This window comes from Haemaphysalis longicornis, unplaced genomic scaffold (genome assembly GCF_048455015.1).
Source record: "Haemaphysalis longicornis isolate Haplotype H1 unplaced genomic scaffold, Haemaphysalis longicornis Haplotype H1 scaffold_1, whole genome shotgun sequence".
NCBI lineage: Eukaryota > Metazoa > Arthropoda > Arachnida > Ixodida > Ixodidae > Haemaphysalis > Haemaphysalis longicornis.
The window spans coordinates 398,158,599-398,302,777 of NW_027526203.1; the positions used below are offsets into that span (position 1 = coordinate 398,158,599).

At 48.3% G+C, this 144,179-nt stretch overlaps 2 protein-coding genes across 3 annotated transcripts in view; both read right to left on the minus strand.

The window, feature by feature from the left end:
- Positions 1-10,583: 10,583 nt before the first annotated feature.
- On the minus strand, positions 10,584-71,244 carry LOC144155359 (luciferin 4-monooxygenase-like). The gene is made up of 10 exons (XM_077686731.1): positions 70,770-71,244; positions 60,441-60,648; positions 49,304-49,410; positions 42,880-43,079; positions 38,448-38,619; positions 33,212-33,383; positions 30,894-30,994; positions 18,833-18,977; positions 13,630-13,887; positions 10,584-11,296 (listed from the first exon to the last, which is right to left on the minus strand). Exons 1-10 carry the CDS (start codon positions 70,908-70,910, stop codon positions 11,160-11,162), a joined length of 1,641 nt encoding a protein of 546 aa, XP_077542857.1. The 5' UTR covers positions 70,911-71,244; the 3' UTR covers positions 10,584-11,159.
- Positions 71,245-114,775: 43,531 nt separating this feature from the next.
- LOC144155363 (uncharacterized) overlaps positions 114,776-144,179 on the minus strand; it is a 58,797-nt gene continuing 29,393 nt past the window's right edge. Inside the window, exons 2-5 of one of the 2 annotated variants that reach the window (XR_013319561.1) lie at positions 134,059-134,262; positions 133,073-133,171; positions 124,840-125,008; positions 114,776-114,919 (exon numbers count right to left, since the gene is read on the minus strand). Coding sequence is in view for 1 of the 2 variants with exons in the window: in XM_077686734.1 (XP_077542860.1) it covers positions 124,937-125,008; positions 133,073-133,171; positions 134,059-134,262 (375 nt within the window). In the remaining variant the exon portion in view is untranslated. Of the gene's footprint in view, positions 114,920-124,838; positions 125,009-133,072; positions 133,172-134,058; positions 134,263-144,179 lie in introns of those variants that run through there. The other variant, XM_077686734.1, reaches the window with a different exon arrangement.

The window sequence follows — 144,179 nt, forward strand, 5'->3', positions numbered from 1 at the left end:
AGAGAGAGAGAGAGAGAGAGAATAGTTTTTAATGACACTGGTGAGGTTAGCCAAGCCGAGGCGCCTACCTCGCTACACCAGATTTATAAAAAAAAGAAATCGATGAAGTGATGATGATGATGACTATGAGGACGATGATGCGCTCATTAATAGAGTCCTTTTTAGAGAGTCTGATCCAGTCCTGTGCTTCGTAGGAAAGACAATAGAGATTTTATTACTCGAGATGCTCGCTTAAATTAGACCAAGGGTCTAACACGTCAGTTAGAGTTAGTCCTCTAGAAAGTGGAAGGTCCAAGGACACTAAAATGGACGTCCTAGCTGCTCAATACCGCGTACATTCACATAATACGTGGTTCAAGTCTTCGCGCACGCCACAAAGAGTGCAGAAGGAGGAAGCAGCCTGTTTCATCTTGAAGTTAAAGTAACTTGTGTAAGCGACATTTAGCCGCACGCGGTGAAGAACCGCTTCGTCATGCCTGGACAGTCCGTCAAGCACACTAAAGGTCCGTGCGCGGGTCTGTGGGCGGAAGCGGCGCGTAATTCTGCGGCGCAACGGAGTTTTCAGCAATATAAGGCAGCAGCAAGAATAGAACTGTTGAAAAGCACTTATAAGAGAGTGAAGTGTTTGAATCACCTTGTGACATACTGATGTAAAAGTTGAATTAATGCAAGACGTGCATCTTTTTGTTACTTGCTCCCCTTTCATGTTTTCTGTGGGTTAGAGATTACCAACGCAAGAAATAATTGATCTTGCTATTTCATATAACTTTAAAGGGAGAATGAAGACAAAATTAGGGAGTAAACTCGAGGAGATTATATCATAGTTCAAATAAAAGAAAAGAAGTGAACTTGGGCGGGCCTTGTAGTGAGGCCAAATGACTACTGGTCGACCACTAGGGCAACAGAGTGAATATCGACAGACGGATCTAGAAGAAGGGGGAGGCCAATAACTCGTTGTAGGGACGAAATAAGGAAATTCGTGGGCAAAGAACGAACTCGAGCACCGCAGGAAAGGAGCGGTTGGAGGGCAGTGGGAAAGGTCTTCGTCCTGCAGTGGGCCTAAGTAGGTTGATGAGGGTGAAGAAAAACACAACTTTGTTTAATTTGAAATAACTGGCTTTCAGTACATCACTCGGCTCCATTTCAGCCACGAAAGGCGTTTTGTAACCACCAAAACGCAAAAAGTATTGCAAAATTTTCAAATTTCGTGCTACAGTGACGTGATATGGGCAAGAGGGACGTAATCTGGCCAGCACTAAAAACGTGATTATCAGTGTGTTAACTGCGCGGTAGCATTCAAGAGATGAGATAAAACGCAGCTCATATTTTTGGTGATGGTTTAGGTCGGCGGCTGCCAAACGACTCTGTGACGTGATTGTGACGTCGTGGAAAAGTTGCCGGAAAGTGGCTCGGGAGTTGCCAGTGCTTCACACGTTTTCTTTAATATCTCCGTTACCTGTTTGGAGTTTGCGATAAAATTGGTACCATTGTTATCCGGACAAAGCCGTCTATTTAAACAGCACAACTTTGTATTTTGTCCTCATGGCTTCTTAAAAAATACATCTTTTCTTGGCCGCTCATTGAATGCGCGTTGCAATAGAGATGTGAAGTACTTTGTAGCATGTAGCACCGGTTTTTCCTCATTTGGCTTCCAGACTCAACGGACTCAGCCCCCAGCCCCTGCAGAGCACCTGACCAAGGCGGCGGTAAGGTCAGCGATACAGCAGAAATGCAAATGTAGAGAGAGAACAATCTTTAATGAGACTAGCGAAGCCAGCCGAGCCAAGCTGCCTGGCTTGCTACGCCACATGAATGCCGTGACAATGACGATTATTATGATGAAGAGGAACATATTTGATTTTAACTATTTACAAAGCCTGGTCAAGTCTTGTGTCATAGGTAGGCCAGTAAAGCTTCTGTAGCACGAGAGGCACGTTTGGAAGAATGCCAGGGACCTAATATGTCCCTCAGTTCTAGTCTTGCGGAGAGCGGCCGGCCCAGAGACACTGCGAGAGACACTCTTTGCGTACTAAATCGCACACAATCACAGATTAGGTGTTGCAGATATCGACGCACATCACACTGTGGGCACAGTGGCGAAGTGAACTGGTTGAATTTGTAACAGTGGTATCGCGTGTAGGCGACATTCAACCGCATACTGTGGAGGACGGCTTCATCATGCTTGGATATTCCATGTGGCATGCTAAAATTACAATGCGGGTCGATAGAGTAGAGGGGCGCTTAATGATAGGGTGCTCTGCCCAAATCGATCGCCGCATATGCTCCATGCCACACTTGATGCAAGTGCTGAAGCATCTTTCCGAGAAAATGGTGCCGGTATTTGTGGTCCACATTGGTTATGCGCTATGGATGCTGCAGCGTCCGCCTTCACATTTCCAGTTATTCCGCAATGGGCAGAGAGCCACTGGAGTGTTGTTTGATGGTGCGTCTGCCGAGATCGAAGATGCAAAGAATGTACATCAAGCACAAGCTGATCTTTCGGGAAAAACGCCAAGAATTACAGTGCAGCCCGAGAGTACGTGAAGACGGCCCACACGCGGTGTGCGGGAAGGAGGTCGGGGTAGTTTTTTTATCCACAAGGATATACGAGCGAATGGGAAGAGTTTGCATCACTGACAAAGAAGTCACGGCCGTTGTGATCAAGCTAAACAAGAGGGGCAAGCTAAAGCAGGACAAGCTTATGTACCAACTCTTGAGTACGAAGATAGGGCTGTTGACTGTTTCTACGAGGATATAGATTCTGCAGTGAATAAGGCAAACACGAAGGACACGGCATATTAGCGGAAAGAAATAACCTAGGGTCAATGAACGCATTTTCCCGCAAACTAAACAATATGCAATTGACATGGGAAGGCCTAACCATGAAAACAAACAAACAAACAAACAAACAAACAAACAAACAAACAAACAAACAAACAAACAAACAAACAAACAAACAAAAAAATCGGCTTCATTCTAAGCGACAATTCTAGTATTGTGCAGGAGTTGAGGAGCTAGGCAAGGTAGAAAGTAGTGATGACATGATTGTACCGAGCAAAGTAAAGCTAGGTCTGGAAAGGAAAGACGAAACTAGTTAAAGGAAGGGAGTTAAGTTGTAATCAGTAAGAGACAGAATCATTATGAGAGGAGCAAGACGAGATGGGTAGAGCTTGAGTGCTGGGAGCGGATATCGAGAGAGTAACGGGACAGAGCTAGGTGACCGAAGACTATCGCCTAATGCCGACCTCCCTAAGACTAATGCCGACCTCCCGCATGAAAGGAGGTCGGCATTCCCGCAAGGCGTTTTTACGCATGCAGTACCAAAATAATCGGTACTCTAGCCTTTGTTCGTACCGACCTCGGATCCGTTTACGCGTAAATTAGGGAACGTCAATGAAAAGGGCCCATCTCCCCGCGAGGTGGACTCGAGTAAATGCGTCGCATAGGGGGTGGGTGTATTGCGTTAACGTTTAGTGTTTGGGGAGTTGGTGGAAGTGAATGCGTTGTATCAGCAGCTTCTTGACGTAGTTTGAATGAGTCAAGGATATAAGGCGCGTTCGTAGCCTTCCATTCTGTGTCGGCTTTGTGGCGCAGTGGGTAGAGCACCATGTACCTTGCGTTCCGCCCGCAGGGTCGTGGGATCGAAACCAGGCGCCGGTAAGTATTATTTTTTTATATAGTGTAGGGGGAGGGGTGCGGACCTGTTGTTGAGAGCGAGGAGGGTAGCGTGATGCGGGAGAGGAGGAGTGGGGGAGAGGGCGCACCTGGAACGGCTGTTGCGGACGCCGAGGCACGCCGACAACGCCGGGTGACATCGTGAGTTAAAGAAATGCTCTGCATTTAAAAATGGTTTCTTAATGGGTTCGAGGAATGTGCCGCGCTATAGTTCACGTACAGGGCTGAAACGTGAACAAACACGCGTACACGTCGGGACGCTCGGCTTCCAACCTGTGGCGCTTCGAACACGGAAACGGCCTCGGAAGTTTTTGTTCGCAGACAGTGAAAAAAAAAAAAAAAAACCTAGCCATATATAGGCTTCGCCTAATGTTTGTAAAATTCGGGGCACCATCCTTGCAGAAACTTAATACAGTAGCACATCGTCATAACAAACAGAAATATACGAAATATCGGCTACAACGAACTAAATACAAGCTTTGTTTGGTCGCGCTTCTGTTCAGTGGCACTTATTATTTTTTTTTATCGCGAAGCCGCGCGCGATATATGCCGTAACGAAGAAATTTTTGTTTCGCGCGAGGCTCAAAACTCGAAAGCTAGTATTAAAAAACGTCAAAGTTTAAACATTTAAAGTAACACAACCATTTGTCACATCAAATGTTGTTTCAAATAAATAAGAACGCAGGCCTGATCTGTCAAGTAAAATTTCTTCCGTTGTAATTTCAGGTTCTCATGTACGGGTCCACTTAATTTTTAACGCCACAAGCACAGGTAAGAATTCTAGTGGTTTTGAATCATAGAATAATGTGTTTTTGCATCTGGAACTTTTGTGCGAGCCAGGTTGCGAATTTGTTAGTGCCCATTTTATCGGATATAACGAATTGATTTACTGCAACGATACTACTTCGTTACAACGAGGTTTGACTGCAGTGCTGCCGTTATGACGTGCTCGTAGCAAGTGGTGGGGTCCTCCGATTCTATAAAGTGCGCACAACCCAGAGACGCGTAATTATATGCAACAGTTTTATAAATCAAGGCACGCACCGACAATTAACAACGAAGAAACGCCCAGCGAGCAAAGCAATGACTGACTCGCGCCAACGCCGGCTCACTGACTGGGGTGATTTTGCCGGCCAGCTGCTGTTTCTGCGGCAGCCGGTGGCGGCGGCCGCTCGCTCTGCCGACCTCAATGACTCGATCTAAAAACGTTGCCTGAGCTTCGCGTTAAAGACGCTCACGGCCAGCACGTCTTCCGACGAGCGTCGCCCTCCATCCGAGAACAGCGCTACGAGCGGGCATTCCACGTGGCTTGGTGGAACGTCTGTCTGGGTGAGAGCCCTTGGGAAAGCGTTCTTCGCAGTAACCTTGTTTTAGTCATAGCCAACAAATGCTTTTCTTATTCAAGATGGTACGCCCGCATTTAAAAGTTTTTTGATAAACAGATATATTGAGTATTAGAGTGTTCCTTAAAACTTCGGCGCTGCTGGCGTTCCACACGGTGTTCACCATATATATTCCTCTCAATTCCAACCAGCAACTTGGAAATAGTGCTAGAACGCGCTTATCTTTGTCACGAGTTGCGGGCACAAACAGTAACATCACTTCCGTTACGGCCTCACTGGGGTTACGACTTATATGCTGTTATATGAAACCACCCCGCAATACACGCCAAAATCAGACATCACCACCACGCGACGAGACGAAAATGTCCCGTTGTTTCTGCGATGTTGCTGACGTTGCCTACGGTGTAGCCGCAATGTGGTCTACGGTGGCCCTCTGTGGCTGCGCATGGCAGGGATTGCACAAAGTTATAATTTTCGTCGTTTCTGCGATGTTGCTAGGTTCTCTACGGTTAGAAAACGTAGCCGCCATGTGGTCTAATGCGGCCCAGTAATGCTGCATGTTTGGCAGTGCTAATGCTAAAGCATTAGTTAACCATGGTGGTCGAAAATCATGCGTCTATGGCAAACAAAATGACCGCCGGCTCAAAGGATAAAACGATCAATGAATGCTCTTGATGGCGCCGAATCCTTTCGCATCCACAGCTTATAAACAGCACTTGGGTGTAATAGAAGTTAATATTTTTTTGATACTTTGATGTCTCGTGTTCATTTGTTTTCATTAAAACCATGCAGATGTGCATGTTGAGTTAAAAAATTCGTGCTAACTTCGAATACATTGTCTATGTCAATACATTGTAGGCCACGTCGACCGTGGCCGGAGCAGACGCGCGGTCAAGCAGGGGCGCTGCAATTGCCTCTGTCGGCTGACAGCGCGGCTAAAGAAAGCGATCGGAACTTTCGCTTTTGCTTTCGTGGCTGGCGCGACACGTGCGATGCTAAGTGCATGCGCTGAAGCAAAATGCCTGCTCTGAGAAAGCGGGACGCGTTGCGCTTATCGCGCCAGCCACGCTACGAAAGCAAGAGCGGAAGTTCACCTCACTCTCTTCAGCTGCGCAACCAACCTACAGCGGCAACCACAGCGCTCCTGCTTGGACACGCGCCTGCTCCGGCCACGATCACCTTGGCTTACACAATTTTGACAGACTCCAAATGTGCCAAGGTTTTTTGCGATAAATAATGCCTACATATATGAATCATATGCGGCTGGTGCTATAGTAGTGGGGAACATTGTTTAAGTATCCCTCGCCGTCCTAGAAACTTTCAGGGCAGAAGTGTTTTCTACCGCAACAGTCCCTGCGAGTTGAAATTGGCTTAAAGGAAAAGACGCCATAAATATAGATGCTGTAGTACCTGGTGCACCTCACGCAGATATTCTTCGCGTATAAAGCGTACAAAATTAAATACATGGGCAATGCAAGCACGCGGACAGCTGATGCACCGCCCTTTGTAACCTATCTAAGCTTTCTCGATGCTTTTCGGAGACCCGTCGGGTCGCGTTGTGTGGGCGATCCATCGCGTTGACCGCTGTCTTGACCTATGGAGACCGTGAGCAGCCTTGCCCCGAGGTTATCACGTTGCCTCATGGTGTTTTGTAGCGAATCGCTCAAGCCTGTTAGGAATCCTGAAACACCCTTACAAGCCTGCGGCATCCTGACCCGGCGTCGCCTTTACCGAGTGGAAGGTCTACAGCTTGGTGGCAACTCTGTAGACAAACACCTACCCCCGTGCCTACTCCCACGCACTTCCACCTCACCTTTCTCTACTGTCACGTCAAGCAGGTTTGATTTAATTGGCGAGGATGATGTCACACAGTGCGAGACGAAACAAATAACTGTACACCGAGCTTACAGTTCGCGGAATAGAGTTCTTATAATTAGTGATCCTTCACTCAGCAGCCGTTTCTAAGTTTGTGGATGTTGTGCGGGTAGAAGATAGGTCACGTGGAACTTGTCGTAGCGAGCCCAGCCGTCGCCGCCAGGAGCCAGGGGTGCGTAGTCCCGGGTGCGTTCTGGAACCGATGGCGGTGCGGAACAGGAGCGTCGCCGCCCGTGGCCCAGCTGGTTCTCGTTTGGTAGTTCGGAGCCGCCGCAGGTGCGTCGCCGCGGGGTATCTTTCCAGGATCACAACCTGGAACTCTTGCCAATACGCCTGAGGCGCCGTCAGGCACCGATGAAGCTGGGGTCCTTTCCAGCAGCGTAGCCTCGTCTGCCTTGCCGTCCTTCTTCTCCTCGTCTCCTTCCTCTCCCGAGTCCTGTCATACCCGTTCTGTGGGATTGGTCCATGTAGCTTCTGGGGATTTTGTTCTTCTTCGACTGCTTCCGTACTCGCTCGGGGGGTTGCTTATGACACCCACCCAACACCCTTCCCTCTGTATTCAGAGTTCCCCGCATGGCTTGCTATGCCAGCCTACCGGATACTTGCCCCACTCGCTCTTTTAAACACTGGAGGGCTCTTCTAGCCACCCCATAAACGCAGATACCCAAATCAGCCTAGTGACCCTACCGGGTCGAAGCCAATGAGGCACTGCGGATAGCATGGGCGTCGGCAGGATTTTGTCTTGAGGAAGGCAAACCCATTGTATTGAGGGGGAAGAGCGAGTGGGTGGTGCAATTGTGCTAGAGTGGCTTGAGGGGGGGGGGGGGGGGGGATTGCCCCTTTTGCACCCCCCTGCCGACACGAATCACTGACACCAGTTTCTGCTCGGTAACTATATTGTCGTCTCTCTCATGAGACCAGGGCCCGCTTTCTCGAAGCCCAATAAGACAGTCTTATTCGCAGTCCAATCCTATTGCCAGCCTTTTTCGGGGTCTTATGTTCCCTAGGCTATAAGACGCTTTCCAGAAAGTCATAAGACAGCGAACAAGACTCTAAATAAGAATGCAGTAAGACTGAATTAGCCTGCTACGAGCAGTCTTATTCACAGGCTTAGGCTGACGTGGTCGGTCATTTCATCATAAAGATCCACCTCCGTGTACCGTGAAAAACGAGTGAAAAAAATTGGCCGCGTATCTGCTCCTTTCGTTGCAAATGTCGTCAAAAGACGATAGTCTATATCGACTTTTGCAAAGTAAATGCCTCCCTTCGCTTTCCCGCTCACCTCTCATGTTGTTCCCCTTGCGTAGCGCTCCTCCCAAGGTAAAGACGCCAAAGGTTTGCTTAAATCATTTTATATTTCCCGCGTTCCACTGATCCAAACCGGCGGGTGTCTCGATGCCAACGCTGCCGTACGGCGAAGACGCGCGTGAATCGAGGCGCCCTACTTCGACCACGTTTCCCTACTCCACGTGCGTTGCAAGCAGAACGTGGAACCTATCTAGTGGAACCTTTCGTAACTATTGCCGGTTGATTTCTTAAAATGGCGCCAGAAGCTACAGTGGCGTGGGCGACAGCAGGCGACGGCGGAGTGAATTTTTTTTTTCTGCAGTTGATGAAGTATTTAATTTCGCGAAAGTCAAGCATGTATGATTTTTTATAAAGGAACACGGCAAATATCACTTCTGTATTAATTTGTTGTCTTATATTTGCGTAATGTCTTATTCTTCTTCAACAATGTTGACAAGTATGAACATTACACCGGACTTAGACGGGTAGATTTAGCTGTGACTATATAAGACTATTGCGTAGGCATTGTTTTACTTTGGCTGGGTGGCTGAATCGAGTCACAGACAGACAGACAGACAGACAGACAGACAGACCAAAATTTCTGGTCCAAAAGTAGCCCAAGAAAGACTGTCGTCTTTAAAAGCCGTAGAAGTAGCGAACGATGGCGAGCGGCGGCCGCCCGACCATAGACTTCCAACAAATAAATGCCTGTTCTGCGGAGATCGACGCCGTTGGAAAGGCCGCCGGCAGAGAGGGTGGAAAGGGCCGGACAACGCCGGCGCCGGAACTCGGCAGCGATGGCTGGATCCAACCACCGTTTTAAATGCAGAGCGTTTCAGTAACTCACGATGTCACCCGCGTTGACGTCCGTCGTAGTCCGCACCGTCGTTGTCCGCACCCCTCCCCCTACACTATATAAAAAAAATATACTTTCCGGCGCCTGGTTTCGATCCCTCGACCCTGCGGGCGGAACGCAATGTACATGGTGCCCTACCCACTGCGCCACAAAGCCGACACATAATGGGAGGCTACGAATGCGCCTTATATCCTTGACTCATTCAAACTACGTCAAGAAGCTGCTGATACAACGCATTCACTACCACCAACTCCCCAAACACTAAACGTTAACGCAATACACCCACCCATATGCGACGCATTTACTCGAGTCCCCCTCGCGGGGAGATGGGACCGCCAAAAACAACGCGTTGTGGACTGTGCAGTAAGGTGCCGGCACGTGCGAGAACCGCTCGCGCTGTTCGTTCCAGGCAGGGGGCGCGCGAGCACTGCGAAGGCGGGAAATTTGAACTGCTTTGGACAAACCTCTTCAACTTTTGCTGTGCGCTATGGGGTTGTGCTTGTTTATCCCGGGTAGCGCGGCGTTTTTTCTCCCTCACATCAAACAAAGATGGACAAGAATGATCGTCCGCGGCCAGATATTTGCCCCGAGCAGATATCGGGCGGCTGAGCGCGCGGTGTGAATGTGGCATCGTCTGCTATGTAGGCTGTTGGCACAGGGGCTACGGAAGGGCGGCACGGAAAGGACGGAACAAGTGTTTTTTTTTTTTTTTAAACATCATGCCCATTAACTCAGAAGCAACAGTTAGGCGTTTGTAATAAAACTGCAGCGTGACAACAAAATTATGCACAACAGCAAAACGTTAGCAATGTGCAATACCTTTGCCCGTGAGCGTTAAATAAAATCGCGTTTCCAAAGAGAAACTGCGCAGACTTCGCGTCTTTCCTTCAGTACTTACTACTTTCGAAAGTGGCCGTTACGGAGCTTAACTCTTTGGGTTTGTGCTTTGATTGCGCATTCTGCTTGAACGATTGGGATGTTTTGCTTGTGAAGCATGCATGATATGAACATTCGGCTATATTCTACAGCTGCAGCCATCGCTAAGCGAGCAGCCGACTAGGCAGCGGGTTATTGCGATCGTGTCGCCGTTCTCGGCGGCGTGAGCTGCTGGAGGGCTCATTGGATCAGAGTCTACGACGATGAACCCGAAGCCAATTCACAACTGCCTAATTCGCGGTGAGATGAAAAACACGAGTCGTATTGCGACAACGTGACAGAACGTGGATGCTTTTTGCGTCTGACCAGTGGGTTTCTCCGCCCACGCTTCGTAGCAGACGATTTTTGTTTATGACTTCGTTTACGCGGCCGAGGCCCAGCGGCCCAGCCGCGTGAGATGGCCTACCAAGGGTAACGGATCATTGTAACGTATTTGTGACAAGGCCCAAAAACGCCGTCTGATGGTCAACATTTCTTGAATTTATCCGACCATGGTTCAAAATAAACGCTTGTCCAACGCTGGCGACGGGCCGCGAGAAAAATTTGCAGCTACGGGCCACGAGAAAAGAAAAAAACGCTTTTACTAAGAAACAACACATAAGAGAAGACAATTGAAACAAAAAAGAGCTACCACTTTATTCTCACATAGTAAGAAACACTGAAACAAGCAGAGGGTTTCCGATGCTGACAGAATGCATGCACAAAAGTCAGCCCGTGTGCGCACGACCTCATCAAGGCGTTACCCAAGAGAGCCTCAAGTAAGACATTTTATTTCAAATAAAAATAAAAGCAGCACATGTGCCCAAATGTAGGCCATAAAAGTATAGGCGGTCCAAAATCTCTAATCTCCTCAAGGCAATGCCGATATTATCAGTAGCTGTGTATACATTACGGCTACTGTCCAACTAAGCCCTCCACCACTAGGAGAGCCCGGCTTGCCGATAAATGCAGTCGCACTTGCCGTATACAATAAAGTGGAATATACGTAGTTTTCAGATGTTAATAAACACCAGAGTACAATGCATTCTGTGGCTAACCGCATAATCCAAGTCGTATAGGCTTACATGGAAAGTTCACTTGAAAGGAAAACAGGACTGCTCAACTCCGCCTCACCATGGCATGAGCGCAGGTTTTCACATGCATCCGCTCATCCCGTTCACTCTGACGTACATGCGTAACGTGTACGCTCACAGTCCCCGGACAGCCTGGCGTCGAAGGTAGCTGTCCCGCAGGTCCCTGCGCAGATTCTTGCCGGTGTCCGACTTGGGAATACTGGACACGAATTCCACGCCCCCGTGAAGTTGCTTGTGTCGAGACATCTTGGCTGGGGCATGAAAAAATGCAGACACGCGATCAACGCTCGAATTGTTAACAACAATTAACTGAAGGGAAACTCTTTGAGTCTGTGTGAATAGCTTCATTTAATGGGTAATAAGTGGTGACTAGACGGGCCAAAACTAGCAAGACATATTTTGCAAGCAAATGTTAATACAAATATGCCCGCGAAAAAAATATTTGACAGCGCTGCAAGTGCCTTCTCATTTGCTTCTGTGATGGTTATTACAAAAATGTCGATGTTCTTCTATATACGAAACGTATACCGAAAAATGGCACTCTAGGGGTAATCCTGCTTTTTTTTTTTTTAAAGGCGTTTATCCACAGAGTGCAAAAACAAAATTTTGGATGTACGTTCTCCAAAAGTTGGCTCGGCTAAACGCTGGAGAATGGCCAATAAAAGCGGCCAAGTGTTCTGATTCGGTCTATGACGAGCCCCGGCATACGATCCCGCTCAAACGTGGGATCGGCTCAGGGACAACACGCAAGGCTTGTATGACGTTCTGCATTGCGCAATGTCCCAGCTGTGGGACATCGGGCCTGGCCATTCGCCGAATTGGCACACATCGCCGCTTCGACCGGTCATTGTAGAGTGTTGTGGCAGAGCCGACTTACGTGAACTATTTAAACTACCGAACCTAGCTCTGACCAGCTAATCATTGGGCGCACTTTGATTTCTTTGTGGTTAGCAACTTGCGCCGTATTATTACTAACTTGACACTTTGATACTCGCAGGGGAAATCACCAATTTCCGTTTGTTTTTACAGCCGAGGCGTCAATGCCTGGTTTCTGAACATTTTTGCGTGCGGGGACAAAGCTTCGTCGACAAAAAGAAAGAAAGAAAAAAGAAATTTGAATCTTGCGGCAAAGCCAAGTTGCTGGTGGATTCCCTGTAGCTCTCAATCTAAGGTAGGTGTCTTGAAAAAAAAAAATCGCACTGAAACTGGCCGCTAGGACGACTCCATCATTGCGCGGAGTTTGATTTACTTGCAATAAATAGTTCACAGTGAAGTTGTGAACGTTACAGAATTCCCGTCTGCTGTCGCCATCAACGGAGGGAGTATGGTTACAAAAAGCGGCTGTAACTATTGTTTAATGGAAACCGTCCCGCAACAACTTATAGGACAATTAGCCGCTAAGACGACTCTATTATTACGCCAAGTTTCATTGACTTTTCATAATTGCGCGGTTTACAGTGAAGTTGTAAATATTGTGTAATTCCGTCTGCTGCCAGTACAAGGGCTTAATTATACGGGAGGGAAACGGACCGCCCCATGGTTATCCGCTATAGAATAAACGTCTAGTCCTTCCAAGCTTTATTCGGCTAGTTAACACGAAGGTATGCTCAATCGCAACGTACAAACAAACGTGATTTGTTGTGTGCATTCCTTGGACTGCGCCCAGCTTCGCTTGTCGTACTTCTTTACAGAGTGGAAAGGCAGTGAATTTTTTGTCCTGTCTAGCTTTCCTTATATGTGGATAAAGGCGTATAGCATGAAACCCCAACAGTTAATATTATGGCTAGCAATGTATGCAATATTCATTGTTGCTTTGTACTTTAGCTTTGCTTTTTTACAACTTGTGAGGTCTTATTTTAAGCTTCGCATTTCGTTTCGTCACCCCTTCAGGCCGTGGCTCCAAGGTGAATGCATGCAGTGCTTCTTCATTGTCTTGCTGCTAACCGCAGTCATAGGGAATTCAGAGTTGTTGCAGAGAGAAAGACCCATGGGGGTTTCTTAAAGGTGTAAACGGGACTTAAGCAGCACGTCAGAACGGGAGAATCTATCTTTCGTGGACTCCATAGCTGCGGCCGTCCTGACATTCACCTCCGCAGTGTGCATGTTCTCGCGCGGTTGCAGCACATATATGTTCGTGGAGAACTGTCATCCCTCAAACGGTCCTGGCGCTCTGATTGTGTGGCCTTGTCAGTTATCAGAAGTGGTGTCTGCCCCTGTCAAGTAGCGCACAATTCGTTCGTTATCAGCATTCCTAGCTGAGCATTACTCAGTTAATGTTTGTGCAGTAAACGGCTGAAAACCGGTGCGGTTAGTTGATCAACAGCGGCCGCGCTGAACAGGGATGGCCCGCATTTTACCCCACTGCAGACTATAGAGAAGCAATCGAGCATTTTTAGGTTCAGGAGGTTCATATTTAATATAAATGTTGCCTAACGACGAATGTGATATTATTTAAAGCCTTGATGCTTTTAAACTAAGCGCCCTGTTAGGGTCACTAAGCTCAGCCATATCAACTGCCGGTTGAGTAAAGGGTAGCGGTTGAAGAGAAACCACCGGCCGCGTGCAGGAAGCGGCGCGTTCTCACCGGAGACGTAAGTTTGGAGCTCTGCGATGGTGGCCTCGTTTGCTGGGAACCCCTGGTGCAGCACGACGAATGCCCTCGGCGCCTCGCCGAACTCCGCGTGTGGAACGCCGGTGACGGCCGCCTCTTTGACGGCATTGTGCTGCATGAGCAGGTCCTCGATTTCCGAGGGCGCCACCTGCTGGTCCATGCACTTGAACATCTCCTTGATGCGGTCCACCACGTAGAAGTCACCAACTTCGCTGTAGTAGCCGATATCGCCTGCAGTGCACGTGCACAGAAGCACCATGCTCGAAATCAGAACGGCCTCTAGAATCTTAACATGTAAGAGCGTACTTCGCGCACATTTTGGAGTGAAACTGTACATGGCTAGTGTGCCGTTCAATTTCAGTGTCTTCATGCAAAAACTTCCGAGGCTCCCCGTGTCTCTGAAGCCCGAGGCGTTCCGTAGCGTGAAGCGAATTGTAGCTCGGAAGGTGGTTCACAACGCCCCGCTGCCGACGTTGCTAGGGAGACGTCTAGTCGAAACGCGGTTGGCCCCCTGCCTCTGCCGACTCGCCCGTCGCACGCCGTCTAGACGGGTCCCGTGACTCCCGCCACCGCTTGAAAGCGTTGCATAGCCGGTGCCGCGGGGCAAAAGAGAAAGGAACGGAAATGACGGCGACTATATGACGGCGACTATAGTGCCTGGAATAGTATATTCTAGGCACTATACCCGTAGTGGTGGACAACAAAAGGAGCGACAGGCAGCCAATGCCACTGCGAAAGCGAGCTCACGTGACCACTGAGGCGGTCGGTCACATTTGCTAAGTTGGCACGGTGTGTGCGGCGTTGGCAAGGGTCAAGCAAGACACGCCGTTTTCCGGACTTCTAAAGCCGGAGCAAGGCGTGCGCATTGGGCCGAGCCTGAAGTTCGCGAGGGCACGATACGAGATGTTCACGCATTCGTGAAAGCTCTATGGTGAAAGCTCTACTACCCTGCATCTTTCAAGGTCATTCATCACGTCGCAATGACCTTCAGCCGGGGGGAACGCAAGCTGCGCCTTTCTTTCTCATCGCTTCGCTTCGCTCTCTCGGAGCTTCACCGCTGCGGCACAATGGACCTCTCCCTGTATGTAAACAACGTGACGTCACTAAGCGCACGTGCGCGACGGGTGGCGCCTGCTGGCGGCCGCGAAGTGAGGTGGCGGTTGGCAGAAAGCGCCTGCGCCGACGGCACGGCCTGGCCGCACGGCGCCCGAAAGGAACGATGTGCCGTTGGTTCGGGCCGTCACTGGCTTCCCACATTGTAGGTGGGGGTCTAGCTATCCTAGCTGTGGCCGTCGCACCTCCATGTAGCTTTCCGCATCTACAACCTCCGCAACACTTTCGTTTACCGTACGGTCAACTGAACGGCGACGCTTTCGGATAATCAGTGCGCGGCAGAACAGCCTAAACGAGTCATTCTGAAGGTTGGTGCTGTTGCGACGTATCCCAAAATGTTTTTTAAGATTCTTTGTGTTCGGACACATACCAAGGAAAGCTAATTTATTGTTGCTTTCGAGGTCCGCTTAAGCTAAGCGCGGTGCCTCAGGCAGCTAAACGCTCCCTGTTCTTGGTCTCTTTGCGTCACGATTTCATGTCGAGGGGAAAAAGGAAAGGTAAAGCATGAAAGGATTAAATAGTAAAATAAGCAGCAACGAAACAAAAATATGAAGAGCAAAAGGCAAAACTTATTCCAATAAAAATATCGCGATGATAACTCTACGAGATTGACCGATTGTTTTCTTACCTTTACCCCAGTGAAATCTCGAAATGGTTCATCGTCATTGTGAGAGTAACATAGCAGCCACATATGGTTAGTGCGTATATCTTGCGACAGTGCACTGAAATATTTTCGGTAGTCATTATTTCATGATAGTTTAAGTTAGTGTCCATGTACGCCCGCTGCATACGCCAGCGTCGGGAGGCCGCAACAAATGAATACATTCACTGAGTCTGTTCGCTAAGGGCAAACGTACATTTTTCGAGTCGCGTCAGCGGCCCATCTCGCCCCGAAGGCACGATGTGAGCACGGCAAGCATCTCAGTTTTCCGGCATCCTCAAGGCAGAATATAATTGATCAAGGTAAAAATGTATTGCACTTACAAGCAATGAATTTCGTTCGTCTTGAACAGATCCCCCCATAAGATCACACTTGTCGTTGTCGATCTGGCGGCAGGCGGCTATCGCGGATCCCTCGTCGAAACATTTATATCGCGTCGCCTAATTGTTAGGCATTCATTGTGTTTTTAATACAGTGCTCTACCTCCTCAAAACATGACAATATTTCGCAGCAAGAAAATTTCCGTCTGCCCCCTCCTTCCTCTCCCCCCCCCTCCCCCTATTTCACTTGAGCAAATTTCTGCTGGTGCTGCATGATCGCAGATGGTTCATAAACAGTATCATTTCATTGCACGAATCAGCGCGGACTGCCAATGTAGACGGTATGACTGCGCTTTGGAGAACAGCTGAAGTTCGAGAATGCGAAATGTTGCTACGAGTAAGAGCAGACTATGTCGCTGCTTTGGCTGCCAGCCTCTTCGGCACATTTGCGCGCATCCACAACACACGCCGAATTTACCTCTGTGGGGACTCCGAAAAGTCTGATGCCGCTGATTTTGCTCGCAAAATTTGGGTAGCCGAGAGCACAGCAGCCCACAGGCATCAGAAAAGCCAACACGAAACAAAAATTACAGTTTTGCGCGCGTCTAATGCAGCCTCACTGCATACGCGCCGCGCGCCGGTGCGAATGTTTTGCCAACCACCCTCCCGGCCACACCCAGCACGTGCGATTTCCGTGACGTCACGGCCGCCGCGTGACGTACCCCGGGAGAGGTCCATTCGTACTAAAGGCGAGGATGAAGCGCTGCTTTGCCGGCTTTTGGTTTCTCAGTCTCTCCATTGACGGCGCGCCGGCAGGGCCGTCTGTGCGTGCTCTTTAACGTAAGCGAAATGACGAATTCGATCATCCAGTAGACAGAGATAGACGGCAGGATGAGAAATACTTTCACGAAACACTGTGTACGTAGTCTATGCTTTCGCTCGTGATACCATATTTACCCGTTTCTAACGCGGACCCGATTTTCCTGGCAAAAAAACAAAAACAAAAAAACTTGCACCTCCGATTGTAACGCGCACGGGACTTTGTAACCCAGACAAACGAATGCGAGAGAAACGGGCGATTTATTTCCCGAAGTAATCTCGCTCATTTCACTCCTCATCGCTCTCCGCTGACCACAACATCTCGTCCTCGGTGCCTTAAAGCGCGTTCGCGATGCCACACTTCTGAACGAACGTTCAACCATGGTCGATGGGATCGTGGCCCACGCCTCGCACGCCCATCCCGAGAGCTTCTCCAGAGGTGCACGCTTCAGTCGACCGCTCGTTTTGAACGCGTGGGAGCTGCTGCTGCCATTGCTGTTATCAAGCGTGCAAGTGAAACGATTTGACGATTTGTGTGGACGCCGATAGAAAAGCCTAGGCGCCTAGGCTTGCTGCGTCCGAAAAATCGTTGCTAAAAAAAGCTTTGGCGCCATCTTGAGATAGCGATGGCGATGGGTGCGACGAAATTTCCGCTGTTTCGGCAGTTTCGGTTTTGTATCCGATTCTAACGCGCATGAGATTTTTCGGCCTATTTTTTCGGAAAAAAGTGCGCGTTAGAATCGGGTAAATACGGTAACTCAGTTTAGAAACCTCAGCAATTTCGGGGGGGATACCGGATGGAGCGCTAGATTTAATTCGCTATGGCCTGTTTTTTGTTGTTGTTGTTGTTTTACGTTTCAGGTTTTTGTTGATGAAAATGATATGACTAGACTAACTTTTTTTCAACCATTTGTACTCCACTGACCTTCGTGCACATGTATAACACCGGAATGTAATAATCACAAAATGAGCGGTGCCCGATAGATTATGGTTCCCCGGTCGCAGTACGTGGTGCCTGGCTTTTATCGGCAGTTTCGGACAAGTATTTTCATTTTGCCCGTTTGCGCCGCTAAAAGAACCTACGCACGCATGCATCACGAAAAAAAAATATGAACATGTGTTGGGTACTGCATTTCACGCCTTAGTATACCCGTGGGCCTGCCACGTCACAACGCACATTTATTGCATCAAGAGCCAAAGCAGGCCAGTGACGAGGCCTCGCGCACGATTTGACTCCAAAACGAGATCTTCGCTCTGAGATTACGCAGTGAGAACAAGAGCTTTGCAATGCATAGCTTCATAGAGAGAGATAAGGTTAGAATTTTCAGGGGGCAAGAAGGGATTCAGATGATGGAATATATACGCGTCGGTGGAAGGCTGTAGTAGAACTCGGCCTTCGTCCTGAAGTGGGCATCAACAGGCTGGTGGTTAATTTACAGATAATATAAAACTTTGAGTTGGATCGTATACGATGAGCTCCTCGCCATTGACTTACATTGAACCTTTTAACACAATCATTGGTCATTCAAGTGCTGTGTGGCAAAACTTACAAGAATTCTTTAAGTGTTGTCCGAGAAAAACTCAGAAAAGGAGTAGGAAAACCCAAATATTTTAGCCAAACAATGTGATTCAACTATGCTCACAGCGGTCTTCAATGTCTCCTAGCTCGTGTCGATTGACGCGCATGCGAAAAAGTAGATATACTGTCTTTTGTCCAGCTACTTGGTAACAAATCAAGGACTGTAATTCATATGAGCTAATTATTCATAGTCACTAAGAACATTTAGTAGCCCAAATAAAGTAATTTCAGCCCCAGCAGTGATCCTAATCGGTATAGATTTATTACATTCTCATGCGTACAGTGCGCGAATGGTGCGCTTCGGTTACATATTAGATGCGGTGCGGACATCCGCTTGAGCCGGGTGTCTACGGGGGCTACGCTCGACTCCCCCCCCCCCAAAAAAAAAAAAAAAAAGCTGTGAAGAGTTCAGCAACCACTAGCAGACAGTTATGGCGCACTTCAGTGACAGGTTTCTCAGTTCAAAGTCAATGAAGCTGCATGCTCCATAACTCAGCAGCATTCATCCCTTGTCTTCTGTTTAACCATACTGGGCCTTGAAAGTAGCTGTAAAGAGACCTTTGCTCTGATTACTATCTATGCGCTTACACACACACACAAAAAAAAAACCTGTCAAAGCTAAATAAAAGAATACTGCCCTCTGGTGGGTAGGCAGCTAGCCGTATAAGTGAAACGTGCAAGTACCAGTGCGAAGAAATCCCTCTTCGTCGTACAGGTTAGCTGTGGCTTTGGGATTGTTGAGGTAGCCAACGGCGGATGAGGGACACTTTATGCGGAGCTCTCCTATTTGCCGGGGACCGAGTTTCTCGCCTGTGTTGACGTCCACAACCTGGGGACGAGAAATATAGAGGTTACTGACACTGCTTCAGCGACCACTCAGACGCTAAAAAAACAATGAAGAGCGCCAGTTGATCGCGCTATTTGCCCAGTTACTAGACACCTGCCTGAATGCAGTACAGCAAAGTTCACTTTCTGCCGGAAGTTCAGAACGAGTTCTACGGGCAGCCGACAAAATCCTTCGTTACATTTTAAAACGCGCAAATTGAAATAAGGACACACATACAAGCAGGAGGGGCAGCGTTTTGGTCACGGGTTTTGGCTCAATTCTAGTTTTATGACAGGTAGAAGGGGTACGTATGTAGGCCATGAGCGCCGAAACTGCTCAGCTGCCTATTGCTGAGGCTCCTATTGGCACACCGCGGCGTAGTTAATAGGGACTCATGCCGCACAGGTAAGCGGTAGGAGCGCAAAGTCTCACGGGTATACGTCGTCTTCTCCATCCACTTCAGGTTCGAGAGATCTCCTGGCCTCCCGACCGTCGGCCGCTTTCACGTGCGTGTGTGCACGTTTGTCCGTTTCAAGCGAAAGAAAACGGTCAAACATCGCGCCTTCAACGAGTAAAGGGCCAGACACATGTGCGGGGGAAGGGGGGAGGGGGAGAGTTTCGGTTGAGAAGGACATAAAGAGAGAAGGACTGTGGATGTTATTGAACTCAGCGGGGAGTTCACCGTCATACAACCCAGTCCAGAGGAGGGATTGGGGGGGGGGGGGGGGGGGGACAGGAGAGAAGAGAGACAGAGAAAAAGGAAAAAAAAAAGAAAAACTGTGGAATGGGGCGGACGGTCACGTCTTGTTCGTCACGCCTGTGGCCCGGAGGCTACAGCCGTTGCGTGAGACCCGACTTCACGAGGAAGTCGATCAGGTGCTGGAAGACCTCCCGTCGGATGGCGTTCGGGCTCGTGGGGAACAGGAAGTCTTCCAGTGTGTGGTTTGGAACTCCAAGACGTTTGAGTGCGGCCTGGAGTGCCGTCCTTGGGGCGTCGTGCTGGGGGCAGGTAAACAACAGGTGTTCAAGCATCTCGTTTCCGCAAGCGTTTTTTCCCTTTCCAAAACCGCTTCTGTAGCCTTCGTGCTAGCTCCTGACCGCCGCAGGACCACTTTCCAGGGAGGAAAAACGCGTTTGAATACGCGTAACTCTCCGCACACGTGTCTGGCACTTGACAATGATGGATGCTACCAGGGGCTGCTCTGAAAGGTAAGCACTCTGTGACAAATAAACAACCCGTACACACGCCCGTGGAATCCGGCTCCTTACGGGAGGCCAGGAGAGCTATCGAACCGAAAGTGGCGGGAACAGACGACGTACCCGTGAGACTTTGCGCTTCTACCGCTTACCTATTGCGGCCATCGCCCACTTGCTTTCGCGTGTCCGTGTGCCATAAAAATTGTTATGGTCAAGCACGCGAATTTAGAAAACATCCAGAGCACGTCGAAAAAAAGTTGTAGTGCGATGCTCAAACACAAAAAATTAGTGCCCTTCTACTCTGTGAAGATGGATGACCTACGAAGTTCGACGCAGTCCACTGCGTGCACGAAACAAAACAAGTTTGTTTTAAAGCAAAGCTTTTTTACCTCTACCTCCCAAGGGTTCTTTCGCGACCGTTGGTGTCACCAGAAAACTCCACGGAACAAATAAAATAATTTACTGGAACCGCCGGGAATCGAACCTGGAACTAATAGACTAACAATGCGAGAGCCCGTTGTCTTACCCATTTAGCTACGAGCCCACGCAAAGACTGGGAAGACAGGTGGTGTGCTCACCAAGCACATCTACGGGTTTACCCCCCTGCGTTCTCTCTGAATGCCACGTGAAAGCATCACGCGACCACTCACGCCAGTCTAGCGGCCCTGTGCGCACCTTGCTCATATGCTAAGAGTTACAAAAATTAAAGTAAGCTCACACCAATGCATGACATCTCACTTCTAGTACGCCAATGTGCAAAAGCCTGTGGCCTCCGGTGTTCACGTAAACAATCACAGCTCCTTGTCATCCGCCCTCACGCCAAACCAAGGAATACATTCAAATACTCCTTGATGGCCAGACCATCAATCCAAGCCCCATCATCAAGATCCTGGGCCTACATCGCGAGGCTAACACCAAGAGTGACGTCTCCTTGCAGCGCCTCAAAAAAAGCATTAATCAAATCATTCACATGATCAGGCGAGTTGCCACCAAGAAGCGAGGCCTAAAAGAATCCGGTACCTTTCGATTAATTGAAGATTTTGTCCTCTCGAGAGTCACTTACGCCAACCCCCTGTCTTCTTCTCGACAAGGAAGACATAGAGATGCTTTATATAATGATTAGAAAGGCGGTCGAGCAGGCCATTGGTCTTCTCATGAGTGCGTCCACACAGAGGCTGCTTAGCACGGGGCTCCACAACACGGTGGAAGAGCTGATAGAAGGTCATCTTTCTAACCAGAAGGTCCGACTCAGAACTGCGATGGGTAACCGCATGCTTCACCACATTGGCTGGGCAGCCCAGAATGTCACTCCGCTTGACGCACTCGCAGACTCTTGGCGACTAAAACTAAAGATGCTCCCTTTGCTTAGAAATATGAACCCCTCACATGACGAGGGTCACCGAAAAGCACGGGCTCAAGCGCTAAACACCACCCTCGGTGGGGATCATGCAGTTTTCTACACAGACGCGTCCAAACATCGAGGGCAGCAATACGCCATCATCGTAGCTACCTCCAGAACCAACCTTCTTGCGTGTACCTCGCTTAGGACCCAAGAAAATACGGCAGTAGAAGAGGCAGCCATCACCTTGGCTCTCGCTCAACCAGGGGTTCGGAGGGTAGTCATCGATTCTCAGCAAGCCTACTGGAATTACCAGTAGGGTTGGGTGTCTTAACCTGCACTGCGCGTGCTAAAGAACCACTCCCCAAACGGTTCCATTCAGCTCATCTGGACACCCCCTCACGCTTCAATGGAGGGCAACAAATACGCCCACCCAACAAGCCTGTGCTTTTACCTCCCGTGCTATGGAGCTGCACGAGGACAGTCACCCGCTTGTCACGTTCAGGGAGATAACCCAGCATTATCGCCTTCTGAGACAGACCGTACCTTCGCCCAACGTTACTATTCTAGTAACGTTGCCTTCGCCTTACCCTGACCTTTCCAAAGAACAACAAACTACCCTACGGCTCATACAATCCGGGCTCCTTCGACAACATGCTACGCGTCTTCACTTAATGTATCCGAATCGCTACGACGGTGAATGTAAATTTTGCTCAGAAGTAGGAACACTCCGCCCCGTAATCGGGGTGGGCGACTTTAGCCCTGAGCACCCTGCTCTCTTTCCGTCAACTACCCAACAAGAGCAATGGGAGATGCTGCTGTCCAGGCCCTCTCTACCTACCCTGCTTCAGCGGGTGGACAGAACACAGGCCGCGCGGACTGCATATGGGCCGCACAGAAGAATGAATCACTCCCCAGGGCTGCACTCTGGGCCGCTCAGAAATCTGAACAGAAGTATTTCTTCCTCCTCCTCCTTCTCTGCCGCAAATCTCGTCGCCTCCGTCCGCGGCGCAGAGACGGAGAAGACAGATCGTTTAACACCGGGTTGGAGCTTACTTTAATTTTATGAAAAAAGGTTCCAGTCTTGTGCTACACCAATACAACTCAACCGAACACCGTTCTTGCTTCATGCATTGATTTAACCTTAACAAGAATATCTCTTTGAAGTAATAAATGGTGTGGTTAAGTGCATTTCACTTCTCTCTGGTTTTGCTATTTTTAGAGCGAAGTGAGTGAATTTAAGTGACGTCGCATGGGTAATCGTTATGGGTACTGTTTACAGCTTTGCTTTCCAACCACATTCACGGGGTGGTCTGGCGCGATTTTTTATGCTAGTGGTACTCGGCCGGTATAGCCCGCCGATGACTCCTCCTGGGCTTGCAAAAGTGGTGGTGGAACCCACGATGAAATACGGTGATACGTGTCCTATTGCCGCTCAATTAACACTTGTAGCCAAAGTCGCTCATACACATCTCCATGCCCGCCTATTGAGTGGGGATTTTCTGCATAATTGATACGTTGTGCAAAAAGCCAGCTTTAAAATTTGTGCTGTGCGGAGGCGTTATTCAAACATGTCATGCGGCAAATCCACTTTTTTTAGTTCGCGGCAGGGTTTGGGAAAAAAATTGTAATTTGGGAGTATCGCGGAGGGACCCACGGAGTCCGAAGTGTCTTCACGTTCCTCTTTTTGTCTGTGGACCCCCATCTGAGAATGACGGCCCTCCCTGTGCAATGCTTTGTAAAATAATACGTGTAAATAAACTTGGCTGCTTTGAAGTGTACCGTGGTTTGTTTGCCGCATACCGTACATCATAAGCTAGTAATCTTCCTATCTTCAATAGTCGACAGAACGACCCCCCTTCGGATCAAATCCTTCAATTTCAACTCGTGTTACAGAAGTGCGCAAGAATTGTCAATGATGTTTTCAAGTGCAAATAAGTCTAATCGAAAAATGTAGTTTGCGTGCGTTTCGATAGTCGCTGGGCATTCAAGGCGTGGTTAAATAGGTATCTCATATCGCAACATAGTTTTTGAACATTAAATGTATGTGTCGCTGCCTCGAACTTGAAAAAAATTACACCATCTTCCCGTGGGGAACCCTGATGAGGATGCGAAGCATCGTGGCGGTTCCGTGTGGTTCCATTGTGTTGCCGTTATGTTGAGTGATCTGGTTTTTACTAGCGCCAGAGGGAATTCCGCGTCCGGGTCCACACCGGTGGCAAAGGCACGCAAGTGCTGTTGTGTTACGGTGAGTAGGCGGTGGTTCTCGAGGCGCCGAAACTCGTCCATCATGTTCTTGTCGATGTTGTCTCTGTGGTAGAATCGGTAGTCTCCGTCAGCTTTGGTGAGGTAAAGGTTGTTGACATTGGTGCACCGGCTGAGAGCAATGTACACGCCCTCCTCTTCGCAGCTTTGTTGTTGTTGTTGCGCCTTTAGGTATGGCACATACCCAATCAGGGGATCGGCCAATCAACAGAGGATGGTTAAAATGAATGGGATTCTTACCTAATCACGAGACGTTTAGGAAAGATAATTTAGACCGGTTGAAAAAATTTTTGAGAAAAAAGGAAAAAAAATCCTGAAAAATTAAAGCGAGGGTGACCAATCGCAATCATAAAGAGAAACGTTTTGAATTTTCAATGTAGCGCAGGAGGGCAGAGCCTACATCCCGGCGGCAGAACCCCGTTTCGGATGCCCCGAACGATAGAATAGCCGGCACTGTTAGGGATATCCCCAAACTGTAAAGCGGCACCTCCAGGGACTGACGTCTCAGTCGGGAAAAACGTCGGCATGTCAAAAGGTAATGTTCTACAGACTCGTCTTCGTTGCAATAGCTGCAGAGAGCTGTTGGCGCCAGACGAGACCTGTGCAAATACCTATTTAACTTGGGTACTCGACAACGTAAGGCTGTAATAACCACCTCTAAGTTGCGTGAAGGGCACCATTCAGGTTTCCATGAGAATTTAAGATGATTAAAATCCCTTAATGATAATAAAACCGATTCTTGCTGTACTTGGAGTTTCAGCATCCTACGGTACCTAGCTGCTGTTATTAAAGGTGTCGGCTCTACGACGTCTACTACAGGCCCAGAAAGTGCTATCCTTGCTAGAGAGTCGGCAGTCTCGTTGAATGTGATCCCTGCATGACCAGGAACCCAAAGAAGGTGAATTTCAGTGAAGTGAGGTGGCAGGAGTGACCGAAACGTCCGCAGAAGGGGAGTGTCTTTAGGGGAAGAAAGGGCTAGGCATACAGAAAAAGAATCGGAAATTATCATTGGAGATGTAATTGATACATCCAGCTTTCGTAGCGCCAGGACAATTGCCAGGAATTCCGCAAAGAATATGGGGATAAAATCACGCAGACGAACCGAAAAGGTCCAGTTAAGGGAAAAGGAAAATATTCCGATACCGATTTTTCTTCTCGTTTAGAGGCATCTGTATATATTATAGCACCTGGCTGCATGGAGGCCAAATAATCTTCGAGAAGACGATTGAGCAGCCGGGCTGGTGAAAGTTTAGCATTTTTGGGGAACATGTTCCGGAAATTGATAGAAAGAGGTGAACTCCTGTCAGTATATGGAATAATCTGATTTATTGCTACACCCAATGGAGAAAGGAAGCTCTGTACCAAAGTGCTTTGTGGACATAAGGACCTGGGCCATTGGTGCACCATAAACGCACTTGGTTCTGCAATAAAGATAAACTGCTCCCTGTTCACCTCAGAGCTATAAGCTCTCAGAAAAGTTTCAACAGTCAGAATCCGGAACCTATTAAGCAGAGGAGGAACGCGCGCTTCCAAGTAAACTACTGCATTTGCTGCATTCTTAGGCAACCCTAAACAGCAGCGAAGAGCCTGGCGCTCCAGAATAACCAGACGATGAAGCTTATACGCGGCGCACCCAGAGAATAACGCGCACCCAAATTCTAAAATGGGGCGAACGTACATTCTGTATATCATAAGAAGGGTTAAAGTTCTCTTTGTTCTGCTCATAGCCTGCTCTGTGCGCGGTCTCGACAGCAGACGCCGCGCAACCAGAGGGCGCAGCGATTAGTTTTCGCCACCGCTCCCGTGGTCCGTTTACATCAGCTCACGGCTGTACATGAACGAACACTGGGCGTTGTTGAGCCGCGCGCCGATAGCCCGACCGTACTGCCAGTGGCGTTCAGCGGGGAGCAATGAACGCTCGGCTGGGACGACAAACGTCGGGGGCACTGAGTCCTAGAGTAACCGACGCCCCCGATGCAAACATATTCTGATTTTGGATTTCTTATCTGGCGTAATTCCATCAACATAAACAGAATTACGTCAATTTTATAGGTATGGATTGCTACCGTGTCAGTGTATAGGTACAACTTGAAACTAATTTTGCTGGCCACTCATACCAGACTGTCGTTAAGCATCAGTGGTAGGCTTAAATTTGGTGATTTCTGCATACTTATAACTTAAGTTGGTTGCATTAAATTGATAAATATAAGCGTATTTTTTATCGGCGCATTTTATTGTTAGTTTAATTGTGCTCCAAATAGTAAAAGTAGAAAACAAAAGTGTTTGTAACGCCTCTCGTGGGTCAGAACTCCCTCGTGCGGGGTACGCGAATAAACGCAGGCAGAGGAGAGGGTGAATACCTGCTCTCATCATATGCGGCATGAGTTAGTGTTCAGGTGGGGCCGAACCTTCATTATGTAAGACCTCAGTGACGTAATCGATAAAAAATTGCGCCAATCCACCCCGTGAATGTGGTTGGAAAGCAAAGCTGTAAACAGTACCAATAACGATTACCCATGCGACGTCACTTAAATTCACTCACTTCGCTCTAAAAATAGCAAAACCAGAGAGAAGTGAAATGCACTTAACCACACCATTTATTACTTCAAATAGATATTCTTGTTAAGGTTAAATCAATGCATGAAGCAAGAACGGTGTTCGGTTGAGTTGTATTGGTGTAGCACAAGAATGGAACCTTTTTTCATAAAATTAAAGTAAGCTCCAACCCGGTGTTAAACGATCTGTCTTCTCCGTCTCTGCGCCGCGGACGGAGGCGACGAGATTTGCGGCAGAGAAGCAGGAGGAGGAAGAAATACTTCTGTTCAGATTTCTGAGCGGCCCAGAGTGCAGCCCTGGGGAGTGATTCATTCTTCTGTGCGGCCCATATGCAGTCCGCGCGGCCTGTGTTCTGTCCACCCGCTGAAGCAGGGTAGGTAGAGAGGGCCTGGACAGCAGCATCTCGCATTGCTCTTGTTGGGTAGTTGACGGAAAGAGAGGAGGGTGCTCAGGGCTAAAGTCGCACAGCCCGATTACGGGGCGGAGTGTTCCTACTTCTGAGCAAAATTTACATTCAGCGTCGTAGCGATTCGGATACATTAAGTGAAGACGCGTAGCATGTTGTCGAAGGAGCCCGGATTGTATGAGCCGTAGGGTAGTTTGTTGTTCTCTGGAAAGGTCAGGGTAAGGCGAAGGTACGGTCTGTCTCAGAAGGCGATAATGCTGGGTTATCTCCCTGAACGTGACAAGCGGGTGACTGTCCTCGTGCAGCTCCATAGCAAGGGAGGTAAAAGCGCAGGCTTGTTGGGTGCGCGTATTTGTTGCCCTCCATTCAAGCGTGAGGGGGTGTCCGGATGAGCTGAATGGAACCGTTTGGGGAGTGGTTTTTTAGCACGCGCAGTGCAGGTTAGGACACCCAACCCTACTGGTAATTCCAGTAGGCTTGCTGAGAATCGATGACTACCCTCCGAACCCCTGGTTAAGCGAGAGCCAAGGTGATGGCTGCCTCTTCTGCTGCCGTATTTTCTTGGGTCCTAAGCGAGGTACACGCAAGAAGGTTGGTTCTGGAGGTAGCTACGATTATGGCGTATTGCTGCCCTCGATGTTTGGACGCGTCTGTGTAGAAAACTGCATGATCCCCATCGAGGGTGGTGTTTAGCGCTTGAGCCCGTGCTTTTCGGTGACCCTCGTCATGTGAGGGGTTCATATTTCTAAGCAAAGGGAGCATCTTTAGTTTTAGTCACCAAGAGTCCGCGAGTGCGTCAAGCGGAGTGACATTCTGGGCTGCCCAGCCAATGTGGTGACGCATGCGGTTACCCATCGCAGTTCTGAGTCGGACCTTCTGGTTAGAAAGATGACCTTCTATCAGCTCTTCCACCGTGTTGTGGAGCCCCGTACTAAGCAGCCTCTGTGTGGACGCACTCATGAGAAGACCAATGGCCTGCTCGACCGCCTTTCTAATCATTATATGAAGCTTCTCGACGTCTTCCTTGTCGAGAAGACGACAGGGGGTTGACGTAAGTAACCCTCGAGAGGACAAAACCTTCGATTAATCGAACGGTACTGGATTCCTTTAGGCCTCGCTTCTAGGTGGCAACTCGCCTGATCATGTGTATGATTTGATTAATGCTGTTTTTGAGGCGCTTCAAGGAGACGTCAATCTTGGTGTTAGCCTCGAGATGTAGGCCCATGATCTTAATGCTGGGGCTTGGAGTGATGGCCTGGCCATCAAGGAGTATTTGAATGTATTCCTTGGTTTGGCGTGACGGCGGACGACAAGGAGCTGTGATTGTTTACGTGAACACTGGAGGCCACAGGCTTTAGCACATTGGCGTACTAGAAGTGAGATGCCATGCATTGGTGTGAGCTTACTTTAATTTTTGTAACTCTTAACACATGAGCAAGGTGCGCACAGGGCCGCTAGACTGGCGTGAGTGATCGCGTGATGCTTTCACGTGGCATTCAGCGAGAACGCAGGGGGGTAAACCCGTAGATGTGCTTGGTGAGCACACCACCTGTCTTCCCAGTCTTTGCGTGCTCCCTTTGCTTAGAAATATGAACCCCTCACATGACGAGGGTCACCGAAAAGCACGGGCTCAAGCGCTAAACACCACCCTCGGTGGGGATCATGCAGTTTTCTACACAGACGCGTCCAAACATCGAGGGCAGCAATACGCCATCATCGTAGCTACCTCCAGAACAAACCGTCTTGCCTGTACCTCGCTTAGGACCCAAGAAAATAAGGCAGCAGAAGAGGCAGCCATCACCTTGGCTCTCGCTCAACCAGGGGTTCGGAGCGTAGTCATCGATTCTCAGCAAGCCTGCTGGAATTACCAGTAGGGTTGGGTGTCCTAACCTGCACTGCGCGTGCTAAAAAACCACTCCCCAAACGGTTCCATTCAGCTCATCTGGACACCCCCTCACGCTTCAATGGAGGGCAACAAATACGCGCACCCAACAAGCCTGCGCTTTTACCTCCCGTGCTATGGAGCTGCACGAGGACAGTCACCCGCTTGTCACGTTCAGGGAGATAACCCAGCATTATCGCCTTCTGAGACAGACCGTACCTTCGCCTTACCCTGACCTTTCCAAAGAACAACAAACTACCCTACGGCTCATACAATCCGGGCTCCTTCGACAACATGCTACGCGTCTTCTTTTAATGTATCCGAATCGCTACGACGCTGAATGTAAATTTTGCTCAGAAGTAGGAACACTCCGCCCCGTAATCGGGCTGTGCGACTTTAGCCCTGAGCACCCTCCTCTCTTTCCGTCAACTACCCAACAAGAGCAATGCGAGATGCTGCTGTCCAGGCCCTCTCTACCTACCCTGCTTCAGCGGGTGGACAGAACACAGGCCGCGCGGACTGCATATGGGCCCCACAGAAGAAGGAATCACTCCCGAGGGCTGCACTTTGGGCCGTTCATAAATCTGAACAGAAGTATTTCTTGCTCCTCCTCTTTCTCTGCCGCAAATCTCGTCGCCTGCGTCCGCGGCGCAGAGACGGAGAAGAAAGATCGTCTAACACCGGGTTAGAGCTTACTTTAATTTTATAAAAAAAGTTGCCACTCTTGTGCTACACCAATACAACTCAACCAAACACCGTTCATGCTTCATGCATTGATTTAACCTTAACAAGAATACCTCTTTGAAGTAATAAATGGTGTGGTTAAGTTCCTTTCACTTCTCTCTGGTTTTGCTATTTGCAGAGCGATGTGAGTGAATTTAAGTGACGTCGCATGGGTAATCGTTATGGGTGCCGTTTACAGCTTTGCTTTCCAACCACATTCCAACAGCTTTGCTTTCCAACCACGAGAACTCGCTAGCGCGCCAGTGTCAGTCTGCGCGCGTTCTGCGAACTCGCTCGTGGAGCAGTGAACTTTACGGCCCAAAAATGGTGAACTAAGTTTAGAAAACATCGGCCGGAAACGAAAAAATCAACTTACAAAAAAAAAGCATGTAACTTCGGGGATTCGAACTTGCGACTTGCAAAACAATAACCCTATCGCTCCAGACCACTCGGCCACGAGTCATCGCTGGTGAGGTTGGATATAATGTATATAATGTATAACCAGTGACACTTTTATTTACTTTTAGCATTTCAAGTACCTTAGGTGACTGTTTGTTGTATAGCGCTCGTGCAATACCTCACGTCTAGCAATTGCATTTCTTAGATGGAAAAGCGTTCGCAAATGTGTGGTTGTGCTGCTGACCGCTGTGCTTGTTCACCCAGCGCAAAAAAGTGCTTCCTGCTCCCTAGTTTTGCGCTGTACGGTAAAAGTTTCAGTTGATTTTATTTCCTTAGTACCTATATTGACTTCGCTGACTCTTCTCCCGCCTTCAAGTGGCCTTAGATTTTCCTACTAGCGTACCAGTCAGCGAAGCGTCGCATGTGCACTTGTGCAGCACTTGTGTGGAGCGACCCGGACTCGGAGCTTGATAGTGTACAAACTAACAAAGTTAAGAAAGGCACATTCTTCCATTCACAAACGTGTTGGGGCTTAGTTTCAACTGTGCGAGCGAACTGCGACGACCCGTCGGCGGCCGGCGGGCTAAACGGAAGGTCCGCGAGCCATGCAGTAGCGCAGCCAGTTGCCAAGTCATCTCCTCCTGACGTCCCACAAAAACGCCACAGAAAATGGGCGAGGGTGCAGAGAGGAGGACATCATTTTCAAAATTAATTTTTCTAGTAAATAAATTCGCGTAAACGCGCTAAGAGTGGTCGAAACATGGCCTATGAACTCCGGACTACAATTTGCGCTAGTAATCCCGCAATGTTTACAAATCACTTCAGTGTCCCTTTACGGCTGCAGGCCTGACCACATACCCACCACGGTGGACAGGCAACTGACATTGACAGCTGCCCTGGTGTTCTGACAGCTGCCCTGGGGACACCGGGGCCGATTCGCCAATTTCCATGGGTTGCAAGGTCAACACACCCATTCGAAGGAGCACTCAGCGGTGTTCAATTTACATTAAAGCTTTCGCATTCACAACGCGTACGAAATGCTTAGATCAAATTTCTTTTTGGTTTGACATGGAAGATGTTTAGGCTTTCTTTCCGTCACACATACTATACATGAATTCATAGAATTTCTAGGAAATAAAAAATAAAGTATGCCTTTATCCGTGTCAGGCAGATGGGCTGACCGACGCTTTCGTAATCTGTGTAGCCTGGTGGCGCTATCGTTCCACCTCCAAACGTTTCCGACAGGCTGTATGCTGCAAACAGAAAAAATCAAAGAAAAAACCCGATCATATATGTCGGTAAGGTGCCAACATTCGTCTCCCTGTCTTTGTTTCTTTTCTCTTATTCTCGAACGCCCACAGTTTAGCTATTCTCGGACATCGCTTAGAAATGATGGTGTTTGGATTTTAATGGCGCAAGGCCAACTAAGGGCAAATAGCGGCAAACCAAAGTCATCATCGCTGGGACAGAACCTTCGGTGTGGTCTGGGGCGCTTGCAGGTATCAAATATACCGCGCACAAAGCATGGGATGTGAAGCGGGCTTCTGATACCTTTAGCTTACTGCCTCCAGCTCTGCTGTTTCTCCAGCCTTGCACCACTAGTGCAAGCTGCGCCAATGTCTAGTTCGGGTTGTTTGGCCAGCGTCGTGAGGAAGCATTTTGAAAGGCTGAAGGAGTAAGCCAAGAACGAAAACAAAGAAATCACAAGACACAACAAGCAGCAAAAATGACAGCGCCGACTTGCAACGGGAAATTTAATTTCGGCGTCTCGCTATACTTCCGCAGTCGGTACACGAAACCAGACAGAAGACCAAAGGAAGAACTACATGCACATAGACTATCATTATCACGCCTGTCAGAGAGGAGGTGAGCGAACACGTTTACGATTCCCTACGTAAGTGGCGCCAATTAATTCCCAAATGAGTCTGCCTTTAGGGTATTTTTATCACTTTGAAAAGTACTACGCACCGGCAAAAGAAGCCGAGGCGGCCATTTACCGCTTTGCGAATATTGTTTTGGTACTCTTAGAGTCATTCGTTAAGACACCTTGGCCCGAAGCTTGCCATCAACTTTGTGGCAAAGAGTACACTGCGCCTAAGTTTTAAGTCAGCGCCATCGTCCAAGGCAGCCATCTTGCGTAAAATTACACCGACAGCTGTACTGGAAAACTATATTTTCCCGTCTTCCACGTGAAGGCTACCTGTAAAGAGTGCATAATTAACAACAAGTCAGGGCAGAACTAAGAAAGGGCAACTACAATAATGAGCACACAGTGGGGCTGAGCGCAAACGAAAAGAAAGCCCTTTAAGAACATTTATAGACGAAAACTCGCAGGTGTTCTTAAACCCTATCCACGTGGTACATAGTCCAGTTATTGATCAACAAACTAAATATAAGCGAGTTTCATAAGTGTATTTCAGCACTAAAGAACGTGGCAGTGTCATAAATGTGTACTGGGGCGTGATATGGTACGGGACAGGGCGCGTAAGCGTACCTCGAATTGGAACCGCGGCTGCCGCTGGTATTCAAACCGCAGGGGGAATCGAAACCGCTAAGCGTGCTTTCGCTGCTTTCGTGATTGCAGATAGGTAATGATGAAACGAGATGTATGTGCGGTGGGAGGGTAGCTTTATGGCATACCTGGTCATGGCGACGCGATTCCATTTAATGGCGAAACACTATAGTGTTTCTCCGTTAAACACCGATTGGGGCTACTCACGGCACAAAAATTATGGCGGTTTAACGCACCGAAGCCACATCTGGGCCATGAAGCGCGCCGTAGTTGATGGTTGCGTATTAACTGTGAGCACCATGACGTCGTCAAAGTGCGCTGAAGTCTCGACACGCAGTTCTTTTCGCATTTTGCCTTCGTCTGAAAAGCGACTGCCGGGCCGGGATCGAATCCGCGTCTTTGGGCTCGGCATCGCAGCGCCTTGGATACTGAGCTACTGCGGTCGGTCACTCTTAGCTGTAACCGTACGTGCTCTCGTCGGGGAGGTGGATCCACGTGTCTCTGACGCCGATGGTTAATGCTCGTAGTGTAAACATCGCTCGGGTAAATGAAGTTCTTTGCATTGGCTCAGGTAAGTGGTTCTCTTTTACACCTTAAGACACGTGTAACCCTAACTGTACATGCAGGACGGCCACGCTATACTAGTATGTGAATGTCTATCACGCAATTCCAGTGCACCTCTATTTGTCTGATAACGGCTGTCACCGAGCTCCATTTTATTCTGGCTGCGTATTCGACGTGTAGCCTTCTTTGGACTATGACTATGACACTTATGGCTATAACTTATTTGGCTATGACTTATTTGGACTGTGACTATGACTATGACTTATTTGGACTATGATGCACACAGAGATATTGGTAAACGCATTCGTCTAGAATCAGAATTTTCTCTTGCTGTGTGTGAAATTGTGTGATGTGTGTGTGTGCGGCAAGGTACATTGGCGAGCGCAGTGCGTACCTTGCCCAAAAGTGTCGAGGGAGAGGACTTTGAGGGTTTCTTCGGCGACCACAGAGGGCATGGTGCTTCCTCCCACGTAGACTTTCTTTATGCTGCTCACATCGAACTTTTCCAATAGAGGACTCCTGACAAGCTTCTGGAGAAAAGTAGGAAACTGGAACATCAGCGTTGCCTGAAAGGGAAGCGCCGCGAAAAGAAGGTGGGGAAAAAATTAGCAACACCAAAGCTCCTTAAAAAACGTCGAATAGAGCTTGTAGAAATCTTATTTGTGGCTATAAGTCGTACAGTTTAACCCACATAATTCAGAATAGTACGTCCATCTGGTGGAATCATGGAGCTGCAGTCCTTCTGTAATCGGCGGCATAAGAGAAAACACCAAGCGCCGTAAGCTTGGTGTTTTCTCTTCTGCCGCCTCTGCAACTTCAGATGTCTCGCTGCCTGTACGGGCCCCGAGGCACTTTCAAGTGGTTTATGACCGCTTTTCGCCTGGGGGACCCCCAACAAAATTTGTTGGAAATAAAACGACTTGATTTGACTTGACTTCACGCATCAACTATCGCAGTGACGTCACACTGGTTTTTAATAGGTTCTCATGCTATCGGACCATTTAAAATTCCCTTTTAGCCCATTCCATGGTTCGTTGGGGCTTTGTATTTGTTCACCCTCAGGATTTAAAGGTCATAAATGCCGGCAATCATGTACGTTTGAGGATTTGAGCCCTGAGGATGAACCAGGGTGTCTTCACAACCGACCTCAGCAAATAGGCAGGGAGAAAGATGTGAGGGAATCGGCACTTCTGAATGCGCTTTTCCTTTTACAATTGCACGCAAATCGGCCAAGAAAACCCAGAACTTGATCTACGCATTCTAGACTTCAATCTGGTATGGTAATTAAAAAAAATGTTCACAACTGCTTTCAGTGTCCCTGTAAAGCACACCATAAAAAGGGGGGTTGAATTACCTGACGATTCCGAAGTAGGTTCTGACGTCAGATCTGACTCTTCCCTTTTGAGCACGCGCACACGCACCCAGGCATTGCACGCGAGAACACAAAACAGGCGAAGTGTAATAAGTTAATTTAGGGCAATGTGAGCGGGAAAAGATCGCATTCACATGATGTCATACAGCTTTGGTATGTCATACACCTTTTGTATGTCTTTTACTGGGCTCGTAACTACGTAGCTACAGAAACATACCTCTGGCCATTTCGAATGCTATAATAGTCAACAACCGTGGCTGCAAATACGTTATTAGCTGTGCGCTCCATGCCTCCAATAATGACAGAAAAAACGACGAAGAACGACGCGAAAGATGCGCATAGTTCTTCGTTTTTTCTGTCGTGGTTTTTAGCGCTCTTTTTCTTGAAGCAATATGCCGCAACTAACCCAACAGCATATTTGACTGGAGTATCCTCAAATAACGCTAGACCGTGCCACGGTCACTCAGGCCATTCAGGAAGCTGTAATGGTGCTGGCGATGTCATCGTAGACTTATCTGCCTTCACGCAGATGCTGAAGTTTTTCACGGCCGTTTTCACTGGTTGAGGAAGGACTAAACAACGAAGCGCTCTGCGCGCAGTAGGATACCAACAACAGAAAGTTTTTCACGAATAGGGTAGAAAGGTTTTTTTCGTCCGTTGACGTATGCTGTGCCCGGGAACTCAGGACGAAATACACGATGATTTTCAGTCAAGCATGTACGAGGACGCCTTGCTTGTATTCCTTCTTGCGTGCCGGATGACTCAAGCAACGAGACAGTTTCTGCCTCCCTAGCAAGCTCTGCTCCAGAGCTAAGAGCTGGCGGCGGAGAAGGAGCCTCTGATTGTGTTTGTAGACCGCTGCGCTACTCGCCGGCGCCGTAATTACAAAGGAGTCTCCTCGCACTTCAGGGGGCAATTCGCAGAAGGCGTCGTCCACGTCCTTGCGACTGTATATAGCAGACACCAACGATACTGGTAAGTTGTAATCTTGACATGGCAACTTCAATGGTGATTGTGCCATCAGCCACATGCCCAAGTGCATTCGCCAAACACTTTCTCTACTTTGGTTGCAGAAGACGAGACACGCAAGCAGCTGTGCAGAGATCATGGCCACCTTGTAGCTGCAGAACTGCTCCCAGCCCTCAGTCTAAAGCGCTGGTCGAGACAATTTCTGGAAGTGATGCATCCAACATGTAGAGAATTGTACTTTACGTAGCCTCTCCTTTGGCCCCCATGAAAATGCTTTCTGCTTCGACTGACCATATGAATGACTCATTTTTGCGGAGGCTCGTGGGTTCAACCATTTGTTCCAAGCGCGGGACACACCTCGATTCGTATTCTACGAAACTTAGGGACGAGCGGTGGGTGGCGACATCAGCTGGAACTGGGGTATTGACTATCGAGTCTACGTTCTGCTAAAGTGGTCATATTGCGTGCGGTGATATTGCGGTGACCGTGAGCGGTGATATAGTACCCATTAAACGACAATGCTGGTATTTGAAACAGGCATTACTTGTTCAACTGTACAGGCCAGCGTCATTGATCTTTACAAGAAAGTTTTCAAGCTCAAACGGTGTTCTGCACTCTTGCCAAAGACAGTCACAACATCGAAGTAGAACAACACACCCGGGCATCTTGAAGGATTGTAGCCATTATCTTCATAAACGCTGGTGGAACAGAAGGTAACTGAAAACGCTGTTTTGAAGTTAAAAGGCCTGTCATGAGCGATGAAAGCTGTCAGGGTGCATGAGAACCCGGTAGTGGGCACAAGTCCAGTCAAGCTTTGGGCAAAAGCGCCTGCAGCTGCACGGAGAAGCTTCCCTGTGTGAGACATCTGGACACTATCTGGAACAATAGCCCTGTTGGGATTCAGGACGTCAACACTGATAGTGATGCTGCCATCTTTCTTGTGAGCAGCAACAAATGCCTCGGGGCACTTAAGTGTTCTTACGTGCTTTAAAGACGAAAGCCTGGTTTGCTTTCGTGTTTGCTTTCCTTTCTTCGCGTTAGTTTCCTCATCTTTCGGCGCGAAATACTTCAACAGGCTGACTGGTGGCAAACGTCACATTATCCCCAGAATCAATCTGCGCTGCGGGAGTGCACCTGTTCTACTCACGTGCGGTCACGTTCACTTGTCGCGCACCTCTCGCTGGTCTACCTTTGTTCCATTGCAGGCTACGTGAAGAGGTGGCACAGTGTAAATGCACTGGGCTCCTACTCCGGATACCCGGGTTCAATTCCCATACAAAGCTGAAATGTGCTTTTTGTTTACTCTTTACACCGGCGGTCATTTTATGTACCGGACAACAAAAACTACGACAGCAACAACGACGGTTTCTGGCAGAATTGGGCAGTGAAGGATTTCGCCTTAATCGGGATACCAATTGAGAAGCATCAATGCGCGCTGTGATGTCAAGGCTTGAGCGTCCTAGGAAGTTCACTTTACTATAGAATATGACAGATGGCGAAGCTCGGAAGCAGGCTGCACGCTTTTCAGCGTCTTTACACGATGGCAGAACCCTTAGCACGGCCCTTTTCAGAACTACAACGCGAAGCTAAGTCACGTGCCAAGGCTGGTTGAAGGTGACCTCGAACGTTGCGAGCACTAATGTTTGGAAATGTGACGATGCCGGGTCATCAACATGGTGGCGGAGGAACTGACGGGGGATGTACTGGAGGGGTGAAACCTCAAGATTCGAGGACTGAATCCGCTTTAGGCCAGCCAGACAGGTTCCTCGGTGCACACCATAAAAAGCGACGCGGCGCGGCCTGTGAACCGAATGTCTGCCTTTCCAAACACGTCGCACGCAAATTGCACGTTGAGAATAAAGCAGGATGACGTGCCGAGCAATCACTCTGAAATAGCTGCTGATTTTTTGATCTGAGAAAATTGAGACAGAGCCCAGATGAACCGGAGCACACAACACACATGCCAATTTCCTGTACGCGCGGGACTCTGCGTAGTTAAATCCTGCTCAGCACTGCCACATGAGGAAGTATCGTCATCAAATCCAGCTTTGTGGACTCTGCCTTGAACGCGCCGCTTAATGTTGCATGCCTTAGGAAGTGGTCATGGCGACCACAAAAACATTTTCCGCGTGTCCACTGGCTTCGCTGCAAACGTCGTCGTAAGAGGATCGTCTTCTGCCACCTCTGCCACATAACTCCGCCTCCGCTCTCTGCTCTCACCCCTCACGCCATTCCTCTGCCCTCTTCGCGTATCTCACGATGAATTTGTGGAGGTTTGCTCAATGAAATTTCTTCGCGCCTTCGCACTGCTCACATGCCGCCTGTTAGGACAGCGCCCAACTTTTGTTTCTCGTTATGCCTGGAGCAGCTCGAGCTCGAGCTGCTTATTTATCGTTGCTTTTATCTCGCCTTTCAGCGCATTTTAACTCGTTTTTTATTCTTCTGAGAAACCAACCCAACGTGTCTTCTTAATTGAAAGAACACGGGTACTCTCGGTTATGTACTAACATATGGCCTCAAATGTGCCTGCTCAAGGTTTTATTTGAGTTAAATCATGTGGAGGTGTCCGTCCCATGTCAGAAGTTCTAGTAGTTCGGAACGGGCCTGTCTATATATACTTCGCGGTCAAGTATTCCTTTAATCACATTAAATGCTCAGCCACGGCATTTGTCGCATTTTGCACACTAGGCCATTTCAAGTGGTCATTCTGGAGCATTGTGGTGAAGGCGCCCGTAAGGTGCCGTAAGGTGGCGAGTGCAGTACCGGACCTGTCATCGCCTTTTTTGACGAGCCTGCTGCGCTGGACGCTGCCTGTAGCGTCTTGTCAGTACGCTTGTACTCCGTGCTCAAACTATGCCAAAGAGTGGCCCTGCATTGCTCCGACTTGAAGTCGGCGGCTGTGGATGCCAGCATGTGCATCTGGAACGTTTGTTCCACTCGTTCTGATGGCATGGGTAGATGGCCAGCTGTCGGAAGGAGGAATGCCGGCGGGGAGCAGCGTAGCATATTTCATGTCGTTGGCAGACCCCCACGGTCCACAGGAACGTTCGACAGCAACGCTTGGACACGAAAGCTCAGGAATGTTTGGTGTGCGGTCACGACACCGTTGTCACCAATGTTGTAACTAAGGGAACGGTATTGGCGCCCCAGTATACCAGTCCTGGCGTATGAAATATTATTCAGATAGTAGAAGCACATATAAGCAGAAGAGATGCGCCTTCAGGGGGGATGGTAAACCACGTGGTCATGAAGTAAACAAAGCCAAACCGAAACTAAGTACAACACATACCTTGTACTTGTCTATGGCTGGGAGGAGGTCACTCGGCTCCAGGCCACAGATGATCACCAGGCAGGCGCCATTTGCAAATACCGCGTTGTTGAACAGTAATCCCGACACATGGGTGAAGGGGGCCGTCCCCAGCAGCACGTCCGTTCGGTCAATTGCGCTCGACATCTCCTCACTGGGCCAATGAGGAAGCACAACATGCGGAAGGCGGATAATTATAATCAAGTATAGTCTCCGTCGTGCGTCTTCACCACCATTCCCCAGAATGACCAGTCGAAGTGGCCTAATGTGCAAAATGCAACAAATGACGTAACCGAATATTCAATTTGAGTGAAAAGGGACATCTGCGCTGGGACATTGCGCAATGCAATCCCCCAGTGTTGTCCCTGCGGACATACAGTGTGTTGCGACGATAACTGGAACACTTTAAAAATTTTTCCTGAGCGATCCGCCGCTCTGTTCACGCTCAAACTTCACACAAAGGTCGCATTTTGTGGTCTATTTTGTTTGACACCGGGAACAACAACGGTAGTTACCTGTTTATTCTGAAAATAAATAAAAACGACTTTCGCCTATGGGAAAATGGCGGCGATTTGGGCGTGCGAGCCCGAAAACCGGGTTTTCGGATCGTCTGTTAGCTCATTTCTAGGTGCATTTTCTGATCGTCTGCTGCACCATTTGGCTCCGTACGTGAATCCCAAACATGCGTTTCACTCTGCAGGTGGTTCCGTCGTTCCAACATCAACTTGCGCTGGCTCGCACGTCCAAATCAGCGGCCATTTTCTCATAGGCGAAAATCGTTTTTATTTATTTTCAGAATAAACAGGTAAGTACCGTTGTTGTTCCCGGTGTCAAACAAAATAGACCACAAAATGCGACCTTTGTGTGAAGTTTGAGCGCGAACAGAGCGGCGGATCGCTCAGGAAAATTTTTTAAAGTGTTCCAGTTATCGTCGCAACACCCTGTACATCCTTTAGAGGGCAGCTCTTAAGCGCCCACTGCTGTGGTTTCGCGGCGTCCCTCGCCGTCGGCCTCGTTGTAACCGAGAGAACGAGCAAGACACCGAAGATAGAGTGAGGAGGAAAGCGGAGGAGAGTATGGCGAATGTGTGAGGAGGAAGCAGTATGCCGAGGGTGCCACGCACGAGACGCACTCCGCGGCGGCAACTCATGAGACAACGCGCGTCGTGCCTTCGCCGGTGATGCGATCACTTGTTGAGACCAAAGAAGTGCTTCGTCGTCCGCTGCCGCTATACGAGCCTCCCGAGCAGGGGCTCAGCGCAACCGACTCCAGTATCCAGACGTGCACGCCGGCGAAGCAGCAGTTATGCCCCGTCGTCTACAAGACTACAGTTCGCGCTGCGCTCAAATTTTGCATTGAAGAGTATCGGTTCGCGCTGCGCTCAAATTTTGCATTGAAGAGTATCGTAGTCGGCAGCCAATTTTTTAATCATATCATATCATATCATAATCATATGTTGGGCTTTGTAATCCACCGAATTGGGAACCTACTTCGATTGGTCATTCTGGAGCATTGTGGGGAAGACACCCTACGGGGACTTAGTATTTTTTTTACAAAGCAAGTGAGCAAAAAGGACAAGTTACAAGTTTAAGATCTGAGGAATGCTGTATACAAGTGATTTTTTTGGTAGCCAGCAGTTCTTCCTGCTCTTCCTCGCCCTGCCCACGCGGGCATGCATTCACGCGCAAAGAAAATGAATAGCAGCCACATAATCTGAATCAGCAGGCTTAGACAGAACAGTTGTCTCAGTTTGGCGCTTTTCTCTAAATTTTGTGTGTGTGTGTGTGTGTGTGTGTGTGTGTGTGTGTGTGTGTGTGTGTGTGTGTGTGTGTGTGTGTGTGTGTGTGTGTGTGTGTGTGTGTGTGCTTTTTATGGCCCCATAATATAGCATAGTTGTCTAGGAGACCTGGGATTTGTAAAATAATAGCCACTAAGGAGTGATTCTCGTCACAGTATAGATATGACAACTGACGAGTGCTCGTTGTTAAAATTAGACGAGTTAAACTTGTAGCGAACGTTTCTACCCACATGGTGTTTCTTCTGTTTGTGTAGAGAAAATGTACTGGAAACACGCTCGTAGAGTAACGTTTCGCATACATCTGTGTCGAACTAAGCTAAGGTCAGCCTTGGTCCACAGCTCTGACCCTTGCATGGTTACTTCATTGAAGTAGAATACAAGAACGAAGGCGGGCAAAATTCAAGCACACTTATATTTGCCTGAGTGGGCACGTGCGCGAGCACACTTGCATCTGTGCGAAGGCCGGCAGGGGCGCAGATTGATTTACGGTTGTGGTTAACTCGGACATTTTTATGGGGCCGGCTATTTTCTCTCTCACCAGTACCGTAAGCAGGTCTTTTTGCAGTTAGTCTTCCGGGAACCGTGAAATGAATTAATTGCGAAGATGAATCTACGCTGCGAAGATGAATCTGTACCAACTAGCCCGGTTTTCCATGCTACTTGAATTCATTGACCCTGCACAAAACCACCATTGTATAAGAAGCGTAGACACATAGCTCGATCCCGGATTGCTCCGTCACTGTACTTGCCACTGTCCTGATCGTGCACTTGGGGTCATTTGTATGCAGGAATGCACGTTGCTGCTAAAATTCTTTTAATTTCGAGAGCCGACCTTCCACGAGCGTAATGACTTATGCGAACACCGCCAGCGTTAAAACATTTTGCAGTCAGATAAAGTGCCCAGGGGCAACGTTTAGTGAAGCTGACGCCAAAGTTTTGCCCGCGGGGATTTTTCCAGCAACCTGGATAACTCCTTTGGTGATGGCAGGATGAGTGGCTGCTATCCTTCTAGTCAAGGTTGACGCAAAGTCTCCAGAAGACGATTTCGCTGATAAAAAATGTCTTCCCTGCTTACTGGCTACAAAGCGTTCCATTTATGCAAGTGATGCATCATCTCAGAGCAACACCTTCCACACTCGAAATCGATACTTTCTAGCCAAGGAGAGGAGAAATTAATATTACCGCGGGCCCATTCAATGGATCCGAAATTGCGTCCCGTTGAACGGGAACCCCGAAACCTTGCAGGAATAGCAGGTCTTCGGTTCTCAAAGTCAACTGTGTCAAACACAGCGCCTTTGCCGCGGAACACAGCTAAACTCATATAGCTTGGCTTTTCAGGGCCATCTAATGTAAACATTATTCACTCGTGTGACGGCGTTGTTTGTGCTGTTGCGCGCTCTTTAAACGTCGACGCATTCCATGAACAGCTTGAATGATGTAACCAATCACCAAGACGTGCTTGCCCTTGCAAAAATTCCCCTTTCCGCGATGTCTGCATTGTCCACAATATATAAAAATAAAAATGCGTCCATGCACTCTGCACAGATGGTTGACCTGCGAATCTATAACGTGAGGCCGGCGTTTGCCATTGCCACGTTTGACGATGCTCCGACCGCACCATCCCTGCCCGCCGTTCTCGCCTGAGCTGTGCTTCACGCAGCAGCTCGCTGCGCGCGCGCTCTCCTGCAAGACTCCTTGTCGCTCCAGCCCATGCGCCGTTCCCACTTGCCAATGTCGGTAGGTGCGAGTTCCCTTATCTATAAACCCGGCCAACCTCTCTCCCTTTACTTCTTACTCCTCTCCAACGTGGTTTTCTCGCGCACACGCACGAGTTTTCGCCGGGGGAGTTTTCTGCGTACACAGGACCGCCGGATTTTTTTTTCGCCAACCTATTCAAATCTTCGCTTTAAAATGGCCGCGTGTCTGCCCTATTCTCTGCAAATGCCGTCGAAATACAATATTTTTGTGCAGCCTCTGCCAAGTAACTGCCTCTGCTCTCTCCCCGTTCACTTCTAACGCTGTTTCCCTCCCGTCTGTGTCGTCCCATGATAAGCGCAATACAGGTTGGCTGAATTCAATTTATTTTTCCCTCTTTCGCACTGCTGGTGCACCATCTGTTGGTAACTTTTGTTACTGTTCGGGTCGGCGCTCGAGCCACAAGCTCCGGGCATGAGCGTGAACGATTTTTGTATTTCGTGGTTAAAATATTGTTATTAACGCATTTTTTTGTGTTTTACGTAGCAAAAATTGCGCCCGCGTTCATTTCTTAAATTAAAGCAACAGCGCAAGTATGCGTTATGTACTTGTGTTTCGCTTCAAATTTGCCTAATGTTTTCGTTTTCTGAACAATGTTGAAAAGTATGCCACCAGATTCAGTAGTTTGGAAATGTTTTGCCCATATAAACGTCTGGTTTAAAACTTATATTGACCTTCCGCCGGGTGGCTGAATCAAGGGGCGGGCGGGCAGGCAAGTTGGCAGGCAGGTAGGCTGCAGGCAGGCAAACCAAAATTTTGGCGTTATAACATTATAACACATGCGGCTGGGAACGGCACCCTTGTACAAGCTCGGCAGCAAAAGGCCCCATTCGCTGTGTCACCTGCCAGCAAGCATCGCACCTGGAAGCGACCATGTGGGCGACTAGGTTTCGGTGAGACAGCAGGGTGCCCTTAGGAAGTCCCGTGGTACCGCTTGAGTAGAGCACCGCAGCCACGCTGCTAGGATCCCTTTTCGGCAAAGATCCAGATGCGGCTCGGTTCCCTTGCCGGAGCGTCGAAAAGGGCACCATTCCTTCTCGCTGGCCGAACACCACCAGCGTCTGCGAGAGGTGGCATGGGGTGGAATTAGTAGGCCCGACTGCCATGCCGCATATGATCGCTGTACGCTGAGTCGTAAAACCATTCTAGCAACATGCGCACTTATTGAAGTGCGCCACAGTCTGTGCCACGTCACGGGAGCTGAGCATTTCGGCAACGCCTTATTTGCGCTAAGTTGGGCGAGTTGGTTACTAACTAGGAAATTCATCGTACTAGCGAACATTAAGACAGGGACAAAGCTAAAGAGGAGACGAGTGTTTCGTCTCCTCTTCAGCTTTGTTCCTGTCTTAATGTTCGCTAGTACGATGAATTGCCTCATTTGCCGCACGTATCGCGGTGGCACAGTAACTTCGATGCTTACTAAGAGGGGTCCATGCATAACACAGCGGTCATATTTTAATGGGTGTGAAGCGCAAAAACTGGTGGAGAGCCGGATATACTATGGTGTATCTGACTCCGTGTTTCCAGGCAAATAAAAAAAAGAAAAAGCGCGCGTCGGTAAAATTTCTCAAATTTTGAATTTATTCGATAAGTTCTTATTTTAGTGCTCGTGGTGGCAAAAAAAAGACAATATTTGAAGTTTGGACTTTAGAATGTTGGACAACTCACGGGGATCGCTGGCCGTTAAATGCAATAAGTATGTAGGCAAGTGATCCCTAGGAGAGGCTTCTTTGCTCAATTTCACGAAACCTGACAAAAAGATATCTGCTTGACAAAGGCCAGACAACTAAAGCATCCGTAAATTTCGAGACCTTTGTTTCGGTGACAATGTGCGATGGCAGATCGTTGCATTCTATCGCGGTTCGAGGTATGAATGACTGAGCAAATGCGAGGCAACGACACGTGATGCATTTAAATTTCTGCGGGTGATCACGACGCGGCAAGATGGCTGGAGGTTCACACGTGAAATCATTATTGAAGGGACACATGATAGTAAAGTTAGAGAAATAGTTTTAAACGAGCTACACAACGACGATGGAATAAGGTTTCAAGCTCGGCGCGATTTTTTTTTTTTCACGGAAACTGATGACACAAGCCAGCTAAACGAGTGATTTGACAGGTGTTCAAGAGTGTTAGCCATATGAAATCTCTAACACTGTTGAACACCCGCCGTATTGGAAACGTCACACTGTCCAGTGTCCAGTGTTTTCTCGCTACGCGCTGAGGCTTGTCGCTCACTGTTTCCAACGAAGACGTTGGAAGGGCATTTTTAGTCATGAGGCCCGTCAATCAAAGAGAGCGCGCTTACGTTAGCGACAGAAACCTCATAAAGTGTGTTTTATACCCGTGCCACACTTACACGAAAAATGACATTAACTGTTTAATACCTTCAGTTTTAATGCTATTAATTCGCTGCTACACGCAAAAATTTAATGCCATTCCCTCTAATGTCATTCTTGGTTTAAGGAGCTCCACACAACTCATTCGCCTTCACGAACGCCTCAAATCTGCCTACTCTCGAACGCGAAGAGAATGAAACCAACGAAACTCTCAAGACCAGAGTGTTAACGCGGAAACGTAGCTGAACTTTGAAATAAGGCGATTTTTTGTGCACTCTTGGTGGATAAGATCTGAAGAAGACGAAGTTCACTAAAACAGCGGCAAAAGGCAAAGCATCGTGGTACCCGTCGTTTTGAATTTTTCGGATTTGGCTACAGCTGGAAGGTGGCGGCAGCTGCCGAAGCCACTTTTAGAAACGGCGTGCACCCTTTTTTTAAAACACTATTTCTCATAACGTTTTCTTTCACAAAAAGCATTTTAATCCTCCTAAGACGTTTTTCTCTACGTTAAAAACTTCTAAAATATGAGTGCATTTCTTTTTTTGGTCATTATCACCATCATCCCTAACACATTTATAGTTCTTGCGTTTTCGCGTGTAGCACGGTCCGCCCAAATAATCTCATTCGGTATCGTAAGGCCGAATTAAAGGCATCTTTCGTACACGTATGGCATGGGCATGGGGTCTCCCACAACGAGCTCTAAGGTTGTAATACGTACCAACGTATATGTTTTGTATTCAAGTATTGTTGATTGTGTGTGCACGTTTGCATGTTCATAGCTTCCGTGCGCAATTAGCATACAATTCGTGCGTTCTGGTGTGTGCGTGTTCAGTTAGTTGTCAATTCATCTATAATTTTGCGGTATTGATTTGATTGATTGTAGGGTTTAACGCGCCGACGCTACACAGGCGATGAGGCGCACCGTAGTGGAGGGCTCCGGATTAATTTTGACCACCTGGGGATCTCTAACATGCGCCGAAATCTCGAACACACGGGCGTTTTCGCTTTTCTCCTCAATCAGAAGAGCGGCCGCCGCGGCAGGAAATCGAACCTGCATCCTTGAGCTCAATTTTGCGGTATTGAAAATACTGCGATATTGCACACCGAATATCAAGGAATTAAGGTTTAAAAAAAAAGCTACAAATTTCACAAAAAAAAAAAAAACTCCGAAAACACGGAGCTCTAGTTATAATGCAAATATTTTCATTGTCAAGTTCATGTACAGTAAGCTTCCAAGCGCATTCTTTTTCTGCATAATATATATGCTGAAAAACAGAAAGCTACAAAGACAAGTACTCTTGGTTGGAATACACTTTTTACAAACGTGTATTTATATACTGATGTACACGAAAGTTACAAAAACAAAAAAAAAACAACAGAAGAATGGATATGTTAATAAATCCAATTAAATAAGTTCGTAAAGAGTGGTTGAAATACGTTTTATAATACAGTTCAATGAATACCAATATAATACACCTGGCAAAGCTTAGTCTTATACTCTTCGTTCTGCTTTCACGTTTTCAAGCCTATTATACATGAAAATTGCGTTCCATTTTCATCATTTTAGATAATTTCTTTTCTGTTTTAATGACCTTCTCTGCACTTTCCCTCCGGTGTGTATTTTTTTTCTATTGTGCTTTCCAGGGGCGTAGCCAGGAATTTTTTTCGGGGGGGGGGGGGGGGGGGTCGACCAAAAGATGGGAGGGGGAAATACGTAGGCAAGGCTTCTTGCGCGTTGTTTTTCAAACGAAACTTGAAATAACTGACTTCAACATGCGAGTTGTGTATGCTGAACGCTAACAGTAAAGCCCACATAAGGAGCTTAGATGATGATTATGATGACCTAAATTCCCGTTGGTCGGTCTATGGGTAGGCCACGGGAGATTCCTTCGTATGTAGGGCAGGTGGTTATGCGGGCGCGCGCTCGTGAGCGTGATCATGAGTGTGCTCGTGAGTAGCGCGCGGTCCCCGAAGATCGTCAGGCGGAAGTGGAGGCCAACACTGGGTGTTCACTATCAAGATATGCGTTTTCTAGATTTTCGTTTAGGAAAGGGGCTAATAAGTTTACTTATCAGCTATGAAGTACATTCGAGCATGATTTGAAGGTTATCGCACCAGCATCGAGCGGCCAAGCGTTTCACCGGCCTCGTAGGCCGGTGGCACGCTTGGGCAAGGGTGGGAAGAGTGCGAAATCTTGATTTTCATGGTTCCAAAACAACACAGTAGCCGCCTACGCTTTCGTTTCGGAACCATGAAAATCAAGATTTCGCACTCTTCTCTCCCTTGTTGGCTGTTCCGTGCTACAGCAATGGCCCGCACGACTGACTTGCCACCCTATGGGTTTCAGGCTTTACATTCGTTGTTACTAAGCACAGACTTGGTTCCCTTTTATCTACGCCGACGATAACGAAACTGGCATGGAAGATTTACTAAATCTGGTGTTCTGTGTATTTCATTTGAAAGAGTAACTTTTCCGCGATAACCTTCGAATGGCACTGGACTGTACGTGCGGCACATTCGTAAATTATGGTGGTGAAGCTAGCAAACGTGCGTCTTCGTCCTTAAGTAATCGCCTTTTTTGTTATTTTGTGCTAGTAACGTGAAATTTTAACTTACGCTTAGCGGAGCACCTCATTGCACTGCTGTTTAATGTTGAGCTTGTTGCACGTTTCTTAATTTTCATTCTATTTCTAGCCATTAAATGGAACAGACATGGCTCAGTAAAATTCCGGTTAGGCAAATACAGAATGCTGATTCTAACCAAGAGGGAGGTCAAAGAAACAATGGAATAGTGCCAAAAAGAAAAAGCTCCTCAATAAAAAGAATTGTACTGTTTTGTTGATGTGGAGGAAATACAGGGTAGGCAGAGCAATGCTTTTCATATATCAGAAATTATGGAACTGCAATAGTCAATGAAATGCGATGTCGGTAGAAAAATAAACATATCAAGGATTGATAGTTGACTGAACAAAATACAGTGATATGCTCTGTAACAGCACCCCAGCCTGTAACAAAACATTTCGGGGGGTTGGGGGGAGGCACGGGCCCGGTGTGCCCCCTCCTGGCTATACCCCTGGTGCTTGCTATGCTTCTGCTATTTAAGTGTTGGTGCGTATAAAAATCTCACTTGCTAGAATACTAAATATTTTATTCTTTGTTCAATTGATGTTAATACTGTAACGGTCTTTACACTCTGTGTGCTTCAACTGCTATTTTCTAAACACGCTTTCTTCTTAAGGGAGGGTTGGCCTCCGTCAGGTGTACCAGCACCTTTTGCCTTCCCTTCCGCAGTTTTGCCTTTTGAAGTAAAACTTGAAATACATCTTATGATGATGATGATGATGAGGTATTGGTTTACTTCAACATCATTGGCATATGCGTGTCACGTGTCAAGGACGATCTCCTGAGAGGGGATGTGCCAAAAGAAAGACGAAGACCTAAAATGTGAATTTAGTGCCCAAAAACGGTCCATTCAAGTAGCGCCCCGCATTGAAATTGGTATCAGGACCAAATATGGAATTGAAATATGGAGCCAACCAGAAGTTGCCCCGACGGAGCCCAAGAGCTGCTTAAGCGAGGAGCCCAAGTAGAAGGGGGCGGAGCAGAGAACAAAGAAGGAGCGCCAGGAGGAGACAGCAAGGTCCGCGACGAGGGAGCCAGGGGTGACGCTTCCGGGACACCGACGTCGCAACCAAAGCTTGGGTGGGGGCGGGCCGACGCCACAGTGGTTCGAGTCGCCTTGGCGGCCCCGCAGCGGCGGTCGTGTGCCTACGAGTAGCTATCGCACCGTTGACTCACGGCTCGACGGCCCCCAAAAAGACGACTCTACCGGAACCAGGTGCTACCTCCTCGGATGCACGGCCACGGTGGAAGTAGACCACAAGCTCCGGCCGCAAAAAAGTAAAGCACCAGCGGTCCGTCGGCACCCTAACGAGCACGACCGCAGCGCCGCCGACGACGGTAGCGCAACTGCGCTACAGCTACGCCGTGATGGCCACGGCATATCAACGTCACCGTGACCGCTTTTCCAGGTAAGCCTAGTTGAGTAGGACATTTTTGTAAGAACTTTAATACAGCTCAGTTAAGAGTTTAACTGTAAACATCAGCTTGGTGTTGTAGTTTGTTATTGTTTTTGTCGTTATTTTGTTACGTTTAGTGTTGTGTGTGGCTGTTTACGTGTGTTTGAGAATTTTCTAGCCTTTTCATAAATGTTGCTTATTCCGCTAACCAATGCCTCCCGATTCCACTCTTTCCTGTGCGCCGAGACAGTTCGTGACATTGCACAAACATTTAAAGAATGTATTATGCAGGCCTTCATTGGCATTCGCTGATATAATGCATTTTACGCTGTTATATAGTTACACTATGCTGAAGCTGTGCAACCAAATAGGAAAAAAAAAGCTTATCCCAAATATGCCCCACAGTGGGCCTAGCAAAGTCAAATATACACTATTTATTTGGCATTTTTCGAATATTCGAGAAAACTTGAGTATATCCAAGTGAAAAAAGCCGGATTCGAACCGAATGGAGTAGCAAAAAAATATTCGAACAATATTAAAACAATTGCACTCGTCCGATTTTAACGCGCGGTATGCGAATAATCCTGAAAACCTTTACTAAGGCGTTGCTCACGTAACTCGAACGCATAAAGTACCTTTTTTTACCTTTTTCCAGACATTCAGTGAGTAGTGCTAGTCAAGCAACCTTAAGCGGGCCATAGAAGCTAACCACGTGTTGCTAGTATGCTGCCTGCCGGCACCGCGGTGTTTGACCATACACACACACACAGGCGCCATGCGGGTTTGGGCCCCTGTTGAACACGTGTTTTGGCTGCTGAGCGTGAAAAGTTGGATTACCATACATTACTTATTTGGCGGCATAAAAAAGTACTTCTCTATTCACGTGCCGTAGAAATAAAGCCGAGATTCAGGAGAGAGAATGCTTGCCTTGACGCTTGGAATGGACTTGCAGGCTTCGACTGCCTTTGCTGCATTTTCTTCGTCGCAGAACACTACAGTCGGTTTGGTGTCTTTGAACTGGAAGCTCACGTCTCCTGTAGGAGGAAAGATATTACCAAAGGATGCGTCAACAATGGTTTATTATCAGTTTCTGTCATGAACTCTCCATCATGGGTCCCCATCTGTTCGCGCGGCAAAAATCAGAGTTGGAAATAATTTAGCTCAAAAAACGGAATGCTCTAGTGGTGCTATGCGTTTCGCGACTAGACGTGTTTTCACTTTTTAGTCGGCCAACAAGAAAGAAACTTGAAACTAGAACTCGCACCATGAATTAGGTTTCTAATCCCGAAACCACGGAGAAATACCTATTTGAGGAGGGGAATCCGCTGGGCTGGGACAGCGCGAGCGGGCTGCGCGTTAATAGACAGATTTAGTTGGGCGTTCCGGGCGTGAGCGTATTGCTGGGCGTAAAGCGGAGCGTACGCTCGTCGCGACGCGCCCATGGATAGTTTTAGTACAGCGTTTTTCGTAGCGTGCGCTAACGCTTGTGGCGCCACCTGTTGAACCCAACGCGAAGTACCCAAATTTAACCTTGCGGCACCACCTGTTGAACCCAACGCAAAGTACCCAAATTTAACTTTTTTACGTGGCCAACCAAGGCAAACCTTGGTTCTATAAACGTTGAGGCAAACTGTAGCTGGACGGCGTTTCTTTCTTTTTTTTTTTTTCAATGCGTTAATGCTGGTTTCGACTGTAAAAATCTTGCAAGTACGATAAAAAATACCCTCTTACCTTGATGCAGTATTAGGGAAAAATATGATACACCCGTCGCGATTGTTTTGCTCAACCGCGCGACGCCGAAGTTTTGAAGCAACACGCAGTGCTCGGGATACTCACTTTATTCAGCTCTGAAATATGGCAGGACCATGCGACAAATACAACTGAGCATGGCATGCGACGCTAATGCGACGCGCAAAATGAAACAGCGGGTAGGCTGGCACGGCGGTTTGGTGATACACTTCACCCGGGTGTAGCAACTGAATAAGATACACGATGCGTTCCTATTACTCACTTCCTCTTATTCGTGGAGTCCAACTACAAATCCTTCACGTTTCACACGGTAGCGCAACGTTCTCAGCTCGCACCCGAGGGCGCGACGACGGCGCAGGCGAAAATTCTTGAATTCCCTGATTGGAGGCCGCCGATCTGCACCAACACTGCGCGCATTCCACCGCCGCGACACGCACACAAACACCGCCGCCCGCTTCGGGAGCCATCCAGGTTGTCCCTGGTCGCTCATTTCTGGTGTGCATGCCTGTTGGAACTGAAACGTTGTCGCCTAACGAGAAAAACACGCGACGGTCCGCGTTTTCAGTCGGGGAACCTCCTGCCACGACCGGCCGCCGACATCGCCGAGGCAGCAGCCATTTTGAAAGCAAGGGGCCTCCCAGCAGGTCCGCAGCGCCCCGCAAGCGCCCCGGAGCATACGCTCCCAGCCGTTGCGTGCGTAGCACCGCATCGCCGGGGCGTTTGCGTAGCGTACTGCGCATGCGCAGTCGCGAGCCGCCCCGCTTGGGCGTACGCTCGTCCGGAGCGCGCGCCCAACTAAATCTGTCTAATGTCACTGTCTGGAGAGGGGTAAACGCAGCTTGCGGAGCAGCACAACAGATGGCGCGTCAAGCGCGTTGCCATAGTTTACATGTTCTTCTACGGGCGCGACTCACAAAAATCGTAATGCCATCAAAACTATTGTGAAAATTTCCAGATTGCTTCCTGTAAAATAAATGAATAGAAGTGCTCGACATTTTAGCACCAGTTATTAATAAATACGGCCCTTGTTACAACCGTACCGCGCCTGAAAAGAAGCACTGGAAGGAATCCCGGAGCAGACGACGTCTGCCGACGCTGCCTTCCCGCCACGAGTGGTTCACTCTCGCCGCTCTCTCCTCTCGCGGGCGGCTTCTCAGATTTGCGCGCGCTTTTCATGTTGCGCAGACAGGGCGGCGAAGTTAGGGCAGTCTAAATATGAACTAATTGCATTGAAGATAAGAACCATCATTCACTGGAACTAATCATACCTAGATTCTCAACCAGTTTTTTTTATTGTAGGTTCGTGTTCTAAAAAAAATCAAAGCCCCTTCGTCCTACGAAAAATGTTTGAAACGCGATGACTTCATCCGCCGCAAACCGACTCCAATGAAAGTCTAGTCGCGCGAGGGATTCGTCGGCGTCGTCTGCCCACGGCGGCGGCCGGCTATGCACTGACTGACCTTGAACCGGCGAGACTTTTTCCTTTGGCGCCTCGCGACAGATCGCGCGTCGGTGCCGTGCCCGGCGCCGTGACTTTATCGTGCCGCCGGAGCAAGCCCAGTTGCGCCTCCTGAATAAAGCGCTAGACACATGGACGACGGGTGCATGCGATTCGCATGCGACTGATCGTTACGACTTATTGTTAGGACCGGTTTTGGCGGATCAGTCGCATGGGAATCGCATGCACCAGTCGTCCATGTGTCTCGCGCTTAATTCTTGCTCCGTGCCCGAAACCACGGAGCAAGAATTATTGAGGAGGTGCAACCGGGCACGGCACCGACGGGCCCCCTGTTGCGAGGACCCAAAGGGAAAAGGCTCGCCGGTTCAAGGTCAGTCAGTGCATAGCCGGCTGCCGTAGTAGGCAGACGACTCCGACGAATCCCTCGCGCGACTGGACTTTCTTTGGAGTCGGTTTAAAGGCGGAAGAAATCTCCGCGTTTCAAACATTGTTGTCGTAAGACGAAGGGACTTTGATTTTTTCAGAACGCGAAACCTACAATAAAAAAAAAACATGTGATTGAGAATCTAGGTATGATTAGTTCCAGTGAATGATGGTTCTTATCACATTTAGACCGTCCTAACTTCGCCGCCCTGCCTGTGCAACATGAAAAGCGGGCGCTAATCTGAGAAGCCCGTGAGAGCGGCGAGAGTGAACCACTCGTGGCGGGACGGCAGCGTTTCCTTCCAGTGCTTCGTTCAAGCGCGGTATTGCTTGTAACTAGGGCGGTATTTATTGATAACTGCTGCTAAAATGTCCAGCACTTCTATTTATTTATTTTACAGAAAGAAATCTGGCAATTTTCCCAATATATTCGATAATATTACCATTTTTGTGCGTCGCATCCGTAGAAGAACATGTAAACTACAGCAACGCGCTTGACGCGTCATATGTTGTGCTGCTCCGCAAGCTGAATTTCCTTTTCGCCAGATAGTGACATTAACTCGACGCCCGCCCGCGCTGTCCCAGCCAAGCGGATTCCCCTCCTCAAATAGTTATTTCTCCGTGCCCGAAACTCAGCATATACACCATTTTCCTTTCTAGACGTGGACGCCCCAATTTTGCTTTTTGCGACCAGATGCCAGCGCCCTTTATGAAGCAAAGGCCGCAACCGCCATGCTGTGGCACGGCCGGGCTAGAGCGGCGGGGCGCGCTGCAACGCGCGCACGCCGCCGCTCTAGCCCGGCCGTGGCTGTGGGCTGTGAGCAGTTCTTTCCATGCATGCCTCTGTTCAGTGCCCGTACGTGCGTCACCCAATGAACCGCAGTGGTTTCGCGTTAAGTTAGCGGTTGCAGTGACTGTGTGTGTGTGTTTTGTTTTGTTTTTATCATCTGCAGTAGAACACAACAGTTGATCTTAGGTCCTAATTTGCTGCTAGCGTGGCCATGGCTACCCCGGCTGTTGCGAGCAGCAGGAGCAGTCGGGGTGTTGCCGGTGACACTCAGCAGTTCCCTAATGCAAACGCTACCGGTATGGTGCCGACGGACAAAAATCGATATCGGGAAATAAATACGTATTTCCAATGCCACCTTGCTTGTGATGTTTGCGATTATGTCTACCGAAGCAGAAACGGCAAATGCGGAGCGAGGGCTGTGTGTAGGTCTCGCTGACCCGCTGCTCGTGATGGGCTCTCGCAGAGGAGATTACCGCGCTGTGGACATTTGAATACAGTAACATCGTACTGAGCTGGACTTAGGAAGATTGCTGACGACTATGAATTTACTAAAAAGAAAAATAACACGACCGGACATCCAGTCAAACTACTTTTCCAAAGTTATGATAATGATTGGCTTACTTCCGCAGAGCGCATGCGCACTGTTGCTCGGAACCCACCTTTATACATCCTCCGCTTGTATCATGCATCTTTTACGCAATCAGTTATGCCTATTTCGTAATAGTAGTACTTTAGTTTCTGTGACAACGAATAAGGATGAGAAAATCTTCCTTCATCCGCGTTGCGTTCAGGTTGTCCAAATACAACGTTCGCATATCTCGAGCTGCGGTTCCACATTGTTCTGCCTGCTTATACTGCTATCGACCAACAGTGTACAATGGAGAAAGTTATTCTTTCATATCGTTTGGCAGTGCAATGCGTTCGCCGAAAAATTCAATAAACCGCCGTAATTTTTAAACGTTAGGATGGATGAAACGGGCATTGTTAACAGCGCCTACCGGCTGTAGTGACCGAGCAATGTACGTTACTATAAATTATTTACAAGGAAACAGACATGGTTATAATGCTATATTGTTGATAAATTTATTTACTTCTGGCTTTTAAGAGGTTCCCGTTTTGTCGCCCTTGTCAGAGCTATGTTTGTGAAAAATGGATTTTGCTCCGTTCCCTGCCATCCAAGTGACACGAATATCTGTCGTCGGTACCAAGTTTTTGCGGTTAATCCACGACGTCCGTCGATGTCTTAACTCGGTGTCCACGGGCAAGCGATGCACCATAAACATGCAACCGCTCTGCATTTTCGCCATTTCATGTCGTGCACATAAGCTGTTGGCGATTTTTTTTCTCTGGTTGTTCCTACAAACCACGACCGCACAGTGCTGTACAAACGATGTCAGCGCCTTGAAAGACATCGCAGCATAAGCTAAAACAACGGAGAGTTCTGCAAAAAAATTTCACCATCTTCCCGTAGGGGAACCCTGAGTAGTATGCGAAGCAGCCATGGGGTCGACTCAAGTTCCCATTAGTTTTCAGTTCGATCGCGGCGTTGCGGGAGGAGAATGAGGGGATTGGAGCGCGCGCGCGCGTCATTTATACCGCAGAACTACAGTGGCGCCCCCAGCGGAGTATGCAGCGGCTACCGTCGCGTCTCTAACCCCAAGCTGCTTCGCATTATGGCGCGCGGAGCCGCAGGTGTTGCCATTCGTTGCGCAATCCCGGAGAGGAGAGGAGCGTCGGAGAGGAGAGGAGGAATGCCTCGCATATACTACTCAGGGTTCCCCTATGGGAAGATGACGGCGGAGGTTGAACGCGAAGCTATCTCGTGATGGATTCTTTGGTTGTCCAATCCCTAGGGGCATCCTGCCACAATCATCATCAGCGGTGCCTGGCCAAGCATGCGCAGTGGGGGTGTGGACGCCGCACAACGGCGCCTACAAAACGGAGGAGAGAACAGGCTCGACCGTAAGCTGCTTCGCATGTAAAATTGAGCAGACGGCGACAAACACTGAACTACTGCGCAGCGGAGCGCACCGCGTCGAGCGATGTAACAGCCCACCGCACACAGGCAAAGCTGGTCCGCGGGAAGCGGCAGGCGCGCGGGCCGTCTAAGAACTGGTTTGCGAATATTTTCCTCCTCTCCCGTCTGCTTAAAGGAAATGGTGTATACCCATTTTGTTGAATTTCCATAAGCCAACGAAAACATTTCCGCAATAACACTGAAATAAATATATATATATATAGAGAGATAAACTTTATTTTGAAGCCTGTGCCCAAAGGACTGATCGGCTTCTTGGTTTAGGTTGCAGGGACTATAGTCCTGGCTATCTATAGTCCTGGCGTGTTTTTAACGTGGTGCACCAGCGTGGTCCAATAGAGCTCTTCAAGCTCCTTTGGGGGTGTGACCCATGCCTCCCAGCAAGTAGGGCGCTTTGTGGCAGGAATTGGTTGCAGGGAAGATCTCAGGGTGCTTTGTATGTTTGGGCATGTCCAGAGGGTGTGCTCATTGTCGCAGTGTGAGCATTTTGGCGTGCCTGGAAGCCCGTCTATGTAATGTTGTATGTGTTGTGTTGGTAGCGTGCCCGTTTGTGCACGTCGAATGAGAACTGCGTCAGGGCGGGCGAATTTTCGGGGGTAGGGGAGGGTGGTTCTCTGATCTCTGACGTCCCGTAAGTACTTTCTACGAGACTGATTCATTTCTCGGCGGTGCTCTTTTGGGTCATAGAAGCGAGGTCAGGCATAAATTGGTTAATTTGTGACTGCCATAGCACGCTTCTAGTGGAGAAAACTGACTATTTATTCCCCTTCTGAAATGGAGGTTTCAGCTTCGTTTACGCATTGACTATTGACAGGGTTCAAATGAACCACTAAAAACCTACCATACGACTTCACGAACTTTATTTGGTTATTCTGCGCCGGCAGGCCGTTTGATACGCATGGATGCCCGAATCGACGCATCCGCCAGCGAGGCGGACGCTAATAGCTTCTGGAGTGTCTGCGGTATCGCAGCAGGAAAAGGAAGGCGGTTGATCTTCTCTTGTCCGTGACTTTCGTGGGTGGGTAGATAATGGATAAAATCATTGGCGTCAAACATTTGACGAAAATTATTGTAACTGTTGTCGTTATCTCCTATCCGAGGGGCACGTGACTGAAGGTGTCGCAAGTTATCATAGATTTCAGTTGCGTACGAGTAATTATAACGTCACCTGGGCGCAGACATGATGAACAGCCTAAATCTTCCCTATAACTGCTGGGGCTGTGAAACATACGCCAATTTTTATTTAAGGAAATTTGAATTACTCGCTGCAGTAGTCGAGTGGCCAAGGCGTTGTGCGGCTCAGCGCGAGCTTGTGGGTTCTATTCCTGGCCACTAGGCTGGGTCGTTTGATGGAGAAGAATGCAAGAAAGCACGCGTGTTTGCCATATTAAAAAGTAGCACTCTTTGCCAAGTACCCCCACAGCCGAGCCCGTGTAACGCCCTGCATTTCCACAAAAATGCATCATTGGTGGAATGAAGTCAATGAACACATTTATTCGCTATAATAGCGTAAATGGAGCTAATTGATCGAACGGAGGTTTAACAAACCAAAAGTATTTTTAAATACAAATTTTACAGAAATTACCTCACGAAATAAAACATATGTATATTTTATAGCTCATCCAAAATAAGAAGAACAAACTAAAGAAATCCCGGAAATAACGGAACAAATTTAAATAAAAAATAGAGGAAATGCCCAAACCGTGTAACGCCCTGCATTTCCACAGGAATGCATGATTGGCGGAAGTAACACGTTTAATCGTTATAATAGCGTGAATGCAGATAATTGGTCGAACGAATTTTTGAAAAACCAAAAATACAAAAACAAAACAGAAAAAATACAGAAAATACAGTTTTACAGTTTTTAGAGAAATTTACAGACGAAATCAAAATATCCACGTTTTACTTCTCCTCCAAAAAAAGATGATTAACCATAAAAAAGCCGTGAAAAGAATGATGTAAATTTGATGATTGATTCTATTGTAGGGTTTAACGCGCCGACGCAACGCAGGCGATGAGGCGCACCCTAGTGGAGGGCTCCGGATTCATTTTGACCGCCTGGGGATCTTTAACGTGCGCCGAAATCTCGTACACACGGGCGTTTTTGCTCTTCGCCTCCATCAGAAAAGCGGCCGCCGCGGCCTGGAATCGAACCCGTGACCTCGTGCTCAGCAGAGCAACGCCTTAGCCACTGAGCCACCGCGGCAGGTAACGATGGGAATTTGAATAACATTTACATCATTATGGCGGTTAAGTGCCTTCACTTCGCTACTTATGCATTTTTCCGCAGACCCGAGGCGTAGTGCAAGGTTGGTTAGTTTTCGCTGTTTTTTTTTTTTTTAATGATGGAAATTTGAATAAAAACGGCGAAAACTAGCCAACCTTGCACTACGCCTCGGGTCTGCGGAAAAATGCATAATTAGCGAAGTGAAGGCACTTAACCGCCATAATGATGTAAATTTACATCACTGTAGAAAAGGAACGAAGTGAAACTTAACACTAAAATTACCCAACGTATTTGGCTGCTCATAGCCCAATCTGGCTGTAGAAAAGTGACAATGTAGACACGCAGTGTAAGAATGCGTCAAGCAGGAAACGCCATTTTGGTGTAGGAGGGGGCTAACTCCTGGCTTTAAAAGAACCAGCTTGGGCAGCGGGATGTCGTCTTCTTTGACGAGCACTTCGCTGTTTATCTGGAGGGCCAAGCGACATCCGTCTCTCCACCAATCTCTAGATATTACTATAAAACTGGGCTACTGATAAAATCACTGAGAGTCTTTGTGATGACACTGCCGTCGCGGGAGTGCCAGTATATCGCTAAACCTTGTTATTTACTGGGCGTTACGCAGCGCTGGCTCCGATGCTTGTTTACGCCTGAGATTTCTGTAGAGCATTTATTAGCCTCTGAGTCACCGTCAATTTTGAAAGTTGCACCTTCAAGTCGCACCAATGTGAATTGTAGCTGAACGTTTCCTCTGTACTTGAGCAGAACCACAATGGGCAATGCTCACTGCTTACACTGGCATAGTGGCTACTCGAACTTTAAGCATTTACACGAGCACACCAAATTAACGCTGAATTAACAAAACTAGGATTGATAGCGTTCTTTGAGAAATATGTTTTGCCCCTATTTTCTCTGCTTTCTTTTTCGATTGATCTGGTTCTGGGAAGTATTGAACGCGTTGTTTACCAAACTATCGAATAAAGAGTCCGGACCACTCAACATGTTTGCTTTAATTTCAACATCCGTTGTCCCCTCGTCGGCTTGCCGTCAGACGCACATTTCGCTGCTTGGCCAAGCGTATGTAGAAACAACGCCGCCTGTATAATCCTTGCCTAACGCGTGAGCGAAAAATGGCCAAATAGCCACTCTCCTGTTGCTCTCTCCTACCCTTTCCCGCTCCGTAGCCTTCCTACCTGCTTTCATGTCCGCCAGCCATGGCTTCTCGGAAACTATGCAAAATAGTTGACAGTTTGTCTAGCGTTCCCCAGGTGGCGCTCCGACTCCTTCGAGGAAAGCTGACAGACACGCGCTGTAGAAGTGGGTGCAGTGTTCGCGACTCGCGAGCAGTGACGTATGGCGGGACGTCCGCCGGCGCGCGCCACATAGCGGATTTGTGCCTGAACTAAGCGTCCCTACCGCTCCCATTGGAAAGCGGGCGACGCGTTAGGGAATGTTTGTACAGGCGGCGTTGGTAGAAAAATCATTGTGAAAGCGTGAGGCAGCAAAAATGGTTTTCAGTAGACTGGCGTGGGAGACGTAGAGCACGAACCCCATAATTTTCACTTGAAGCCGCATTGAACACATTCCACCTAACTGCGTTAGTATGCGACTGACTGTGCAGACCCGGTGATGGTCTTCCTAATTATGAATATGAGCGTTTGTCACCGGTGTGCCCACACAGAAATCTTGTTTTCACCCACCTGGAAGGCTATGCTGTACATACTCTTGAGGCTTGTGAAGCTCAGCCTGGAGGCCGCTCCCTTTTTAGTTCGAATCTCAACTAAGATCATCGACCGTATTTGAAGGCAGCTGACTCCTGGTCTTAATGACGTTGTTCGTTTTCAGGTCAGATTTCTCAACCTGGTCGCCCAAGAGTCCCCTCATTACCCTCACCCTCGTCCTCCCAACTGGCGGGTGTGGTTGAAATCGGCGGCCGTCATTAGCCAGCTGGCCATGGTTGTTCTGGCAGAAAAATGCCAATAGGTCTTAGTCTGACCGCAAATAAAGTCTCCCTTTCTCTCTATCTATCTTTATCCCTCTCTCACTCTATCCCCCGACCTGTCGTCGAGTTCAGTTAATATATACTTAATACCCCCGAAAGAGTGCCGCTGCAAATTGGCTATTACTGCAAATAGGACACGTGTTTGCGGTTGAGTCCGATAGTCAGCTTACGCTGCGGTTTTCCGCAGTGACTTCCAAGGGGCTGCGGATAGCAGCAGTAATGTCGGCTGAGCATCTTTCGCTGCGCCTAAATCGAATGCCCGATTTGTATGCAGCCGTGCCTGCCCCGTTATCCTTACGAAATACCAGGCCTGATGACTGCACTGCTCCAATTACACGCAGAACGTAGTAATAATTGTCCTGAGATGGGCTCATGTGCTTCCCGTGGTCCATGCAGCCTCCTCCATCAAGCATCGTTCCCGTGCTTGGCCATTGTCTACCTGCAGCTACTTTTTTCACCAAACCGAGCAAATGCTGCTTCTGGGACAACGCTACCACTACTGCACAGTACTAAGGGCAATGCCAGTGGCATTTCTCTCATTCGGAAACTACCCAGGACTCGTGAAACAAACAAGTGCAGTTGAACAGACCTGCTTTAAAGTCTGATGTCATAAAAATGCATTGGAGTAGGCGCAGATAGAGACAGTAGCAAAAAACAACAGAAATATGAAGAGACCTCCTATATAGAAGTGCGTCAGTCTTCTTGCCGCATCTGTAAAACTGATGACGAGTCCTCCTAGGCCTCATTTACTGTCGCGAGACTTTTCGTGGCACTTTTTCTTTTTCTTCTGTTTCTGTTCACCTGTTGTTTTTATCTCCCCTTTTTTCGACGCCGTTTTAAACGAGACAGCGTAGTTTTCTTAGAATACGCTTCGCTGCAATGGATATGAGCAACGTGGGAAATCGATTGCAAGAAAACGCCAAGTCACTGTATAGTGGGCCAGACTGCTGTACACAGCGAGCTCCTTCAAAGCCAGGGTCACTACTACGCACAAGTGCGTTGCTGGGAAGACATTTTTTAGGGGGCAATATATGCAACCACATAAAGATAAGGCCATGGAGCATTTTATTAATGTGAGTGCAACGCGTTATATTACGGACGGACACACGCTTTTCTGAGGGACGTAGCCTAGGATGCCTACGCAATAAAACGCGCATGACAAAGGAAGCAAGCGAACAATAATATACAATGACAGACATAAGAGCGCAACAAGCCAAAAATTACGTTGCGCTTTGTGCAAGTCGCTTTATGAACTATACGCACTGCGGTGGATGGCAATTGTCTCCCAGCATGCGGCCCCTATTTGTGTATAAACGGGAAGTAGATATACATGCACTGGGGTCACCGACACAAAAGACAGAAAATAAAAGGGGGAGGCTTACGAGCTGTAAGGCTTGGTTTGGCGAAAACCATCGATCCACCGGCGAATACAGTGCCGTAGAAAGCCAGCATGGCATCCAAGCTGGTGTCGCAGTGAATGCCGGCCATGTCTCCGGGCTGGAAGCCGAGCCCGGAGAGAGCATACGCGACGCGGCAGCAGGCGTCCTCGAGCTCTTGGTAGCTGCATCGCTCCCCCGTGTCCGCCTTGATCTGTAGGAGGCAGGGGTTGAATACAGAGGAACGGGCGAAAGTGGATCACCTGTCCACTGAAAGAGGGGGAACAAACCGCATGCGCAGCATCCCGGGGGGCCTTTTCCCCCTCTGAGTGGCGTGATGGCTACAGCTATGGCCGTTAATTAAGGAACTGGCTTTTATACCGTACACAGTATACGGCAAAACATTCGCGGGTCAGTTTATTCATTCACGCATGACTCAAAAGCTGAATGGTTTGAAAGATATTTGGTTTTGAGTCAGCCAACGTCCGGAATTGGTGGGTTGGGGTCCTACTATATAATCCTACTATATAAGCACGCTCTTTTTATCTTTGGTTCGACTTTATACGCTTCAGACACCCCTTAGCTTGCAACGATGCAGTTAGGCATTAAAAGCTGCCGGGGTTTTAAAACAAATCTGTATATGGCTCACTCGCTGGGATTTATTCACGGTCCTGGTCCATCAGTAGAATACACTTTGTGACGAAGCCAACTTTTTCGCGACTACTCTTTAGCTCTCAATCTAATGTATATATCTCGGGGGAAAATCACAGCGTAACGGACCGCTAAGGGAACTCTATCAGACTGATTTACTTGTCATAATCTGTTAGTCCATCATGAAGCTGCGATTTGGAATTCCCGTATGCTCTTAATACATGGGCTTCTGGGGAAAAGTAAGGTTACAAAAAATGAGTGTCACTCGTGTTATCTTGGAATTATCCCGGAACAAACTATATCACGTCGGACTGCTCAAACGACCACGTAATCGCCAAAAGTTTTATCTTAAGAAGTGTCATGGGTAACCACCAGTCGCATTTTAATCGCAAATAATATACAGCCTCCTCTCCTAAGCCATAGCCGACATGGGACGAACATCCCTATGTTTGTCTGATGTGGTCTTTTCAATATTCATTAAGCTAATTAATTGTGAATAATGCTAAATGACAAATTCGAAACAATGGCGTTTGTTCCTTGCGCATCTTGGGGCTGCGCCCAGGTCGGTATACGCTCGTTAATAAAGAGTTGTGAGAGCGCATTTGTTATAGTTTTTGTATTACCATTTTTGTTGGTATTGTACCTAAGGTTACCAACTTTCCCGAATTTTGCCGGACTGTCCCGACTTTTCATATAGCGTTCCGAGTCCCGCGCCGTCCCTGTCGGGACAGCTGTATGTCCCGGATTTGTTCCGGACCGTCCAGTTAGAACTTTTTATGCGATCCAACGCACGCTTAACGAGGCACGTTACGCTACAGGACTCTAAGTTAGCACGAACTTGCCCAGGCAGAGCTGCACGGAGAGCTGAACTTCCGCGTGAAGTACGACAACTTTTACGAGTAGATTCTCAAGCAAGAGAAAGTGTTGCGAGCAGCGCGTAGCCAGCTGAAGTACCACTTCAAGAGGCCGCAACAACAATAAAAAAAAACAATGGATTTGTCTGGAAGGTACCGCAACAAAGCAAACGGATTTCGTTGCCTCCCTATGTTAGCGTACGCTACCCCCCCCCCCCCCTTCCTTCCCGACTTCCTTCATTGAAGAGTTGGTAACCTCAATTGTAACAGCGTTGCTGTCCAAACCCAATCATGTCAGCAGGACTGAGTGTCATTCATTTTTTTCAGTGTAGGTAGCCATTTTGGGATAGCTCGATTGATGACGTTCACATACACGATGCACGTCCCACGGTTGAGCATGTCCCAGAACTGTACTAGCAAAAGAACATTGTCGCGTGTGGAATCCGCGTTGGAGCACCAAGACAACGCCGATGTCGAATAGCCCGTTTGGCAGCATCTATCCTGGTCAAGTAATTGATGTGATTTAGGGTGTTTTACGCGCGAAATATATACCTCTGCTTTGAAGCCGGCCATAGTGGAGGGCCCCGGATTAATTTCTACCACCTGGGGATCTTTCACGCGCGCCGAAATCTCGACACACAGGCGTCTTCGCTTTTCGAGTCCATCAGCAAAGCGCCCGCCGTGGCCAGGAAGAGAATTCCGCGTCCGTGGGCTCAGCATCACAACGCCTTAGCCACTGAACCACCCCGACAGGTGTCCTTGTTGGAACGCATCGTCCTCATCAACCCGTAAAAAATACAATGACGGCGAATCTCGGTGAGTACGTCTTCCGTTTATCAGGTACCCTATACTAGCTTTTTGGGCTCCGACATATGACGATCTGCACGCCGGAACAGACGAACCATGTCTTCGACGAACGTCGCAGCACCTTTCGGATGCGTGATTCCAGCAGGATTTGTGCACGGTCTCGGCGGTCGGTTGTGGCGAAGGTGTCCTGCACTTGCTGACGAAAGCCACAGAATTGCCAACATTTTCTTCGTGGTTTTGAACCAAGTCCTCTCACAGTCCTCTAACGTAAAGTAAGCATTCTGAACCTTTTGTCTAGGCGTCCACTGGATGAAACTGGCGACGCGCTCGAACTGTTCCACCCAGTCATCTACGTCCGCGGACACGCCCCCATGGGAGCTGCTGGGAGCAGTGGACTGGTGGAGCGCCACTGCTACTGTACTGAAGGGGCCATTACCTCCGGTTGAGAAGCCTGACGCCTGGGTGCAGGGTCAAGTAGGGCACCGTGTGCTGCCTGAGGGAACGTAGGGCATCAGACTCTCCTTCACCAAGCACCTACCAGAGTCACAATGCAACTGCTGACTTAAGGGACAGTGCACTGGTTTTATTTAGGCGAACTTGCGCCTGGCGCCGAGACACAGACCAAAAAAATGGTTTACTTAAAGAACAAGCGCGCACAAAGATCGCCTAGAACTATCTTCGTCGCGGATTGGTGACGATGATGAAGATGATGCATTCCAACATGATTGGCACATACCCAGTCCGCGTTGTCTTCATCCCTAGGATTGAGGGACACGCGCCGCCGATAGGGTGCCTGGTAGTTCCTCCTCAAGGAGGGGCGGGCGAGGAGGAACATCTAGGCACCCTAGCCGCCGATTATTTTAGGGACACTCCCAAACAGGCTGGATTTCAGGTTGTGCCACTCTGGTTAACCCAAAATTGTGGCGCTTAGGAAACAGATAGGACAAACAATTCCCCGGTTTGAGTACTTCAGCTTATGGGCTACAAAACTCTCATCGGAGATTTCTTCCAACGTAGTTTGTGTAGTTTCCCTGAAACACCTTTCATGGCTAAGATAAGCTTATCGCCACCAACTTAGAAAAACTGACGCTACGTGGTGCCCTTCCCTCCCTTTTTCCTGCGAAGAGCGGAGAGGAGTACCTGTACTACCTGCTAAGCCGCTCCCGTTTGGCTCCGCTGAAACTTGTCGAATTATGAACACACAAAAAAAGAAGGGTGAGGACGGATGGCCCCCGCAAAACAAAATTTGCCTCGCCACGCTCACATCAGCATGAAGGCGGCGTACCGTCTTAATTCCTTGCTCTGTAAGAGTATTCACAAATTGTGGTTTTAGGTTAGAGCAACGTTTATAAGAGAAAGACGGTGCCCAAAATTTGGAAGCCCACGTTAACAGTACTCCCGGCGCTTTTTTATGAGTATTTCATTCAGAAGTACTGTGCAGTAAAGTTGTTGCTCTATGGTAAAAATGTAACCACATTGTTTTAAAAGTCAGAAATATCTTCACACACTCGCAAATCACCACTTGGAAATCATGTTCCCTTGAAGAAACGAAGTCAGCCAGGCAACAATAGACTGAAGCCGAGAGTATAATAGGTTGTGGCACCGGTGTGACACGAATTACTCACGCGACAGTATGTGGTTGATCAGGTTGCTAATCATCTAAAAAGACATAAAAAATCGACCTACAAAAACACACATTATAAGCTGAGCTGAGGGTCAGCGCTTGTCCTGGGTGTTTTTGTATGTGATCTACAACTTTTCGTGCTGTTATGTCTCGTCCCACGCAGAGGAATTGACCAGTGCTTGGTTAAAGGGACCCTGCAACACTTTCGATAAACGCTTTCACTCTTTCCTTCGTGTCTGGAAGCACTGTAAAAGCTACAGTTATCGCCAGCACGGAGCGGCACCGCGTGATTTGCTCGTTGAACCAGATACGCTTCCGTTTCTGCTTTGTTTTTGTGGCTTTATTTTTAAAGTTGCTATCGAAAAGTGTTAATTGCTGGAAATAAGCGAAAACCGGCTAACAGACGATACATGGCCTCAGTGTCGTAATTCAAGCCGTCGAAGAACGTCAAGACCGGGAAAGAGAGGAAAATCTTTTGAGCGAGTTTCCAAGTTATCTGATGGGCATAGAGCAGTATTTTCTGACAGATGTACTTTGCTACCCCTAATCTAAGTAATCTGTTGGGTGACTACGTTCTGCAAGCATTTAAGATATCAAAAAAAGTTGAAAAAAGTGTTGCAGGGTCCCTTTAAGCAAGTTGAAAAAAAAAAACAGTTTTAATGCGTTATTAATTAATCAACGTTCAATTTCTAGCACAGTATCAATATCGATCAACCAATAATTTCAATCCTTAATGAGTTCACTTTACTAAGAAATACGCATCCCACTTGGCGGTTATCCTTTAGCATACCCAGAGAGGGGAATTGGCCAAGGCCTGGTATTAAAAATTAAGTTCAATCGATTAATTACAACCAACTAATGATTTCAACATGAACCATATCAGTCAATTTATTCCAAGCAACCAAAATGACGAATAACCCGCCGCGGCGGCTCAGTGGCTAAGGCGTTGCGCTGCTGAGCACGAGGTCGCGGGTTCGATTCCCGGCCGCGGCGGCCGCTTTTCTGATGGAGGCGAAAAGCAAAAACGCCCGTGTGTACGAGATTTCGGCGCACGTTAAAGATCCCCAGGTGGTCAAAATTAATCCGGAGCCCTCCACTACGGCGCGCCTCATCGCCTGCGTCGCGTCGGCGCGTTAAACCCTACAATCAATCAAAATGACGAATACTGAATCTGACTAAAGTACGTGGCCCTCCTGTGCTGTCGTCTCTCAAACTTGTTTTGTTATTTTGAAAGTACGCGTGCTCGTTTATTGGTTTTGTTTCACGCACCTCGATAACGAAATTATCTGGTTCCATGGCCACTTCTTATGCTCGTCTCTTTACTCCCTTCCCGCCGAGCCATTTGGTTGGGTTTAACATCCCGCGTGCATATAAGCACACACGCATGCAACAAATACCATGTTTTATGTCAAAGTTCACGTCTGCGCCATGGAGCCTGTTTTCTGGGAAAGTATATAGCGCTGGCGTGTTAGCCAGTAGCGATAGCGGCCGTTGAACGCACGAAGGAATCGCAAAGCTAAGAGGTGGGGCCACTTGAGTCTAACGACAGCGTTTAATCAGTACGCGTCGAGTGCCGCTCCCCGCGGGCTCAGCTAACTGACAAAGGACAGCAGGAGACAGCTCGGGGATCAAGGGCTTTCCGGCAGAGCTTCTTGATTCTCCGGCGTTCGGTAGCTTGCCAGCAACATGCCAGCAACACGTCAGCAGCATGCGCCGAGCGCAGAGCAGAGAAAGATAACACTTCAAAAGTTACTGAACAATGTAACTGCAAATGTTGCTATAATATGTGAGGACCCATAAGAGGCAGGAGATACTTTATCACAAGGATCGAGACTGCAGAGTAGAGAGTTCGTTGGGCCGCAAGTATATTCGTCGGGCTTTGTTGCGTTTATAGTGGATCGGAACTTGGGGCCTTGGCCCGTAGGCGTTTAGAAAAAGAAAGAATAGCACTGTTGCCTTTTGCGACGGTGCTATTGGCGGGGATGTTTCCGCTACGTAAAGAAGTTCGCGCGAAGTTGTGATGTATATTTAAGCGTGGGCGCGCTAAGGGAAAACGACTTAAGCTGACGTTACATGCCAAGAGGCGTACTGCAGCCTCCGAGAATGAGTGCGGGCGTTTCGTGCGAGCGGTGTGAAAACCAGCACATTTCCTTGCGTACTCAGCATCTCTCACAAAGAATTTCCACTGTCATCTCATGCGCTCGCTAGGGCTTTCAAAGAACAGGCACCCCGAAAGTGAGCTCAGAAGGGGGATATTCAACGGCAGCACTTATCGCTTAATTGGAGCTCTTAATACAAGAACCAGCTAGCCTCTAGACGCGTGTCCTTATTTAATGCTTTATTTTCCTGAATGAGGTTTCAGCGTTTATGATTACTTTTCGTTCATCTTGGTATTTTCTCGAACACCAAGTGTCTGAAATATCAGCAATTCAAACTTGTGCGCTTGCCTGAAGTACTTCTGGGCAACAATTAGCGAGGCGGTAATCGCATTATGTCGTATCTAATCGCCTGGCAAGGCTGTTGTGGGTATTTGTTTTGCACTTGCCAGTGATGTGGTTATGCTGTGTGATTTTACATCCTTCACTTGCCTGACCGAGTATAGGCGTTCCAATAAGAAACGTCGTCCTGCCGTTGACGAACCCGATAGAACCTAAAAGCCGGTGCTTTGAGCGAGTTGCATCTGAGACCAGCACAGTGCAGATTAACCAAGGCCTGAAATGGGCGTCTACCACGGACATGACGCCCACCCATCGGCATCTCTGCCCCCTGGCGGGAAGCTGTTACAAATCAGCTTTGGCGGGTTTTGTTTGATTGCGGCCGATTCCCGCATTCGCGCTTGCTAATTATCGGGGGCTTGCTAGTAGGTCATACTAATTCTCGGGGCTTCCCAGTCCTACCATTAGCGCGGAAGGGCGAATGCGAGAATCGGGAATTCCATAGATTGAGCCAGCCCAAGAGTATTATCGGGCCCAGCCATGTAAACGCAGCCAGTGATAATACGATGGAGAAGAGAGGACGCATGGGGCCCTATTCTCGACTGCACAAATTCCAGGGAAATCTGGGAATGTGCCGGAAGTCTTTTCTGATTGGCTTTCATTTTTGGTCATGTGCTTCCGCTTGACAAAGCGCTTGTGTGTGCCTTCGTCATTTTGACGTTTTATGACGATTACGGGCACCAGTTCTAAAGTTTGCCTCATTTCTCTTTACTGAAAGCGCATAATTCTTGGCCTGCAATGAAAAACTAGACTAACTACCCCGGACATGACAACGTAGGCCTGTATTTGCTATTGAACAACAATATTGCTTGTAATACACGTCCTCTGTGTGATCGGCTGAGAAGGGGTGACGTAATATTAACAGTTGGCGGGACCGACACGTCACGCTTTGGCAACTTCAGCCTGCGTAAAAGTGACGTAATGTTACGTAACAGCTTGAAGATGGCGGCTGCTTTTGCCGCGAAATCGGGCGAAAAATTTCCCCGACCTTCGGCGCCGCGAAATGTCCGCGAATTTGCAGCAGGCGCAGTTTCGCAGGCACGCGGTTTAAAGCATGTTTAATACCGAAACCAATTATAGTTTCAACTGTTTTCAAGTCAGCGATCACGGAGCATACATATAACGTGCAGTATTTTGGTTTTATGTTTGGCAATGAAATAAAAATTATTTGTTTGGCGTAACCGCCTCTTTGGCGTAACAAGCCTCTTCATGACATAGAAAACCCAATGCATGGCATTTGTCCACACTCGTCCTAGTAAGATGCTGGGTCGCGTGATCGAACTCAAGAGAAAAATAACAAAGAAAAGTGACTCTTTTGTTCATTACAGCGCTGATTGAAGTCGAGCTTGACGAATGAGTGAATCGGCGACATCGGTACGCTCCGCGGTTATCAGGCGTAGCCCTTCGCTGCTGTTATGTGCCATACAAGCGATGGTCACGGCCGTCTTTTAAGTGCGAATGCACTTTATAAGCGTCCCCAAACCATCCACCGCCGGCGGCGGCGGCGGCGGCGGCGTCGGCGTCCGCAGTGCTCCTCTATATTTAAAAAAGAAACAGCATCCGGCGCCAGGTTTCGATCCGAGGACTTTGCGGCCGCAGCGCGATGCTCTACCGACCAAGCCACGGAGGCGACGCTGATATCAGTGTTAGTGACGCGCGTTATATCTTTAACGCATTCAAACTACGTCGTCAGCGGCGTGCGTTGGCGACTCAGCGGCGTTATAGCGGCTTGATAACTGCGTGGTGTACACGTGATACTACAAACCCGATGGAAGAGATGGAAGAGAAGGCGGCGAGGCGGTGGGCTGCGGGGGCCGAGCGCAAGCGCCGCAAGCGGGCTGACAACCGTGCATTCGCACTTTCACATTCTCCCCCTCGGGGAAATGCGGGGGAATTTTTTCTGTGATCACGCCATAAACTTGTAACATAGCAGCAGACGATGGCGTGGCGGCGGTGGCGGCCGGGAAGGTGATAAAGCAATAAAGCTTGCATTGAAGCAGAGAGCCCAACTGTGTTACTAAAAGCGGTTGAAATAAATAAATAGATACGGTAAAAAATTGTGTGGTGTTCTTTAGCTCGACATCCGCCTTTCGCTCGCTTTTGGATCAACGTTACGCGATCGCCTTGTGGTGTTGACGCCAATTTTGACCTGCAGAAATGTGTTTTTCTTGCCAGCCTCGACTGTCGTCCTAATTTTTATAGTACATGCCAAGTGTTTTTATATCTTTTATGCCGAATATTTGATACCTTGGGTGTGATGTTTATGAGAAGCATCAAATTACACTGCATGTCGTAAGAGCTATACGTGCATCACGTCACTGATTGCTTACGTTGTGCTTACGCAAAAAACATGGTGAATTTCCCGGGAATTTGTGCAGTCGAGAATAGGGCCCATGATTTCGGCAAGCGCCGCGCCTGCGCATTGAAGTTCGTTGTCCACCGTCGGGGTGCACCCCATGAGCCTTTTTTTTTTTTTTTTTTCGTGTGCAGCGGCCTATAGGCACGTTTCTCCATTGTTTGCCGCCCGAGCAGTAACGCCGTTGAACACATCATGGTGGAGTGGAGCGTAATCCATTTAGGAAAGATGCGTTTTCATCGCTGCCTCTGTCCATAAAGTTCAATCGACGATGTATCGTCACCGCCTGGCTTGAGTTGTTGTCCATAGCCACTTTTACCACGCGTCAAGCTAACGACCCCCCTTCCCTCTCTGGAAAGAAGGTATCTATAGGTAACTGTGCTAAAAACAAAAACCGCGAGAAAAAAGTGGTGCATCAGGGATCGCGAGCCAGCGGCTCCGTTACCAAACGCTCCCTCGAAGACAAAGCAACGTTGTCGCGTCTCCCATCGTAAAACCTAAACGTAGACGTCCTCGACAACTTTTTCACGCTTATGATGGGCGTGATGACGCAATTTGTGTTCGGGCGCGGGATGAACAGTAAGCAACAGGATCGCGCTTCTGCCCCTTGTTCTTCCGCACCGTCTCTTTCTTTGGTTGGGACTGCGTCATCTACCGGTTTCTGAGAACGTGGCCATGACGGTGGCCTTACCGGTTCGTGGGGACGGACACACGCACGCAGATATCTCTCCCCAGAGCGATCTCCCCAGAGCGAGATGTACCTCATTTACATATTTTAAGAAAAGAAAAAAAAAAACAGCCCGCAAGAACGTGGAAGAGAAGAGGAACAGGAAAGAATTACGCGGCGCTGTCTTGGTCTACCAGCCTTTTCTCAATCACATACGTTTTGAGTTTTGTCCCATTCGTCCAACTATCGCGCTCAACTTTCCGTTTGGTGCAATGTATGATATTCCAAAATAGTACCCTCTCCCTCAGGGATGTGTACACTAGCAGCATTAACAATATTCATGGGAAGAACTCTTCTGGCAGAAAAATGGTCGTGGGTCGCTTTCTAACAAGACCACATTTACTAGCTATCTGTTATGCCCAACCGACGGGACAGCCCCATAAATGAAATAATCCTGGTACCAACTACTAGGAAAGGAAACGATAATGGTTTTGTAAAGTGAATATTCATTATAGAACTGCATTAGGTACGAGCGGGGTTACTGCGGAACGTATACTGCAGATGGACGGACAAAGGGGCAGAAAATTTCTTTTTCTTGTAGGAGGCACTCTTGATTTGCACAGAGATAAGTTGTGACTAGCGGAGCGAATGCGTCACCACTACGAATAACTAAGAACACATCTGTGTTATCAGTTATTATAACTAATAACACATCTGCCCTTGACGCTCCGCTCGCGCGGAACGAGCCACCGGAGGGGAGCGGACCGTCAAAGACCTAAAAGTATTTAAAGTATAACGAACTGTTTGTTGTACATCAAGCAGTGTGTAATATTAGGAGTTTTGGGCTATAAAGCTTTGATTATACCTCAAATCTGTCTTACCAGAGCTGTGCGTTCTTCGGACTTCCTCCAGACAGTTCTCAAATACTCCGCGTAGTCGACGTCTGGAATTGGCGGGTCTGGAGCCGAAGATCTCACCACCCTGTCTTCGATGACGGCTGCCGGACGTCCTTCACTGTCCATGGTGCTCGCAGGCTGGAACTTCTCTCTTGCCGCCGTCCTCTTCGCAACGGCGAGGCGAGAAAGCACGCAAGTCAGTTGCTTTTTGGTCCGTCGGTTGGGAGCGAATTGTCCTTCAGCGGCAAGAAATCGCGACGTTGCTCCCCCTGCTGTGACTCCACGGTCGAGGAAACGCCGAGATTGAGTGGCAGCCCCCCCTTGTTTCGAATCAAGGTCAGCGGTTAGCGCGCGCGTCAACCGCTATACGACGACTGCTCACACGACCGCTCTATGCTTAGTTCCTCCTTCGCCACTTGCCCTTTCCTGGTGCGCCTTCGCACGCACTGACCCCGGAGATGTGGCAAGTGCCCACAAAGCGCGTCTAATGGCCCTTCCTATCCGGAAAAGGGTGAGTGCGTCATTGCGAAACAAGAAGCAACGAAAGAAGCAGATTGCCCGAAGAACAACTTCGACGATAGCCGGCGGAGGGCAGTTAGAGATAAACAGAGGAGTGTTAGGGGAGTTTACTACCTCGACTGCTCAGTTCCCTGTCGGGCTACGCGTGCTACTGAGATAGTAGGCGCACTACTGCCCTGCTGTGCTAGTTGGCGTCATGCCACTGTGCGAGAAGCTTCGGTTTCCGGTAGCTGCTCGGTTTTTCTGGTGAAAACAAACACCAAAAGAACTTTTGTGCGTAGGGGATTTCGTCGCAAGTGAAAGATCCCCAGGCGCACTAAACAAACCCATACAAGGGTTCATTACGGCACGCTCATAGGTTCCCGTAGAGCGCCTTCCCCGCAATGCTCCAGAATGATTCATCGAAGCGGCCTAGTGTGCAAATTTGGTGAATGTCGTGGCCGAGCACTCAATCTGAGCGAAGAAGGACATCTGCGCTGGTACGTTGCGCAATACAGAATACCATTCGCGCCTTGCGTGTACTCCCTGAGCACAAGCACTGTTTAGTGCGCAAGCACTCCGGCGGCGGTGACGGGCACGGCGTCGTAACCGAGGGAAGGCAGGAATAAAACGGGGGAGGAAAATGGGGTGAAACTTGCAGGGCCGTAGCCAAAAATTTTTTTCGGAGGGGGTTATGGGTTTCAGGAAGGGGGTAGTTTTGCCGAAAGCAACTGGAAGTATTGCTTACGCGCTGCCTGGAAAAGATTTCGGGAGGGGTTCGAACCCCCGGGTACGGCCCTGGGCGAAAGGGTGCGGGGGAGGGAAGTATACTGATACTACTGAGCCAGTACGAGCCGCTCGAAGGAGCCTCTGGCGAAATTGTTTGGGGGAGGGGGGAGAGGGGCGCTACCATGGCACCATCTCTCTCACTGCCTCCCTTTCACACTTTCGGCAGACGCTATTACTCCGTGGGTAGCCCATATGAACCACGTGACATTTGCGCGGGAGGTTCAGTTTGCAACAACATGGTAGCCGGCGGCGGCGTCGTCACGCAGCAAGATATCCTCCCTGTTCTGTGACAAGATAAGCGTGCGCCGCCGTGCCTTCGCTCATGACGCTATCACTACTCCAGACGCAGTGTGCGCCGTGACAGAGAAGACTGCAGTTCGGCTTAGGGGGCATTTCGGCATTAGGGGGCACAGTTCGGCATTAGGGGGTACAGTAATCGTGAGTGCAGTTTTCCTCAGTCAAATAGTACGTTGGGCTTCGCCATTCGCCGAATTTGCACACTCGGTCACTTCAACTTTTCATTTCGGAGTGATCTGGTGAAGACGACCTTAGAGTGTAGGCCAGGTGTATGGCGTTGGCCCGTAAAACCCCCAACTTAAGCTGAAGATAGGGGGACCTCCTTGCTCTCCTGCTCCTCTCATTACAATCGACCGTCATTCGGCCATCTTTTTCCAGCAGAATCTGTTTCAGAAATGTTAGGAACATTGTTGTTGTTGCGGAAAGAAGGAGCTTCACGCGAAAACTCATGAATGTCAGAAACGGAAACAATTTCTTATACAAGTTAAACATGTCTTATGGGGCAGGAAGGGCTAGTGGCGCATCTTTTGTGAATACAACTAAATGCAAAAAGGAACCCACAGCTTGGAGGGATGGTTTTAAATGTTAGAAAAATATTAAAATCCCAATATATACAGTCAGAGGTTACAGATCAGTCAGCTGGCCTACTCGTATCTTGGTAATACTCTCATATGGGACGACTCGTTTTGTAGGGCAGTCTTTCTATAAACAAATTTACCCAGGAACATTTTACTTTTAGCACACAAAATGTACACCCGCGCATGTCCAGGCGATAAAGCTCCTTTAGGGTGATTATTGGCAACCAGTGAAATCCATCCACACGCAGCAATGTGTAACAAATCAGCAGTCGCTTTGTTTTTAGGGGGGGGGGGGGAGCACTCATGCCTCTTTACTACGTAACGTGGGCATTGAAAACTGGAACACGATGGTCACGAGACCACAGCACTCGCTTGCTCGATTTACGCCCACACAAACCTGCTCAAATTTTTTCGGTGGAACAATTGGGAAGGCGAAAAAAAATTCTGGCATTCAAGAAATTCCAGAGGTATTTGGCTTGAATTGTTAGTTGGTGGAACGGAGACCGAATGAGAGATTAGTGAGGGAGCGAATAGGTGTGGAGGACAAGCTTGTTCCTCGAGGGCGGTTCGTCGGTTCGTGTGTGTGTGTGTGTGTGGGGGGGGGGGGGGGGGGGGGTAACTGTGGTTGCGCTTCTACGGCCGCTTTTTTTTTTTTTTTTCGCCGCGCGAAAGTCGTCAGCGTTTTCTTACGTCTTCGCGGTGACTTTAACGAACCCTCCAATGACTACTCATTGTCCCTGAGGGCCGTCACTGTAAAGGCCGGCGCTGCGATCGTTTTGACGTCAGAGATTAGCACCAGCCCGCGGGGTTGTTGGATAGTGATACGTCACATTCAGTTGTAATAGCACTCTAGCGCCGCATTTCCGTCGTCAGCCTCAATGCTCGAAGCGTAATATATACGGGAGTCGTTCCACGAAGTGGGCCCGTATTTTGCGTGAGCATATCCTTTTCGTATTTCTCCCGTGATTTTTTTAAGTATTCTGAAATTGTTTATCGTATTGTTTATGTTGCCATTCGTCTAATTATTAATGCGAAAGCCCTATGTGGGCCAAGAGGCGAGAAACCCGGCGTTGCGAGAAGAGATGGGTCAAAATTCCACCTGCCTTCCATATAAGAAAAAAGAAACGTTACAGTAGCGGGAATTAAACCCAAGGACTCGCGGTGACGGGCAAGTGTCCCAACCACTACACCACACCTACTTTTTTTTGTCTCTGTTGCGCTGCACCTACGCCACTCGAAGAACGGCTTTCGAGGTACTCATAGGTCTGCTCAGGTGCTCTGATGTCGAAAGCGCTGTCTTCCCCTCGCCATATCTTACCGCTACGTCGTGCGCGTACCGTGCTGTCTTTGTGAAGCACCATAGTACAGAGTCGTAGCTTCACAGCACGGGTTTCCCAATGGACTTTGGAATGGTCCCGTATACCCTTTCAAGGGCCAGTTACGATGGCAGCTTCCGCCCCACGGCTGATTCACCAAGTCCCATTTGGCTGTGACGTCGCCTACCCACCCACAACCTTCAGATGCTCACTCAGGGGGATTGGCCAGTACAGATCACAGCGGCCGTCAGAAGCTGATGGCCGATTCACCACCAACCCTCATTGCCTTCATGCTTTCGCGTTCAAACGGAGTCCTCGGGTGAGGAAATTTGATTCGTTGTAAGCGACACTTGGGAGATGATCTGCTCTTAATGCGTTGCAGTGAAGATCATGAAACTCTTCGAATGGAGTGAGATTTCGAATAAAGCGATCTTTTATAACGAGGGTTTACTGTATTTGATTCGGGACTGAAAATTTCCCGAGCCCCTTGAACCCTTGCTTCCATTTCTTTACTTTTAAATTCTATTTATTGATGGTCACGACCTGTTACAATTTCCAGCAGGCGAGCAAAAATTGTAAAATCTGGAACAAGGCAATAAAATAGGATAACAATGCCGGGTGGAACACGAAGCACAAAGAAACTAGGATAAAAGGCATGAAATCAATTTAAAGGGACACTGAAGTGGATTTGTCAAGGTCCCGTTTTTGCTTGCACTGCGTAGACTGGCTCAAATTAGCACACTTTTCATCGTTTATCCGGTTGACAAGTCGGTAATTATTTTACAAACCGCGAAAGAAGAAAAACTACCATGCGTGGTTTGCGGCGGCCGCAAACTAAAGGCTGTGACGACGGGAGGAGACGCACCGTGATTGGACGATGTCCAAGGTTAGCATTCAAACAAGTTTCGGTTTCGGTTCCGTAAAACAACATGCTTGGCATCCAACGGCATCATTGGATGGTCATTCTCGGTATCTCAGTGATCGTCGTACCGCGCCTCTGCCATGTTGTCGGCTGTAAAATGCATAAGATAAGCCTCCTAGGACTTCTTCGAATGGTAGCAATCCCTAGCCGAGGCCTACGCAGTGGATGAACGCCCTCCGCGTCCCCGCAGACGCTCAAATGCCATGCGCTTTTCCCCCATATTTGGAGCTTGCCTCACTCATGCCTGTATCGTAAAAAGCGCGTTCGCACCAGACCAAGGGTCTGTTGATTCTGGCCTGTACCCACTGCCTGCAAACCGTCGGTGCTAATGGCAACAGCACGCCAACGAGAACTCGCTAGCGTGTCAGTGCCAGCCTGCGCGCGTTCTGTGAACTAGTTCGTGGAGCAGTGAACGTTAGGTGAACTCAGTATAGAAAACATCGACCGAAAACAAAAAAGTCAGGTTAAAAGAATGTACCCTCAGGGATTCGAACTCGTGACTTACAAAACATTTGCAATAACATACCTAGCGCTCCAGACCACTCGGCCACGGGTGAGCGCTGCTGACCTCGGAAATATAAGGTGTATAATGTATAACCAGTTTACACTTTTATTTAGTTTTACCATTTCAAGCAGCTTAGGTGACTACTTGTTGTATTGCGCTCATGCAACACGCGTCCCCCAGGTTTCCACAATATCTCACGTCTAGCTGTTGCATTTCTTAGACGGAAAAGCGTTCGCAGATGCGTAGTCGTGCTGCTGACCGCTGTGCTTGTTAGCCCAGCGTAAAAAAGTGTTTCCTGCACCCTACGGTAAAAGTATCAGTTGAATGTATTCCCTTAGTACCTATATTGACTTCGCTGACTCTTTTCCCGCCTTCAAGTGGCCTTAGATTTTCCTACTGGCGTACAGCGAAGCGTCGCATGTGCGCTTGTGCAGCGCTTGTGTGAAGCGATTTTGACTTGGAGCTAGATACAGTGTACAAACTAACAAAGTAAATAAAGGCACATTCTTCCAATAACAAACGTGTCTTTGCTTCGTTTCTACTGAGCGAGCGAATTGCGACTACCCGTCGGCGGCCGGCGGAGGAAACGCTGCGCCGACTGACGCTGTCGGAAGTTCGGCGAGCCGTGCAGATAGCGCAGCTAATTGCCAGCTCATCTTCTTCTGACGTCACACGAAAACGCCACAGAAAATGGGCGAGGGTGCAGCTAGAGGAGAACAGCATTTTCGAATTGATTTTTCTACTAAATAAATTCGCGTAAACACGCTCAGAGTAGTTGAAACAGGGCCTAGGGACTCCGGACTACAATTTGAGCTCGTAATCCTGCAATGTTTACAAATGACTTCAGTGTCCCTTCAAGCCCTGACGTAGAAACAGTTTACGACGGTTGTTGAACTCAGTTGTTGAGCCGGTACCATACAATTATTGTCCGCGTGAAGAAAAAAAGAGTGCTTGAACGGATTCTGTCGGCAGGTGTAAAAGCGATTCATCAGCTTGCAGCGTTTTGCCCATGTTCTCGTATACATTTTATTTTTTAGTCGATTCACATGCACTTCTTCCGGAAACGTGCATTCAAGAAGTGTCGTATCATCCGAACCGTTCTCCTCGTCGATTTGTTGACGTAGGCTATGACGACAACCTCTCAAGGCGGAAGGTCGGAATTAAAAAAACTGTAAGCACCATTTGATTTTTTGCGTGCACAAACTCCAAGTGAATATAACCATTAAATAGAGATACACTAAAATTCTGAAGGTTCCAATAGGAGCAGTATGACATCGTTGCGGTAGTTCTCAGGAAAATTTAGAAGGGTTCCTCACTTCTTGTTTTACATGCTTGAAGAATAAATTGATTGATTGTAGGGTTTAACGCGCCGACGCAACGCAGGCGATGAGGCGCGCCGTAGTGGAGGGCTCCGGATTCATTTTGGCCGCCTGGGGATCTTTAACGTGCGCCGAAATCTCGTACACGCGGGTGTTTTTGCCTTTCGCTTCCATCAGAAAAGCGGTCGCCGCGGCTGGGAATCTAGCCCGCGTACTCGTGATCAGAACTTGTTGGCCTTATATTTTAGAGAGTGCCTAAATCAAACCCGTTTTTGTAATTGGTAGCGATAAGTCTCCCCTTCTTTTTTTACGCAATATATAAGGTTGACATAATTTTGCTCCGGTGGGCAAATGTCTGACCCCGCATACCGCAAAGGCAAGGACTTCCGTTTCAGTGCCTCCAGGGGCCAGTAACCTGCGATGGGGATCGCTCACAATCAGCGCTGACCGCTGCAGATGATAAAGATGTCTGTATAGGTGCTTGAAGTACCGCCGTTTGTTATCTGAACATTCTGTGCCTTCCCAAGTGCACTCGATCGCTGACGCAATGTTCAGCGCTGCTTGTTCACGTCTATCTTTCGGCTGCGGCGAGACTGCGTGCAGAATGGAGGCAGCGTATTCTTATAACGATACTACCGGTAGTGCCAGGCGACGCCCGGGGGGGACACTATACTAATTTCACGAATGTGTATAACAATTGTTCAGTTATCTCTTACTTATCACAATTAGGTAGTTCACTTTAGAATTGTACACAATAAGGAACTCCTGGCTGCTGTAAATACATGGGAAGTATTATCTGGGAGGTGCGCAGGATATCCATCAGTCACAGGTTTAACTGCAGAGCACTTTATGGGCTCACCTTGTCGTCGTAGCTCGCTAACGGTCGATGTCAAGCGACTGCCGGAATCAGGTAGCGCAGCGAGATAACGGACCCAAGTAGAGCATGGTGTACCGTCGTCAGGCAGTAACGATGAGGCTTCGAAAATCACCCGGTTTAAATAGTCATAACCATTCGAACCTCGTGTCATACATCTCCCCGTTGTTTAGCGCGAAGAAAAGTGCAAGCACATTTCAGGCAAAATCTGTGTATATAACCGGCAGCCCCCACGTTCATGTAGTTAGGAACGCTCGTTTGGTTGGTTTTTACGATAGTAAGCGAAAAAGCGGCCGTGCAAGAAAAAAATGGTGCGTTCGAAATGACACAGACAGGCTCCAGCCGCCCAAGAAAAAAATTTACGCGTTCGAAATGACGCAAAACAGCTTCAGCATACGAAATTAAAGCAAGCACAAAAAGAACAGAACTCCCGCTGGCCCAGTTTCATGCAGGGGGCGCGCGAGCACTCCGAAGGCGGGAAATTTGAATTGCATATTCATCAAGAGAGAAGTGAGACAGGGCGGCGATGTGCGTGATGGGTGGTAGCAGTGAGCGGATAACGGCGCCACCACCCATGACGGCGAATCACTGCTCTGCACTTGCGACAGCTTTCACATTGAGTGGAACGGCCTTAATTTTTTAAAATAAAATGGGCAGGGAGGCGTGTGGTTGCAGAAATTCCCGACAGATGGCGAGCGCTATGCTGCGCGGGAAGATTGAACTGCATTCTACTTGGAAAGGGGTGTAATTAAAAAAAAAAAAAATCCTGCTCGTTTCTTTATACGTTTGTCGGAAGAAAATCCATGGAATTGACTTTTGACCAATTTTATGGCTAGCGTTTCCATCCAAGAACAAATTGGAAATAAGAACGGGCTGAGTAGTTGAGAAATCCGTAAAAGCAAGTAATTTGCCAAAAATTCTGATCCTCCCTATTACTTAGCTGCTAGGAAAAAATCTTGTAGAAACGCTTTTACACATTTTAATTGGTGGCCTATATCAACAAAACCTGTTAGGTATCTCATCGGGCCTGCCATAAAAACGAAAATTAGTGAAACAATTTTTTAGCGCTTCTGACTTTCTCAAGGGTATATTTAAACAAATTCAGCCATAATGAGCTCCTACACGATAACAGGAATGTGCTCCTCAAATTTGAATTTTCAACAGCCAGTAGTTTCTACGGCCAGGAACAGTCGATACGGCGAAATACGGAGCCGGTTAGATTGCAGTGTTCGCCATGCCGAACGCCGGTCTAGCAGACGGCTGTGGCGGAGCTCTCTCACTGCGGGGACGCCGGCGCAGCTGATGGTGGCGCTGCCAAGGTGGAGCTAGAGTGTACTAGAAGAGTTTCTAGTACACTCTAGTGGAGCAGCGCGCCCTCTTTACGTGTCGCACGCTCCCTATAGGCCCTGGCGGCATTTTAAGAAATCAAACGACAACAGTAACGAAAGGTTCCACTAGATAGGTTTTACATTCCGCTTGGAACGTTCCTGGAGTAGGGCAGCGTGGTTCTATAAACTTTGGAGTAGGGTGCCTCGATTCACGCGCGTCTCCTCCGTACGGCAACGCTGGCATCGAGGCACCCGACCTGGAGCAGTGGAACGCGGTAAATTTAAATTGATTTGAGCAAACCTCAAGCGTGTTATCTTGAGAGGAACGAGACGCGAAAGGAAAGGAAATGCAATTAAAGCATTCCTGATTGCATTTTTTTTATGAAGTCAAGCAAAGCGTAAAGCACGTGCAGTCTTCTCGTGACCCTTATTTTCGCGAAAATGCGGGGGAAAAAAAGCTTTTCAGTATAGTTGACTATTATTCGCTGCTATACCAGATACAAAAAAGGCTGTTCACCTGTCTACCGACTGTAACATATTGTCTGCTCGGCGAAGCCAGTTTCGAGGGACAAACATAGAGCCTAAACTTGAAATACGTCTGAATACGAAAGTTTACTCGAATTCAATGTACCTGCAAGTGAACAAGATTTGTTAATATACGTTGGCTCAATTTGCGCCGATTAACCACCTTAACCCATATTTGTGGGAGCCTATTCACGAATAGCATAACATCATTGTTGTCCGTGTTCACTGGTTTTCCTAACTGTGCACGTAACGATGCCGCTCTCCTCGTTTGGGTGTCATAAACTCAGGCGATATATATAAATGAAAACCGGACATTTTTATTTAATGGGGGAGGGAGGGTTATTTCAGCTCGTACAGTGTTTAGTATCTAAAGAAAAAGCAATTTTAACTTTCAACTAAAATGAAATAAAATAAAATAAACCCTACCTGATCTTATAAGATTAGATTTGAGGTCACAAGGCAAGCTCGGCAATACTGAGTCCCGACCTATGGGAAAATCTTGCGACTGCTGTTGCGCACAAAAGTTCAGAAAGTGGAATAATGTAACCCTACAAAAATTGGAATTGCTATTTAAAGTGGGCTTTGAGGCTCGCCGTAGAAGGGGGGGGGGGGGAGGGGGGCGAGGGGGGTGCGCTACGGATTAATTTAAACCTCCCAGGGTTTCTTACACATTCAGAAATTTCCTACTCACCGACACTTTTTCTCTCGCTGAGAAATTTTCTCGTTATTTTTCTTAAGCTACTTCAAGTTATACGCAGGTTGGTCCGCACAGCCTTGCAAGCACATAGTCTTAGAAGCTGGAGCTCGTGTCTTCTTTTATTTCTTTCTCGAGGTTTAACTTAAAATTTTCAACAATAGAAGCTTCCGAGGCTACACAATTCCCTCCGTCAACTTCGGTTGTCGGTTCGGTGGAAGAGGGGGGGGGGGGGGGGGGGGGGGGAGGGAGCTTGTTGGGTCGAGAGAGAGAGAGAACAAGACTTTATTGAGAATATCCGGCGTGCGGGTGCGGATCAGGCCACGCAGGGCTTCTCCGCGCCCTATATAGCTTGTGGCTATGTAGACCTCGAGGGTGGGCCTGCGTCGCGACGTCGGCTACTAGGTGAGTCCGCTCCCGCGGGAGGGTCCCCCGTTCGCTCTTGCCGGGCCAGGGCGTCCTCGAGCCGCTGGATGGCGAGCAGCTGCGCCGCAGAGTCGGGCGAGCTGATGTAGTCCACAATGTCTGGCGGTAGTGAGTCCGGCTCGGCACCGTCTTGCTGCACTTCACAGCCCCACATGATGTGGGCTAGAGTTGCTGGTTCACGCGCACAAACACTGCACTGCACAAACACTGCACTGCACTTGCACATAGTATCCGGGGCACACGTGTCGGGCGAGGGCCGGCGTGAGCACCGTGCGGGTCTGTAGTTGTCGGAGAAGGACGCCTTCGCGTCTGCCCAGCCTCGGGTAAGGCGGAGGCAGCGCTCGGCGCCCCTCTCGGTACCACGACAGGATGTCGCCGTACGTGGTCAGCGGTTCCGCTTGGAGGCCGACGTCTCCCGCGGTCGAGGCGCAGGGGGGCGCCGCACGGTGCGCGAGCTCGCGTGCGACGGCGTCTGCTGTCTCGTTGCGGTTGGCCGCTCCTCCGGCGATGGGTCCGACGTGTGCCGGGAACCATCTGATGTTGGTTGTGGTCGACTTGCGCGTGGGGAGCAGGCGGGCTGCCGTTTCCCCGATGCTGCTTCTGGCGAAGTTGGTGATGGCCGAGCGGGAGTCGCTCAGGATGGTTGTAGTGTCGAGTTGGGTCGACGTACGCCAGGGGGGGTTACATCCCCCCCCCCCCCCTGGCGTCCGTCTTTCTAATGTTTTCCTAACTTCCAGGCGCGTACGTTTACAAGTCCACAAGATTTTCTTGAATGTCATCGGAATTTTTTTGAGCAATAACTGAATCCATGTGTATGTATGTACACAAACAAAAGTAAGAAAAGCCTGCACCCGAAATCTTACTCTGCGTAGTCGCTAGAGAACGTAAGCATTTTGTAATGTCATAACCCGCCCACAAGGCACTAGAAATTGACATTTCTCATAAGTTGTATGGCGGTAATTAAAAAGTGCAAAGTAAATGTAGCCCCGTGGATAAATAAGCTGGTGCTCATCGCTAACCATATCAAAGTATCGGTAGAACAAGTTTTAGCAGGACAGGGCTTATCGCAACTGCTATCGGCATTTCTGGGAATGTGTTACATGCAGTTAAAGGGCCTGTGCTACACTTCCGATAAACGCTTTCACTCTTTCCTTCGCGTCTGGAAGCACCGCGAAAGCTACAGTTATCGTCAGCGCGGAGCGGCACTGCGTGATTTGCTCGACGCAGCAGATGCGCCTTTCGTTCTGTTTTGGGTTTGTGGAGTTTTTTGTAATGTTGCTATCGAATTCGTTTTCTGCTGCAAGTGAAAAGAAAACCGGCCAATAGCCGCTACACCGTTCTCATTCGAAGGCTCAAAGAACGTCAATACCGGGAAAGAGAGAAAGATCTTTTGAGCAAGTGTCTAAGTTATCTAATGGGCATAGAGCAGCAATTTTTGGCTGAGGTAGTTAGTGACCCCCCATTCTAAGTACTGAATGTGTTTATTGGCTACGTTCTCTAAGCATTTAAGATTTATAAAAAAAATTGAAGAAAGTGTTGCAGAGTCTCTCTAATTTACCGCTACAGTGTGTTTGTTTCTTGGGAAACTGCAGGTAATCCGCAGGCGTGGTAAGATTAGAATACGGCTGCACGTATTCGTGTCGCAAGAGCACTGCTGTATGTGTTACACGCACGTTTTTTTTTTTTTTTTTGTGAGGAATTAACAGCGACTCCACTCTCAAAAGCTATTGAATTGTCTTTTATGGCGTCGGCAAATTTACTTAGGTCGTTTTATTTTTTTAACGCTGTATGCGATATTGCTAACTCCTTACCGGCTCCGAAGATGTATGCCTTCAGTAGCAATTATGCTGTGTTAGATGACAGAAATACACATTTTTCTTAAGAAATCGGAACAAAGGTACCCTTTTTAGCCGCGGACAATGTGGCACATAAGCTGCAAAAATGTGCTTATAAAATAATAAAAAAAATCAGGTGAAGTGGGTTCTCTGAAGTGGGTTTAGGATAAGTGGGTTCTCTGCCGCGTCAACGGCGCTGCTCATCCAAATGCCATGCGTAACTTCTTTTTGCGCAGTTATATAATCCCTGTTTTCCGATTTTTTGTTGTTGTTGTTTTAGTGGCTTAGGACCTGAAAAGCCGCTCTCTCTTCACTTCGGGATGCCCACTCTCTTCGGCCACCTGTTCACCTCCAGCGCCTCATATTTTGTTATCAGATGGCGTACATCCCCCTGAAAAAATGACTTCCTAGTGGTGCATCCGTGTTTAGTAAGGAAGCCGACTTTGAGGGGTTCGGTGTACTTTGGTCTTTGTAAGCTGGGTTTTCCACATTACGTATCGCACAGTGAAGCTTACTCACATGGAAAAAATATGCGGCAATACGTGCGAACGTGGCGGAACGAGACCATCGACGACGATGCCCGTTAACGCGGTCCCCATCAGGACCCCGAATACCGCGAGGCGGAAAACGTAAGGCGTTGTCGTGGCTACAATCGCGTTACGCTGCCTCGGCGCGACGGCGTGGTTTGAGCGGGAGGTTGTGGCAAATCAATAACCCACTGACACCTACGCTGGTTATCCGTCTTCACAGAGGGGAATGGCACTGAGATCTTTTAAAAGCGTATATGTGTCATGCTCATTTCTTTTAATCAACATCATTCGGATGTGAATTTTCAACTCAAACAATACTGCTAACCTCGATTATGTACCGATAGTTTGTCCCAAATGTGCTTGTTCGCTAAATAACGTTTGCATCTGTGAAACCCACAAGCGGTGCCAGTAGTTGGAAAAATTTATGAACTATGTGTGCTTCAAATTCCTAGACACTCTCAGGGCAGAATCGGCTTCAAAATAGCAACGCAAGAAACCTAGACGCCCAAGAGCCTAGTAAAGCTCCTAGCAGAGATATATATGCTTGGACAGCTGTCACGCCGCCCTTTGCAACCTGTCTAAGCTTTCTCGATATTTTGCCTATACCCGTTGCCTTGTCCATTGGGTTGCGTTGTATTGGTGGCTCATTCCGTTTCTCTGTGGAAGCAGTGAGCAGCCTTGGGGTGTTGGGTATTACGTCTAAAATTCATGAGGAGACAGCCGTATTACCACCCCACAGGGCACTGTCGCGAATTCTTCCGGGCATGTGTGAGCTGGGTTCAGCAATCATGGAGCAGCTTTGCAAGCCTCGGCATCTTGCCCGCCGACACGCCAGCAAGTGGGCACGCTGGCAAGCAGGCACGACATTGAGCAGGCGCGCTCATGCGGGCCCATTGGCGAAGGGGCGTGCTTGTAAAAACAATAGCAACATATCGCCGTTAGAATTTGGTGCTGTGGGAAACGAGAAAAAATTTACACCATCTTCCCGCGAGGGGAACCATGGGGTAGATGCAACGTATCGGGGGTTGCCGTTGCGTTTCCGTTATATTAGCGATGTCAGCGTGTGGATTGCTGTTGTTGTGTATCCCATTTACGCAGCATGTTCACCCCCGATGCGTCGCATCTACCCCATGGTTCCCCTCGCAAGAAGATGGTGTAAATTTTTAACCGAACGCAAGCTGCGCGGTAACGCACAGCTGGCACGGCGACGGGAGCGAGCGCAGCCGAGCGCAAGCTGCGCGCTGACGCACAGATTGCGCTGCGGTGAGAGCGGCGGAGCGCGCAGCTGCCGCGGCGAGGAGAATGGGGGAGGGATGCGGACTACGCCGCGACAACGACGCGGGACAAGGCGAGTTAAAGAGATGCGTTGCATCGAAAAAATAGACGCAACCAGTGACAAACGGACCAAAAAAAAAATCCAGAACCAAGGAAAAAGAAAAAAAAAGAGAATCACGCCTTTATTGCCACACAGCAGAGGGTCCTCGAAGCTCTGGAATGTATGCACAAAAGTTGAACCTGCGTGCGCACAACCATATCTCGTTGTCACGCAGGAGACGCTCAGATGAGGCATTTTATTTCAACTAAAAATAAAGACAGCACATGTGCCATTTATCGGCTACGGCTTGCACCGCAAACCCTTTAACACCGGCGCGGTTGAGTTATCAACAGGGATTGCAGTGGACAGGGAAGGCCCGCATTTTACGCCCATGCAGACCACATTCTCTGCTATTACCTCTAAAGCTATCGGACGAGCACTGGTGGGGAAATTGAGGATTTGTACTCTCAGAAACAGGTTATTCAAAAAAATACAGTAGACTCACGTTAATTCAAGCTAGAAGTGACTCCAGCATTTTGTCGCAATTCGCAAAACTTTGAATTACCAGAAGCTCTCATAATTATGACTGCAGGCAACATCTAAACTTTCGTTGTAATGAAGCATTCAGATATATTTTAATAATACAACGTTCAAACACAATACTGAAGTGCTAATCACACCTTGAAAACAAAAAAAAAATGAATGAATGACTGCTTTGTCTTTTCATGAGTTGAAACAATGTTTTAGATACCAAAAATTTTGTTTTGACACGCGTGTGAAGGTGACCGTTAGTGGTATAAGGATGCAAATCTGCAGCTAGAAGCGGCAAATGTAGCAGATGTTTCCCGACATAGACAAGAAAAAAGTACGAATTAACCAAATTTACGAAATACATCGAAAATATAGCGGGGCAACAAAAAACTTGAAATTTGTTCGATAATAGCCAGAAGTTTGAAGTATTCGAGTTTGAATCACGGCGAGTCTAGTGTAAATCTTTTTTTTTTTATTGTTCACACACACAAAAAATTGTTACCTGCGTTTTTAATACAAATGTTGCTTTACAACAAACATATCGCTGCCTTGGGGACTTCATCCACGAAGCGAACATTCTCAGATTCACCTGATCACCTTTCCTCATCATCTGATCATTAACTTCAGCTATGCCCTGTTTCAAGATAAGCGCTTTTAAAAAAAGAAAGAACGAGCCTGACACTGCTGCACGTCACTACAAAAATCGATTTTGTAGAATTCAAATTTGGCGCCCTTCGAAGACCGCCTCATAGTCTCTACAATGGCAGAAAGAGGGCGCCAGGAGTCCGCTAGAAGTAGGAGTTCCTGTATAAACATCCCCCTCGCGAGGGGCACGATCAAATGCAGAGCATTTCCGGGGGCGCACGACGTTAAGTAGTTTGCGTTACGTTAATGTTGTTTCACTTGTGGCAACTGCTGACGAGATAGCGCTCGTCAGCAGTAATTTGAATTAGTCAACGATGACCCGCCGCGGTGGCTCAGTGGCTAAGGCGTTGCGCTGCTGAGCACGAGGTCGCGGGCTCGATTCCCGGCCGCGGCGGCCGCTTTTCTGATGGAGGCGAAAAGCAAAAACGCCCGTGTGTACGAGATTTCGGCGCACGATAAAGATCCCCAGGTGGTCAAAATTAATCCGGAGCCCTCCACTACGGCGCGCCTCATCGCCTGCGTTGCGTCGGCGCGTTAAACCCTACAATCAATCAATCGATATAAGGCGCGTTCGTAGCGTCGCAATCTGTGCCGGCTTTGTGGTGTAGTGGGTAGAGCACCATGTACATTGCGTTTCGCCAGCAGGGTCGAGGGATCGAAACCTGGCGCCGGATAGTATTTTCCTTTATATAGTATAGGGGGAGGGGTGCGGACAACGACGGTGCGGACTACGACGGGACAACGCGGGTGACATCGTGAGTTACTGAAATGCTCTGCATTTAATACCTAAGATTGCTTTATACCTGCAAGCACAAGTTCCCTGGGACCAACTGTCATAGTTCAGGGGCAAATCCCCTGATGGTCTGGGTGACAGCAAGCGCACACCGCATTGTTCCGGCTTCCCAGTCGCACCGCCAGCGTGTGCACTGGCGGCCCGCCCAGACACTCCAAGCCCAAGAGCTCCTTCGCACCAGCCTCCGTCACGTAACCCGGTGTGCTGACCATCCTCTAGCACAGGTGTCTTCCCCGCATGTATGGAGCCTCCTACCGGCCAGCTTCGAACGCCCAAGCAAGCCTGCCTTTCCGCCATGGAAAGCTGCACCATGGGATATAGGCCTCACCATACCAGGTATAGGCAAGAAATCATCCCTGCCTGAGCCAGCCTTGCGATACTACAAGCTGGAGCATATCAGTTCGCGTTATCTTGGCCACGTTCAGGTATATACAGACGGATCCGTGAAGTCTGACTCGTCAGCTATTGGAGCTTGGATTCCGTCGGTGGGACTAACTGTGAAAGAGAAACTCAGTCACAAGACATCGTCCACCTTCACTGAGTTAACTGCTATTAGGGCGGCACTCCTTCACATCACCAATAGTCCCGCTCGACAATGGGTGATTTTTACCGACTCGCGGCCTGCCTTGCAAGCACTGATGAAGTCATCCCACCGCTGCAGCCAACTTGTGCGTGAGCTAAACGCATTGCACACACTAGGGCTGCGAGACGGGCATCGCATCTCGCCTCAATGGCTACCAGGTCATTCCGGCATACAGGGGAACGTCATCTCTGACGCAGCAGCGAAAGAGGCGCACAATCTGCTTGTGTCTATTGGAATCCCGTATTCCAGACAAGACGGAAGTACGGCCGTGTATGCGCTTGGATGGAAACTGCAGTTATCAGCTTGGCAGGACCCTCTTAAGATACCCTTGCCTCTGCACGCGATTGACCCTCAGTGCAATTTCCAGTTTCCGCGAGGTCTGCAAAATAAAACTGAGGGTGTGCTTCACCGACTACGCCTGAACGTTGCCTTCACTGGTAGTTTTCTTTTTAAGATAGGCTGGGCGGACTCGCCATTGTGTTCTGTGTGCTCTGTGAGAGACGACATACAGCATGTCTTGTGTTACTGCCCGCAGCATACAACTCAACACGAAACAGCTAAAAGAACTCTAGTGCGAGTGCTACGAGGACACTCTTTAGAGCTGCGTCACTTTCTTGGTCCGTGGCAAAATCACGCTGACGCGGCGTGAGGGACAAGGGCTCTCTTAACTTTTCTGTCTGACACGGGACTAACCGATGTTCTTTAACCTTGGGATCCTCAGATTTTTTTCTCCTGGTGCTGTAAATTTTTTCTATGTTCCGAACTGATTTTATTTTCTTCTCCCTCTTATTCATTGTTGGTGCGCACTTCTTCCCCTCTTTTTTTTTTTTACCTCACTATGTTCACCCCCATCTGAAGTAGCAAGCCCCGCCGTTTGTGGGGCTCACCTCTTCAGTATTCATTAAAGTTTTCTCTCTCTCTCTCTCTCTCTCTCTCTCTCTCTCTCTCTCTCTCTCTCTCTCTCTCTCTCTCTCTCTCTCTCTCTCTCTCTCTCTCTCTCTCTCTCTCTCTCTCTCTCTCTCTCTCTCTCTCTCTCTCTCTCTCTCTCTCTCTCTCTCTCTCTCGGCGTTGACGGTCGGGCGCCCATGTCCAGCACCTTCGCCCGCCAACCTATGCACTGACGGCCTGCATAAGGCGACGTTTCCGGATCCTCTCTGTGCCTCCTGTAGCCACAGCGGCGGTCCCCAGGCCAGGGACTGCCTCCTGCTGCGTTACTACCACAGGGGTAGCCGCAAAGGACCTACGCCGGGACGCGCGGTGCAACGACGATGCCGTCCACACAACTACCGCGCACAGCGACGCCGCCACCACTACCAGCAGACCAGACGACTACGGCTACTGCCGCGTCATGGCCACGCAACGTCTACGCCACGTCAGCGCCACTGACTAGGGCAGGCCGGTACAATAGAGACACCTAGTCGAAGGACACTAGTTAGAGGTTCCTTGTGCAGGGCATTGTACCCATTTTAGTGGTGTGAATTGTATATTGTTTGCTTTGTTTCAGATTTTTGTTTGTTTGCTGTCTTGGTTGTATTGTGGTTCGCTTTGGGTTGTTTGTGTGTGTGTGTGTGTGTGTGTGTGTGTTGTGTGTGTGTGTGTGTGTGTGTGTGTGTGTGTGTGTGTGTGTGTGTGGTATAAAGGTGGGGCTTGTTCAACTGGTCAACGGCTCTCCCTCGTCCGTTCTTCTGAGCCAGTTGAGGCATCCACAACGTGACACAACCACATTTAATGCAGCTCATCACGCGATTAGCTGTCGCCTATGTAAGCCGGGGTGGATGAAAAGAAAACACTGCTGACGTGCAAACAGCGGAGCGTTCACACTAGAGGTGAGACTTTGAAGCTCTGCTGCGGTGGTCTCGTTGGTAGAAAGCCCTCCGCACACCACGACGAATGCCCTCGACGCCTTACCGAACTCGGCCACCTACTTGACGGCATCGTGCTGCATGAACAGGTCCTCGATTTCCGATGGTGCCACCTGCTGGTCTAGGCACTCGAACATCTTTGAGCGGTACACCACGCAAAAGGCACCAACCTTGTTGTAGTAGCCAATATCCTCTGCGGCGCGCGCATGTGCACAGGAAGAGCGTGTGCGCCGGATATCACTTGGAACAGCCCATAAAATGTAATTATGAGCGTGTTTCGTGTACATGCATATTATCGGGGTGTCTGTCGGAACCAGAATCTCAGAATACGCTCAGCCCAAAAGACCTTGCAGTGGTAGTGATAAGGGTTTTCTTTCTATCCTTCGTCAATGGAAGTACAGTTGATTGATTGTGGGGTTTAACGCGCCGACGCAACGCAGGCGATGAGGCGCGCCGTAGTGGAGGGTTCCGGATTAATTTTGACCACCTGGGGATCTTTATCGTGCGCGGAAATCTCGTACACACGGGCGTTTTTGCTTTTCGCCTCCATCAGAAAAGCGACTGCCGTGGCCGGGAATCGAACCCGCGACCTCGTGCTCAGCAGCGCAACGCCTTAGCCACTGAGCCACCGCGGCGGGTGAAGTACAGTTAAACCTGGTTATAAAGATCACAAAAATTCGCAATTTTTCGTTAGTTGCAGGTTTTCGTTACATGCAGGTTTCGAGTTAAGGATCACGTGAGTGAAGCGGAAACGAAGCCAGAATGATAGAAATCAGTGGCGGTGAAATCATCCCTCAAGGATTTATTTCACAGTGAAAAACTGTGGGATTTGTGCCTGCTGCTTTCACACGAGCCTATAGTCACTACACGGCACTCCAACGAAGCAAGGTCCCTCATCCCCTTATTTACAAACGTAACTTATCACTTTTGCCTTCTGACAGTTTTCGGTGTCTTAACTCGTTTCAAGGACCAAACGTATGCTGAAAGGGCGCCTTTTAGCGAACTTGATGCTTTTTTCCGCACTCAAAATTGTTGAGAGGGTGCTAGTTGGGATACTGTTCCGGGCTGCGACGTTCTTCTTTCTCGCCGGCGTAGTCGGCACTTAAAATTGTGAGCTTGTCTTGAAAAGACAAAACTTTTCGTTTTCTGGCAGCAGAACTCATCACCGACGAACCGACACCACAGATAGCAGTGGAGACGCACGACTACACGCCGACAGGCAGGCCTAGCACCTAACCGACACCGCACTCACAATCGAAAAGCACGGTAGTTTGCGGTGGGGGCGAATTTCGCTAAGTTGGTGCATTCTTCCAGCCTATTTCTCAGAAAAAGTGCAAAAAAAGAATGACTAATCAGCGTAGCAAATTCGTTACATCAAGGTTAATCGTCGCACCGCCTTCGTTACATAGCGATCGCAAACACATGGGCTTCAACAGGACTGGCAATGGGGAATTGAAAAATTTCGCTAAATCCAGGAATTCTCTACATACAGGTTCGTTACATCCAGGATTAACTGTACTTCGAAAGGTATACGTAGCGTAATTTACTCCCCCCAGCACAGATACTCCTTGATTTGACGGCAGCTTTTTAGTGCGGAAGCCCTTAGCTTGCTTTGGCGGTATCGTGGAAATTCGTGAGCCTGTTTTATGAGGCCTCTTTCGTGAAGCCTGTTTTGTGAAGACTCGTTCATGAAGGCTCTCTTGTGAAGCCTCGTGTTTTTCATTTTACTCGCTTGCGCAAAGGTTGATGCGCAGGAGAGGGAAGGGGCGACTCAGGTTTGTGACATCTTAAGTTAGGACCAATGGCGCTCTTTGTGGCCAATGTCGTCAATCGGCAATCGCGGCTCTACGCACCATTTGGGTGACATTGCTTGGCAAGTCGCAAGGCCCAACTTCAAAGGTTACTACTGAACGTTAAGGCCAAACATAAACAGTTAGGACTATCATCACGTTTTAAAGTCTAGTGGCGTCAACCGGCACTGACGTGCCTGACAGTTGCTGCTGTTATTCTATAGCAAAGCGATTCATACCCGAAGTGGAGCACCCACCGGCCCTATCATGTACTGGATAACGCTTCGGAAGTCATGACGCACGCTGGGGCGTGTACCAAAAAAGCAATCGGTGAAAACCCCCATCAAGTAAATTGACCTCAATCACTAGACGGGTCAGCACTAACAATTTTCTGCCCGTACTCTGAATAGCGCGTTTGCAGTCTGAAGCCCGCCGACGCGTTGCATACAGAGTAGCATATACCCGTTGCGTGGTATGGGACAAGGTATACGCTTCAAAAGCGGGATTGTACAGGCGGAATAAAAGAAATACGAACAAGAAAATGCACAGCCTCCGACGTATATTGACAGCGGCAAACTGCTCAAACGCACCGTTCTTACTGATATCTTGCGAGTGTAGCCTACTCTTAGGGGAAGTGTTTGATCAAGACGCGACGCCGGTAATTTATTTTGAGGTACATTTTCGTCAGATGCTTAGACCTACTTTGTTCGTATTTCTTTTAATTCCCCCCTGTACACTCCGTGGTTGCCGAAGACAAGCCGTGTGTTAATATTTTTTTGGCTGTCGCATGCTTGTATTGATGCAACTGAAAGGAAGTCGGCCAATTGAGGGGGCATTCCTGGTTTCACATAAAAAAAGCCAAGATTATGAAGGACACCGATAAAGAGAGAAAAAAAAAAAATTGAGAGAGTTTTTATGTTAGCTGATGATCGTATACAGCCGCAATATTTGGGTCGGACCCGCCGCGGTGGCTCAGTGGCTAAGGCATTGCGCTGCTGAGCACGAGGTCGCGGGTTCGATTCCCCGCCGCGGCAGCCGCTTTTCTGATGGAGGCTAAAAGCAAGAACGCCCGTGTGTACGAGATTTCGGCGCATGTTAAAGATCCCCAGGTGGTCAAAATTAATCCGGAGCCCTCCACTACGGCGCGCCTCATCGCCTGCGTTGCGTCGGCGCGTTAAACCCTACAATCAGTTATTTGAGCCGGGTATTTCGTAGCCGCGTAATCTAGCGACTGTACGCCCTTATTTACACCATGTTCTATGTTCTGTATGCAGTTCATATGTTGAAAAAATTTTAAATGTTTTTATATGTTTTTTTTTTAATTACCTTCCGTCAGTAGGTTGTTTCAAACGTAGCTACAGTATCATATCAGCTATAGTAACTCTTAGTGCCACAACCGCGTAACACGATGCGGGTGAGCGAATCATGTCTTCATGCAATTTCTCATATATTAAGTTGGGAATACTTGTGTTAGCGGCCCTGTGCATTTCCTAAGCACGCAAGCACGTCTGTATGGGCACATGGAGAATAGATGCTGCTGAAGCCGTTTGATACCTGGCAGAAGGCCGGGCGTGACGGGTGCATGCAGGTAATGCAGGTAAGCTGTCGCAATGCCGTCCATCTCAGCGCGACGAATGCAGGCCAAGGCAATCGTACCAATATCTGTTAGAACCCTGTCGTTTCCGACAATGATTTATTGGACGTGGATGTCTACATTTAGGCGTCATTAAATCAGCGAAGAAAAAAAATCTGCTGATTAGGCCAGTGCAAAGTGAGCTCCCGTAGTAGATTGGGAAAAAAGGTTTTCGACCTCTCCTGTTCCTTGACTGCATGATGTGGGGCATTCGGGGTCGGGCCGGCTACTCCACAAAGCACAAGCAGTAAAGAGCTGTATAAAGGAAAGTGCCGCCGGCACACTGAACGCATCGTAATTCCTTTCCGGCATGTCAACTGCTACACCACCGCATGCATAGAGCGACGGTGCGATGAAAAGCCTCAGCGCTATCGCTCGGGCCAAATGCGCCAGCAGGATTTCTTGTTACGCAGTCATCCATCGTCGTGGCCGATCAAAAAGAAGATGCCTTTAACGCCAGAATGCTCTCCGAACATGACAATAATAAAGCAGCTGACAGATAATTCTCTTCGTCGCGCTGCTTTGGAGCCAAAAGCAGACTGCCATTTTCGTTTTGCTCATATGAAACGAGAGTCAGGCACTATGGTCCAAACTAGGACGCCATGGCAGATCTGGCTGGCATCCCCCTAGGGGTTGTCACAGTTAATTTCACTATTTGATTAAAGATGGAGTGGATAGCGTGCAAACATAAAATGTCGGCTTACGCACATACTCTCCTTTGTCGGCTGTCTTCACAAGATGCACACCTGATTTTGTAATGAAGTGATGATGAAGTGACCAACTGATCTTCTTGTACCGTGCACCGAAACTTTGTACACACCAGCGTTTTCCTTTGTTGCCTTCATCCGACAAGCAGCGGCGCCAGGCGACAATCTCATCTTCGGCATTGTGGTGAACGTCACGCAGATCAAGGTGGGTGCTTTGAAGCAAGTAAACCAAGCAAATTTCATACTACTTTTGTGCATATAATGCGCATCGCTGATCCCTACAGGGCGCGAATGGTGCGCTCCGGTTAGATTTCGCAGAGCGGCGGGGGTGGTCCCCTTGAGCGTAACGGATGTTTGTTTATTCTACAACAAAATCTGTGAAAAATGCTGCACCTTACAAGCCGACATTGCTGGCACGCGTCGGTGACAGCATTCTCAATCATAAACAAGGACGGCCGTGCTACACGTTCCGTAACTCAGCAGCATGCATCCCCTGCCTTCTGCAGCGTAACCAGACCAGACCTTCCTAGGATCCATAAAAACACCACTGCACAGATTTTTACCTGTGCACTGACACCAATAAAATACCGATAAAAACCTAAGGAAAAAATATTGCCCTCGGGTAGGTAGGCAGCTAGACGTAACGGCGCGAATTGGACACTGCTGGGTCATTCCACGCCAAACGTCTCAAAGGGTTCGCTCGAACATCTCCGATTACACTATAAAAAATTCGGGGTTGATCACTTCCCTACCGTATTCATTCTCCTGGCTGATTTTTGGAGGGAAAAAAATTTTCTGTCTCTTACAGCCATTTGAAAACAGCGGCGGTGAAGAAAACCTAAGTTACGAGAAAAATCGCAATAATGAAATAATATACGGAGCGCAATCAAATAATTCCAGGTCATAAAATAAGAAGCGCTCTTCCTTGCTACAAGGCATTGAAAATTGCTAGGGTGTTTCAAAATGGGCTTTGCGGGGAAGCAAAGTGGCGTTTCTGAGCACTTTTTACAGCTATTGAAACTTCTGCAGAGACAATGCAGCTGCATGGATACATTGTTTATATTGCTGACTGTCAGTGCGGAAGAAAAAAATGGGAGCCGGGAAGCGGGTAGTTTCAGTGCGATAATGGCATCTACTTTGAAAAATTTGCAAAATTGTTCACGTTCAGACGCTCATCGCGCTGTGTGGCGGCCCATGTAAAAACATACCGGCTTAGGCTCATTTGAAAGGGTGTACGAACGGGAGTTATTTCAGGAAGTTTAATCGGAGCACTTTCTGTTTTAAGCCAGAAAATTATTTTTATATTTAGCACCCAGCACGGCCCCAGACGGCGGGCCGTAAGTCAGATTCACTGCAACGACATTTCCTGCGCGGGAGCGGAGAGTTTGGGCGCGACGCTGCCGGCTTGGTACAGGTGGCTTTCCGCGGTGCCGGAAACGAAGGGTGTTGTTAATCTTTTGTAGTTCTTTCGCTTAGTTCTTTCAATTACAAGCATAAGGATAACTTGCTTGCGCCCCAGAATACTTTTTTGCAAACAATCTACCACTTTGCTGCACGCTTCGGAGCGGCAGGCGCAGGAAGCTATGCGGATTAAAAGCAAGTACGGGGTTATTGCACACCTAACATAAAATCAAGAGGCCCCATCAGGGAAGAAGCGAAATCTTGGTTAAAATGATTTCATTAGGACGATCCCGTTTCGTACTGTGTGCCCGGGAGGATAGACGTAATGCGCGGTCACCAAACGCGATTGCTCTTGCTAAATCTGAGAGAACTGTACGAGGAGTAAAAAAAGACGGGCTTTCTTAAGTGCGGATTCTCTTTGGTCACAGTTCCGCGCCCACCACACAGCGTTGTCAGGCCGAAGTGGCACACACATAGTTTGCGTGTGCATAGAGCACCAAAACTTCAAACCTGTGCTTCATGCGCAAACTGCAGAAGTGATGTCAGCAATTGTATGCAACATCGACGACGAAGACTGCATGTGCACCCGCTGTCCGGCGTGTCCCGCCAAAGATGCCCTTCTGAGCATTTTGGAGAGCGCTCTAGATATGCACGATGTTGAGGATTTACATATTGAAAATTGGATCGCCGGTGTTCGCTGCATACTGGAGAAAATAGTTTTAACGTCTTACAAATTTTTGTAACAGTACTTAGGCAGAGTAGAAGATCTCAAGATGCACCACTTAATAAGCAAACAAAGAAAAGTTCATTTGAGAGATAAAAACCAGCTTAAAAATGAGGGTAAGATTGTTTTTTGGACCTCGCAGAGAATTGTAAATTCCTCGTTCAAGGCGATCCACATTCGTACCACTTGGTATATTGTCACGAAGCCAAAGACTACGCAGTTGTCTTCAAAGAAAATAAGTTTATTGGAGCGAACTTGTGCTCCCCTAATAACTCAAAGAATACACAGACGGCGAAACAGCAGACAAGAAAGCGACGTGCGTAGTCGAGCGTCGAGAGCCGAATACCCCGGCGTCTGCTCTGCAGGCATTTTATATGCGGAGCATTTATAGTCTGGGCATGTCCCGCGTCGGCGTCTGCACTCACACTGCGCATGCGCAACTCTCCTTCTTCCCTCTCTCCCACAGCTGCGCGATACTCCCGCCACTTCTTCTCTCGTACCAGCTGCGTGCACTTCGCTTTCTCGCGTTCTCGCTTCTGCTTTCGCGGCGCATGCTCGGCGCTTGCGCATCTCTCCTCCTCTCGTCTCCTCTCCTTCGACCTTGAATGCAAATCGGGTAGCGCGCTGCGCGCGTTCAGTTCAGCGCTTGCTGCGGTTGACTCCACTTCACTCCGTTCTTCCGATGAAGTGTGATGGAAGCAACCGTTGTGTTCGTAGTCGAATTTGGGTAAAATGTAGGTGAACCCCGCGATGCCCCGTATCTACTCAGCGTTCCCTTCGGGAAGATGGGGCTAATTTTTTAATCCTTCGGCGCGCGTGGTTCTCGAACCGTCGATTCACATCTAGAACATTGTAGGTCCACGAAGATTATTCTAGGCTGTTCACGTTAGATCGGAATGCTCTCCCTATCACAGGAGATAACACATGCGGCACAGAAAGAAAGAATGGAACACACGCTTTCCTTAACACAAAGATAACACAGACCGGCGCAGCAGGGTGGTAAAAGCAAAACATAAATAAACAAACCAAATCCATGGTTCGCGGCAATATACGCAAGCCACGATACACCCATTCATGGCATACCATCGTTCAGAATTCTCGGGACCTCTTCGTAAAATCGATTGCCGTTATTTAGGAGTGTCTTGACCACACGGCAGCTGTCGTGGCTAAATTTCAAGCCACAGCATTAAAACTTCGTCAACAAAATTACCCGCTGCCCGAAAAATTCACTAATTTTCCAATGGGACATCATCCCTGTACAAGAACAAGAACAGTTGTCGAAATTTGTGTTGCCATGAAACTGAGCCGATTTATTGGCCAAATGGAACTTCTTTGCAACATCACAAGGAAAGAGCACTCCCGACGGTGTTGGCGGCACCGTTAACCGTTAAGCCATTGGCATCCAGGGCCACTTACCACGGATCTTACCACGGACAAATAATTACACCCCATCAGTTTTTTACATGGGTGGAGAAGAACACTAAAGGTGCCAAAAGAAATGGTTTAGGGAAAAAAAGCAACTTCACGATGGTTTGAGTTGACAATTTTTTTGATAGGTACTCGCCCCTTTCACCACTTCATTCCATAACCGTTAACAAATGTCAATGCTGAGCTCATGTCCTACTCTGCCACTGAAACTTTTCAGGTGACAAAGAACCCACGCCAGTGACCACGATGAAAACTGCACTCTTAAATGCATAAAGAACGGAGCAGCAGCCGATCTCCTGCTACATATGTATCACTACCATGAACGCCGCGCTCCGGAATCCATTTAAGAGCAACAATAAATGATCATCTGCCGATGATGCTCTTCCGAAATCCAGTACCAGCCAGCCGCTATCCTTTTAGAGCAGCTAGCCGCGTGAAAACTCAAGACGCGCACGACCTGCGTTGACACTCCACCGCGCAGGCAATGTAGTTGCAGTGAAGTTGACTTACGGCCCGCCGTCTAGGGCTGGGTGGGTGCTCAATATAAAAACCATTTTCTCGCTTAAAACAAAAAGTACTACGAATTAACTTTCTGAAATAAATACCCTTTGTACACCCTTTCTAATAAGCATAAGCTTGTATTTTTACGAATAACGCCACACAGCGCGTTGAGCGTCTGAACACGGGCAAATTTTTCAAAGTGTGTAAAAAGTGCTCCGAAACGCCACTTTGCTTCCCCGCAAAGCCTGTCTCGTGTACTCGGTTTCTTCGTCTGTGTTTTTTGTTGCGCTTCAAATCATGTGAAATATTCGCCAACTGGCCCAGCAAGTTGTTCTTCTCCGCTTTGGTATTGTTGAGGTAGTCAACGGCGGACGACGTACACTTTATGCGGAGCTCTCCTGTTTGCCGGGAACCGAGTTTCTCGCCTGTGTTGACTCCAAAACCTGGGGGGAATGTGACATGCCAAAGTTGCTAAAATTTGTCGAACGCCCTCTTACCTGCTAAAAAACCAAACATACGGTCCGAATGGTCGCGTCATTTTTCCAAATTTTTGACAACTCCTAAAAGGACACTGAAGGCAGCCGGAAAGTTGGTTTCAAACGAAAGTCTGACCTTCTCATAGGGCTCCTGCGCTGCCCAGGGTGCGCTGTGCAGCTGGGGTCCCATAGGATCCCGTTTTGACAGAAGCAAAATGAGCTCGATACTCCCGATTGTTTTGTAACATGCTCTCCAGCCCACCCCCGACGCCTCCGATCTCTTCCGGCGATCAACTTGGTATTAGGGGAAAAAAATCGCGCCAATCCACTGCGTGAATGTGGTTGGAAAGCAAAGCTGTAAACGGCACCCATAACGATTACCCATGCGACGTCACTTAAATTCACTCACATCGCTCTACAAATAGCAAAACCAGAGAGAAGTGAAATGAACTTAACCAAACCATTTAATAATTAAAAGAGGTATTCTTGTTAAGGTTAAATCAGTGCATGAAGCATGAACGGTGTTTGGTTGAGTTGTATTGGTGTAGCACAAGAGTGGCAACTTTTTTTATAAAATTAAAGTAAGCTCCAACCCGGTGTTAGACGATCTTTCTTCTCCGTCTCTGCGCCGCGGACGGAGGTGACGAGATTTGCGGCAGAGAAAGAGGAGGAGGAAGAAATACTTCTGTTCAGATTTATGAACGGCCCAAAGTGCAGCCCTCGGGAGTGATTCCTTCTTCTGTGGGGCCCATATGCAGTCCGCGCGGCCTGTGTTCTGTCCAGTCGCTGAAGCTCAGTAGGTAGAGAGGGCTTGGACAGCAGCATCTCCCATTGCTCTTGTTGTGTAGTTGACGGAAAGAGAGGAGGGTGCTCAGGGCTAAAGTCGCACATCCCGATTACAGGGCGGAGTGTTCCTACTTCTGAGCAAAATTTACATTCAGCGTCGTAGCGATTCGGATACATTAAGTGAAGACGCGTAGCATGTTGTCGAAGGAGCCCGGATTGTATGAACCGTAGGGTAGTTCGTTGTTCTCTGGAAGGTCAGGGTAAGGCGAAGGCACGGTCTGTCTCAGAAGGCGATCATGCTAGGTTATCTCCCTGAACGTGACAAGCGGGTGACTGTCCTCGTGCAGCTCCATAGCACGGGAGGTAAAAGCGCAGGCTTGTTGGGTGCGCGTATTTGTTGCCCTCCATTGAAGTGTGAGGGGGTGTCCAGATGAGCTGAATGGAACCGTTTGGGGAGTGGTTTTTTAGCACGCGCAGTGCAGGTCAGGACACCCAACCCTACTGGTAATTCCAGTAGGCTTGCTGGGAATCGATGACTACCCTCCGAACCCCTGGTTGAGCGACAGCCAAGGTGATGGCTGCCTCTTCTGCTGCCGTCATTTCTTGGGTCCTAAGCGAGGTACATGCAAGGAGGTTGGTTCTGGAGGTAGCCACGATGATGGCGTATTGCTGCCCTCGATGTTTGGAGGCGTCTGTGTAGGTAACTGCATGATCCCCACCGAGAGTGGTGTTTAGCGCTTGAGCCTGTGCTTTTCGGTGAACCTCGTCATGTCAGGGGTTCATATTTCTAAGCAAAGGGAGCATTTTTAGTTTTAGTCGCCAAGAGTCTGGGAGTACGTCAAGCGGAGTGACATTCTGGGCTGTCCAGCCAATCTGGTGAAGCAGGTGAAGCATGCGGTTACCCATCGCAGTTCTGAGTCGGACCTTCTGGTTAAAAAGATGGCCTTCTATCAGCTCTTCCACCGTGTTGTCGAGCCCCGTGCTAAGCCGCCTCTGTGTGGACGCACTCATGAGAAAACCAATGGCCTGCTCGACCGCCTTTCTAATCATTATATAAAGCATCTCTATGTCTTCCTTGTCGAGAAGAATACAGGGGGTTGGCGTAAGTGACTCTCGAGAGGACAAAATCTTCAATTAATCGAAAGGTACCTGATTCCTTTAGGCCTCGCTTCTTGGTCGCAACTCGCCTGATCATGTGTATGATTTGATTAATGCTGTTTTTGAGGCGCTGCAAGGAGACGTCACTCTTGGTGTTAGCCTCGCGATGTAGGCCCATGATCTTGATGCTGGGGCTTGGATTGATGGTCTGGCCATCAAGGAGTATTTGGATGTATTCCTTGGTTTGGAGTGAGGGCGGACGACAAGGAGCTGTGATTGTTTACGTGAACACTGGAGGCCACAGGCTTAGCACATTGGCGTACTAGAAGTGAGATGCCATGCATTGATGTGAGCTTCCTTTAATTTTTGTAACTCTTAGCACATGAGCGACGTGCGCACAGGGCCGCTCGACGGGCGTGAGTGGTCGCGTGGCGCTTTCAAGTGGCATTCAGCGAGAACGCAGGGGGAAACCCGTAGATGTGCTTGGTGAGTACACCACCTGTCTTCCCAGTCATCGCATGGGCTCGTAGCTAAATCGGTAAGACAACGGTCTCTCGCTTTGTTAGTCTATTAGTTCCAGGTTCGATTCACGGCGGTGCCGGTAAATTCTTTTATTTGTTCGCTGGAGTTTTCTGGTGACTCCAACGGTCGCGGAAGAACCCTTGGGGGGTAGAGGTAAAAAGCTTTGCAGCGCTATATACGTTTATAGCGTTGACGAAAGGGCTTGGACGGTGGCGGCGCGCTGCCACTCGCAGGTTCACTGATCGGTGGTCGTACGAAGTAGAATTTGAAGTCAAAGCTTCTTTTTTAAACTAATACACATGGTGAGAAGGACGCTTCAACAACAGCCGATCAAAAAAAAAAAAAAAAGTAACGCAATCGGCAATGATCGTGCGTAAAAGGCAGCGAGTCCGGCGGACCGCAGGCTCGTCTGCTGCAGTGCGCCGCGCTTTTGCGTACGCGTGTGCTATGCGTGTACTTTCATTAAACAATGCTGGTTTTCGTCGCCGCTAGGAATACATGGTGCAGCGCTAGCTTGCCGTTTTATTAGCGTGGCTCAGTGACAAAATGCAGCGAGCGTCAGAAGTGTGAAATCTGTTTTGTGATTCCGAAAGTAGTGTCGGTAAAACAAACTGGTCGGGCGAACTGAGTGGCCGTTCTGTTTCCTTAATTACTCTCGCTTTATTTAACTACGCTCTTGCATCATATATTCTCAGTTCGCACTTAATAGACTAGAATAAGGGTCGGCAACGCTTTGAGGTGCAGTGCCGAGTTGCATAAAGGCGACACGGTGGAGTGCTGGACGGCAAATCGGATGGGAGGGGGAGGGGGCTTTGAAGGCAACGAGAAAAAAATCATCAAATTGCAGATACTATTTGACATAATCTGGCTAAGTGAGAAGATGGGGGACAATGCAACTGGAAGCGATCAATTCTCTGCCATTGTCTTGCCATCTAACCCCATTTGAGATCAAACTGGCGTGTCCGCGTTCAGATTGTTAGTGACAAGGGGAGGGGGGGGGGGGGGGGGTTCTGACGACGTGCTCGAGGCCGCATAATACAGCCCCGCGGGCCACATTCCGCCCGCCGGCTGTGGTTGCCGACCCCTGCAGTAGAAGATAACCAACACAGTCAGTGACGATCGTATGTAAATATTTGGGCCGCGCACTGTATATGCGGTTGTGTTAGGAACGAAAAAGAGACGCCGACCAGTCCAAACAAAACGTACTGACGTTTCGGCTTCCTAATGTACCCTCCCGGCCAGACGGGATTCCGCCATGCTCTCGATTTCATGCGGTCGTGTTGTTATGTAAATTTAGAAGTACACATCTCTGCAGGCAGCGGACGTGCGATTTGGTGCTTGTTTTGCGTCCTTTAATTGTGGTTAATTTTGTTTATTTGACGCTATTACTTCACTTACTCGCTAGTATACATGTACCCTGCCGTTCGTAAATCGTGCGGCTTAAAATGTTAAGCAAGAATCCTTTTGTTTGCAAAATACAAGACAAAATTCCACTCGTTTTCAAGGCGGTGCCAGGTAAGCAGTGTCAGCTGAGTCGGCTGCGCTTTTCGCGTCTGCTTGCATGCTCCCGCTGAAGCAAACATTTACAGTTACCTCAGACTAAGGAGGAGCAGGTTCTGTGTTTATGCTAGTTGCAAACTGCTCCTTTGTCGATCGGGCGCAAGAAGGAAGAACGATAATTATCGTCGGGAAGTTAGACTACCCGACCTGGCGATACTGTCCCACGTCGGGACGATTCAAAACAAAAATTGTTATGTTTTCCACAAAAGAAAAAGTCCAACAAGTCCAAAAGTCTAAATAAAAAAAGTGGCAGAGACATCTATGTTTGTATCCTAGGATGTAAGGCGTGATAGCGATACTTCGACTCTCACGGAGCGTGTTCCTACGCAGCTGCTTCATTTCTGATCTATGCTTCACGAGCGCGAAAGGTTATCGAAAAAACCCGCCCGCATCTTCCCACGGGGGGAACTCGAGTAAATGCGTCGCAGAGTGGGGGGGGTATCGCGTGAATGTTGCGTAATTGGGTATGGTTTGGGAATGCTTAATTGTTATTTCGTCTTTATTATTCTTATTTATTGAATGAAGGAGAAGCGAAGGCAAGCAGTGTAAAGTTAAAGTCTGTCTTTATTGCTTGGTGCCGTCAAGCAAAGCGTCAAGTCTTAAAGAGAAGTTTATTAATCCAAGTTACAGATATACATGCATTCCAAGCACTTGTCACAAAGAAATAATTTTTCTTAACACTTTCCGGCAGTCTCAGAGAACACATGGATCCATGTGCCCAACATAATCACGTCGTTAGCTTTACGCGTCAGAGCTTAGACCGGAGTTAGGTCTTTAAATCGAGCCGACAACTACAAAAACCAGTAAAAGTGCGCGCGCTTCACACGCATTGCAACCAAGTCGTGTGTGTCAAATACTTTCGCACACCTTGCATCTAGTGACTGGAAACAATCCGAATCGGTGCTCTGGCGACGTCGCTAGGACGGGCAGAGGCGCGCATTGTCACGTTTACGTAATCAAAGTTACGTTCAAGTATCAAACAAAACCACGCTCGACCTGTGAGTGATTTGTGTTAACACATGGCACCCACAGGTCCACGCTAGTCATCACACTTTTTTTTTAAAGTCAGCTCCTTCAGTACATGTTCGCGGAGTGATCATCCTTCTGGCCTCTCGGCCTACACTTCTACGCACTCAGTGTGTTAGTAGGGCACGATACCTACTTGCAGTTGCTTATTGCTAATTCTAATAAACCGTGTAGACCAGCGCTGGAGAAAGGCCTGTTCCCCCAGCGTGGCGAACTCGGTTTCAAGGTGCTCAATCAGTCTCGATCGGATTTTCCACAAAAGTGGGAACATAGCGCGCAGCGGCTGCGCGCGCAGCGCCGCCACGCCCCGTCTCTTCCATATTAGGTAAGCCCCTACGCACACTAGGAACACCGTGAAGGCGTCGCGTGAACGAGTGTCGGCGCCGACCGCCACGCCGAAGGTACGGGTTAGCAAGCGCCAGAACGTTTTTGCAACGCGACAGTCTTTGAGCGCGTGCCCAATCGTCTCTGTCTGGCCGCATTGAGGGCACCTCGCATTACGCGTCACCCCCCACGCAGCCAGCGTATCTCCCGTAGGGAGTACTCCCCAGCCCCTCCTCCACCCAAAGTCCCTTACGTCTGGGGGCAGTACCTGGGAGGTGAGTTGCCTCCAGTGAATACGCCGAGCCTTTTCGGCCTCCTCCTCTGCAATAGACTTGATAGCCAGTGCCTCGCATACCTTCGTTGGTCGCATTGACTTCCAATCTAACTCCGGTGCGCTCTCCCGCAGCATCCGGAGGGCGCTCGTGACGTGCCTGTAAAAGGCTGGTGGTTCCTCCGCGGTGGGACCTACCACTCTCTCGTCAAAAAAATCGCGACGCGCCGTCCCCAGGAAATACTGCAGTAGAGCCCTTCCGCGGTAGTCGACATCGGCTGCTAGGTCCGAGAAGCCCCCGAGGGCCAAAACTCTAAACATGGTCGGCAAGCAGGGAATGCCGAAGCCTCCCATGTCGCGGGGTAGGCGAAGGAAAGCACGCTTAACGCGTTCACTTTTTCCCTCCCAAAAGAAAGAACCGAAAAGCGTGGCAAGTTTCCGTGCTACCCGCGCGGGTGGTCGCGCCACGCGAGCAACATAGAAAAAGGCCGACGCCGCGGACGACTTAATAATAAACGCCCGTTCTGTCAGAGACAGGGGAAACTCCGATGCCACCGCGAGTTTCTTTTCGGCGACCGCTAACATCTCCCTCCATGACCTCCTCGCCACCTCTCCCGACGCGTGGAACACGACCCCCAGGACTTTCACGCCCGCTACCCAGTCGACGCCACCAGGCAGGTCAGACGCGAACGTGCCAAAGCGTAGCGCCTTGCTTTTGCCCCTGTTCAGCAGGGCACCCGACAGCTCGCTATACTCCGCAAAAAGCCGTAAAAACGCTGCGAAGCTGTCTTCGTCCCGCAGAAACAGGGACACGTCGTCCGCGTAGGCCGAAACCTTGACCTGGCCCTGGCCGGGTAGGGGGAAGCCGCGGATGTCGGCGCTGTCCGCGACGCGTCTAAGGAGCGGGTCGAGGCAAAGGACGAACAGGAGGGGAGATAAAGGGCAGCCCTGCCGAATACCGCGCGTGACGCCAAAGGGAGGGCTTAGCTGCCCGTTCACGAGCAACCGAGTTGTCAGGTCCGAGTAAAGGTCACCAATTAGGGTTACTGTCTCCTGCGGAAACCCAAAACAGCGCAGCACGGCGAGCAAGTACCGGTGCTCCACCCGGTCGAAGGCTTTCGCCTGATCGACCGAGACGAAGCAACCGGCAATGCCACATCGTGAGGCAAAGGTGAAAAGATCCCTTGTCAGGGATAGAGACGAGAAAACCGTTCGACCCGGAACGCAGCACGTTTGGGCAAGGCTGACAACGTCAGGCAGCACGCAACTGACCCGCTTCGCTATGATTGCGGCTACCAGCTTGTAGTCTGCATTTAGCAGGCTTATCGGCCGGTAACCTTTGGGGTTTGATGGCTCCCCTCCCTCTTTCGCGAGCAGGATGACCTTGCCCTCACAGAAACTGGTGGGTTTCGCGCCTCCCGCGATAATCCGATTCACCATGTATAACAGGGGGTCGCGGACTACGACAAAAAACGCCTTATAGAAGGCCGCCGGGATGCCGTCAGGACCTGGAGCCGAAGCCGCATTCGCCCCATTTACTGCCTCCCACAACTCGTCCTCCGAAACCGGCGCTACCAGCTGCGCGAGAGAGTCGTTCGGCACGCGCGGTAGGTTGCCGCAAAAGCTTCGTATCCTCCTTTCAAAGCTCTCTTCGTCAAGCGCGGACACCTCGGACGTGAACAGGCTTTTAAAATACCCCATAAACACCCTTGAAATGTCCGCGCTATGCTCACTGAGCTCCCCGTTTTCGAGCTCGACATGTGGAACCCACGCGTGACCCTGCCTGTCTGTGGCGGCCGCCTTAACGTGCCGTAGGACCGCTGGGTCCGACAAAGGTCGCCCCTGCACGTATGCCTGGCTAGCCGCCTGTGAGGACTGCCGCAGGAGTCGCTCATACCTGGCCTGAAGGAGGCTGACATAATCGCGCATGGCGAAGGTGAGGTCGCCCCCGCCCTTGGCGATACGCAGCCTCCTCAGCGTGTTGTTGAGCTCCTCCGTGATTCGAGCCTTACGTTCCCGCCCCGCGTTCACCAGCGACTCACGCCACCTTGCCTTCAGTGCGTCCCACCCTTCGCCCCTTACCCAGTTCGCGTTCTCAGCAGCTAACGAGGCGCTGATTCCTGCTGCGCTAAGGGGGTCAGACACCAAGGCCAGGTCCATACGCCACACGTCATGGCGAGGCACCCTGGCTTCGCACTGCAACATACACGATAGCGGGAGGTGGTCAGACACGCGCGGCGTCCCCGGCGGAAACGCGAGTACCGCACAGCCCACCACGCTGCGCATGAGTTCAGGGGGAAAGAAAAACTTATCAAGCCGGCTCCCCGCTGCCCCCCTCGCCCACGTGGCTGCAAATTGGCTGCCGTGCAAGTGAACCCACGCGTCCGTGAGGCGGAAGTTAGACACGAGCTCGCGCAGCTCGCGCGCACCCCAGTAAGGCCTACGCTGCCCTGGACCTCTCACGTCTCGCTGTGGGTCCAGGACGCAATTAAAGTCCCCAACCAAAAACGTAGCATAAGAATCAAGCAAATAAACATCAAGCGAGCGAAAGAAATCAGACGAAAGGTTGTGCTGCGCAGGCGCATACACATTTACGGCGCGCACACGCCGTGAACCAAGATAAAACTCGGCGGCGATCGTACGACCGTCTAAACCGAAGATAACATGCGCTTTCTGGCGAAAGGCTGAACGCAAAAAAACGACACCTACACCGCAGGCAACTGAGTTGGAAAGCGAGAAAAAAGCGTCTACGGAAAACCGAGTGCGAAACAAGGAAACATCGAGCGGTGAATGAAAATTGCACTCCTGAAGAAACAAAATGTCAACGTTTTGCGCTCGAGCGAAGTGCATAATTTCCCTTTGTTTGTCCAGGCTGCGGAAGCCTTGGGCATTCAAAGACATAAAATGCACAAGCATTATTATAAGGTATGACGCTACTTGCGTTGACATTTGTTTCTTGTAAACAAAATAGAAATCAGGTTGGTCGGGGCTTCTTACTACAGTCCTTTGCGCTGTCCGACTCGCCGGACGAAGGCGGGCCGCGTTTGGCAGGGTCCTTGCTCAGGTCCATGTCTTGGACGTCGGCAGTGGGGGCTACCACGCTGGCGTGAGCCAGCGCGCCAGGGTCCGGGGGCTCAGTCGCGAGCGTCTCTGACGGGCGGGAGGCTGAATTGGCCTTTGAGGGCGGGGTCGCAGGGAGTCCGGAGGCACTCGCGCCAGGCGACGCCGGCTTGGGGGCCTTAGCGCTTATGCGGCTGGGTACCCCGCGTCCCCTCGGTGGAAGGGGAGTTGTCGTGGCCGTTGTTTGAAGTCCTTGGCTGGTTGGTTGGGGCTCTCGGACTGCAGGTGGTTCGGCAGTGTGCTCCGCGCTGCTCTCAGTGACACTGTCACTTTCCCCGAAGGGAGAGAGTGGCGAAGACACGTCGTCCAGAGAGAAGGAGAAGTTGTCGTCGTCGTCTTCGTTGTCGTCGTCGTCGTCGTCTGGGTTTTCGCGCCCTGCCTGGAAGCCCTCCACCTCGTTGTCTGGGTCGTCGCTAACTCCTGGCTTTTCCGCTGCACCACCTGGGAGGGCCGGGAACTCGTCCAGGGCTGCGGCGTAGGAGCGGGGCTTCAGGCAGTCTGCGGTCGGGTGGTGGCCCCCGCACTTGCGGCACTCGGCGATGCAGTGCTCCGCTTCGTGCCCGAAGGCTTGGCAGCGGTCGCACCAGAGGGCTTGGCAGTCGCCCCGGTTGTGGCCTGGCTGACCGCACCGCGAGCATACCCGCTTCACCCCCCGGTACTCCATCTGGACCTTGCACCCTCGCACGAAGATGAAATTGGGCACCGGCTTCCGCATTTCCATCTTGATGCCTCGGATGCCATTGTCCACCTTTGGGTGGCCCTTGAAGGTCTGGTCGTGCACGCTGATGACTCGTCCGTAGGGGGTGAGCGCAGCGGCCAGGTCGTCGTTGCTGATGAAAAGCTTGAGGCGCAGAGCCGTCATAAAGACGATCTGCGGCCCCACGCAGGTCACCGGGCAGGTTTTGCCGAGGATTTTGAAGTCCCCGGCCACGTTGACTTTCTCCGCGGCGGCAGCCGAGGCCACGGCCGCGCAGAATCGAAATGCGCCCTGATGCTGGAGCGCCCGCAGGCCCTCAGGGCCGACGGTCATGTAGATTCCGTCGATAATGTCGTCGACGGTGGCCTCCTTCGGAGCACTGAACTCGAAACAGTGCTCCTTCGGAGGCGGGGCCCGGAACTTCATGGAAGCGCCGGGGAGGCCCTACAGGAGGGCCAGGAAGGCGACCGCGCGCGCGGGGGTCGGCTCCCCGCTGGTTCGGGCTTCAGCTGGCGGTCCACTTTCCAGGCCCGAGGCGTGTTCCCCGGGCCCGGAGGTAGGCAGCAGGTCCGGTCCAAGAACGGTGGCGGCAGCGGGTCCAGGTCCGGGTCCGGGTCGGGGGGGGTCAAGATCCGGGGGTCCGGCGTCAAGCGAAAGCCAAGCAAAGACGCCCTTGACTGAATTCCGAACGCGCGCTCCGCCGCTTATATACACACCGCCCGCGTTCGAGGGAGAGGAGTACGGGGGAGAGACGCGCATGCGCACACTTCCGTACACAAGCGCGCGAACTTTCCACACACCCACCACGCCGTTATCACGTGTACACGCCCTGCCGCCGTTACTGATGAGCGCGACGCAGCGCACGGGTAGCTACGACGCATGCGCGCACAGACGCGCTCCCCCCGCACCGCCGCAGCTGTTGTTGAGAGCGAGGAGGGTACGGGGGAGAGACGGGCACCTGCGCCTCGACGCGACGCGCATGCGCAGTGAGCTTGTGGATGGCGCCGACAACATCGACGAGTGACATCGCGAGCCTAAGAAATGCTCCGCATTTAAAAGAGAAAGACTAGCAACGAGGTTTTTTAATCGCGGTGTCCCAGGAGAGACAAAGGCTCTCTGAGCTTCTGTGGCCTAAAATGTGAGCGTGAAAGGTTGAAAATGGGAGGTGTTGGTTAGTTTGAGAGAGGGGAAGTCAGTGTATCAAAACGTTTAGTCTGTGATGTCTTGACCGGCTTGAACAATTTTGCTTTTTTCAGAGAGAGGGTGAGAAACAGTGTGTGTGTGTGTGTGTGTGTGTGTGTGTGTGTGTGTGTGTGTGTGTGTGTGTGTGTGTGTGTGTGTGTGTGTGTGTGTGTGCGTGCGTGTGCGCGTGTGCGTGTGCGTGTGTGCGTGTGTGTGTGCGTGTGTGTGTGTATGTGTGTGTGTGTGTGTGTGTGTGTGTGTGTGAGTGAGTGAGTGAGTGAGTGAGTGAGTGAGTGAGTGAGTGAGTGAGTGAGTGAGTGAGTGAGTGAGTGAGTGAGTGAGTGAGTGAGTGAGTGAAGATGTTTGTTCAGGAACAAATAGTTGTGGTTTAGCAAAATGGGGTAAAGAGATGGCAGGCAGCTCAAAGGTGGAGCTGTCTACGGCACCAGATGCAGCAGCTTCTTCCCTTGCCTTCTCAATCAGCTCGCGCTCACCTTGAGGTAACGAGTCGGTCAAATCTGCCTCCCATTCCTCGAAGAAGTGGAATATGTTATGTTTGAATTGTTCTCCCCTGGCTACCCTCAATGTTTCCCCTATTTTAGCTGTGTTCTAAGTTAATGTCTGATGTTCCCACCGAGCACCTGAACGCACAGGGATTTCCACATAACTGTGTTGGTTTTTCGTCGATAGAATTTGTGATTCTGCGTCATTGAGACGTCGTTTTACCAAGGGAAAAGTTTCTGTTATCGGGCATAGGATGATCATTCGTTCTAAACGTTTTTCGAAGAGGGCAATGTGGTAGACGTGGTCAGAAGGAGCACGGTAGGCGAGTTTGTGTGCCTCTTGCATAGTACGTCGTTCGCTTACACACCACTGGATCCGGCTGGCCAGGTGACGTTAACTTTCTGCATTATGGCTAGGAATATCTTACCGAAGCGCTTGGTATTCTGCTTCCAGAAAACTGTTTAATGTTCTTTGCGAGTCTGTAATGACGTTACGCTTCTATTTGATACTTCCGCTATTCGGATTGCCAATAGGATGCTCCAACTTCTATTTTTTTTTGTTCTTGTATGTTGAAGGGTCACGCAGTCACAAAGATTGCCAGAGTAGTCAACTACGGCGATTGGGGCCTCGGGCTCTCGCACATCCCGGAGTCGGTGTATACTCTGGTCTCATGATATTGAAACTTTCCCCGAATGAACTTGTGCCTGCCATACAGTCTCTTCTTGTGTAGGATTGTACCCATATTTTTGGTAGAGGAGAGTTTTTATGCGGGGTCGCTGGGTCGGTGCCATGTCTATCATGGCGTGCAGTGGTTTCCTTTCAAGGGTGGCCGGATATGCCTGCCCGTTCTTTTCTGTTTGGGGGTGCTTGTTTCTTTTCAAAGGGGGTATGATGGCCCCTTCCCGATTCTGTTTTTACTTCCGCTTTCTTGTTTTTAGGAGAGTGGTTTCTCCGATATCTAGAAATGCGTTAGGAAGACACAACTTGAGGATCTATTCATCGTAATTATCACCGACATCCTATTTAGGACGACTGCAGCGTGAAGGCCTCTCCCATTGACCTTCGCCCGCTGTTGTAGTGCGCTTCCAGAGTCCATTCTTTGCTCCGAATATTGTTATTTCATCCCTCCATCGAGTACATCGCCCTCCCGTTCTTGTAGACGCGTCTATGCATGCCATTCTGTTACACTGGTGGTCCACCCTTTGTTAGTTCGTCTCACGGTCAAAACTGCGAGGTTGAGAACTGCCTTATATGGTGTCGTAATGATGGTGTTTCTTTCACTTTCTTTGGTGCGGGTAAATTTGTGGTACGGCAGGCTCTGCAATATACTGGTCGTGATCAGTGGTTGCATGAGTCTTATCGTTTCTTTTCTCTTTTTCTTGCTCTTCTCTTGGTGGGACGTTTTGCTTGTGAGCAATAATTGGTTAAAGAGTTTCTGTTTTGGGGATTGTGAGTTGGGAACTACCCGCTCGTCTGGAACCCCGCCGAATATTCTTATGTGGCTGTTCTCTGGGAGGACATTCGTACCTATTTTTTCGGTGATTTTTAGCTTGGCCGCGTGGCGCCATCTGTCGTTTACCAAACCGAGCCTGCAGCGGAGACACAACCATGCGAATATTCAAAAGTATTTTGAAAACTAATGTAATTAAACGCTAGATAGTGGCTAGATAGACGCTAGATTAGACGATAGACATGCGTCGTAGCCCACGAGTAGCTTCGGGGAATAAATTGCCGGAAATTTATATTTTTGATCCTCTGGTGAAAATACGCTTTCGTGTGATGGCGTAAGTTGCGGGCACGGCTGGAGACGGTGTCTGAGGAGCCTGCACCAACCGGGCGTAGCGCGAACTTCACCACGCAGGCGCGGCACCTGGTGAAAGCGCGTGTCCTTTCTTTCCCATCCCGCGTTGTATAATGGTACTCCTCTCCAACCTTCCGTTGCCGTAGCGCCACATTACTGCTTCAGCAGAACCCTCGACTATTGCTGCTTCAGTCGTAGGTTCCGGGTGGCAGCGGTGACGTACTTCCGTGGACGCCTGATAAGCACGGCTGATAGCGGAGGGCTAGGGACCGCGGGGGAATCGAAAATGAGCCTAATAACGCTCTCGCGTTAATAGTACTTTACTTCTTTCGCATTGGTACTCTTACAGTTGTTCATTAAGGTACCTCCCTTTTTGGCCAGGAAGCTTGGTATCAAGTTTGTGCCGAGGCGTACAGTGCGCTGCAAGTGTAAGTCCGTATTATCGTTTAAAGTTTCCACATTGCAACAAATTAGTGGCTCTACTGGCAAGCTACAACGGTTTTTCGTCGCGCAATTCCAATTTCTCTGCAAAGAGCGCATTACTAGATGCCAGGGCAGAAGTATGCAAGCCAACTTCAGTTATACAGACATGTTGGCGCCCGGAGTTAACCAAAGAAGCTCATTAAAAGCGTTCAAACACAAGAACTTGTATGTTACTGTAAAGGTGAGGGGCTGTCCGATCACGTTAGCGTTGTTACGCGCTGAGAAACCGGCGACGAGGTGGTGGCCAGTGTTTGCGAAATACCCCCCCCCCCCCCTTCTTTCTTTCTTCTCTCGGCGCAAGATGTCAGGCGTAGTTGTTCGCTTGGCAGTAAGACCAGTTGGGTGGACTGGGTGGCCAGAGGCAGGGTGTCGAGTCAGCACAGTCGAGTTGGTGCGCGGTAATGCAATCCCGGCCCGTTGTCGCAGCGAAGCACTGGTGGAACTCGAGTCTCGAGATGTTTCCTTCCGGGAACAGGCCTGATCGTGTCGTGTGCAGTGTCGGGGGAGAGGGTGGGGGAGGAGGAAATTGAATGGCATCCAAGTTTTTCTGTGCAGTGACAAGCCTGGAAACGAGGGACCAGTATTGAGTGGGCCGCGGTTCATCTCGGATGAGTGCAATGAGGCACAAGGGGACCAGAAAGCTTAGTACTCTACCTTGTCACTATCTGCCTACTGTGTACAAATTTTAAATACACAAAGTTTCGCCGCAACGGCACTTGGTTCACCATTGTCGTAGTGGAAGTGATCATTACTGTGATGTTCCTAAATAGAACCTCCCGATGGCTCATAGCCTGGTTATTGACCAAGAAACGAAATTCAAGGGAGTTGAACAAGAGCATTTCAGCCCAAAGAATGTGGGACTCGCACATTCGCAATGAAGGACGTGGCACTACGACGTGACGGTGTTGGGGCTGTATGCGTCAGCGTACAACCTTGGATAAGAACTCCAGCTATCGCTGCAGCTGGTATTGAAATCGCGTGTTTAGTGCCGATTCCAAAGTCTATAAGCGTGTTTTCAGTCCATTCATTACTGTAGACAAGTATTGCTGCAACGATATGTCTGGTTGGTAAGAGGATAGCTTTGTCGAAGACCTGGTCAGGGCGGCTCGATTCCGTAGTGTTTCGCCGCTGAATTTCGTTCGTTACTCATCGAATCAAATACACGCGTGTAAAGCCGCCACAGTATCGTCCCATGGGTGGATCCACGTTTCTAACGCCGATGTTTAATGGTAAATACGGCTAAGGTAAGTGGAGTTCTTGGACATAACTCAGGTAAACATAATACCTATTTTACACCTTCTGTCATCTACGACACTACCTATATAGATGCAGGACGGCCCAACTACTAGTATACGAATGTTCATTAAATAACTTCAGTGCACGTCTATTTTTTGTTCAACTCTTATAATGGAACCGGCTTTTAGTCTGGGAGGTATTCAACATGCAGCCTTATTGCCTTAATCGGGCTGTTACCGGACCTTACTTGGACTCGGACCTTACACTTTGACACTGGGCCGTCCATACTCAGATGTTACGAAATGCATCCATTTAAATTTAAACTTTTTCGCTTGTTATGTGTGCAGTTATCGGATATGTGTGGGTAAGGTAAGGTAAAATTCTAAACGTAGCCCATACGTTGACCAAAAGTGTCTAGCGATAGGTTTTTTGGGCTTCTATGACGAAGAAGGTGTGATGCTTCCTCCCACGTAAAGTCTCTTTTGGCTGCTCACATCATACTTTTCCAATATCGGACTCCTGAAAATCCTCTGGAGACACGTTGAAAACTGGTACATCAGCGTTCCTTGCATGCAATAAAAGACCCATGGAAAAAAAAAAAAAAAAGCTGCGAAGAAAAAAAAAAAAACTTGCAACAGTGACGCTCTTTAAAGACACGCTCAAGTGAGTTTGTCGAAGTCTTATTTGTGTCTTAATTGCAATTGTACAGTTGAATCCATGCAGCCAATAATATACATGTTTAACGGAAGTCTATAGCCTTAGTCCATCGGAAATCGGCGGTAGAAAAGAGCGCCACGCGCCGTTCTCTGCCACAGCACCAATTTCCGCAGTGACGTGAGGTTTGCAGCGTTTTCATACTATCCCAACTTACAAAATTTGATTCAAAGCCATCTCATCGTTAATGTAGACTTGCCTTGTTCGCGCACCGGTTGTACAGAGGTGCTATTTCAGAAGGCCCGAGATTGAGCGGAACTCGGGAGACAACAGCTCCAGCGACGCCCACGGAACGTGATGATGATATTTCAAAGTGGAGTTCAAGAGTTTAAAAAATGCTATTCGTGCTATTTTCTGATTATTGAGGTGACGTAACCGGCCCGGGGCAGTACGCTACAAGGAGGCGCGACTAGGGAGCGGCGCATTTATCAATGCGTTCTCTCGCTCCACTGTTGCACTGGTGGCTACTTTACTTTATCGCGCCTTACTTTGCCAACTTTACTTTACCAACTACTTTACTTTATCGCGCTCTTATGTTATCAATCTGTATTTCACTATTTCATTATTTTTTTTTATTTAAGGGGTTCATATGAGTTTTACTTTACCTACTTTACTTTACCAACTACTTTACCTACTTTACTTTACCAACTACTTTACTTTATCGCGCTCTTATGTTATCAATCTGTGTTTCACTATTTCATTATTTGTTTTATTTAAGGGGTTCATATGAGCTTTTTGTTTGAAATTTTTTGTACTAGGAAGAAGCAGTTTCTTCCCATTTCTGACGTCGGCGGCACACAATACAATCATGTGACTAAGGCATTTACTTTATTACTTTCATTCTCAATTCTTCCGCATAATCGCTTTCCATGATCTGCTTCCGATGGTGACACCGAAGAAAACCAGTTGAAATCTGTAGAGATCGCTTCTGATAAGAGATATACGCTGTTGATTACATATGTATATCACGACCAACTATACTCGATACGACGTGAATGTGTTGCTTTCGGGAAAACAAAAGGGCGCAATCTTTGCCGCAGGGTTAACAATAAAGGCCATCCCCAAAAAGAGAAGCACAAGTGCAGCGTGAACCATGCGCAGCCTTTCGTTCGGTGTGCGATTTGTGTTGTGTAAAGAATTATTTCATTGTCATGCGGGTTTGTGTACATGGATCAGACTCTACAATATTTAAACGTACCGCCAAGAGCAAACGTTTACTGGCCACGAAAGTAGCAATGTGTTGTTATTTCTCTTCTGCACGGCAGCCCGGGTATTATGTGTGGTATTTTTGCAATAGTTTAGTAAGTATACGTCATCTGACATGCATACCACAGTTTGTGGGCTGCTACCGGAAGAGAAATAACCTAAAATTGCCATTTTCGTGGTCCGTAACCTTTTGCTCAGGGCTGCACATTAGTGAGAACATCTCACTTCGATTAGGAATGCCGCTGGCGCCAACCTTTCTTTGTATTGCAAGAAGTGTGGCTGTCATCCTGTGTTAACAATACTGAAGTCCTGTATCGGCGTAATGACCAAAAGTTTAGCGAGGTGGTAGAGGCATTTTATATCAATTTAGAAAGTACCATACCCGGTGTGTCAGCGAAACAGCAATCACTCGGTTCAAGAAAGAGCACGCGCTAAACAGCACCACGTTGCTCTGATCTTTGGTTTGTGTGTATCAATAAATCTTGCAGTTGAGAGTAAGCGGTTGTTTGTGTTCCTGATCTGTGCGGTTCGTTCCTAGTAGGCTTTTTGAGTATCCAGTATGTACTGTACCAACTAGCCCAACTGTCCGAGTTGCTGAAAGCTGAATCTTGGTTTAACGACAACACTGAACATTCCACATTTCCAGCTTCGCGTATAAAACAAAGGAGCAATTTTTATTTGGTAGTGCACACTGAGATGTACTGAGTACTTTGCCCTTCACCAAACCCGGGGTACCGTAATCAGCCAGCAGGAATCTCCGAGGCTCCAATATTTTTCTTCCTGGAAAAAAAGCACAACAAAAAAACTCAGAAAGAGTACAGGCAACCCATGAGCAGGATGTTAAAGATCGTAACAACAAATTAACATTTGTTCCAGTTGAAACATGGCTACAAAGCATGCGGGCAAAAAAAAAAGCGTTAAAGCCCACTTCTTAAGAGCAAGACGGCTAAAACGCTTTCTCCCATGCAACCCGAGTCAAAGTCACAGTAAGAAATCCAGACTGCATCGACAGTGCCGGAATGGCGCAATCCGATAGACGTCCGCTTCATAACGCGAGACCCCCAAGTTCGATTCCGACCACGGGGAGCGTTTTTGTTTTTTTGCTAAAGGCGCTTGATGTGCCTTCGCTTATCACCATTTTGTGAAACCCGTTGTTTAAAGCTGGCTTTCCTGCATGGCGCTTTGCTTGGAAATCGACGCCATCAGTGAAGCATATAATTTAATAACATGACAGACGGTTTGACTGCGCCAACCACAAAATATAGTGCACAAGCACGTATTCTTACACAAAACGTTTATTAAAGGAGCACTAACAGGAAATTTCAAAGCTGAGATAAGTATGTAAAAAGCTTCCTCTGTATATGGAGAAGCTCCAAGGATGTTTCAACAGTAACCGTTCAGAATAACATATTTTAAGTCAATTTCAATCTTTGCACGCGCGAGAAAGCTCAGAACGAATACCCTTTCAGTATCAGCATGACACGCTGAGTGCCTCGCCATGCACCTCGACCCAAACTGCCGACGTCAGGGCTCCCGTGTCGTAGCCAAGGCGGTGGCTGCTGTTGGCGCGCATTGATCCGCCTCGTGTAACACGTCGTAGTTTTGGGACTGACGTCGTGTTTCCCGGGCGCGTGCGACCACGGCCGGTCTGGAAGCGCTAGCTCGCTGGAGGCGCGCGTCCAGACCGGCCGTGGTGCGACGAGAATGGCGGCCGCCTCGGAGTTAGTTTCATCGAAACCGAAGCTGACACGAATAAACGAGGCTGTAAATAATTATCTACGCTGCGGTCGACCATCCATTGTGTCATTCTAGGATTACTGCGCTGGTAGGCACCCATAGCAGAGAAAAAAAAAGTACGTAACACCAGACTTTCGTGCCAGTACTCGTTCAAAGGGCCATGGAAGCTAAATAGATCTTGGTAGTATGCTGCCTGCCGGTGGCCGACACCACTGTTTAACAGAAATTGTTGTTTAATCTCCTCTGTAGGCATTTCAGCTGTTCGAAGGAAATGATGTTTGTAGGGCTACGAGGGCGGATGCACACTTGGCTCTGTAACTACTTGCACAAGCGGTACGTCTATATGACCACCAAGGAAGGCGACACAAGGCGGCATGAGATTACACAAGGCGTCCCTCAAGGCGGAGTCCTAAGCCCTGTGCTGTTTAACATTCTGTCTCATCCGGATCACGAAAGTGCTACCCCAAGGTGTTAGCATATCTCTCTATGCTGATGACATCTGTATCTGGGCTTCTGACAAAAACCGGAGAAGTATACGATCAAAACTGCAGAAAGCTCTTCTTGCAATTCAAAAGTACCTTAGCACCTGCGGCTTGCTAATTTCAGCCGAAAAGTGTGCCGCGGTCGCCTTTACGAGGCGGGATTTATCCCGCTATCCTCTGGTCATAAATGAAGCAGAAATACCGTACGTCCACAACCATAAATTTCTCGGAGCTACATTAGATCGCTCACTATCTTGGGGCCCCCATATCCGTATCCTTAGAGAACGTCTGCAATCATTTGTGCCCATTTTCTGGATGCTGACAGGAAAAACATGGGGCTACTCAGTGCCTTCGCTACTACGACTTTATAAGGCACTATTTCTTGGCCTTCTGCAGTGCAGCCTCCCAGCGCTGATTGGTTTGTCTCAGACAAACTTCAGAGTGATAGAGTGTGCACAGGCTCAAGTTCTGCGCATCTGCCTGGGCCTTCCAAGGTGCACATCCACGAATGCAACTCTCTGTGAAACAAGGTGTATGTCCGCCCAGACACTCCAAGCCTTCGCACCAGCCTCCGTCACCTAACCCGGTGTGCTGACCATCCTCTAGCACAGGTGTCTTCCCCGCATGTATGGAGCCTCCTACCGGCCAACTTCGAACGCCCAAGCAAGCCTGCCTTTCCGCCATGGAAAGCTGCAACATGGGATATAGGCCTCACCATACCAGGTATAGGCAAGAAATCATCTCTGCCTGAGCCAGCCTTACAATACCACACGCTGGAGCATATCAGTTCGCGTTATCTTGGCCACGTTCACGTATATACAGACGGGTCCGTGCAGTCTGACTCGTCAGCCATTGGAGTTTGGATTCTGGTCGGTGGGACTAACTGTGAAAGAGAAACTCAGTCACAAGACGTCGTCCACCTTCACTGAGTTAACTGCTATTAGGGCGGCACTCCTTTACATCACCAATAGTCCCGCTCGACAATGGGTGATTTTTACCGACTCGCGGCCTGCCTTGCAAATACTGATGAAGTCATCCCACCGCTGCAGCCAACTTGTGCGTGAGCTAAACGCATTGCACACACTAGGGCTACGAGACGGGCACCGCATCTCGCTTCAATGGCTACCAGGTCATTCCGGCATCCAGGGGAACGTCATCTCTGACGCAGCAGCGAAAGAGGCGCACAATCTGCTTGTGTCTATTGGAATCCCGTATTCCAGACAAGACGGAAGTACGGCCGTGAATGCGCTTGGATGGAAACTGCAGTTATCAGCTTGGCAGGACCCTCTTACGATACCCTTGCCTCTGCGCGCGATTGACCCTCAGTGCAATTTCCAGTTTCCGCGAGGTCTGCAAAAGAAAACTGAGGGTGTCCTTCACCGATTACGCCTGAACGTTGCCTTCACTGGTAGTTTTGTTTTTAAGATAGGCTGGGCGGACTCACCATTGTGCTGTGTGTGCTCTGTGAGAGACGACATACAGCATGTCTTGTGTTACTGCCCGCAGCATACAACTCAACGCGAAACAGCTAAAAGAACTCTAGTGCGACTGCTACGAGGACACTTTTTTTTTTTTTGGTCCGTGGCAAAATCACGCTGACGCGGCGCGAGGGACAAAGGCTCTCTTAACTTTTCTGTCTGACACGGGACTAACCCATGTTCTTTAAACTTGGGATCCTCAGATTTTTTCTCCTAGTGCTGTAAATTTTTTCTACGTTCCGAACTGATTTATTTTCTTCTCCCTCTTATATATTGTTGGTGCGCACTTCTTCCCCTCTTCTTTTTTTTTTTACCTCACTATGTTCACCCCCATCTGAAGTAGCACCGTTTGTGGGGCTAACCTCTTCAGTATTCATTAAAGTTTTCTCTCTCTCTCTCAGACGACAATCCCAAATCCCGGCGTCCCATATTATTGCGTGAGCAATAGATATGCATGTCGACAAAATTGTCACTGCGCTCTGTTAATTTCGCGTCGCTCCGTAACCAGAAGGAGCTTCAGAGGAGCCCAGGACGACAGAGTGGAGATATAACACACGGAGAACTTTCGAAACGCTGGCCATCTTGCCATGGAGATAGGTAGAAGCGCGGGGCGCCAGCTCCCGCTGCCTCGATAGGTCTCACGACTCCCCCGACAACTTGAACGCGTTCAAAATCAAGCCTGCAGCCAGTGAGGGCGCCAAAGCAGTAGGAATGGAAATGAAGGCGACCAAACGCCGATACTGCTGGGAAACAAAATGAGCGGCAGGCAGCCAATACTGCTTATGAAACGAGCAAACGTTATCACCGAGATGGTTAAAATTCAAATTCAAATTGTCGGTGTTTAACGAGCCGAATACCTGGGCTGTGAAGCGCGCTGTAATGGAGGGCTCCATAATAATTTTTACCGCCCGGGGATCTTTAACGGCGCCGTAATGTCGACACAAAAGCGTTTTCGCCTCTTGCTTCCACCAGAAAAGCGCCTACCGACCAATATGATTAGAGCGCTATAAGCACGGTATTGGCACGGAGTAGAGACATGGGCGAGACAGGTCGCGTTGCGGACTTCTGAAACCGGAGCAAGGCGTGCGCTCGGGTCGAGTTCGCGAGGGAGAGGGAAGAGATGCTCACGCATTCCTAAAGATCCACCAATGAATCTTCCAATAATTTCTAACAACTGTGCTGTTGTACGTCGAGCCTTTTCGTCCGTCTGCTGTAGGTAGTGCGTCACGCAGGGGTATGAGCAGGTCAGGTTCCCAGACCCACACCTCGTACCCCTCCGCACCCATAGAGGGCGAAGTGGTGTCGCAGGGGCGGGTCCCTCTCCCTCCCGCTTGGGAAGGGGGAGGGGAGGGAGCCTCCCGCTGCTAACGTTTAGTTGCCGATTTCTTTGCGTGAATCGTAGAATTTGCGCGGCAACGGCGCTGCCGTTCTCAGGCGAGCTCCCGTTGACGTTCCAGTCGGCAAAAGAACCACAGCTCCACTGTTTCAGCCGATTTTCCAGTGGGTGGAACTGTGCTAAATTTTTTTCTGTCCTTCTTGGTAGAAAATTCGCATCCCGAATAATGGCCACAATCCCAGCAGAGCAGGTATTGTGACCACGAAGCCACTTCATGATATATCTCGTCGCGCGTATTGTAACATAAGCTCCGGACTTTCAGCACACCCCGAGTTGACGGCCCAATGTTTTGTAAGGGCAAGGGACTCGCCAGGGGAGTATAGCAGGGGAGGACCCGCACGGGTACAACATGGTTGGTGTGGTGCACCGATGAGCAGCGGGTTTTTATGTTCCCACTCCCTGTACGGCGGGCAACTAACGCGAACATATTAACCCTGAGGTGCGCTTGCTTTTCTACCCGTGATGCGCGGCTAGCACAATGCTTGCAGTGCCCGCTTCTCATCGCAACCTTGCAACTACGAAGTTATAGTATCGCCCCACAAGGGCTCGGGGACGAAACAAATGGATGTGTATAGAAATACTGCGTCCGCTTTGCGCGATTGTCCTGGTGAAAATACGAGTTAACGTTCTCGCCAGCACCGCGAATATCAAACTTCGTATCTCCCAGAGCGCTACGGGCAGGAAATAAGTGGCGGTGAGCATGGTAGTTTTGTAGGGAATATGGTCTTCTGTAACATTTCGCTCTGGATGACCCCCACCTTACTGCAAACGGTGATTCGCTTGATAATGATAGAAAATTCTTCCCTGCAATCCTGCGCAGCAGGAGTTTGTTTGGCTAGCATTATGGGTTGCTTCATCTCTGCGTGCCTGATGTGCCTGTCATTTTTTTTTTTTGTAATGCGTAGTAATTCAATGCGGACTCAACAAAAAAACTCTTCTGTCAGTCGGGGACGCTTGATGGGTCACTTTCTGCGCATACGTAAATGCTATTACCAAGGCTCTAGGACCTTCATATTTTCATATGAAATCGCTTATACTGCTCCCCCTCTACTCCTCCCCCCCCCCCCCCCCGAAAAAAATGACAGATGTGCTTCCAGCAATGCACTATTGTGAAGTAGTGAAGCCGACTTTAGAAAAGCTCGCTTTATAGCGCTTCATTGAGGTCTTGGGAGTTTGCCCTCAGTCGTCGTGGGTTGCGGACGTATTTTTCGTTCGCTCCTGCGCGGCCGGGGCGGTATCGCGATTATGCCGGCCACGCGTCGCGAGCCATGGGTGACTGTTTCGGGCAGCGCGCCCTCTGCTGCGTGGGCCGTCGAGCGCCTGCTCCCGCTCGCCAGTAACCGCTCGTCTGCTCGGATTTTCACCCAGCAAGCTCCCCTCACTTCGGACCGCCGTGCACGACTCATCGCAGCACAGCCCTCGCCTCTACGCTTCACCGCTCCCGTCGAGAACTTCTCCCGGACGCAGCATGACACCAGGACCTGTGTTTGTGGTGTGTGCTGTGCTCGTTGGCCCTCAGTGACTGTGGCAACGCTTCTTTTCTTCACAGCGCCTTAACTTTTTCTCTTCTCTCTCTTTACCTATCACCTTTTTCTCTGCCCTATCCTATTCACCCCCTTCTATATTCCCTACCCCCCGGACTGGGTTGTATACCGGTGAGCCCCCAGATGGGCTCAAAATTATCCCCAGTCCATTTCTTTTCCTTTTCAAACCGAACCACTACCTACCTACCTACCTCATTGAGGTCTTGGTAGGTATTTAAGAAAATGCGCCAGGGTCATCATGCTCTGATAAAATACTTATAATATTGACTCCTGGAGATTGTCTACACAGCTTATGAATTTGCGTGTAGTAGTGAAGCCAACGTGTACGAGGCACGATGTAGCGGGAGCGTGCGACGCCCAAAGAGGGCGCGCTGCTCCGCCGCGTCGGCGCCACCATCGGCCGCGCCACCGTCCCGTGGCAGGATAGGCCGCCGCAGCCGCCTACTGGACAGGTGCTCGCGAAGGCGAACAATGTAATACAGCGAGCTGAATTTCGCCCTATTGACAGCTCTGGATTTTTCTTAATTAGCACAAATGAGGAAAATGGCATGAAATTTCTCAAGAACACGCACGTTTTCGGCGCGTCGGGGTATTACGGCGCCGCACAGAACTGCACTGTCAAAGATCGCTGCACCCGTCAACAAACATAAGTGCAGTGAAGAAGAAGCCTTACGTCGTTGTAATTGAGGTGTTTGACCACTTTTAATTTAACTTTGGAACTGCTTCAACCAAGACACATCTGACATTAAAAAGTGGGCAAAAAGGAAGCTTTAAAGTAGGCTGGTTCATTCTTGCGCCTCCTGCACTTACGAACCAACGCACGTTTATCTCAGAAAAAAAAGTACGTGCTCATGTTTTGAGGAAATTGTCTTAACAACTTGACCGGTTGATATCAACGACATGCTCAGCGAGAAAGGTACCACGCGCGGAAGTAACCTTGAAAGAGGTGGCTGCTGTATTCTTAGTGCTACATCCGCCGTGTGCACTTCGCGCTAAAAATAAAATCAATGCTTCTTTACCACCGTTCGTGTATTTGTTCAGGTGTGTGCACAGGAACCTGTGCTTGCTGGTCTGCTTAACGCATCGCCCTTGGGAAAAACAAAATGCGATAAACAGACGCCAGAACAGGTGGCAAGCGCTGTGATCGAACGCGATTTCCCTATTCTACATGAATCACTTTCAGCGGTGATTCCGTTGAACTAAGCTGTCGATATTGCTGATGAACAAATAGTTCTCACTGTATTAATTTTGGTAGCGGCAGTGAGCGATAAAAAAAGGCGACAGACCCGCGGTGTTGACCCAGCGCAGTTATATTATAGCAAAAAAAAAAAAAAAGAAATAACAGGTGAAGTAGCAGCTTGCAATACTCCAAATAATTCGCGTGCATCAATACGTAGGTGTTGACCATAAAATTGTTAGCTGCAGGAAGTGACAGACAGCCGCGATGGCTTAAAAAAAAACCCCAAAGAAAAGAGGGCGACAATAATGTTTGCAGCCGTCAACAAAATGCTGTCTCATTTCCCGCGCTCGGAATGGCTAACAAGATTTCAAGCTACGAAAAGAATTAGCTGATAAATAGCAAATACAGGAAACAGACTGGCAGTCTGTAACCGGACCCCTGTTTTCACCGATCAATCCCAGGCGCGTCGCGTTAGGTCGGTGGGAAAATCGTGGGTAAGTACGTATGACGGAAATATTGGATCCGTCGATTGTCTCCCACCAACAAAGCGTGCACTGCGTATTCTTATCCTCATCGCCGGCTACCATTCAGCTCCATCGGCCCCATGTTAAAAAATGAACAAGTTACACCAATCTTCCGCGCCCGGACATACAACGAAATGTAAACAAGCACTTCCTTCACGCGACGCACACTGCATATCCCTCGTGTTCGCTGTCCATGAGGGGATGAACACGCTAAAAATCGAAAGAACTTCGTTGCTGAGAAAAATTAGAGTAAGCATTTGCAGAGTTCACGACATAACACTTTTTGCGCACACCACAAAGTCACCGTCACCGCATCACTACACCAGCGTTGTCTGCTTGGCTGCCCGCCGTGTAGTTTGGGTATCACCCACAATGCGGCGAAGCAGTTTTGTTGCACAGTGCCATAGCGCCCCGTAGGAATACATGGGGTAGGGATACATGGGGATACAAGGAGGTATTTAATAAGGCCTTGGGACCTTCGTGCTTTGATGTCTTGAAACAAACAAACAAACAAACAAACAAACAAACAAACAAACAAACAAACAAACAAACAAACAAACAAGCGTACACATGAAGGTGTTTTGATGTGACGGCATCGAAAAATGCATGGAAACCTAACCTAACATAGCTCCGCTGTGATATCTCTCAGGGTACACAAGTCTTTTTAGGTGCTGTGAGTCGAAAACATTACAGCGTGCCCTGGAGATAAGCACTTCTTTACTGCTACATCGTGTGCCTGTCCAGCAGGCTCCATAAAATATCCAGATTACTATAGCTTCTCAGTGTGGACTTCCCAATGGTCTGCGGTATGGCACGCAACGGAAATGATGAAAAGCAAGCGATGAAATCGACACAAACACGATGTAGCAGTTTTGTGAACCAGGCCTTAGGGAGCTACGAGGGGCGCACTCTCGTTTTGTCTTCGTGATGCGGTTTTTTGAAGACTATAGTCTTTCTTGGGCAACCTAAACGCACACGTGTCTGTCTGTCTGTCTGTCTGTCTGTCCGTCTGTCCGTCTGTCCGTCTGTCCGTCCGTCCGTCCGTCCGTCCGTCCGTCCGTCCGTCCGTCCGTCCGTCTGTCTGTCTGTCTGTCTGTCTGTCTGTCTGTCTGTCTGTCTGTCTGTCTTTCTGTCTGTCTGTCTTTCTGTCTGTCTGTCTGTCTGTCTGTCTGTCTGTCTGTCTGTCTGTCTGTTATTCGATTCAGACGCCCTGCCAAAGTGAAGGAATGCTTGAGCAAGAATAATATCTGAGGAGTTTTTTACTTTCAAAACGAGCCAAATCAAGAAACCGAAACTAAATCCTATAAAACTGTAGTGACAAGAAAACTCGTCAGATTTCCCCTAAAAAACAAGCTACAACAAAATAGGTCAGATAACGCCCTGCGAACGTGTACGCAGATCGTATTTCTTTCGAAAATGAACCAGATCCTGTTGTGGCACCGATCAAAATGAGCCAAATCCCTTTTCACGATGCGAGTGTGTTTTTGGTTTGACTTCAACCAACATAGCAGCCTCCTTGTGAGTTCCCGTTTGACAGGTCGGACTGTCAGGCGGGATGAAATAATTCTATAAGATATTAGTAAATAATTAAAAATTAACAACTAATTAATTGGCGACTTACTTCTCGATTACTTGTGGCCGTAAACTTCCCCTAGCTGACATGTGAAACATATATAATAACATTGCAGCTTTCCATTTAGGTCGGCCGTAACAATATTCCCTGTTTTCTCAGATTCTGTTAGGGCGGATTTGACTCATTTAAAAAAAAAAGCTCCTCATATATAGGCAAGACAATTCCGAACTACTAAAACTGCTGCAGTGCCTCATGATTGTCCACATTATTCAGCAGGAAGGAAACTTCAGGCATATTTGAGACAAAATGTGCGCGTATAACCGAGAGCACAAGCGTTGTGTTGAAATTGTTATTTACTACAGCAAGTGAAAAACCAACGCGCTAAAATAAGAATCAAAGAGAGGCGAGATAAAAGCAAACACAGAAGCAGACCAGGTCCAGCGATTCCAAGTACAACACAAACAAACCTAAACAGATGCGCGAGCACAGCGCGAACGCGGGAAAACTGAGTTGAGCAAAGCTCCATTGCATTAACCATGGCAGGAGCGAGATGGGGATGGTAGAGCGCAAGCGTTGGGAAGGGGATAGAAGAGAGATAAGGTGCTATACGTGGCACTTGCGGCAGAAGACTGCATTCTTTCGATGAAGCCAGCAGATACGCGGCCAAATTTAGCTTCCTCACCGAGTACAATTCAAGTTAGAGGGAAAGAAGCGTTCATTTTTCGTGTCAAGCAATAGGCCCATTTCAACCTATAGTGAAAGAATTGTAGTTACGAAGCTACGTACTTGGGTTTGTGCGTATGCAAATATTCACAGGCGGGCGCGCAACGGCGCAGTGGTGGTGCACCGCTGAAGAAAGGCGCTCGCTCCAACACGGTCCAAGTCACTTCTTCTTCTTCACGTACACCAGAAGGGCATGCACACCATGAAGAACGCCGCTGATGATTGCGAACACCTGCGGGATAATGTGGGCAGAGCACATCTTGCTTGAGGCAAAGCCGACCAATGAGAAAGATTTGATGGGATTTGTTGCCGGCGTCTAATGCCAAGGCACCTTCAAAGCCGCACACTTTTCAAAGTCTCCTGTGGAGCTGTCTTGTTACAATGGTCTCTACCAACAGAGCGAATGCAGCGAAAGTTTGCAATACATTTAATTATTTATGCTGCATGTGCTTTCTGTTGCATACTTTAGACGATAGTCTTTCTTGGGCTACTTAAACAAGGAAATTCTAGTCTGTATGTATGTCTAAGTTTCCCTAGATTCAGCCACCATGCCAAAACTCAACGGAACTCGTCAACGGGAAGTTATCACAGGCAAGACTTTTCCGAACAACTAAATCTGGAAACAAACTTCATACTTGTTAACATTGTTCAGCAATAAGACAACAGTAAGCATATTTGAGGCAAAACATCAATACATAAGTGGTGTTTTCGGTGTTCTTTTATTAAAAAATAGAGGCTGCATGATTCTTGCGATAGAAAATAAAAAAATACGCGTTGGAAACAATGTTTTTAACCAAAAATACAAAAAGACCTCGCGGCCGAGCCTGGGCCCCATGGCGGTATTCCAAGAAGTCAAACAGCAACGAAAGGTTCCAGTAGATGGTGCGCAAGCTGTGGAACGCGGGAAAATTGAATCGAGTCGAGCAAACCTCGACCGTGTTTGCCGTCGGAGCAGCGAGACGGGAGAGAAGGAGCGTGAAAGGTGGGCGGGAAAGAGAACAGAGGCATCTACGTGGCAGGGGCGGCAGTAGGCGATCGTCTTCGGCGAGAGAGAGAGAAAACATCTTGATTTGCAGCTAAGTGAGCAGATGTGGGACCAATTTTTTGTTACTTAGAGAACGCCCCCTGAAGCATACAGTTCTGGAACTCGCTTTAGTAGTCCCACTTGTGTACGTTTTGATTCCATAAATACATATCATACTTCCAGCTGTGGTACGTGAGACGCAGTATGTTTCGCAAACAACAGTGTTTCTGTCATGTGACAGCTGAGTTGGTGGACTACGCGGTCACTATTGAAAATGGGCCATCAAAAACATAGCCCCACGAAAATACTGTGTTTTGCTAGAGATTATCTTCGATTAAAATTGTCATTTTAATTTCATTTTTGTTATATTATCAAGAACACGGCCTTTAGCTCGTTTAAAGCGTCACAAACACGATGGCGGGTGACCTTTCTCGCTGTGCAACGATTCCCGCACTGCACACAACACTCGCTCTTAACAGTGTTGTCGACCCGCGCAGTCTTCGCTTGTTATGAACAGGAACGCTGCAACGGAGGGGGGGGGGGGGGGGTTCCTGAATGCATAGCGCATACATTGGCACCCGTGTCGCCTGCGGGAGTATACGGTCGCGCGCTGCGGAGCCTGAGATACACCTCTGACCTCTGTGGCAATTTTGTCGCGGCTAACTTTATACCGGATACTCTCAGCACCGATGACGCAAGTGAAAACGGAACGTGCATGGGGGTCCCGAACATCGTAATCATGTTGCTAAGAGCAAGATTAAAGCTACCCAGCACTGTACACGATGTGATGGGACTGTCAAAAAACTGCAAAGGGTTCAAACGAGTCCGCAGTACTTAACGCACCCAGCTCAGCAGATGGAATTCATGTTTAACCATTGGTGCCTACGCGGATCATGTAAGTGCAACATAACAAAAGGGGAAAAAATCAGGGTTACTTTTTCGTATGAAGGAGTCGGCAACAACCCAGAATATGATGCCAGGTGGTGGGTGTAATAGTGCAGAAAAAAAAAAAACATACATTTGGTTGCGGCACTATTAAGGCAACCATTCAGGCGGACCAACTAACTACCATCCGTATCGCCACGTGTACGTGTCCATTTTAACGCTGTTCAGGGCGGCCGACAAAGCGGCTTGTGTGGTCCTTGTGATCGTCGTCGTCGCAATCATTACCCTAATCCTATTCATGCCCGGAGGACAACAACTTTCTCTCATAGACTTGTCCCCACTCACTACCTGTACCACCCGGAACCGTTATTTGCCCCCCAGGTTTATTGTCTTATACCTTCAATATAGTTTTCTGCCCTTTCCTACTCCTACCGCCATAGTCGGTAGCTATTCGGTTACTCGAGCGGTCCACCTGGTGTCAGTCCTCTACATAATGTCCAACCCAACTATACACTTATTTCTCTTAATTTCAGCCGTAGGATTCCTTCTACATGACTCTGCTATGTAATCCGCTTCGGTCTCTGTGTACAACATTTATCCCTACGCCTATGGGTGTGAATGAGGAAATCAGATGCCCTATTCATTCCGTTCGGTTGCGGGGGGCCACATGGCGAGTTGTCTGTATCGCGCCAGTCAATAAAGCTTATTTTGCTACGCACATGTCCATCTGTGGTGAAACTTTCCCGCGTACTCCTTGAGCGCCCAAGGAATGAGCAAACTTCCCTCAATCAAACTGACAGTCACTCACTTGAACTATTATTAGCCTTGGTACTTGTCAGGTGCTTTGGGACCAGCGAATTGCTTTGAAAGCGCTTAAAACCTTCGGGAAGAACAGTGACCTAACGTCTAATTAGTGCGGCTTGCAGCATTCAGACATATCTCTTTGTTTTACCCCGATGCCTTTCCTGCCAACGTTCCTTCGGCATTGTTTTTCTTCTGTTTTCTAGTTTTGTTATGCAGTCCGTGTGTACGTTTCAGACCCACAGTCTTGCTTTCCAAGGTGTTATGACAGGCGTATCAGTGTGTTTTGTGGCATTGTAGCATATGTTGCTTGATCTTGTTCGTTCTTTCCGTGCTTAATTTATGTTTCCTTTATCTCCTTTGCACTTTGTCACTACTGGATATACTTTGTTGCTTTCGCGTATTTTTAGTAAGTTCCTACATTTCAATGTGTGCATCTGTGCATTTGTTTTTGTTCTGTACACAGTACAGACTACATACACACTACATGCAGACACTACACACACACACATACACACTACATGCGTCACAACCCGCAGTTCGCGTTGGCAGTCGCAGTTTTTGTTTTTGTTGCTGTTTCCTGTATTTTTTAATTGCTTCAGAATGGTTTGATTGTTTTGATTTTTTCTTTTTTACCCTTGATTCTGTAACATCACGCCGCGTTTCACTCTACCTTTTGATTGTATTTTTCAGATTTACATTTACCCGTTGAGAAAAGCCCGATTATCATGCGTTACGAACCTGCTTCAATGGCATTAAAGGGACCCTGCAACACTCTTTGAGCGTTTCAAGTAAACCTGCGCGACGTTTAGATTACACTGCCACGAATACCTGAGCCAAATATTACACGTGCACGTGAAGCGGTGAGCGCGCAGATTGCTGTGAAAGACGCGGAAAAACCGACCGCACTCTCTTCAGTTCTCCTCATTATGCACCCCTGGCATGGCCTATACGACGACATTTGGGCCATGGCTGTCCGATCGGCTGTCAGTGGTCAACTTCGCGGCTAATTTCTCGCATTTCCTGTGACGATCCGCTGCCGTCGGCGCTGTGTACGAACCTCTTCTATGTCTGAACCTGTAGGCACAGTTTTGCCGTTTCTTTTGTGTTTTGAGTGCGCGCGGAGTTTGAGTGATGAGCTCAATACTTCCCTTTCAACCAGACCACTCGACAACAAACGTTTATTGCTTCAAAGACGCCTTACCAGCCCGAGCGCGCGCTTGCGAGCAGGCAGCCATGCCTGCTTTTTTGTGGCACCAGACCGGAAATAGACCCCTCCACGTTTCGGAGAAAAGGAGAAAACTTCCTGGCCTGTCATATATCGAAGGCCGCCGGAGAAGACGCCGCGAGCCGCACCCCTCTCCGGGAGAGAGCGCGCAGTTTTCGTCGCGTTGTCCGCGGTCGAGTTGAGAGGGAACAATTATGTGCGATTTTTCATCGCGCGTAGTTTCGGTGGTAGTGAACGGATTTTCATAATTCTTGCGGGAGAAGATTGCTGGGACAATAGACTTTACCTTAAAACACATTCCGAGTAGTCGATGGTAAGTGTTGCAGGGTCACGCGTCCTTTCCAGCACCCGATATTATTTTTCTAGGGGAATAATAGTGCTATCAATTTATTTGGCCAAAACAAAAAATGCCGTATAATGACCACGGTCGACTGGTTCACTTATCTATCCTGCACTGATTACTATCGCCGATTTATCGATATATTAATGGTTTTTCCAAAACAATAAGTACAGTGTGGCTATAGTCGAACTTTTGTGTATTTTCGTGAAGTTTGCGCTCTCGAAAACAGGGTAAATGCTTTGCGAAAGTCAAGGGTATGGTTTCCAAAAACCCATTCTCCTCACGCTTATGCATTATATTCCGGCCGGTGAATCAGATATTCCCAGCGTGCACCCCCCCCCCCCCCCAATCCCCTTTTACCGCTCCAACTCAACAACCAGACAGCACCAATTTGGGGCTGGAACTTGATCCTAGCAGCTGTATAAGCCAGCAGTTGGTTAGTAATCATGCGTCATGAAGGCTCCCATAAAAGTTTATGGTGCTACACGGTATCAGAAACGGGCGTGATTGCGCGGATTGATAACGCGCGTGATGTAGAGTCAAGAGCGTAGCCTTCCACAGAGGCTGCTTAAAGGAATTTAAAAGCTTTTCTTACTTCTTTCACGCGATGGAGGCGGAAAGCAAAAACGCCCGTGTGTTCGAGAATTCGGCGCACGTTAACGATCTCCACGAGGTCAAAATTATTTCGGAGCACTCACTAACGGCAGGCGGCTCATCGCCTGTGAAGCGTCGGTGCGTTAAACCATATATATATATATATATATATATATATATATATATGTAGCGAATCAGAATAGGAAATGAGGGGCTCGTTGAAAATAACACAGAAATAAGGGTTGGCAGTCGAGAAAACCTCGGAAAGCAAAGGGGAGGATGTGGTAGATCATTGAAACAGATTAAGAATTTGGAAAGAAAGAAAGAAAGTGAAGAAAAAATGCCCGCCAGGTGGGATCCGAACCCACGACCTCCAGAATACCGGTCTGGTGCGATAACCACTACGCTACCGGCGAGGCGATTTTCCCCTTCACTTTCTGGGCTATTTATGTTAGGTATTTTTGTTTCCTGTGCTTGGGGGTGGCAGCCAGTTTCTTTGGCTGCCACTTCACTTTCTTTCTTTCTTTCCAAATTCTTAATCTGTTTCAATGATCTACCACATCCTCCCCTTTGCTTTCCGAGGTTTTCTCGACTGCCAACCCTTATTTCTGTGTTATATATATATATATATATATATATATATATATATATATATATATATATATATATATATATATATATATATATATATATATATATATATATATATATATATATATATATATATATATATATATATATATATATATATATATATATATATATATATATATATATATATACAGAAAGAAATGCCGGCAGTCTACAACGCCAAAGAAGGCATAGGGGAGTGGTTAGACTTTTTTTTTTACCATTATTGACGTTACATTATTTTTTTATTAATTGCGTGAGAAAGAAAAAAAAACACGCGCCCAGAGTGGGGACCGAACCCACGCCTTTCGATTAGATCTCGAATGCCTTACCAATTCGGCTATCTGGGCGACTGTGTTCTGCTTCACTTTCTGGGGTATTTATATTTACTACAACTGTATCTGACGCTTGAGGGTGGTAGCCAGCGCCACTCAGACTACACGGGGAGAAGGGGACCTTCTTTTTCAACCCCCGGGGCGTGACGCGAACGTCTACAGCCTTTCATGAGCGGTTAACTGGCGGGAAACCCTCTTATGCTACCTTGGCATCAAGGCTGCCAGAACCGAGGCCCTCGCTAAGCTTTCGCACGATAATAGGGTTTGGAAATGAGGGGCTCGTTAGGAAATACAGAAAGAAATGCCGGCAGTCTACAACGCCAAAGAAGGCATATGGGAGTGGTTAGACGAATTGGTAAGGCATTCGAGATCTAATCGAAAGGCGTGGGTTCGGTCCCCACTCTGGGCGCGTGTTTTTCTTTCTTTCTTTCTTTCTCACGTAATTAATAAAAAAATAATGTAACGTCAATACGGGAAAAAAAAGTCTAACTACTCCCCTATGCCTTCTTTGGCGTTGTAGACTGCCGGCATTTCTTTCTGTATTTCCTAACGAGCCCCTCATTTCCAAACCCTATTATCGTGCGAAAGCTTAGCGAGGGCCTCGGTTCTGGCAGCCTTGATGCCAAGGTAGCATAAGAGGGTTTCCCGCCAGTTAACCGCTCATGAAAGGCTGTAGACGTTCGCGTCACGCCCCGGGGGTTGAAAAAGAAGGTCCCCTTCTCCCCGTGTAGTCTGAGTGGCGCTGGCTACCACCCTCAAGCGTCAGATACAGTTGTAGTAAATATAAATACCCCAGAAAGTGAAGCAGAACACAGTCGCCCAGATAGCCGAATTGGTAAGGCATTCGAGATCTAATCGAAAGGCGTGGGTTCGGTCCCCACTCTGGGCGCGTGTTTTTCTTTCTTTCTCACGTAATTAATAAAAAAATATTGTAACGTCAATAATGGTAAAAAAAAAAGTCTAACCACTCCCGTATGCCTTCTTTGGCATTGTAGACTGCCGGCATTTCTTTCTGTATTTCCTAACGAGCCCCTCATTTCCAAACCCTATATATATATATATATATATATATATATATATATATATATATATATATATATATATATATATATATATATATATATATATATATATATATATACATATATATCGAATCCACGATTGTTGACAACTTTTCAGAAAAGACACTTGCCTCCACCAGGGCCCCGACGACGGCAAGTCTCTGCTGAAACGTTGGCAGCAATCATGGTTTTTACCTTGTTCGAAGTTTTCTTTTCTTGTGTTCTCTACCATCTTCCAAGCTTTATTGTTCCCTATTACACACACACAGACACACAGACACACATATATATATATATATATATATATATATATATATATATATATATATATATATATATATATATATATATATATATATATATATATATATATATAGCGAATCAGAGTGGAAAATGAGGGGCTTGTTGAATTAAGGCAGAAATAAGGGTCGGCAGCCAAGAAAACCTCGGAAAGCAAATGGGAGAATGTGGTAGATCATTCAAACAGATCATGAATTTGGAAAGACAGAAAGAAAGTGGAGAAAAAATGATCACCGGGTGGTATCCGAACCCACGACCTCCAGAATACGCGTCTGGTGCGATGACCACTACGCTACCGGCGGGGCTATTGTCGTCTCCACTTTCTGGGGTATTTATGTTAAGGTATCTTTGATTTTTGACCCCGAGTGGTCCCAGTGGCGCTGGCTACCACCCCCAAACGCAGGAAACAAAAATACCTTAACATAAATACCCCAGAAAGCGGAGGGGAAAATAGCCCCGCCGGTAGCGTAGTGGTCATCGCACCAGACGTGTGTTCTGGAGGTCGTGGGTTGGGATCCCACCCGGCGGGCATTTTTTCTCACTTTCTTTCTGTCTTTCCAAATTCCTTATCTATTTCAATCAATGGCCTTCCACATTCTCCCCTTTGCTTTCCGAGGTGTTCTTGACTGCCAACCCTTATATATATATATATATATATATATATATAAGAAAAGAAAACTTCGAACAAGGTAGAAGCACGATTGTTGGCAACGTTTCAGCAGAAACTTGCCTTCGTGAGGGGGCGAAGGCAAGTCTCTTTGCAAACGTTGGCAACAATCGTGCCTCTACCTTGTTCGAAGTTTTTTATATATATATATATATAAATATATATATATATATATATATATATATATATATATATATATATATATATATATGAGTTTGTAAGCTTTCAATTTTCGTACGGATGTATAGCATTTGTCTCGCATAGTCGTGAACGAATAAGGAAGCGGCAAATCAGTTTCATCGTAGCAGCCTGAACGCGCTTCCACTACATCGTTCGTTTCCAATTCAAAGCATCGATTTTGCGCAACGACTTCTTGTCGTGTGTTCCCGCATCTGAAAGGCGTCGGCGCGGCCGTATGCGACTGGACTCACCCCTGCAGCAGTGGCCACGCTTTGGCTCGATTCCAGAGCCAATAAACAGATGCCCCCGCTGACGTAGAAGACGGCCCCGAACGCTTGCAGGAGCACGTACTGCGATATAAAAGGGAGAGTAGCGCTCGCTTAATGAGCACGTTTCGTAAGCACGCTTTTACTTCCACGTGGCATGCGGCATACGACTTGGGCAATCTGACCAGTCGACGTATACGCGAAAGCAAGGTGGAGCAGCAGGACAGGCGCTAGGCCTCTCTCTACTCTTACAGGCGCGTGCGCATTATAGAGCTATATCAGAGCGGAGAAACGGTTCCAGGACGACGCCCGGTAGGCTGTAGACACCCTGCACATGCGCACAAACGATTTCGGACCTTCTACGCACGCGCAGTCACGCCTGGCGACTACCGTAACCGTTCAGGGACCGCATCTCCGCTCTGCATAACTCTCTTTCGGAATGTACGCAATCTAACATGCCCAGCAACGCATCTTAGTCAACTTCATGAGAGAACGAGGGTCTCTCCATGGATCTCTATCACTTCTGTCCTGCGCTCCGCGACTCCATGTTCTGGCCTCAAATTTTACCATTTAGTCCCCGAAACGAGTTAATGTTCCTCTTCTACTTGTAGTCCCGCCTCTCGTGAGTATCTCTGGTACCCAGGTGGTCGATTGACCAGCTGTCATTTTGTCGCAGTAGACATCGAGCTCAGTGTCCACTTCTTTTCCGTAATTTGAGCAATGATGACTCCCACCCGAGTTTGTTCCCTGATCCAAGACACGCGCCGTGATTACGCTCTCCCTTTTAACACATCGCGCGTATAAGTATTCTGCCCAACCGTTCTCCTTTTTTACTTATCCTGTGGTCGCAACTCCCGCTCTGAACCATAAAGACAAATATGAGCTTTTGCGACCTCCCTGGTTGAAGAGCTTAGCTCGCTGCAAAAGGGGAAGGAAAGAGTAATATGGGCGTCATGCTGCGCAGCACTCACGAATAATGAGCTGGTGACGTTGATTCCAGTGTTGGAGAGAAGTGCAGATGCGAGCACAAGCAGTGAGACGAACCAGTAGAGGAACGACACAAAGACGACGTAAATGACGCTGGGCTCAGGCTCGACCCTGACGACGAGCTTGGACAGCTGGTACACGTAGACACGGCTGCTGTATGCCAACGCGAACGTCACTATCCCTGTCACCTGGAAGAAGAGGACAGAGTGAGGCGGGGAGGCACTACAGACCACTTTAAATGGATGGGGCGAACTGTACACGCTAAAGAATTTCTGCTGGCCTTCTGTGCCACAATGCATCTGGATCACAATTCGGCCCGTCCAGGGAGAAAGTAATTGTGGAATGCGGTCTTTATCAAAACCGCGGTCTGCGCTGCCACATCCCACCACGGAAAGCGTCCATTGAGTAATATCACGGCACCGGCGACAGTTTTCGAGTCAATTGCACGGAGACCTCGTCGTCTGACTACATTGTGCCTTTGGTAACAACTTCTCGTCCTCGGCCAGTTGCTCTGTGGTGAAGCTGATGGACAGGATTTTGATGAGTTTACATGAACGTTAAAGTGGAAACATACGTGGACAAGTTGCAAACAAAGGGCGAGAAGAGAACGGAAAACATACGAAGCTATAGCGTTGAAACAGCTAACAAGACGTGAGCATTGTATTAGCTAGCGTTGTGTGCTGTTCGTTCCCTACTCGCCTTCCGTCTTTCATGATAGCAACAATTTCCCAACTGAACTAGAAAGATTCTTCTTTTGCCAGCGGCTCCTCCAAGACCTAGTTTAGGAATTAAAGTGACAATATTTGATGGCGTTTTTTGTTAGCACAGTGGTTGGACTTTCACTCCCCTCTGGGTTCCTACCCCAGCGCGCTCTGTGAGCCCTATTGAACATTAAAACTCAACAGCGAGTAGAAATGCAAGTTTGTGTGAGGCAAATTAACTCCAGTGAGTTACATGCATTTTTTTGACACATAAATGCCAGAAAGTTAGATTGGGTGAAAACCATTCCAAAAATGTGCGCAGAGTGAAATGAAATATACCTGGATTGCCGTGCTGAACCAACGGAAATAACCGTTCGTTCAGCATGACTCACCATATGGAATTTTACGTTGTGCAGGTCATTACCGCGTGCCTGAATTTGCGTGAGCAACCGGACTACGCCGGTTCTGCCAGCATCATCTTTTCCCCGTGGCTGGTTGACGCCTGCGGCGTTTGTGGCCTTAATGTGCCAAATCCCGAATTCACAACGGTGACAGCTTGGGCGCCTTGTTTGCTCATCCCGACATGTGTCATCCCCACTGGCATCGTTGCAAGGGACGGATATGAAGCCGTGTCACCGTCAAGCGAGTTCCAATTGGAACGGGAACGACCATTCGTCAAGGTGGCTCACTGAAAGCCATTCTTTGTACGCGAGAAAAGAAACACTGTTTTTCTAATATCGTTTCCGTGCCCGCAGGCGCTTTTTTGTTTGGTATACGAGCTTCTTGATTTGAATTTTCTTCTGTTACGTTCTGGAGATGTAGCTCCTAACCAGGGCCCTACCACTCGCGGAGCTCGGGCTCTCAACCACGCTACTGCATATAATCCATGAAGTAGTCACGACCAACGACACAGTTAAAGGGACACTGAAGACCATACCGAAGTTGGCCTAAATAGATAGATTGGCATCCGCAGAAAATGAATATACCAGTCTCTGGGTCAGTACTTCGAAAATAACCGCGTGAATAATAAAAAAATGAAGCCATCAGCTCCCAGCTGAGATGACGTCAACGCGATTGGGCGGATGTACCAGGAGTCACGTGACGAATACAGAACGAGAACCGCGTACAGAAGCTCCCAAACAAACACATAAAATCTTTCGTTGCACGTTCACTTTCAGAGGTCATAAACAATTATAAATGTACAGGTATAATTGAATCCGTGCCGACATTCGGAAGCTGCCAAGCCGCGGTGGCGGTGGTGGTGGCGATGGTTATTGCAGGTTCGGCGAAGTCACACACTGTAAACGCAAACTAGCCGGAAATGGAGTTTTAATCAAGTAATGTGCCCTGAAAAGTACTTATAACAAAAAATGTACTCCCTAGGCATGGTCTAAAAATGTGGACGAACCTCCATGGTAGTACCGTTGCCCATCCGTGTAGCAAAAGGGAGGATTTAGAACCACTTAACACCATTTGTGAGATGGCGTTCGGTTCCTTGTATAGTACCACGTCGAAAATAAACTCCCCATCTGGGATAATCATCTCAAGCGGTCGGACGCCATGTTAGTCTTCTGTTGTTTCCGTGTATCAGCACTTCAACCGTGGCCTAATGCTAATTAGAACGAGTAAGCAGGACGCGACGGTTGCATGCAGCTACAAACCCCATACCGTACGTATACCCGTATAGATGCTTCAGCCAGCGCGATCACAGGCAGACAGCGCGGCCGTGTTGTTTCAATCTGTTTATTTTGGCGATAGGTGTTGTCAAACTCTGCTGATAACAAAGAGACAGTTCTTGCCGTTGCAAACAATTGTAATGCTCATCTGCTTCGCTTGCTTGCGCATATATAGACGATTGAAATTATCGTGCCAGCGCGCCAACGCACCCGACTGCAGCGACTCAACTTGCCCTGGCGGCACGACTTGCTGCCCGGATGTAAACAACCTCCGTGCTATCAACGCAGCGCGGCCGGCGACTCGGTGCGGCCGGAGCTTCAAGCCTCGCCTTGGGCCATCGTTTTTTCTTATTTGAGAAGGACTAGTAGTGCCATTTGGTGGAAAGATTTTCATGTGCCCCTGTCACACGACGAACGGCCGCTAACAACATTTGGATACGGCGACAGCTGTGGACAGCTCGCTGGTAAGTGGTCTGTCATCAGTCGATGCGTTTGTCAAACGTTTGGATAGGGTTAACTGCGAAGTACCCGTGCCGCACACAGCACGTACACGCACGGGCAAAGAAAAAAGCGCACACTCGTTTTATTGTACTTGTTTGTGGCTTTTGGGGTATGCATTCGCATTCTTTTGTAGGCCGGTTTGTAACAGGGCATTCGAGATGAAATCGTTTGTCGCGCGCGCCGTCGTTTCAAAGCAACGTGACGGTTACTCAGGTAGCCGAATCGTCTCCGACAGCGGTGCATCGTCGGGCCCGGTCGGTGAATATTGTGGGACTCAGTCTCTCATATGCATCGAACTGCTCGTGTTCTTTTTAGTTAACTGCTCTACTTTGTAATATCTATTTGTTAACGCTCCTGATGGCTTGCCTGTCCAAATACAAGTCTTTGTGTTGTTTTCGTTCAAGGCTCTGACTCATTCTTAGCGCTCTGGTCGGCGAAAGCCGCAGATCAGACGGCCACCGCCTTCGAAAACTGTGCTCTGTAGATTCGGTGGGGTTGTTTGCTCGCTTGAGTCGACTCTTCACATCTAACAGCGTACCCTATTAAGGAAACGGTGACATGCGTAAAAGATGCTATGAGCCTATTCGCAGCGAGCTCGACATGTAGGTGGCGACAGCGTCGCGCTGCTAGTGTGGGTGCTTCGCTGCGCGGCCCGTAAGAATGCACACTGTGGGCGCCCTTCGTGCCTTTTTCCCGCCGTATGTGCGCACGAAAGGTGCAAAAAAGAGTGGTATGCTGTAGTTCGGTTCCTCAACGTTCTTCAACGTTCAATGTATAGCATGGAAGCGGCAGTCACTTTTCATTACTACGCCAAAAAAAGCGACGACTCATCGGGAATCTCAGAATGGCCGTAATTGTGACAATGAACTTGTACGCTGTGGCTCGTAGCAAGCTCGATCTTTCCAGACTACGGCTTTGAGCCTTCAATAAAAGCATAAATAGAAGCAAATCACGAAGCATCGATCTCTGAAATTCAGTTTACAACGGCAATCTCAATCGCTTTCACTGGTAGCATGACGCATTCTTGCATTTGTGGGATGCCCTGAAATGGTAACACTACTTAACTGCCCCGAAATTCTTTCTAAGAGCTTACGATATTTTTTGTGTGTTGAAAAGGCAACATAAAATTACTGAATTTTGATCAGCGCAGAAATATAAATGTAACCGCTCTAACGGGTCTTTTAAATGAAATTTTAACGAATCTGAATGAAGGTTTGATGAATAACGGTTTCGGATCACTTATTTACGGCTTTCGTGGCAAGTGAACTTGCGAATTGAATTGTCAACGCGCGCAGTACAATCAACATCTCATGTTTAGCTACGTTTTCGCAAAGTGACAAGCAGGTTTACCAGTGTGCAAACCAAGCTTCTGGTACCTCACAGTGAGCACAAATTTCCTGTTACGGCGGCTCTTTTGACCATTTGCGTACCTTTTAAAATCTAACAGGTGCCTGCAACAGCGAGATGTGTTTGCATTCTTGCCCTAAAGATGGCAATTAATGAAGTTGTGCTGTTGCGAATGTAGTAAAATATTTCCTTTTTATTTCTCGTTGCAAATCAGCGCAACGGGTTCCCAGTAACTACTTTGGTTTGTAAACTGAATATCACCTTTGTCTTGGCATTTAATTCTTGAGGATTGGTTAAAAAATGAAATTCTGTGCATTTAGTTTTTTTTCGGGAAGAGGGGGGGGGGGGGGGTCCTGCCAACGTTGCAAGAGCAGCGAGAAGAGAACGCGTGTAACGCGAAAACCCAAACTATGGTTATCAGTATTACTTACAATCGAAACTACACTAGGCGTCGTGTTCTGTAGCGGTGAAAAAGCAGTACGTATTTTCAAAACTGATTAACCTCCCTTTGTTCCGGGATTGTCCAGGAATTGTGGCTTGCCTTTTTCAAAATTGTATTGAAAGCAAGCATTGTGGGAAAAAATTAAAAAAAAAAAACAGCGAGTCATGGCACACACCCCTCACACATCTGGGCAACAACGTGCATTATATTACGCGTTTTCTCCTCTATCTTTAAAATTAGGACCAAAGACGTGACCATATTAGGCATTTGGTTATGCTGAGTGAGATACGTTTCTGGACAAGGTGATTCATGTCGGATTTGAAAATGACATATAGGAACATGACACACGAATGCCACATGACAGACGCAAACTCACAACTGCTTAATTTTACCGAAGAATTCCCTAAATACTCTTGCGCATCCATAGAAACGTATTTTAAATAATACGTAAAATTAGCTACTCGATACAGTTGAACAAATGTTCATTCCTCCTCCTCAGTATAAACAACGACTGTCCAAAAATGGACACGATCACACAGGCGCTTGCGTGCGGGTGTAAAATACGTGTCCGGTAATGTATGGGCGATAGCGCACGGGTCGTGTGCAGTGTAAATGTTTTTGTTGGTTTCTTCTTTCTATAAGGACACAGCGCAATTTTACAAGGGTGTGGAATTTGCCCGCGTATGCGCAGGTCTTGTCGCTTCTTACCCGTTTCGCGTACTAAACTTTTATCCTTTAAATAATCACCACGCCACCTTCAAAAAGCACCCTTCGACGTTCCCGAAACGGCAGACGACTGCACTCAACAATATGAAAAGTGCAATGTGTGGAAGCAATGTTTATAACACGTTGCACACTCAAGCGGCGACCACGGCGAAGATGTTTCGTTGAATTAAACAAGCTCATTAACCCGCAACAGCCGCTGATTATTGCGTTTCTAGAGGAGATGCGCAAGCAGAGGTAACTATGTCATTGCTTACTGCCAAACGAGCCCACATATTGGTTGTTTTGTCGTGTGCAGCACGCGTCTTGCGCCTCACGCAACGTGAAAAAGCAGACGACGCGAGAGCGCCATCCACACTAGGAGCGGTTCGTCCCGCCGCCGCCAGGGGCCGACTGTGTTCGCGCTCGGGGCGAATAGAACGATTAAATGCATATAGTGTGGACCACGACGGCGACGTGGTTCGAAACCGAAATGTTTTTATTCCCTTTCGGATGATAATGAGGGGTCTGTATACAATCGGGGCCCGTCAGTCGCCAGCTAAGGCCACGTAATTAAAAACACAAATTCATGCCCTTATGGAAGAGAACCGAGTTTTCCGTAGCATGACACAAGTCTGCCGGGCGTAAAAAAGGATATCATTTTTTAGAAGAACAATGCACACACTCTTCTTTTGTTGGTAATAACTTTGTCATAATCAATAGTAAGACCATACACAAAAATTACTCGATTCATCTGACACTCGATTTTGACACGGAGCTTGCAGCTCCAAAAAGTGCACTGTGGTTTTGCGAGACCGAAAATTCTACAATCACGGTAAATTAACTAAGGCAGGTGTGTGTGGCATGCAGCGTTGGTAAGTTTGCGAGAATAGCGTTTCCATTTCAGCTGTTTTTTTTTTTGTTGCCATGCAATCACAAGTAATCTGGTGCCATGAACGAGGTTTACGTTAGCTAACAAGGCTGTAGTAACGGTTGCGGCTACAAATGACATTATGCACCTATCATGCTTGTCAGCTCGGTGACACAATATATTAGGTTGTCAGAATACGGATGACTGAGTCGCCTAGTTTATCACTACTGTAAAAAAAGAAAGTGTTTTCTGACCCAGGGAAGGACTTTCCTGTATGACTAGCTGTGTTTTGACAGATGACCATACTTGATGAGACAAGCCGTAACAAATTAGCTTTAGATGTAACACCAGGAGGGAAATAGGTGGAGGTATCTGCAAGTATAACTGAAACAGTGGGTGCCTGTCCGGCATGAATTCATTATTTGCTGACACGATTTTCTTCTGCAGATCCTGATACATAATCGAGTTGAATGACTTCATAGATCTTAATGCAGGATAGGCTGTGCTGTACAAGGCAAGGCTGCATTCGGAAACCAAGTTGGCCCCTCCAGCAGAAGTGAGTATTGCCACGGCTTGCAACAGCTGTCCAGCTCGAAAAAGCTACACTTTTTTCTATGAAAGTGAGCCACCATGGTAGGAGAGAGGCAGTGTAAGGGTTTGCATCTTTAACAGTGTGCCCATTCACTTGAATAGATGCAAGCTGGCATCTTGAAGCAAGAGACAGCAGTGAACAAAATCATGCAATACCAAAGTGTTTTTCAGTCAAAAACAAAAACTAATCTATCAACCTACAGAGACTTTCATTTTATCTTCACTGTCATTTAAAGTTGTGCTCGAGTATATTGTGCGGAATTTATTGCTGCCAAAGCCACGACGGTTAATGTACTGGCACTTGGTTTTATGAAGCCTTTGCATTCCTAATTTAGTTACTGGAATTCGCAGGGAACCTGGCCTTACAATTTTATTACTGTACCGAATTATTAAGTTCATTTACCATAGTGTCTGTTTTGAATTTTACGTGTGGGGCATTTTTTTTCTTTTTTGCTTTTTCAGGCAGATGTTCCTCTGACTCCCTGCCTGCATTCCGTGAACGGGGAAGTTAGCCTTCACATCGATGGCCAGCGTGTCTTGACTGCATCATCTTTACTGGGAGGACTGTGTAGTCTGTTTGCATCGTTCTGGGTTTTCAACATTCAATATCCCAAGAAGGCACACAGAGCTCTAACGTTTGTGGAACATGCCTTTTTCGACCTTGCCAGCACCAAACCACGTGTGAAGGATTTAGAATTAATTAACTTTTATCGCATCAATATCGCTGACTAATATTTGTTTTCAATCCTGTAATCATTGGATAGTAGTCAAAAAGAATTCCGTATTATATTTCTGACTTTTTCTTTTTCTTTTTTTACTGAAAAGGGGTATTTGATGGGCCGTTCTGTATGCTGATAATACAGCTATCTTTCAGTGAAGCAATAATATTAACAAACTAATTTAACTTGAAACAATTGTCTAAATAATGTTGGCAACTGGTGCGAAATGAATCAACTAAAAATTATCCGAAAACACGAATTTCATGGCTTTTTGTTCTCACTCGAAAGAAGCTGTCGCGATACCACCCATTCTGTTCTATATCATTGCAATTAACCCGTCAGACTCGGTCACTTTTCTTGGCGCATTTGTGTATTTATCAAAACGCACTGGTATTTTCCGCAGCATATTTTTCGTTCTTTATATTACTCATTTATCCATAGCCATCTCACTGCAGTCTGTCTCCTACATCATTTATCTCTTGTGCCTTTACCACCTACAAAATGCTTGTTACCTTTCAATATCAAATCGTTGCACAGCTCTCGCTCATTTCACCACAAATTGAAAAATTGTTTTGTTGTAAACCACTGCAACCATTTTTTCTTCACTTTGTGTACTTAGTACTAGTGCGTACTGATAAGTTCTGATAAATACTGACGCGTTCTCGATCCTCTAGTATTATATAATGATTTCACTTACCATGCGGTTGTGTTTGTGCCTATCTGTTTTTCAAGTATTTCCAGTTCTTGTATCATTATTGTTTCTACAATTTGTTCAACTAGCAGACAGCTCTCGCTCATTTCACCACCTACTGAATTTTTTGTTGTTGTTGTAAACCACTGCAACCATTTTTTTCACTGTGTACTGAGCGCTGATGCGTACTGATAAGTTCTGATAAGTGCTGACGCGTTCTCGATCCGATAGTATTCTATAATGATTTCACTTACCATGCGGTTGTGTTTGTGCCTATCTTTGTTTTTCGCGTATTTCCAGTTCTTGTAGTAATATTGTTTCTACGGTTTGTTCAACTAGCATCGTATTGCTGTCTTCAATTCCTAACTGGCGTGTTATTTAGCAATGTACCATTTGTGATTTCCAATATGAGGCCGCCATAAGTATTTATTTCGGAACCTCCTTGTGTACACCATGTACCATGTAAACTTGTCTGCGAAAGTTCGTTTGAAATAAACCTGAAATCGAGAAAAACCGTGTGAAATCAGTACTCCCGCAGGGAACTAGAAATTCTCCCTTGTGGCCTTGAAAACCTCCTTTCGGAAGGCCTACAAAACTCCCCAAGCTTTCGCCAAACTCCATTCAAAAGAAGTAAATGCTTCCCTTGAACCTCCTCAAAACGCCCCTAAACTAACATAAGTACTTCCAAAGGGAGCCATAATAGGCTCCTATTTAACAGCCTAAAAATTCCATAAACATCACTTAAAAACGCCCTTCAGGAAGTAAAGAATACTCCATTTTGACCTCCTTAAATTCTCCCGAACATTTCTTAACACTCTTTAAATACCTCCTTTCTATAACCTAAAAACGCCCTGTTTTGAGGAGGTAAACAAAACCTCCCTGTACCATGTAGTAAAAAAACTCCTACAAGGAGGACCACTAGAGGACAGGCGAAAAAGAACATCTCGGGAGTATATGGGAGGAAAAAAAGTTTGTCCTTGTGTACATCACACTCTAAGAACTAAAGGAGTCCCACCAATTCCCAAAGGGAATAGAAACCCTTGTCCCATATACGATTCCCTTTTCCAGCATCAGGCAACTCCCTTTTTAGCAGAATAGCCTTACCCTTCACAAGGGAGTCGCAGGCCTCTCGCGGAGAGGGGGTCGAGGTATTCTCACCGGAGTTGCGGGAACCGCGTCCGGCAATTCCCTCACCACGGATCGAATAATTCCTCCAGTCAGGGAGTTATACAATTCTTTACCAGAATCTTGCTATACCTCTGCCACCCCTCAGAATTACCTTATTCCACCAAACAGCATTTTGCAATACTTCACCAGGAAGGGTTAGCGTACTCTTTTCAGAATCATTGTATTCTTTCAACCAGAGTCCCATAATGCCTCCTCAAGGAGGGCTAGCTTACTCTTTGTCAGAACTAATGTATTCCTTTAAAGCAGGATCTATGCACTACCTGCGAGTTGCCGAACTCTACTATTCAGAGGCAGCACGATGTTACCTTTAACAAGACTACACTTTAGCATCCACAACAGCATTAGTGTCAGCCCTCTTTACTTCATGCTTACAAACTGAAATACAGTAAAATTACTTCACAAGTAAACATAGCAAGGCGTCTTTACAAAAAAAGCTGTCGTTTGTGCTTAGCCGAAAAAAAAAAGACAAATCGTTTTCACACTGCATTTCATGCTTTATTTTGACATCCTCACACACGTCGCTCCACCTGTATTGCAGTTGCTGCTTTTATGACCGAAACCATTTGCTCTGTCGGTGGTAGGCCGAGCATCATCTAAAAAAGCAGACAGGTCCGCTTTGTCTTTGGGGCATACTGGATGTTGAAGGTCCAGTAGACCGCCAAAAGCAAAGCGAACC

What these genes read in the sequence shown, in the direction of transcription:
- LOC144155359 (XM_077686731.1), bottom strand. Translation starts at nt 70,910, where the DNA reads ATGGACAGTGAAGGACGTCCGGCAGCCGTCATCGAAGACAGGGTGGTG. An exon ending in AGTCCATTCCAAGCGTCAAG is followed by an intron (nt 43,080 to 49,303) that starts GCAAGCATTCTC and finishes CACCTCTCGCAG; the next exon opens with ACGCTGGTGGTGTTCGGCCA. An exon ending in AGAGGGATTTCTTCGCACTG is followed by an intron (nt 13,888 to 18,832) that starts GTACTTGCACGT and finishes CGTGCACTGCAG; the next exon opens with GCGATATCGGCTACTACAGC.